General features: G+C 36.5%; 1 protein-coding gene across 6 annotated transcripts; it reads right to left on the bottom strand.

Annotated features, from left to right (window-relative positions):
• Positions 1–31,012: 31,012 nt before the first annotated feature.
• DYNC1I2 (dynein cytoplasmic 1 intermediate chain 2) lies at positions 31,013–83,811 on the bottom strand. 6 transcript variants are annotated; one of them, XM_054562664.1, is made up of 17 exons: positions 83,626–83,811; positions 82,117–82,233; positions 77,485–77,602; positions 69,662–69,752; positions 63,225–63,284; positions 60,950–61,065; positions 50,839–50,934; positions 50,464–50,626; positions 50,256–50,355; positions 49,377–49,502; positions 48,314–48,460; positions 47,848–47,961; positions 47,404–47,537; positions 46,391–46,535; positions 35,106–35,246; positions 33,189–33,314; positions 31,013–31,633 (listed from the first exon to the last, which is right to left on the bottom strand). In XM_054562664.1, the coding sequence occupies exons 2-17, from the start codon at positions 82,222–82,224 to the stop codon at positions 31,520–31,522; spliced, it is 1,899 nt and encodes a 632-aa protein (XP_054418639.1). In that variant the 5' UTR covers positions 82,225–82,233; positions 83,626–83,811; the 3' UTR covers positions 31,013–31,519. The 6 variants fall into 6 exon arrangements, with proteins under 6 accessions (XP_054418639.1, XP_054418638.1, XP_054418642.1 ...); XM_054562663.1 differs by lacking the exon at positions 83,626–83,811 and adding an exon at positions 83,382–83,527; XM_054562667.1 differs by lacking the exon at positions 83,626–83,811 and adding an exon at positions 83,382–83,527 and having other exon boundaries at positions 31,013–31,630.
• Positions 83,812–132,644: the final 48,833 nt, after the last annotated feature.

Genomic DNA, 132,644 nt, shown 5'->3' with positions numbered 1-132,644 from the left:
ACACTCATGTATCCACCCAGGTCAAGAAATAGAATATTGCTAACGCCTCATAAGCTCCCTTATATGATCCTCCCCATCATGACCCCCTCTCTTCTGCTTAACACCATCTTTGCCTTTCATTTCTTTGCTTTTCATTGTAGTTTTAACACCCATATCTCTCTCTCTCTAAACACAATATTTAGTTCCTGGTTTTGAAATTTATACAAATCAAATTATGTCATGTACATTTGAGTCTTGTTCCTTTTGCTAAACCTAAGATTCATTCATATAACTGTATGTAGCTTTAGTTTGCTTATTCCATTGTATGAATATATTACGATTTATTTTTCCATTTAGCTGGACATCTGGGTTGTTTCCAATTTGGGGATATTACCAACAGGTTGCTCTGAATATTTTGTATGTGTATTTTGGAGTATTCGTTTTTAAAAGGATATATACTTAGAGCAGAACCACAGAGGCACAGGGTTTGTTAGATTTAACTTCGCAAAATCACACCAAACTTCTTCCCAGAGATTCTTGTACTGATTTATATTCCCCCAAGGGTGTATTTTTCTTCATAATTTGTACCAGTCTGTTGGCTATATGATGTTATCTCATGTAACTTTAAAGCATTTTCCATCAAATGAGGCCGAACATCTTTCATATGTTAATATACACATTGTTTTTCAAAAAGACTTTACTAATTGACTTTCATATTGACAGCATATGAGAATGCCAGTATGTTTATGGCTACTTGGATTTCATCTTTGGTGAGTGAAGTATACGTGAAAGATTTTTTGTTCATTTTTCTCAGTAATTTGCAGGGAGGTCTTATGTATTCTGGACTACTCCTTTATTAGTTGTGTTGCAAAACCTTTCCCCAGTTTGTGGCTTGTCTTTTCACATTGTTCTTGATAGATTAACATTTTATTAAGTTCAAATATATCAATTTTTCACTTACGGTTAGCATGTTTTACATTTTATCTAAAGAATTTTATTCTCTCAAGGTACGAATATGGTTGATGCTTTCTAGTGTTGCCTCATGCTGAGGTTTCACCCTATGTGAAGCTGTCTTTGGCATGTTATATGGGGTGATATTTTTGCTTCTTTATATGGTGAGACTGTTGTCCCAGTGTTGTTTATTGGAAAGACCTTCCTTTCCCTGCTGCTTTAAAGTGCCTTCTTTGTTATATATTAAGGGTGATCAATGCAAAGATCTATTTCTGGATTTTGTTTTGTTTTGTTTTTTATGGGTCTTTTCCCTTACTCTAGCTTTTAAAAAAAGTTTTGATATGTAGAATGGCAAATCCTCTTAACCTTCCTGTTCTTCAAGAGCTTGTGGCTCTTCTTGGTTCTTTGCTCTTCCATATCAGTTTTAGAACCAGCTTGTCATTTTCCTCTCAAAAACTAAACAAACAAGCAAACAAGCCAAACTCGTTGAGGTTTTGATTGGGTTTGCAATGACTTTATAAGCCATTGGGGACAATTTACATCATTATAGTGGGCTTTCTAATCCATGAACATGATATATCCTTATTTAAGTCTTTAATGTCTTAATAAAATTGTATAATCATCAAAGAGGTCTTGTATATTGTGTGTATATGTATTTATTTCTAGGTATGTCGTATATTTAGATGTATTACAAATTATATCTTAAAAATTTTATTTCTGGTATACAGGAATATTATTGAGTTTTCCCCCACTTTTTATTTTTAAAAATTTGAAATTAAGAAAAAGTTTGAAGAGGTAAAATGAATTCTGAATACCTTTCAACTAGATTCACTTATAGATACATTTTTTCTTCTGAACCATTAGAAAGTATGTTGTGGACCTTAAGTATTAGAAATACTTCATTCCTAAATATTTCAGCTTACATCTCCTAAGAATGAGCACATTCTGTAACCAGGCAATACTAGTATCACACATAACAAAGAATAACTTCATATTGTCATCTGATATTCAGTCTATATTCAAACTTCCCCAGCTACTCCAGAAGTGCCTTGGTTTTTCTGATGTGGAATATAATCAAGATTGATGCATTATGCTTGGTTGTACATCTTTAGTCTTTACTTCTGGAATGGTCCCCTGCTTTTTTATTTGTTTGTTTGTCCTTAGCATGGCAAGTCATTCATCTTACAGAATGTCTCACATTGTTTATCTGTTTCCTTGTGGTATTGTCTAACTTATCTCAGTACTATAAACTGGAAGTTAGTCTAGTGGTACAGTTGTATTTTCTTATTAACCGTTGTACTGAGATATTCTTTACAAAACTAAGGAACCATTACCACAATCCAGTTGTAGTACATTATCCATCACTTCCCAAATGTACAATATCAGTGTTATCATTTCTCTACATCCTCAACACCGTATTACTGTCTTTTATTATAATTAAAGGCATGTGAAGTGAAACTAAATTGTGGTTTTAATTTGCATTTCTTCATTCACTAATGATGTTGGACATCTTTTCATGTGCTTATAGACATTTGTGTTTAAGTCTTTTACCTATTTTTAAATTGGAATGTGCCTTTTTATTATTGAATTGTGAGAGTTCTTCATACATTCTGTGTATGAGTCCTATATTCGATTTGAAATTATTTTCTCCCAGTCTGTTTTGTTTAAGTATACTTTATTGATTATGCTATTACAGTTGTCCCATTTTCTCCCCTTTCTTCCCTTCTATCCTGCACCCTCCCCACCCTCCAGCTTCCCCCCTCCCCCTCAGTTCATGTTCATGGGTTGTATGTATAAGGTCTTTGGCTTCTCCATTTCCTGTCCTATTCTTAACCTACCCCTGTCTATTTTGTACCTACCAATTATGCTGCTTATTCCCTGTACCTTTTTCCCCTAATTCTCCCCCTCCCCTTCCCCACTGATAATCTTCCACGTAATCTCCATTTCCGTGATTCTGTTCCTGTTCTAGTTGTTTGGTTAGTTTTTGTTTTTGTTTTTTAGGTTCAGTAATTGATAGTTGTGAGTTTGTTATCATTTTCCTGGTCATAGTTTTTGGTCTTCTTCTTTTTCTTAAATAAGTTCCTTTAACATTTCATATAATAAGGGCTTGGTGATGATGAACTCCTTTAGCTTTACCTTGTCTGAGAAGCACTTTACTTGCCCTTCCATTCTAAATGATAGCTTTGCTGGATAGAGTAATCTTGGATGTAGGTCCTTGCCTTTCATGACTTTGAATACTTCTTTCCAGCTCCTTCTTGTCTATGAGGTTTCTTTTCTTTCTTTCTTTCTTTCTTTCTTTCTTTCTTTCTTTCTTTCTTTCTTTCTTTCTTTCTTTCTTTCTTTCTTTCTTTTTTCTTTTTGAGAAATGAGGGATAGTCTTATGGGAACTTCTTTGTAGGTAACTGTCTCCTTTTCTCTTGCTGCTTTTAAGATTCTCTCCTTATCTTTAATCTTGGGTAACAACTATGATGTGTCTTGGTGTGTTTCTTCTTGAATCCAACTTCTTTGGGGACTCTCTGAGCATCCTGGACTTGCATGTCTAGTTCTTTCACCAAACTGGGGAAGGTCTCCTTCATTATTTTTTCAAATAAGTTTTCAATTTCTTGCTCTTCCTTTTCTCCTTCTGACACCCCTATGATTCGGATGTTGGAACATTTAAAGTTGTCTCAGAGGTTCCACAGCCTCTCCTCATGTTTTTGAATTCTTGTTTCTTCATTCTGTTCCAATTGGATGTTTATTTCTTCCTTTTGTTCCCAATCTTAGATTTGAGTCCTGGTTTCCTTCTCTTCACCGTTGGTTCCCTGTATATTTTTCTTTTTCTTTTTTTTTAAATTTTATTTTAATTTATTTTTTCAAATACATTTCTCTCTGCCTCCCCCCCCACCACCACTTTCCCTTTATTTCACTTTGTATAGCCTTCATTTCTTCCTTCATTTTGCAACCGTACTCAGTCATCTGTGAGCATCCTGATTACCAGCATCTTGAATTCTGCATCTGATAGTTGTCTAATTCCTCACTTAGGTCTTTTTCTGGAGCTTTGACCTGTTCTTTCATTTGGGCCATATTTCTTTGTCTCAGTGCACCTGTTACATTGTAAGGGGTGGAGCCTTAGGTATTTTCCAGGGCAACCCACTTTGCTGCGTTGTGGCATTGTATGTGGGGAAGGGGTCAGAGGGGGAACAGTGTCGCTTGCCAGCTTGCTTGGCTCTCGTCCCAATTTCAGTCACTTCCCCTGCCTCCCAAAAGTGGATTATGCCCTTTCAGGTGCTGATTCCCAGGTGGGTGGGTTTGTGTATGTTCTAGGACCCTGTGGGTCTCTCCAGTGGACTCTCCTGTGAGGCTGGGAGTTTCTCCCGCCGCTGCACCCTAAAGGTGTTTAGAACCAGAGGTTTTGAGCCTTCATTTCCTGGCGCTGAAACCCTGGGCTGCATGGTTTGTCTCACTCCCTAGTTGTTCCTCTTAGCTTATCCACAAGCAAATGTGGGAAATCCTGTCCACCAGCTGCTGCTCTGCGCGCCTGGTCAGCCACCACCTTGCTGTGTGTCCTCTCCACCCTGACTGCCCATCTCCACCCCTCCCACCAGTCAGGATGGATGTTTCTTCTTTAATTCCTTGGTTGTCGGACTTCCAAACAGTTTGATTTTCTGGAAGTTCTGGTTGTTTTTTGTTTTTAAGTCAGATGTTATCCTTCTGGTTGTGCAAGGAGGCAAAGTGTATCTACCTATGCCTCCATCTTGGCCGGAACTCTCCAGTCTGTTTTCTTTATGGTTATCTTTTGAAATACAGAAGTTCAAAATTTTGATTAAGCCCCAACTTGTCAATTTTAAAATTTTATGGATAATACTTTTGGAATCACCTAAAATTTCTGCCTAAACCAAGGTCATCAAGATTTTCTCCTATGTTTTCTTTGAAAAATGTTATATTTTAGCTCTTACATTTAGATTTATGATCTATTTTGAATTAATTTATGTGTATGGTGTGAAGTGCTTAAATTAATCTTTTTACATGTGGCTATTCAATGTCTCAGAACCATTTGTTGAAAAAAAATTATTCTTTCTCCAATGAACTACTTTGGGGCTTGTGTAAAAAATGAATTGACCCTCCATGTAAAAGTTTATTTCTAGACTCCCAGTTCTGTTCCATTCATCTATATGACTGTATATATGCCAGTAGCACAGTGTCTCAATTACTGTAGCTTCATGTTACATTTTTAATAGAAAAGTGTGATCTTCCATTTTTGTTCTTTTTAAACTTGTTCTGGCTGGATCTTTTGCATTTCCATGTAAGTTTTAGATTAGTTTGTCACTTTCTTAAAAAAACAGTTGGTATTTTGATGGGGATTTTGTTGAAATAGGTCAATTTGGGGTAAATTGCCATCTTAACAATCTTGTTTTCCAATCCCTGAACTTGGAATCTCTACTTTTTTAGATCATTTAAAATTTCAGCCATGTCTTGCAGAGGTCTAGTGCTTCTCTTGTTAAATTTATTCCTAAGTATTTTATTGTTTATGATGTTTTTATGAATGGATTTTAACTTTATTTTTAGATTGATTAATATATAGAAATACAATTGATTTTTCTATATTGAACTTGTATCCTGTGACCTTGATGAACTCACTAGTTTTTTTTTAATATTTTATTTATTTTTAGGGAGAAGGAAGGGAGAGAGGGAGAGAGACATCCATCAGTTGCCTCTTGCATGCCCCCAACTGGGGACCTGGCCCACAATCCAGGCAGATGCCCTGGTTGGGAATTGAACTGGTGACCTTTCAGTTTGTGGAAACTAACACCCAACCAACTGAAACCACATCAGTCAGGGCCTTGCTTATTAGATTTAATAGTTAGGTTTTGTTTTCTGTATGTCTCATTTTTTGTTGTTGTTATTCTCTTCCTCTTTTACTGCTTTATTTTGTGTAAAATAGATATGTTGTAGTATACCAGTTCATGCCTTTGTTTTTTACTGTTCTAAAAAAATACTTTATTTTTTCAAGAGCAATTTTAGATTCACAGCAAAATTAAGAGGGCATATAGAGATTTCCCATATACCACCTGTCTCTGCAGGCATACTCTTCCCCCTTCATCAACATCCCCCACCGGGGGGCTACATTTGTTGTACTCAATGAACCTATATTGACACATCAGAATCACCCAAAGTCCATAGTTCACATTAGGGTTCACTTTTGGCATTGTACATTTTATAGGTTTGAACAAATGTTTAATGACATGTATCCATGATTATGGTATCTCATATTTTCACTGCCCTAAAGAAATACTCTGTCCTTCACCTATTCATTCACCTTCTCCCCTTAACACCTGGCAACCAGTGATGTTTTTGTTCCCATAGTTTTGCCTTTTCCAGAACTCATATAGTTGGAATCATACGGTATGTAGCCTTTTCCAATTGGCTTTGTTCTCTTCGTAATATGCAATAAAGATTCCTCCATGTCTTCTTATGGCTCGAGAGCGCATTTATTTTAGCACTGAATAATATTCTATTGTTGAGAAGTGACACAATTTATTTATCCATTCACCTACTGAAGGACATCTTGGTTGCTTCCAAGTTTTGGCAATTATGAATAAAGCTGCTATAAACATGTTCAGGTTTTTGTATAGGCCTAAGTTTTCAGCTCGTTTGAGCTGTGAAATTCAAAGGAATATGATTGCTGTATCATATGGTTGGTTTGTTCAGTTTTGTAAGAAATCACCAAACTGTCTTCCAAAGCGGTTGTAACATTTTGCATTCACACCAGCAAAGAATGAGCCCTCCTGGTGCCCCACATCCTCACCAGCATTTGTTGTTGTCAGTGTTCCACAGTTTGGCCATTCTAATAGGTAAGTAGTGATGTCTCGTTGTTTTCATTTGAGTTTCTGTGATGATATATGATTTGGAGCATCTTTTCATATGCTTATTTGCCATGTGTACATTGGTGAGAAAATTATTAAGGCCCTTGACCCATTTTTTACTCAACTGTTTTTGTATTGTTGAGTTTTAAGAGTTGTTTGTATATTTTGATAACAGTCCTTCGTCATAAGTGGCTTTTGCAAATATGGATTGTGTCTTGGTGTTGTATCTTAAAGGATACCAGCATACCCAAGGTCACCTAGGTGTTCTCCTTTGTTATCTTCTAGGAGTTTAATAGTTGTATGTTTTACATTTAGTTCTGTGGTCTATTTTGAGTTAATTTTTGTGAAGGGTGTTAAGGTCTTTGTCTGGATTCGTTTTTTTCTTTTTTCATTTTGCATGTGGATATTCAGTTGTTCTAGAACCATTTGTTGAAAATGTGATCTTTGCTCCATTATATTGTCTTTGTTCCTTTGTCAAAGATCAGCTGACTATATATACTATATATGTGCATCTATTTCTGGGTCCTCTATTCTGTTCCATTGAGCTGTTTGTCTCTTCTTCTGCCAATACCACAGTCTTGATTACTGTAGCTTTAAAGTAAATCTTGAAATTGGGTAGTGTCAGTTCTCTTTGTTGTCCTTCTGTATTGCGTTGGCTATTTGTCCTTTGCCTCTCCATATAAACTTTAGGATTAGTTTGACAATATCCACAGAATAACTTACTGGGATTTTACTTGGGATTTCATTAAATCATTAGATCAAGGTGGGAAGAATTGACATCTTGACAATATTGTCTACTAACCCATGAACATGGAATATCCATTTATTTATTTGATTTGATTTCATTCATCAAAGGGTTTTGTCATTTTCCTCATAGAGATTTTGCACATATTTTGTTAAAGTTATACCTAAATATTTCTTTTGGAGGTGCTAATGTCAATGGTATTGTGTTTTTAATTTCAAATTTCACTTGTTCATTGCTGGAATTCTGGAAAGGAATTGACTTTTGTACATTAACCTTGTATCCTTCAATCTTGTTATAATCACTTATTAGGTCCCATGTTTGTTGTTGTTCTTTCAGGTTTTCTACATAGACAAGCATGTCATCTGTTTTATTTCTTCCTTCCCACTCTGTATATGTTTTATTTACTCTCTTGTCTTATCATATTTGCTCGTAGTTTTAGCACAGTGCTAAAAAGGAGTGGCGAGAGTGGACATCCTCACCTTCTTTCTTGGTGAGAAAGCTCTTCCTTTTCCATCTTAATGGCAGAGTTTCATGTTTACCACCATTAAGAAGGATGTTAGCTGTAGGGTTGGTTTATTTTTTTTTGTAGATATTGTTTATGAAGTTGAGGAAGTTCCCATTTATTTCTAGTTTACTGAGTTTTTATTATGAATGTTGGATTTTCAAGTCCCTTTTTTGCATCTATTGATGTAGTCACATGATTTTTATTTTTTAGCCTATTGATATGATGGGTTACATTGATTTTCAAAATGTTGAATCAGTCTTGCATGCCTGGGATAAATGTAATATGTATACGGGGTGGGGCAAAAATAGGTTTACAGTTGTATGTATGTACAGAGTTTATGTTTGTATTATTATTTATTAATTATGGTGTTATTTCCCACACGAACAGCTACTTTTGCCCCACCATATATTGAGTTGGCCAAAAAGTTCATTTGTTTTTTTTCTGTAAGATGGCTCTAGTAGCACTTAATTGTCTTTACCAGCTCTTGGATTCATTGATCTTTTATATCTTTTTTTCAGACTCTAGTTCATCTATTTCAGCTCTGATCTTTATTATTTCCTTCCTTCTACTCACTTTGGGCTTTGTTGTTCTTTTTCAAGTTCCTTTAAGTGTAAAGTTAGATTGTTTATTTGAGCTTTTTCTTTTCTTTTCTTTTCTTTTTTTGAGATAGGCCTGTAATGTTATGAATTTGCCTCTTAGTATTGCTTTCCCGGTGTCCCACGGATTTCAGATTGTTATGTCCTCATTTTCATTTGTTTCAAGGTACCTTTTGATTTCTTCCTTGATCTCATTGTTGACCCATTCATTGTTTAATAACATGTTATTTAGCTTCCGTGTCTTTGCGTGTTTTTCAGTGTTCTGGTGATTTCTAGTTTTGTAGCATTGTGGTCAGAGAAGATGCTTGATATGATTTCAATCTTCTTAAATATATTGAGACTTATTTTGTGTCCTAACGTATGCTTTATCCTAGAAAAAATTCCATGTGCACTTGAAATTCCATGTATATTCTGCTGCCTTGGAGTGAAGTGGCCTGGCTGGTGTGGCTCAGTGGACTGAGCACTGGACTGTAAACTGGAAGTCACAGGTTCAATTCCCAGTCAGGGCACATGTCTGGGTTGCGGGCCAGGTCCCCAGTTAGGGGCGTGTGAGAGGCAGCCAACTGATCTTGCACATGTTTGGCTCCCTCTCTCTCTAAAAATAAACAAATAAAATCTTTGAAAAAAAGAATAAGAAAAATAAAGGTTTTTTATTTTATCTTCATTACTCCTTCTCTGATGCTCTACCTTTCTTTATGCAGATCTGAGTTCCTGACCTGTATCATTTTTTTTTTTTCCCTCTAAGGAATTGCTGTATATAGGCCTTTCTCTAAAGAACTTCTTTTAACCTTCCTTGCAAGGCAGGTACTGGCAACAAATTCCCTCAATTTTTATTTGCAAAAATTGTATTCTTCATTATTGAAGGATAATTTCACAAGCTACAGAATTCTAGGTTGGGTTTGTTTTTTTTTTCTCTTAACACTTGAAATATTTCACTCTCTTTTTGTTTTCATGGTTTCTGAAAAGACATTGAATATTGTTCTTATCTTTGCTCATCTATAGCTAAGGTGTTTACTTCCTCTGAGTTCTTTTAGGACTTTTTTTTTCTCTTTGATTTTCTGTAATTTTAAAACTTAAAAAAATGTTTTAAAAGTTTGTTTAACATTTATCTTCTTCATGTTCTCTAAGCTTACTGGATCTGTGATTTAGTGTCTGACATGAATTTGGGGGAAATTCTCAGTCATTATTTTAAATATTTTTGTTCCTTTCTTCTCTTTCTAGTATTCCCATTTCACGTTATTCCTTTTGTAGTTGTCCCACAGTTCTTGGATATTCTGTTCTTTTTTTTTCCCCCCCTCAGTCTTTTCTCTTTTTCAGTTTTGGAGGTTTTTTTAATGAGATATCCTCAAATTCAAAGACTCTTTCCTTAGTCATGTCCAGTCTACCAGTAAGCCCATAAAGGCATTCTCATTCTTCATCTGTTAGTGTTTTTATGTCTAGAATTTTTTTCTGGTTCTTTCCTAGAATTTCCATCTCTTTGTTTATGTTGCATATTTGTTCTTGCATGCTTTGTCCATTAGAGCCCTTAACATATTAAGTCATAATTGTTTTAAGTTCCTGGTCTGATAATTCCAGCGTCCCTGCCATATCTGCCATATGACATAGTCCCAAATCACATAATTTTTTTGTTTTCTCTGTCTCTCCAACTGTGGTATTTTACTTTTAGTGTGTTTTGAAATTTATTCCTGATAACCAGGTAAAAGGAATTGCTGTATATAGGCCTTTACTAATGTCATGGTGAGGTGTGGGAGGAAGGGAAGGATTTTATATTCTTATAATTAGATCTCATTTTTTTTAGCCTATGCCCCTTGATTTGAGTTACCCAAGTACTTTTTAGTCCCCCTGTTGTACCCCCCATAGGTGGGACAGGGTTGTTAGATTGGGCTAAAGTTTGGTACATATTTCCCTTCTCCCAGATCAGTTAGGCTCCAGTTAAGCAGTTTCTCCTTAGGGCAGACCTTAACAGAATAGTCTAGCATATTTCAAAATAATCCCTTCCCCCCTCATCCAGTCAGAACCACTAGGGGATTATTCTCATATATTCACTGTGAGAAACTGGTAGAGACTCAAGAGGTAAAACTCACAAACAAAAATGCCTCCCCTCTGCTCCTGCCTTCCCAAAGAGAGGACATGGGTCTCTGGAGTTTTTAACCCTGTCGTCCATACTGAAGCTCCGGCAATTTGTCAGTTACAGTTCAGGTTCCCTACCCTGGCAGTGGTGTCCATGGAAGTCACTGTTCCAGTAAGTTGTGATTCTCTGTATTTGCCTGTCAGCCTCACCAGTTTCGGGGACAGCAGTTTGCCCTGTGACCTAACTTCCCTTATGGATCTAGAGAGTTATTTATCTTCAGTTGCTAAGCTTACGGAGAGTGGCCAGCTTCTTACATGCAGGACTGGAAATGATGCCTAGAATTCTTGGTTCAAAGTAATTTGCTTTGTCTTCATATATTATTACCAAAGGGAGGCCTGATGCCAGTAGTGTTAACTTGCACACAACTTGTTGTTTTTGTTGTTGTTTTTGTTTTTTGTTTTTGCCTCTGGCTGCTTTTAGAATTTGTCCTGCAATATTGGTACTTAATTTACCTGGTTTCTGTGCTGGAGGGGGATGAACCTTCTTAATCCTAAGATTTTTCAGACCAAAGAAGTCTATTCTCTATTTGTCTCTCTACATTCTTTTATCTCCTTTCTGTTTAGATGCTGGAATTGTTGAACTTATCCCTGTATCTTTTAGTTTTCCTTGATATATTCTCCATCAAACTTCTAGGTTAAGGAATGGGAGACCTGCCTTGTGCATCTTTCTCACAACTTTGCTTTTTGGCTGTATTCCTCTACTATTTAGCCTGGTTTTGTTTTGTTTTGTTTTTAATTCTATGCCCTTGGGATATTAAATAGACTTATTCATTGTCTTTTTTGTGGATTATTTTGAAATTTGTTGTTTGGGCCTTTCATAGTATTGGCTTTCTTGAAATAGTTTGCTAATTCATAGTCGTAATTTATTTAGTTGCTCATATTTTGTATTTGAGGGTTTCTTTTTGTCGATGTTCTGTTTAGCAGAGCCTGGGATGAGAGGGGTGGGTTTTGCTGCCAAGGGACATATGCCAATATTTTGAACTAGTTACAAGATCCATGTCTCCTCCTGAGGGTAAGCAAGTTCCTGTGGGGCATTGCCATGCCTTTTCAGCTTCAGTGGCTTCACCCACTGTGACGTTATAGGCTGGGTGTAAACACCCCTTGTGCCAGCCACGTGGATCATGGTTGGGGGATGGGCTCGCTTCGTTATTCCAGATCAGCTCCATAACAAATTATCCTGCCCATCACCTATGGGAACCCTCCTGTTCTTTGCATCTGTTGGTTCTGCGGTCCAGTCCATTCCTTTGTTTTGTGTTGTGATTTCCTCATTTTACTTGCTTATAGCTTTGATCCCATCTGCTTTCTATCTGTATGACATTCCTCAAAATTTCTATTCCATTGCTAGTCCCCTCATTTTTCAGTGCTGTAGCAAATTTTCTTAATTTTTTTTATGCTTTATCACATTATGGGATTTAGAGTTGAGAGGGATAGTAGATCCTTCTCTTCCATTTGCCATCTTGATCCAATCTCACTAGTACCACTTTATGTAGACAGAACAAAAACTCTTTTGTTCCAGTTAATTTCCTTGAAAAAGAACAAATGTTGCAATGGCTCCAGGATAGTCCTGTAGTTACCAAATGGGCTATACACCAGTGGTTCACAGAAGGTATTATTTACAAGGAATTACTGAAATATCAGCTCTTTGCTTCCTGATATACACAATTTTGTGATAAACCTATCAATAGTAAGAAGCAATTCCTAGCAGTGATAAAATAGGATTGAGTGATAACTACCTTTATTTGCATTGAAAGATTAGGAACAATAAATTATCTCAAAATGTACTCAGTTGGTCAGCATCCTCCTTTTTGTTCCCCATTTTAACAACAAATTATACGTCAATCCACAAACAGAAGTACCGTTGTGGGAGTTGTGGAAATTAGAGCTGGGCGGAGTCTCACCCAGCCGCACCCGGTAATAGGCAGACAGACCTCGGTACAGGCTGCAGAGCCTGTGCAACCTCCCTGAGCCCTCTTGCCACAGTGGGAAAGACACCTGGAGTGTGCTGCCCGGGGCCGATGCGCACGCATGAGATAGCGTGCAGGCTTCCCAAGGGGCGATTCCCGCACACCGCCAGAGCAAAAATAAATAGGAGTTTGATGACAGTGGAGAGGGTAAGGGGGACTTTCCCAGAGCTGTCCCCCCTACCTTCAAGCCAACACCGCACAGGGCTGAACTCTCCTGCGGTGGCAACCCATCCCGGGGCCAAAGGAAGAGCAGGGAGTTAGTGCCCAGCTGCTCCAGGGGTGGGGGCTGCGGCTGGAGAAACCGGCTTCTCTCCCGCGGCACCCAGAGTACTGGAGACCCCCACGGCTGAGAGGGATGGGGAAAGAGGCAGATAAATATCAAAGGGTAATAAAGAAATGAGGTCCCTGACTTCCGGTCAAGATGGCAGAATAGTTAAACTCCATACTCACCTCATCCCACAAGCACATCAAAATGACAACTCTTGGTAAATTATAGAACCACCACCATTGAGCACCACTTGACAAGTAGCTGAACAGAAGTCCTGTAGCTGAGGATATAAAGGAGCCTTGTCAAGACAGGAAGGAGAAGCAAAGACAGAATGGCCCACACCCACAGGGTGGCAATGAAGAATCGAGAGGAATATCCCGGCTGTGAAGGTGCTCCCTGAGGAGTGAGGGGTCACAGCCCTAACCTGGACTCCCCAGCTCAGGGCGCCAGTTAGAGGAGTCCCCCTAACATCTGGCTGTGAAAAACAGGGATTGTGTCCGAGTAAGACAGAGGGCTGCTGGAGCCCAAGGCGCTCGCCTTGAGGCGCCATGCCCTGATCACTCACTTGAGACTCTCTCTCTCTCTCAGCCCCAGTGCAGGGGCAGCAGCTCATAAAGCACCAGGGACATAGGAGGAAGCATATCGCCTACCTTCAGGGTGAAGGTTGGAGGGGCAGAGACCAGGGCAGCTCTGTCCTAGGACGGAATTTCCTTTGCTGAACTCTCCTCCTACCCAGCGCACCCAGTACAAGCAGGTGCCGAGTCTGTGCTCGCCATTAACCTGGACAACACAGTTCACCCACACCGCTGGTCCCCTGAAACCCAGCCCCACCCATCTCAAGCTCCCAGCAGGAGCCACTTCTAGTGGCCTTTTGACAGGAGTGGTTTGCATCAGCTCACACTATAGACTTTCCCCAAATCTCTCAAAGGTCTATAAACACCAAACAAGCAGTGCGGCTGTGCATGGAGTGCCTTGTACCTCTTGCTAAGTGGCCCTAAGCCCATCACAAGTGACGACTGGTTTCAATTTACACTGTAACTCCAACCAGGTATCTCCAGCCTGGCATAAGTGGTAGCCAGACTTGGCCTGGAACTTCAACTAAGTAGCTTCCAATAAGCAGCCACAAGCTAGGCACAAGTGGCAGCCACCCTTGGCTAAACAGTGTTGCCTCTCTCAGTCACCTCCAATCCCAGAACAAGTGGCAATTAACTGCAAATTACTTTGTAACTCCTTCCAAGCCAGGCACAAATGGTAGCTGACCTAGGCCTGCACCCAGCCCCTCCCAAGATGCTGTAGACGTGACACATCAGGTAGCCAGCTTTAGACCACACCAGAGCACCACCCCAGTAGCTCCACAAATGACATGCCTCATGGGAAGACTCAGCTGGCACCAGAGCCCCGTTAAAGCAACTTCTGCTCAGTGGCTTCAACCCCTGCAAACAGCTCATCCACTGTAGTCATACCCAGGCTTCACAGTCAGTCAAGCTGAGAGTCAGTCCCACCCACTGATGTGCCAACAGCAATCGAGGCCCATCTGCAACAAGAGGGCACACACAACCTGCACAAGGGACAGCCCTGGAGCACCCGGCTCAGATGACCACCTCCTACATACACCTCCCACATAAGGCTACTCATTCAAGACTGGGAGATGTAGCATATCTATCTAATACATAGAAACAAACACAGGGTCAGTGAAAATAAGGAGTCAAAGAAATAGGCTGCAAATGAACAGGACAAAACTCCAAAAAAAGAAACAAAATGGGAGACAAGCAATCTACCAGAGATAGAGTACAAAACACTAGTTCTAACGATGCTTGATAAACAGGGGAGAAGTCAATGAAGTCAATGAGAACTTCAACAGGGATAGAAAACATAAACAAGGAGATAGAAAGCAACAAACAAAAACAAAAAAACAGAAATGGAGGCTATAATAATTGAAGAATACACTAGAGGGAATCAACAGGTTAGATGAAGCAGAGGATTGAAAAAATGATCTTGAAGATGAGGTAGTGAAAAACGCCCAATTGGAAGAGCAAAAAGAAAAAAAAATAATAAGGATAGTTCAAGGGACCCCTAGGATGTCAAGTGTAGCAACGTTCACATAATAGGGGTACCGAGAGAAGAGAGAGAGAAAGGGATTGAAAACCTATTTGAAAAAAATGATGACTGAAAACTTCTCTAACCTGGTGAAAGAAATAGAAATACAAGTCCAGGAAGCACAGAGTCCCAAACAAGATGAACCTAAAGAGGCCCATACAAAGATACTACATAATTAAAATTCCAAAGGTTAAAGACAATGAGAGAATCTTAAAAGTGGCAAAAGAAAAGCAGTTACTTATATACAAGGGAGCTCCCATAAGACTCAGCTGACTTCTCAACTGAAACTTTGCAGGTCAGAAGGGGTTGGCATAAAATAGTCAAAGTGATGAAAAGCAAAGATTACTCTATGCAACAAAGCTACCATTTAGAATCAAAGGACAGATAAAGAGTTTCCCAGACAAGATAAAGCAAAAAGAGTTCATCATCACCATTAAACCAGTATTACAAGGAATGTTATAGGGACTTTTTTAAGTAAAAAAAGAGGTAAAAAATATGAATAAGAAAACATAAGAAAGAAAAAATTCTGACAAAGGCAAATAGTAAAAGTGGATCAACCAACTAGAAAGCTAAAAAACAACAACACAGGTTAAAACACAAAAGTAGAAAGTTCATGTGTAATTACAATAAGTTAAGGAATTCATGTAAACATACACACAAGAAGTCAAAACTAATGACAAACTAGCGGGGGGTGAGTAAATTGTAGTGACTTTAAAATGTGTTCAAACATAAGTGACCATGTAAAATAGACTTCTATAAACATAGCTTGGTATATATGAAGCACATGGTAACCACAAACCAGAAGTCTGTAAGATTTTAGACACACACAAAATAAAGAGAAAGCAATAGAAACATAACACTCTAGAAAGTCATAAACATACAAGAGAGCAATAAAATAAGAAAAGAACAGAGAAGAACTACAAAAACAATCAGAAAACAACAAAATGGCAATAGCTACATAGTTATCAATAAATACTTTAAATATAAATAGAATAAATGTTCTAAACAAAAGACACAGTGTGGCTGAATATATTTAATAAAAAACAACAAAGACCGAGACCTGTACATATGCTGCCTACAAGAAACCTACTTCAGATTTGAAGACATGCACAGATGGAAAGTAAAGAAATGGAAAAGATAGTTCATGCAAATGAAAACAAAAAAACAAAAAGCAAGAGTAGCAATACTGATAATTATATCAGACAAAACAGACTCTAAAACAAAGGAATGCAGTACTTGATGAAGGTGCTCAGGACTTAAGCAAGAAGCCTGCCTATGAGCTCTCCTGAGAGTGCCTCTCCCAAGTATCACCTCACCAGGTCCGCAGGAACCCCCAATATCCCGAGTGTAAACCTACACCTACCTCCCCCTTACCCCCCGCCATTCTGCAGCAAACTCCTTGTGCCTGCTCCAAATGCAGCTCCCAGCATAAGTCCAGCGAACAGTAACAGAAAAACAGACCAGGCTTGGTGGGCAAGGGAGAAACCATGAACTTGGAAAACGAGAGGTTTCTGGTAGCCCGTCTGGTGAGTGGTAAGACCCAGAATAGACATAAAAAATTAAGAGTTCTGCCACAAGAGGAAGACAAGTGTAGTAGGTATACAAAGGTAGAGAAAACCACAGATATAACAGCACCAACAAATGGCATACCCCATATGAGGGTAACTAGTAAAGATTTAAGATATCAGTTACTTAAATGCAAAAGCAGCAATGCCAAATTACAAGGAATATGAAAAGTCAAGCAGGCATATCATTGCCAAAAGATAACTGTTTTCCAATAACTGAGCTCAAAGTATGAAATTCTGTGATCTAGTTGATAAAAGTTCAAAATAGCTGTTCTGAAGAAACTCAATGACCACCAAAAAAACTTAGAAAGACAATGCAGTGAAATCAAGAAAATAATATATGAGCAAAATAACGTGAAAATCGGGGGGGGGGGGGGGGACCCAACAAATTCTGGAGCTGAAAAATTCAATGAATGAAGTAAAAAATTCAATAGAGTATTTGCATCAGAGTAAAGCTGATGGGGTGCAGTATGAATGAACTAGAAGACAGAAATTTTGACATAACAAAGCTGAATAAAATAAAATGAATGAAAAAGTGTGAAGGAAGCCTACATGTGATCTGTGGGATTCCATTTTTAAAAAAAGTTAGAATAATTGGGATTCCAGAAGGACACAAATGGAAGACAAAGGAAATTTTATTTAAAGAAATAATAGTTGAAAACTTTTCAAAGGTGCAGAGAGATTTGAATATTCAAGTTCATGAAGCTAATAGGTCACCCTATGATCTCAATGCAAAAAGACCTTCTCCAAGACACAGTATAATAAAACTGTCAAAAAGCAAAGATAGTGAGAGAATCCTAAAAGCAGGGAAAAAAGATTGTAACCTACATATGAAGGAGAAATACGTTGCAGACAAAGAAAGCTGAAGGTGTTCATCACCACTAGACCTAACTTGAACAAAATGATGAAAGGAGTCATCAAGCTCAAATGAAAAGATGCCAATCAGTGACAGGAAAACATAGGAGTTATACAACACCCTGGTAAAGACAAATGCACACTCAGAAAACCCTAATTCTGGAAAGGATGGTTTGTTAACCATTTTAACGATAGTATAAAGGTTAAATGAGAAGTGTATTAAAATAATTATAGCTACTATGAATTGTTAATGAATACCCAATATGAAGAGAAGCAAATGAAATAAAAATACAAATTGGGGTGGGGAGTAAAAGGATAAAACTTCTGTAGGTGATCGAAGTTAAGTTACTATCAGATTAAACTGTTTTATTTATGCTTTATGTAAGCCTTATGGTTACCACAAAGCAAAAACCTAGATACACAAAAGATAAAGGAGAAACAGACCATACCACCAGAGAAAATCACTGAAATACAAAGGTAGACAATAACAGAGGGAAAAAGAAATAATGGAGATGCAAAACAATAAGAAAGCAATTAATAAGATGGCATCAGTCCTTACATATCAATAATAACTCTAAATATAAATGGATTGAATTCACCAATAAAATAAGACAGAGTAGTTTGATGGCTTAAAGAAAAAAAAAAAAAGACCCAACCATATGCTACAAGATATGCTGCCTACAACAGATTCACTTCAGCTTTAAGGACACACAGCCTCAAAGTCTCAGGGTATTAAATCAAATACAGAATCAGTTGTATTTCTTTACACTAATAATGAACATCTGAAAAAGAAATTGAGAAAACTATCTCATTTAAAACAGCCATCAAAACAATAAAGTACTTGGGAATAAATTTAGCCAATGAAGTAGAATATTTGTATAATGAAAACTTGATGAAAGAAATCGAAGAAGTCACAAATGGAAAGATATCCCATGTTCATTGATGGGAAGAATATTGTTAAAATGCCCATATTACTCAAAGTGATCTATAGACTCAACACAATCACTATCAAAATTCCAACGGAATTTTTCTCAGAAATGGAAAAAACAACACTAAAATTTCTATGGAACCACGAAAGACCCTAGAATAGCCTACACAATCCTGGGGAAGAAAAAAAGCCAGCATGGGTATCATACTCCTTGATTTCAAACTATACTACAAAGCTGTAGAAATAAAACAGTATGGATTGGGCATAAAAATAGACACATAGACCAATGGAACAAAATAGCACAGAAATAAATCCCTGCATATAGGGTCAACTAATATTGACAAAGGAGCCAAGAACCTTAATTGGGGAAAGAACAGTCTCTTCAACAAATGGTGTTAGATAAACTAGATGACCTCATGCAGAAAAATGAAATTGCATCCCTGTCTTACACAGCTCACAAAAATTAACTCAAGTTGGATTAAAGACTTAAACATAACACCTGATAACCATGAAACTCTTAGAAGAACATATAGAGGCAGTAATCTTGATATTAGTCTTAGCAGTGACTTTTAAAATTTGAAACTAAAAGCAAAGGCAACAAAATAAAAAAATAAACAGGTGGCACTACATTAAATTAAAAAGCTGCATAGCAAAGGAAACCATCAAAAAAATGAAAAAGTAACCTATAGAATGGGAGAAAATATTAGCAAAAAAAGGTTAATGCCCAAAATACATAAAGAACTCATATACCCTAACAAGAACCCAAATAATCCAGTTTAAAAATGGCATAGGAACTAAATAGACAAATTTCCAAAGAAGACATCCAGATGGCCAGCACGTGCGTGAAAAAGTGCTCAACATGTTTAATCTCCAGGAAAATGCAAATCAGAACCTCAGTGAGATACTGCCCCCTACCTGTTAGAATGGCTGTCATTAAGGAGAGAGGAGGGAAATGGTGACAAGATGTGAGGATAACAAAACCCCTGTACACCGCTGCTGCAGGCGCTGTGAAATTTGATACCAAATGGAAGTTCCTAAAAGATTTAAAAATAGACCTACAATATGATCCGGCAGTTCTACCTCTGGGTATACATCCAAATGAAATGAAAACAGTATATTTGAAGAGATGCACTCCTATGTTTACTGTAGAATTATTATTCATAACAGCCAAGATATGGCAACAACCTAAGTGTCTATCAACAGATGAATGAATAGAGAAGTTGTGGTATATAAACACACATTGGAATATTATTCATCCACAAGAAAGAAAGGAATCCTGCCATTTGACAACATGTATGGACCTTAAGGACACTATGCTAAGTGAGATAAGTCAGTCACAGAAAGACAAACATTGTATGACACCGCTTCTAGGTGGAATCTATTATTAAAAAAAAACCCAACCAAACTCATAAAAACAAGGTAACTACATTGGTGATTACTAGAGGCTGGGGAGGGGTGAGGGGAAGGAGAGGATTGGGGATATGTCCTCTAAGGGTTGGACCTAATACATGAGTCCTAGAGATCTAATGCACAGCACAGTGATTATAGACAACAGTATCAAAGTTGCTAAGACACTAGATCTTAATTGTTCCTACCACACACAAAAAAAGATAAATATGTGACATGATAGAGGTCTTCGTTAATGCTACACCTGTTTATACTGCAACATATAAACATATTAAATCAACAGGTTGTATACCTTAAACTTACACGATGTTATATCCATTATACCACAATAAATTTTTTAAAAACTGACTTTAAGAGAAAAGACCTAGCACTGCCTTTAGATGCCTCATTTTAGAGAATCCCTTAAATCAAGAATTCCAAGCCTCTGCCCTCCTGTAGCCCTGCCCCTCTCTGAAAGGCATGAAGTCTATAGAACTAACAGGATATGCCCACCTGGAGCCCATTTTGTTCCATTCGAGATCACATTCAAGGTACCTGAACTCAAATTTCCTGCCTAAAAAGCTCAGCCTCCAGGGCCTTCATAAGCCTCCTTCGACCAGGTCCATTTTCTGCAAAACACACCCTAAATCTAAAGGGTGACCAACAGGTGGTTATGTGCAGGGGCACGAGCCTTAGGCATGTCGTCTGAAGAATCCACAGCTGTTCCTTTGAGGCCTGTCACAGAACCGATGGAGCTGGTGGAAGGGGAGGAATGGGCCGTGAGCTAATTCCCCCCCAGCTGCCACCTTCTGATATGAAACTCTGAGAAGTGTGAAAATTCTAAAATCTCAGCTGTACATACATATGTGTTATAAATATAATAGCTTGTTAGTTTAATTTTATAACGTCAAAATACTTTGACCTATTGCTTCAAGCATGGCAAATGTTAGGGGAAGGCCGAGGAAGGAGAAAGGCAGTGATTGCTAAGTGGGTTTCAGGGAGAGTCCTTGCTAATAGAGATGCCCTGTTCCGTTGTAGGTCCTGAAGTCCTGTTCACTTATAGCTACTGCTGTCTTCTTCAGTCAGCAGTATGACTCAACCAGATGAACCACAGAAAGTTCTAGAATCACTTTCTAGGTTTTCAGAAACCAGAAGAGAAATTCCAATTCCTCTCTTTCTTACATAATTGCTTTATGGTCTTTTAAGCACATAATACTGCATGTAATGTAGGCTTATCTGAATAAAAAATTGACTTGTTGGTAGACTAAGATCATAATGGCAGTATAGTATAGTGGTTAAGACCACAACTCTACAATCAGACTGCCTGGGTTTAGTTCCTAAATTGCGAGCCATGTCCCCAAGCCCAGTGATATGTTGGACCTGGCTTGCACCAGCTCAAGAAACTCCCCAACTCCATATTCAGTGACATCACATTGGTAGTTTACTATTGGCCATGGTCGTAGCATTTATACCATGGAAATTGGCTGTAAATCAGACCCACAGAAATCATTTCAAATTAGTTTCAGTTTTTATAAATTAGTAATCACAATAGTTCCCATATTATAGGGGAGCTAGGATACCTGAGGATATGTGTGTGTGTGTGTGTGTGTGTTTGTATGTATATATATATATATAGAGAGAGAGAGAGAGAGAGAGAGAGAGAGATGAATGTGTATGTATATCATTTAGCAAATGCTCAATAAATACTACCAGTTAGTAATACTACATGGTCAGAATGTACAAAAGTCAGTTCTTTATAAGGCAGAAGAAATGATACACTTTGGAAACAAGAGTCATACATTTCCATTAAATATAATGTGTTGGTATAAGATCTTCAAGTAGATCTTTGCAATCCCATTTCTTTGAAACTTATTTCACACTGGTTTTGTGGTCTCTGGCAATAGAGGAAACAGAAAAGGAAAGTTAAGATTAGAAGGGAATCCTAACCAGCCAAGCCAGAAAACCTTGTGTGGTAAAACATAAATCTTTGATTTGTAAGAGTTTGTTTTTTAACCTTTAACAGCCAAGATGGAGCCTATAAGCTTGTATAAGGTACTGAAGTTACTGCACCTGTTTAAGGTTTTTACTCATCAACTCCCATAATAGCAATGCCTCATATTTGTATAGTCCTTCACTTTCATATATATTCTGGTGTAATTCTGTAACAACTCTATGACTTGGTATATGAGAAACTAAGCTTACAGAGGTGAAGTCATTTGCTCAAAGGTATGGTGACATTTCAACACAAGTTGCTTCTAAGTCCAAGGCTCTGAACTAGAAATACATTCTCAGGACCACCAAGTTTTGAAGGGGTTTATCTACCAATGAAACATTGGTAGTAGTCAATTGTTTCCTCTAGGTTGGTATAATTTCATCTAAAGAGCAACATCTTGATATTCAATTAGCCTTTTAGGGCTACTGATTTATGTAGATGTATTATTCCCATTATTCCTTTGTACACTGATTACTGCAGCATTCATTTTACAGTAGAGGTGATGAAGGTCTAGAGAGATGAAGGATTTGCCAAAGATGAGGAGCAGAAAAACCCAGGAGAGGTCTCCCATGAATCACATTGTACTCCTTATCTGATTTTCAACACAAAACACAAAAGTCCTTTTTCTCAACTAATACAAATTCTAGCCAAGTAGCCCCTGAGTTTCAGGAAAGTCAAAGTCTTCGGAAGGTGAAGCATCCTCCAAATCCATCTAATGACCCTCAATGTACTGACAAATTAACGATTGAGTGAAACATGATTGCAAGCTAGGCCCATTAGGAAGGGCTTAGTCATTTCACGAGGCTTCTTGCTCAGTTAGTATTCACTTACAAGTCTGGTTTTGACTGATTTCAGGAAGTCATATTTCAGATATGATGAGACAGCTGAGACCTGCCATTTCAGATGTGAGTTAGATAAAAGTTATTCCTGCAGGACTAAACTTTGGCATTTCCCTACCCCTGATGGCCACACACATGTCCCCAAGGACCAAAGCTCCTTCTGGTGATCATCCTCCTACAATAAACACATGTTATTTTCAAGGGGACTGTCCCTAAGGAAGGAAGAAGGGTACTGCATAACTTGAAACTGTTGAGTAACTGTTGTTTCCCACATTTTTGTGGAAGTGACTGATTCCAGTTGTGCTACTATGGAGCTGAGTTAGTCTGGAATTAAATTTGTTTTTTCTCTGTTTTGAAAAAGGGGTTCCACCTCCTCTTTTCTAAGGCTTCCGATATCACAATCCATGTTCTGTAACTAACTTATGAACATTTTAGTATCAGCTGGAAATTCAGAGTGGGTCATTTTTTCCTATGAGCATAATTTGTAATTAGATCATAGAGTAAGAGAAAATATTCCTAGGAAACTATTCTTGATTAAGGGCAATTAATATTTTTCCCTCCGTTTACTGCTACTCCCAAATATCTGAGGGTTCAAACTGTGGTGTGATTTCTTAGATTAAAAAAATTTTTTTTCTTGAATACCAAGCCACTTAATCTTTAGAAGATGAAAACTTCTTACACTGCACAGAGAGCTACACAAAATGGTCTCCATTGTAGTATTTAAAAATAAAAAAAGAAATAAAAACTCTTATTGGCGTGATACTTTATAATTTACAGACATCTTTGCATACACAATATCTCATGTAATCTTTACAGAAAGCGATCTTTTCTCACTTATCAGGTGAAAATACTGATCCTTGTCCCAGGCAGTATTACTGGCAAGGAGGGTACCAGGAAAACAGAACTTGGGTCTTGTGAGCTCAGTATTCTTTTTCTCATATACTAGGCAGCCCCAAGTAATAAGGGATTTTGTTCCAAAGCATTTCCATTACTTCCTTCAGAAAGTTTTTCTTTTTTTAAAAAACCTAGTACAAAAATTCACAAAAGATAAAATTACTTGCCATCAAAGCCCTACTGGTGGCACACCTGATTTCCAGAATCACAGAGTCAGGTCTCTGCATGTTCAGCAACACGTAGGTGTGTTCTACGCCCCACACAATCACTGCCCCACAGCTTTCTGACCAAATCAAGTGCATTAAAAGAGAAGCAGCATAATACATTACCAGGGACCTGAATAAGCGACCTCACAAAGTGAAACAGACCTTTCTGAAAGCTTACCTGAGTGCAAGCTGTTCCCTCCTCTGACTGGGAGCTGGTAATGGAATATTAAGAAGCCAAATCTGAGATTCCTGCTATGAAACGGACAACAAAAAATACTGTAATTTTTGAAAAGTTTATGAAAGATTGTTGATTGGCTATGTTGAAACTATCAGTATCTAGAAGCTACAGACTGAAAATTTAAACACCTGAAATCCATTTGAACTTTCAGAAATTGGGGGATTGTGGTAGGCAGAAAGAGAATCTGTAAATCTCAGGTCGCACAGAAGGTCTGTGAGCATCAGCCTATTGAGAAAGGCATCACAATGGCATGATGAGTATCCAAAGTCTTCCTGTTGGCATCCTGTTACGATTGTAGGGCCTCTTTTTCTAAAACCTGTTTCTAATATGTGAAATGGATTTTAAAATTATAATACACTAATTATAAGCAAATACTTGTAAAAACATAGTACACTAGATACAAGTAAATTACTACATTTTGGGGGCAGTAAGATATAGAAAAAATTTGTTAAAAGAATGTTCTTAATTGTAAGCTTCTACTGCAAAAGAAATAATGAATGTGAGTGTTCTTTTCTTCTTGCCTTTGGGCAACTTTTTCTGGTAGCAGTAGAAGCCCCCCAGAATCTGTAAACCAGATCTGCAAGTAAATAATTTTTCAGCATTTTTTAATGAGTCAAAAATGATTTCCAGGTATTTTCCTCAAACCTGTTAGGTCCCTAGTTGCCTAGAAATCAGCACAATGATAGCATAAAAGCAAATTCTGTTCTTGCCTTTATGTGGCTTGGAAAAAAAAATCTCAGGGAATCCCATCACTAAATCAACAAACTGAGGCCAAGCCAATGGCTTTTTACCCTAGAGTTATGCCCAAGATTCAGGCATGACACCACCGCCTTGGATGCTATGTCATGTTTTAAACAGCTTTGTTTTCCTAGCCATCGAGCAGGTAAAGCTGTAATTGAGGCTCCATTCTCTCTGATATACATCTATGTATTGGCATTTTCCTATTTAGAAAATTTCACAGTGACAATGTTGAAATACAGGGATTGTGGAAGACATTTAAAAATGCACTGCCATTCTGGCCAGGTGGCTCGGTTGGAGCACTGTTCTGTACACCAAAATGTTCCAGGTTCGACCTCTGGTCAAGACACACACCTAGGTTGCATGTTCAATCACTGGCTGGGGCACACATGGGAGGCAATGGTGTGATGTTTCTCTCTCACATTGATGCTTCTCTCTCTTCCCCTTCCTCTCCCTCTCCTTCTAAAATCAATAAACATACCCTTGGGTAAAGATTAAAAAAAAATGCAGTGCCCAGCCCTGGCTGGATAGCTTAGTTAGAGCATCGTCCCAACACACCAAGACTGCAGGTTCAATTCCCATTTGGGACACATACAAGAATCAACCAATGAATGCATATATAGGTGGAACAATAAGCTGATATTTCTCTCTCTCTAAAAATCAATAAAAATAAAAAAATTAAAAAAATTTAAGATGCACTGCTCAATAGAGTGGAAGTGAAAAATCATTTGGTTCACACCACATTTTCATTGATTTGAGCCCTTCCATTCCATATGGTTCAAATGGCAGAGGTGACAGTCCATCAGGGCTAGTACAAAATAGAATGAATCAACATTCTTACAATACTAAAAGGCTAGGATCATCCCTAACACCATTTTTAGTTTCCCCTAAATTAAGCCATCCGTTCTTTGAAAATGCAGTATCTCAGTATTATTGAACCAAGATTTTATATCTAGATTTTCTAAACTTTGTTCAGAAACAATTTATAAACAGAAAGATAGCTTCCACCACTGCACTTTTTTGGTTTAAATACCAAAAAATGATTGTTTCCAAGATTTACTGCAAGTTAATTATTGTCTGCAATATAGAATATTCTTCCTCACCACAAACAAGGATAACTAATAATCTTTTTCTCATTCAAAAAGAGAATCACCAAACAATAAAAAAAAGAAATTAGCCAGAAAGCTGAGTTGCTTCCCAATCAGAAAAAAATAAATACAATAAAAAATAAAGTACATTCTCATAACTGAATATTCTTCAAAATTAAAAAGGGTTTCATTTCTAAAACTGTAAGGGAATTATGCTACTCTCTTCTAGTCAACTTAATACATCAAAAGATTTTACAGTATTGACAGTCTCAGTACTTTCTCTTCTGCTAATATATAGTCAACCTTAAAAAGCAATTCCTCATATTAAATTCATGTGTTCCTAAAAACATAGACTGAAGTTAAATGGGCAAAGGTCCACATTGGACTTGTGGGAGAGAAGGGGAAGAAGTTATTCCCCAAAAACAAAATCTCTTTGGTGATAAATACTTTGTAAATATTTTTTTTCTTTCACAATTGAACACATCAACTTGAGTACAATGTGCATCTGATTTGACACATCTCTTGATTTCCAACCTTAGTCATAATTATGTTTTCACTTTTTCTAGTCATTGTTACAAACAGAAGCCAAAAATATAGTAACTATCACAGTGATTCTATGAATTTTCCTATACGAAGACTATGTTACCCTGCTGAAATCAAACTTTTGACTCAGACATTGCTACCATGATAACTTGAAATGTTTGCCTGAAGATACAGAAAACTTGTCTTGGTATATAATAGGCCATTATGGGGTATCAATCTATTAAAACTAAATATATAAAAATGGAGAATTGCCTGAAGTAGTTATAAATAATTTTAGAGCTGGAAGACAATTTAGAAAGCATCTAATCCAAACTTACTTCCTAGATAAAAAGAGTGAGACACAGACACCGGGCTAAAATCACACTTCTCATGAGTACCGGAGCTAGAACCAGAGTTGGGTTTCATATTCCTTGTCAGTTGTTTCCTTACATTATACAATACTCATAGTTAAAAAGTTTTATTATTTGGTAATTTATCTCCCGACAGATCTTTGTTAGAATTATGTTATTTTATTGATTTTAGAGAGACATGGAGAGAAACACTGATTTGTTGTTCCATTTATTTATGTATTCATTGGCTGATTCTTGTATGTGCCCTGACTGGGGATTAAACCTGTAACCTGGAGTATCAGGACAACATTCTAACCAATGGAGGTAACGGGCCAGGGCCTAATATAATTTTAAAAAATCAAACCAAACAACATGTTCAAAGTCTGATCGCTACTCTTTCTTCCTATTTCATCTTCTGTTGAATAAATGAATTAAACTTTAGAAGAACAAAAGGTTAGGATCAGGGAAATGGATAAAGTAGATAAAATCAGAGAATCAAGACGGTAGAGGAGTGAGTGGAAATCACACTGACCTCCTCCCAGGACCACTCTGGTATTACAACTAAATTGTGGAGAAATCACCTGGAACAAACAACTGAACAATAGTGAGAGAGGAGACTTATAACCTCAGACAGAAGAATCAGCTTTAGCACAACTTGACTGGTAAGGAGTGAGGTAGAGACTTGAGAAAGTGGGTGGGGTGCCTTCTGGGGCAGCAGCACCAGAAGGATATTGAAACGGCCAATTGGATCTCCCTGAGAAGAGTGGGGTCTAAACCGTAAGTGGGGATGTCCAGCCTACAGCACCAGAGCCCAAAAAGTACACAGATAACAGCCAGCTGCAAAAAGCGGCATGGTTGCTCTCTGCCAGAGACGGGCGGCCGGAGATGCAAAGAGCCATTTAAAGGGCCAACGCATAAATTTTTATTGCAGCCACTTACCCTGGTCTCCAGCAAAGGCGGGGGCAGAGTGGGCTAGAGATGCCTGAGGAGACACTGGGGAAGGAGGCTTTGGGGAGAGAACTTAAGAGAGTAGTCGGCGGAATCCTGGTGCTGACTCATTCCCCATACGGTAGCAGCCATCTTGCTCAGGCAGGCCACTCCCCTGAGCGGCAACAGCATAAGAGGACACAATAGTCCTGCCCCAGGAGGGACTTGGCCCTGGCCTGGTAGTGCTAAAGCCTGACTGCTGAGTGCAGAGTGGCAGCCACAGATAGTAGGTCCCTGGCAGAGTGGTCTAGAGACACTAGAGGAGAGACCGGGGAAGGAGGCTTTGGGGAGAGAATGGAGAGAGTTGCTGGCGGGATCCCAGTGCTGACTCCTCCCCTATACAACAGCAGCCATCTGGCTCAGGCAGACCACTCCCCTGAGCAGCAGCAGTGAGAGAGGACACAATAACCCTTCACCCAGGAGGGAGTTTGCCCTGCCCTGTGGTGTCTCAGCCGGCCTGCTGAGTGCAGGGTGACTATATTAACAGCTGAAGGAGACAACCACAGACAGTAGATTCCTGGAAGTCTCGAACAGACTGCCTAAGATCAGACAGGGTCAACATCTGACATTACCACAGGCAGATCCAGAAAGAAAAAAACAGCGGCCTCCTACCATAGAAGTTCACACCACAAAGTCAGGAAATCAAGACAGATCAATTTAAGAAGCAGAAGCAAAAAGAAGAGTCTTACAAATAATGGGAAGACAAAGAAACACCCCCCAGTCGAAGGGAAAGGAGAACTTCTTTAGTTCCCCACAAAGAGAACTAAATGAAATAGAGGCAAGTAAACTATGAGATATTGAGTTCCAAACAACGGTTTTAAGGAAGCTCGATGAGCTCAGTGAGCTCAGAAAGAATTACAAAAAACTCCAGGGAAACTACAAGGAACTTACTGCAGACTATATAAGCATGAAAAAGGACATAGAAATGATCAGTAAGAGACAAGAGGAAATGAAGAATACAATTTCTGAGTTGAAGAACACAGTAGAAGGAATCAATAGCAGACTAGATGAAGCAGAGGCTAGACGAATGAGTGAGCTGGAAGATAAGGTAGAAAAAAGTTCCCAGAAAGAGCAAGAAAATGAAAAAAGACTCAAAAAGAATGAAGAGGTGTTTACGAAACTGTAGGACAACCTGAAATGTAATAATATCCATATAATAGGGATACCAGGAGGAGGAGAAGAGGGATAGAGAACTTGTTTGAAAAAGTAATGATGGAAAACTTCCCTAATTTGAGGAGACAAAAAGTCACACAAGTCCAGGAAGCACAGAGGGTCCCATTCAAGAGGAACCCAATGAGGCCCCCTCCAAGACACAACATAATTAAAATGGCAAATATCGAAGACAAATAGAGGATCCTAAAGGAAGCAAGGGAAAAAAGAGGTAGTAACATATAAGGGAGCCCTGGAATGGCTATCAGCTGACTTCTCAACAGAAACACTCCAAGCCAGAAGGGAAAGGCAAGAAATATTCCAAGTGATGAAAAAGCCAAGGCCTGCAACCAAGACTGTTTTAATTGAGAACCAAGGCTCTCAATTAAAATGGAAGGCGAAATAAGGAATTTCCTAGACAAAAGAAAGCTAAAAGAATACACCTCCACCAAACCAGAATTGCAAAATATGCTAAAGGGACTGCTTAAAGAAGATGAAGAAAAAGAATCTATGAATACCCAGTTCCTTTCACAGTCACCAATACTTGATATTACTAATATTTTTAATAGTTATTAATCTGTGACAATGTTACTTTATTATTTGTTGAAACTAAACCGGTTTTTGTATATTTCTTGCCTATTTCTATTATTTTTAGAAAGCTTTAAATGGCTTTTTGGTATTCTTTATCCATTTTTGACTAAATGTAGAATTTTTTCCCTAAAAAGGAAAAAAATCTATTAACCCTTTTTTAGATGTGCTGCAAATACTTTCCTATTCTATTACTTGTCCTTTAACGTTTTTTATGTGTATATTACTATATAGTCTTAAACGTTTAATATAGTCATATTGTCATTATTTTACTTTATAGCTTCTGGGTTTGAATATTTTACTTCAGGGTAAGAAAAATAGTTTGTATTTTCTCCTAAACTCCTTAAATTTTACATATTGATTTTCAACTCAGCTGAATATTCCTCGTATAATGTGTGAAATAAGGCTCTATATTTGTTTTATTTCAAGTAATAGTGGTCCATGCACCTTATTTGTTGAATAAGCCTTTTTTCCCCCATTGATTTGAAATATCAGTTTAATCATATATTACATTGTTAGACACATATATGTTTGTTTCTAGAATGCTCATTTTATTTCATTGATCTACTTATTTCTGTGATGTCATATTGTTTTAATTGTTGAGACTTTATAATGGATTTAATTTTTTAAATATTTTATAATGGATCTTGACATTTAAAAAAATAAATGAAATCAATCTACATTTAAAAAAGAAAGAATGAATCCCTACCCCTTGCAAAAACATGGATGGAACTGGAGAACATTATGTTAAATGAAGCAAGCCAGTTGGTGAAAGACAAATACCATATGATCTCACCTATAAGTGGAATCTATTCAACAAAATAAACTAACAAACAAAATAAACCACAGGCAAGGAAACATGGAGCAGAGTGAAAGTGACCAGAGGGAATAGGGAAGGAGGACAATGGTGGAAAGAAGGGGAAGGGACTAGAAAAAGAACATGTATGAATGACCCATGGACATGGACAACAGAGTGGGAATTGACTGTGGGAGAGGGGTGGGGGGTGGGATGGGTGGACGAGGGCAAAGGGGGAAAAATTGAGACAACTCTAATGGAATAAACATGATTTTAAAAAAAATCAAGGTCTGATCATAATCCTTTGTGTTAATCCTGAAACAGGTTGATTTTGACACTAATTACTAGATATTTGTCACTTACTTTCAGATTTGTAGACAAGGCTGAGGTGATAGACCTCAAGATGGAAAGTTGATTCAATGACAAAATTCATTTGAGCACTTTTCCTGCATGGCTACTGCAACCATGAAATCAATTTCTCTCAAAGGGGGTTTTAGTCTCAAGGAGTTCACATACATAGTAATCTCAATCAGTGAAAATAGTAGGCAGTTTCCGTTAGTCTTTAAACTAAATATACCTTAAATGGAAAGAAAATAAGGGAGTAAAGCAAATGTTAACCTTAGGAGAAATTTTTTTCACTGACATTATCTAAACATCAGTTCATAATGAATTGGGACATCTATAGTATACTGTATGGTATATTTAAGACACAAACTTTATGACATTTGAAGTGGCTGCTTACAACAGGAACTTAAAGATATGAAAAAAATCACACTTTAAGAAAATTTGAAAAGTTAAACCATATTTGTTTTTATTTATAGATAGCTATCACATGAATTATAAAGAAGAAAAAGGATATTAGAGTGTAACTTGGAGAGATGTATGCATGCTATAGCTAAAATAAACAAATGTTCCTACATATAGTTAGTGAGAACATTATCAGTATAACAGGGAATTATGATTATTTAAAAATATGAAGAACTTACTTAATCTGTGCTTTAGAAATAACTGTATATAGTGTTATAAGTTGAAAAGAATTAAAAATAACTAATACCAAATATACACCTGTGTATCAGAATTTGAAAAAAGCTGCACTCAGTAAAGTCAATCAGCTGTATTAAAAATGACACAAATCCAAAACAAGATGCATGTTATATATAAAAAAAGACATTGTAAGATTTACTTGTTGCATTAAATCCATGGTTTAATCCGTGAAATTTCCTTTTAATTATCATTTAGACAGAAGCATGCAAATAGTCTTAGGATCTATTTAGAGTCTTCTCCAAATCCGCTAAGGCTACCTATCATCTTTTCAGGAGCTAAGCAGGTATTCGGGTAGCGGCTTCCTCTTCTGCATCAGCCCGGTTCGCATTAATTTCTGCAAGTGTTCGGCCGAATCGTGCCCATTCATCATTTCGGGGGACGGCAATCTGCTGTTAAGAGAAAGACAATGATTCATGTATTCTGAAATAAAAGAATAATTTACTCACTATTATTCAGTTTGTTTTCAAATAATTTTTCCATTAAAAAATAATAACTGACTCTAATGGCCTTCCCATAATTACAGGGACTATATCATGATGTACAACATTTAGAAACAAAAGACAGTGTTTGTGGAGTGTGTTGTGACAGCCTTAGTGATGATTTGGCTATTATCACCATCACTGTGTGAGAAGATAACAATGTGCTCTGTAACTAAAACTCCTATACACTGTATCACGAACTTTGCTGGTGTGGTGGAATATCGTACAATTTTTTATTTCTTGCACCATTCCTAGTATGAAATAGTTTTTGAAGCATGGTTCAAAAGCTGGTTTCTTACAAGTATTCATTTTTGTTTGAAGCATAAGATAACCTCTCTTGATGTCCTAATCCCTTCATCAGAAGGTACGCTATCTCTTCCCGTTTTAGTGATATACTAAGTGCAACACTGGAAAAGAGGCTTGTGATGCATTTGCCTCACTGAAGTAAGTCCAATGACCAGAAATTTTTGATGATTGTTATTATAATATTGGAGGAATGTGGCATGGCATATTTGGACACAAACCATTCACTGTGGCAAATGAATATGCTTGCTTCTAAAATTAGATTAGATTAGGTTGGACAGTGACATCCAATCCAATATGGAAGCTACCAGCCACATGTGATATTTACATTAAATTTTCTTAAAATTTATTAAAATTTAAAATTCAGTTCTTCAGTTGTACTAGCCACATTTTAAGTGTTTAATAGCCATGTGGCTAGAGGCTACCATATTGGATAGTGTGGACAGAGCAATTCCCTCTGTGCAGATAGTTCAGCTAGCTGTTCTAAATGATTCAATCTACCTCTCTCCAGATCCGGCTGCTAGAGGCCTTGGGGTGTCCGGACAGGATGGGAATCGTAAGACATAATAAAAGGGGCACTAGCCAGGACTGAAAAAAAGGAAATCGCTCCTGGGCATTGTCTACAGCCAACCCAAGCACTCACAATGACAGACTGCAACTCATCCCGTTGGATTCAATGATAATGGTTTGGCAAGAAACTCAAGAGACAAGATTCACATTTCACAATATCATCAGGTAACTCTAAAAAAATATTAGTTTTGATTTCTACTACATGGCCCAAACAAATCTATAAATACAGGAAAATAAAATCTTATCTCAATGCCAATTCTGTAAAGCTCCAAAATCCAACTATCACTCCAAATTTCTTACTTTGCCTAAAGAATTTCTAACTTCCAGCTATGCATGCTTCAAGAAACAAGGTACTTCCAACGTATCATATTACCCTGAAAATCTGTTGTATGGAGACATAGGACATCTAGTATAGAAAGAAAATTAATCTCAAGCATCAGTCCTATGGCGAAAAGTAAGTATTATCTTTACAACCATATAGTTTATAAAATTCATGAACCTCAAAGACTAGTTTTATCCGCAAAGATAGCATTACTACTATGTTGTGAAAGCTAAATAGATGTGTCAGAATTACAGACAGTGAGCCTCATACCTCTCCCACATCATATATAACGATTTGTCCTTCGGAATCACCCACGGCAATCTCCCTTCCAGAATGGGTCCATCTTACACGATTGAGAGCAGGATTACCCTCAACGGAAATGCTGGCAGTTGGCACCTAAAGTCATTTAAAATGCAGTACAGTGTTAGGATTTTCGTCAAGGTTTCTATTAGCATGTAAACAGTATTTCTTCTTTTTTTCAATCTGGCTACATTTTTAAAGACAAAGATGAAAACAGATAAAGAATTTTCCTAACTTTCTTCCTGTTCAGTGATACATTATGAATGACACTATACTCTATTTTTGAAAATGGTTTGGGAAAATAACAACTCCTTAGATAAGAAATTCTCCCATGACTGGATACGTCATTTTGAAAGATCTTCTCTTTAATAAAACATCCTTCATTGTTTTAACTTCTTTAAGAAGTCAAGCTGTTCGAAAAAATTTCAAAAGCCCTCATAAACAGATTCTGGTTCAGTTTTGGAGGACGGGCATTACTTTTGCAGTCTGCCTCTCTGTCAGCTGGAACTTGTGACTTGATCTACAGTTCCTGGAAATAGCTCATACTGCAAGTGCAGCGCGGGTTTCCCAGAGCCCCAGGTCAGCACGAACTGTTCGGGGCAGGGAGAATGCAGGCCCTGGCACAGCGGCGCCAGCCCCTTGCAATCTGGCTGTATCTTTCCTGTGCTGGAGAAAAACAGTCTCACTTGCCACGTGTAGAACATTTGCTGTTTGACTCAGACCAGGGCACAATAAAATTTTTTTAAAATTTGAAATGTAAATAAAAATAGTCCATCTAATTGACATGTCATCCCCAAATGACAAATTTAATGCCCTAAAATGCTAAAACTGTTATAGAGAAAAATTAAAATTAAGATGTATTCTTTGAGGTAATGATTAATAGGAGAGATCCAAATTTACTTGCAGCCGCAAATCTCTAACACCAAAACACAAACTAAGAAAATAAAATTGGTACCATTATAATAACCAGCGATGTGTAATCAAGTCCAATCATCTAGCTAGGATTTAATACCTTTTCTAGCAGCATTTGAATGCTCTTCCTCAAAGTACTAAACGAGCTGTTAGCATAGTATTAAAATTTTTACATTTCCGATATATAACTTCCTTGGCTTGTATAACCAACTATTTTACTTCAAGGGATATGGACAGAGACCACTGGAAACATAAGAGATGAGGGAGAGTAGGGTGTGGGGAAGCAACTATGAAGCTTCCTAATAGAACTGCTAACATCATTTCCTACCATCAGAGAATTCTAAGAACATCTTTAAAAGCCTCACTAAGCTGGTAAAAATATACATGGCTATAAATAAATACTAGCTGCAGTTAAATTTCATTGCCAAAAAGTGATTTTGGTATAGCAATTAGGAAATTTGATGGCTTCTATACTCATTTTATATTAACAGTAACAATGTTTTCACTCTTTCATGGAACAAGTCCTCAAAATACATTTTTTCTTCATTCAAATAAGTCAGGCTAAGCCTAATGTGTATGGATAACATACAATTCTATCAAGGCTAAGAGAGAATTGAGAAAGTCAGAATTAAGGTTAACATACTCTAAGAGTCTGAAACTCTTTGCTCTGTAGTCTATGAATAAAAAATACTCCGGTCGCCTATGAATGAGACTTGCCAGGACATGAGACACTGCGGTGCTTTTCGGAAGCAAAGGAAATGCCTCAGTGCTCTTCACAGCATTTTTTTTCTTCCTTCACTTGTGCACAGCATGCTGTTTATTATTTAGGATACAAAGCTTATTTGGTTTCTTTGTGATGATGCTACACTCATAGGGACCTTTTACATTCCTTGGAATGAAAAGACTTTCACAAATTATTCAATAAATCTCCAACTTTCTATTTTTCAGTGCAATTCTGGTTATTTTCCCGCTTACCTCTGTATCATTATTGAGATTCCACAAATCCAGCCTCCCCATGCCATCCACACAGGCAAACAGGGCTGGGTGGGTGGGTGACCACATCACATCATAAACATAATCTGAATTATCTTCAAATGAGTAGAGAGGCTTGTTATTCTGAAAGGGAAAAGTTGATTCTTAGCACAGTCAAAATATGACATACATTCAACAGGTATGATAACATGTTACGATCTTTAACTCAGCTTAGTAAAAGTTCCTATAATTTGTTCCACTATAAATGATCTGGAGTTATGGAACTAAAAATAAACTCTTAGATTCTGTTTTCTTTTTAACTTATAGACACCATATTGTTTTTAAAAAAGGAATAGAAGGTGCTTTAAAAACATTTGTCAATGAGAGGATTCTGGAAAGATGATAGCAATGGCACTATATTTTTTGAATCTCCTCTAAATAGCTTCATAAACCCAGACAAAGAATAACAAAACCAAAGATTCACAGACAACACCTACAACAGAATCACGAGACAAAGCTCCAAATGTAAGCAAGTATGAGATCTGCAGAATAGGAGCATCTGTGAGGGAAGACACGTGGGAAGGCCTGAGAGTTTGGGAAAGCTGAAGAACAAAAGAATAGTGCAGTCTGAGTCCTATAACTCTCAAAATTAACAAACCAAATCGTCCTTTCAAGACAAAGTCTCACCAGAGAAAAACTGCCAGGAGCAGAATCCAAGTTGTAGAATACAGTGACACAAGGACAAAGGAAAGAGCAGCTTCAGATACACGTGGTGAAGAGGAAGAGAAAAGGCATGTCTCAGGTAGATAAAGATATACATCCACTATGCAAAAAGCAAAGAGAGGGCTTTAACCCAGACAATGCAACTAGAAAAGCCATCTTTGTCTATTCCCTCCCGCCTAAAAGTAGAGGAAAACCTCACTTCACCAGTAGAAAATAGGCAACAAGAAAGTATCTTAGTTGAATCCCGCACAGGGTTATCATGACTGATCTTCATTATAGGTGTCATGACAATTAAGTGGGAAGACAAAAGTCTTGTCAACAAATGGTGCTGGGACAACTGAATATGCACACACAAAAGAATGAAGGTGGATGCCCTCCTTCCTCACACAGAAACTAACTTAAAATGTACCATGATGTAAGTATAAGAGGTAAAACTGTAAAACTCTTAAGAGAAAGCACAGGAGTAAATCATTGCAACCTTGGGTTCTGCAATAGTTTCTTAGATAGGAAGCCAAAAGCATAAGCGACAAAAGAAAAAGTAGATTGAGCTACATCAAAACTAAATACTCCTGTGCTTCAAATACCCTAAAGAAAAAGATAATTTTTACAATGGGAGAATATAGTTAAAAATCATATATTTGACAAGTGACTTGTATCTAAAACTCTTACAATTCCTTAACAAAAGGCAAATAACCCAATTAAAAATTGGACAGAGGATTTGAATAGATTTCTCTAAAGAAGATCTACAAATAACAACTAAGCCGTTGAAAATATGCTCAACATCATTATCCATCAGGGTAATAAAAATCAAAACCACAATGAGATATCATTTCCTACCACTAGGATGGCTACACAGGACAGGCAGTAGTAAGTGTTGGTGGTGAGAATGTGAGAAACTGGAATCCTCAGAGAGTGCTGGGGGGAATGTAATACAGTTCCTCAAAATGCTAAGTAGCATTGACATATTACCCAACAATTCTCCTAGGTATATCCCCAAGAGAAATTAATATATACACACAAAAACTTGTGTTTACAGCAGCATTATTCATAATAATCCAGAAGTGGAAACAACCCAAATGTTCATCAGCTCCTGAACACAAAAAGTGCTACATCCATACAATGGAATAGTATTCAGCCATTAAAGGAATGAAGTATGGACACGTGCTACAACCTTGGATGACCCTTGAAAATATTATGTGAAGTGAAAGAAGCCAGTCACATTGGTATAATTCCATGAAATGTCCATAAACTGTCCATAATCATAAGTTCCTAAGAAATAGAAAGCAGATTAGTGGTTTCAAGAGCTGGGAGAGGGGAAACAAGGAATGAATGCAAATGGGTACAGGGTTTCTCTCTGAAATTTGAAAATGTTCTAAAAGTAGATAGTGTACACCCCTGTGAATATTCTAAGAACCACTGAATTGTACAATTTAGAAAGTTAAATTTTTATGGCATATGAATTACTTCAATTATACTGTTATTTAAAAAAAAACAAAGAGATAAAGAAATGATAGACAAAGGTTAACAAAGATATACCTATAATGGCAGTCCCTGAAGAAGAGAGCCAAAGCACTACAATAGAATTAAAAAAAAAAAAGATAATTCAAGAGAGCTGTCATAAAGTGAAAGATAGCTCGAAACTACATATTAAAGGATACTGTCTGTACCTAGGACAATTGACCCTTTGAGGAAAAAGAAAAAAAATCATTTTATAACCCAAGTTTTTTAAGATCAAGTCACAAATAAGGAAAAAATCAGATTTGTACCAGACTTTTTGACAACAACGCTTCTTCTCAAAAGGCAATAGAGTAACATATTCATTGTAATTGAAGAAGAATGTAAATAATGGATTTTATATACAGCCAAATTGACCTTCATAACCAGACAGCTTCTTGTGATATATGCACCCATGAAAAATATACTGTAGAATGAACTTTAGATGATCAAAGATACTGAAGAGACATCAACAGAAGGCCTGGGGGATAGACACCAAATGCTTCTTGAGGGTAAGCTTCCTTTTTTGGAAGTATAAACAATCTACAACTATACACAACAAAATGAACAATAACATAAGAATGCAAACCCAGGCTGTGAGAAACTCTAATAGGACAACCAACCTGTCCTATTAAAAAAAAAGCAAGAAAGGAAGAGAGGAAAGGAAACCCTATTTTAAGAGAGGGGCTCAAAAGGTACATCAATTGCAAATATATGGACCTCATTTGCATCCTGCTTCAAACAAGTAAGTTAGTTATACTCTTCTTTCTGCTTTTATATCTATTTGGAATTTTTCATAATAAGTTTAAAAATATGAATTGGAAATTTTCAGATATCATAATAAATGTTAACAGCATGGTTATCTTTTTTTAAAAAAAGATTTCATTTATTTATTTTTAGAAAGAGGGGAAGGGAGGGAGAATGAGAGGGAGAGAATCATCGATGTGGGAGAGAAACATTGATTGGCTGCCTCTCTTACAAGCCCTGACCAGAACTGAACCCTCAACCCAGACATGTGCCCTGACCAGAACCGAGTCGACAACCCTTCCCTTTCTGGGACAACGCCCAACCAACTGAGCCAAACCAGTCAGGACCAGCATGATTATCTTAATATCCAAAACTATCTGTTTGTAATTAAGGAACACATTTTTAACACAACTTAAAAGTAAACTAAAAACAGAAATTAAGAGGTTTTTTCACTTCTAAGATTATTATTTTCCTATCATTCTCCTCAGCAACAATCCAAATGAAGTCTCCCTCGGAGGTAGTGGGCATCGTAATCACCTGTAATGTTTTTTAAAAATCCAGATGCAGGGCTCCACCCTCCATGCACTTCATCAGTGTTCCTGTTGTTACTTCACTAGTAATTCTGATGCACATCAATGATTAGGAACCACCATAGTAAGGCCCATCACTACTCAGGTGACTGTATACTTCTCCAAGAACATCCCATTTTCACGCAATTTTATAATCTTGAGACATCAAAGACTTAAAACAAAAGTTATACACAATAATGTTCACATGCTTGACTGTAAGAACATGCACTGGTCTATATACTCTAAAGAAGAGGTTATCAATAGAAATATGGACAAAAGACTTGAACAGGCACTTCACAAAATGGCCAGTAAACAAATGGAAAGGTGCTTAACCTCATTAGTCAAGGCATGACAAATTAAAAGCACAATATAATGTGACCACACTCATGGGAATGATTAAAATGAGAAAAAAAAGACAAGACAGAAAATACCAAGTGCTGGCAAAGATGCAGAGCAAAGGGAACTTTCACATGCGACTGGTAAATTACACACTGGTAGAATCATTTTGGAAAATTGCTTGGCAGTTACCTATTAAAGCAGAACTATGCATATCCTATGGCAAAGTATTTTATTCCTATGTAGACGCTCAACAAAAATGAGTGCTTTTGTCCATCAAAAGACATCCACAACTATGGTCATAGCAGCACTATTAACAGCAGTCCCCTGAAATTAGCTCAAATGCCATCAGCAGTAGGATGGGTAAATGATGGTATATATACACAATGGAAGAGTACAGGGCTGAGAGAATGAACACTACAGCTCCACTCAACAGCATGAATCTCACAAACATAATGTTAAGCAAAAGAAGCCAGAAACAAATATGTGTGTATTGTATGATTCCTTTTTATAAAATATGAAAAAATATTATATACAAATTAGATTAAAACTATTTATTTATAATGAAAAAGAAGATTCTAAATATCCCAGGAAAGCGGGAAAGGACTAGCTTAAAATGTTTCATCTACTCAGTGGACTATGATGCAGCCAGAGAAAAAAGCAGGATACATTACAACTGGGGAAAAGATTATATTAAAAATAAAAATATAATATATGGTAACATGTTCCCCAATTTAAAAAGTGTGACAACAGACCTTTCATGATTTTTTCAAGTTTAATTTAAAAAACAGTCATCCGCCCTGGCTGGTGTGGCTCAGTGGATTGAGCACCAGTCTCCAAACCAAAGGGCTGCCGGTTTGATTCCCAGTCAGGGCACATGCCTGGGTTGCAAGCCAAGTCCCCAGTACGAGGCGCGTGAGAGGCAACCACACATTGATGTTTCTCTCCCTCTCTTTCTCCTTCCCTCTCCTGCTGTCTAAAAAATAAATAAATAAAATCTAAAAAAAAAAAAAAAAAAAAAAAGCAAAAAACAAAAAGTGTCATCCAAGGATTAATAATTTCTCTCCCAAAGAGAAAGCATGCACTAACTTAATGCCAATTATTGTTTCATAACATATTAACTTTATATGACACTGCAAATTAAAATCCAAAATAGATCATTTAAAGTACTTTCCAATCATAGTATTTTTTCCTAACTTGAAGAGAACTTCTGTCCTAGTGGAAGAGAGGTAGCAGGGAAGAGGTGAAGTGGGGCACAGATTTAGACTGCTGTCCATGGCTACCAATCACCAGCGTTAAGGCTTTGGAAAGTCACTTCATCGTTCTGGGTCCCTGCTTCCTTACTTATAAAACAAAGGTTTTGTATCAGTGGTTCTAAATGTTGACTATACATTGAGAACCTCCTAACCGTGAGAATTTTAAAAAATATGCTGTTGCCTGGGTTTCCCCCTGCACACTGTATTCTGATTTAATTAGTCTGGGGTGCCAGGGAAGCACTAAAAGTTTTAAAACTGCCCAGGTGATTATAATGCAATCCAAACTGAGAACCACTGAATTGGATGATGTCTGAAGACCACTGAAGCTCTAAAATGCTTATAAAGAAAAGGTTTGCAAACATATTTGCCTGAAGAATGAATCAAAACAAAGGGCTTCACTGAATGACAGTGTCTGAATAAGCAAAGGTAGTTCATTCTGGTACAGGGGTGACATTTAATACCATATGGTCAAGGGACCAGCCGTATTTGTTTTCTGAGTTCTTTACAGTTACGTATTGGGTTGAACAGTGCCCGCCCCCCCCAAAATCCATATTGATCTGGAACCTATAAATGGGATATTTGGAATCAGGGTCTTTGCAGATATCATCAAGTTTAACTAACGCTAAACTGCATTATGGTAGGCTCTAAATCTAGCACGACTGTCTTAAGAGAAGAACCTGGACAGAGACAAACAGGGAGAAGACTACGTGATGACAAGACAGAGCCTGGAGTGATGCAGCTGGAAGCCAAGCAGCACCAAGATTGCTGGCCACCATCACAAGCAGGAAACAAGGCAGGGAGCAGAGGACCAGATTTTCCTGCAGAGCCGCCCAAAGTAACCAACCTTGACAACACTTTGATTTTGGGCTTCTAGCTTCCAGAATTATGAGAGAATAAGTTTCTGTTGTTGAAAGCCTCCTGGTCTGTGGTAATCTGTTCTGGCATTACTAGGAAACTAATACAGTAATTCTGTATTTTTCTGAGGTAACTGGGTAGATTTAAATTAATAACCAGAGTCACTATTGTAAGTACATGAACGTAATGGTGAAGTGCTCTGAAGAGAACTGGGAAATACGTCCTCCCTTGGATCAGAACAGAAATAAATAGATCCTCTTAAAAAAAAAAAAAATGATTCCAAGGTCAGAAATATCTTCTTTATAACCTGACTGACGATGCTACCTTTTTGAGAAGAAATGTGTCTATTAAAAACAATGGAAATACAAAGAAGTAGTCTTACAAGAAAAATACACAGTAGCCAATGTAAGCACTGTCCAGGAGGGAGAGAGCCTCAGTCAGTGTACTCTGAGAATTACCACCCATGACAAGACTATCTCTATGTGAAGATGAATGAACTAGGCCATCTTTGCTTGATGCCATTAAACATTCAAATTAGAAAACTTCTTTTGTTCCAATTCCTTGCTCACTAAGCAATCTTCTGATTATAATTTGGCTCCCATGTGGGTTGTCTACGGGGAAACAATGAGCTGGTCAGGCCAGCACGAGTATCTGGGCATTCTGGCAGTTATTTCTCATTGTAAATTAATAAATTGACCTTCTCCAATGTATCAGTGTCTCAGGAGCCTGTTAGTTCCAGTCAGCACTAGCTAATCAACTCTAGCAGACTGACAAAACTGAGTTTCTAAGTATGCGAAGGACAGGCTGGACACTGGTCAGGAGCAACTTACTATGATAAATGCTGCCACTGGGTCAAATGGTCAGTAGGCTTCCCCAAGAAACATCCTGACCTCAAAACATTTTTTCATTTTAACTTGTCTAATATGTGCACAGTTGCTATTCCAAGAGTTAGCAAAATCTCGACCCTCATTTAATGGCTGTATTCTCTGAGAGTTAACTAGGTAAGCTGTTAAAATACGGGGATTTAAGACACTAGATATTGTAAAAAAATTTTAGGGTGTGTATGGATTACTAAAGTCTGAAAACTACCAATTCTAAGAAATTACCACATTAACAATCTTAATTTTGTCACTTTATGGTAAATATCCTTCTGAGAGGTGTTGTTCTGACTAGAATATACCATGTGCACATTAAAATAGTTTGTTCCCCAAATAAATCTTATATTTTAAATCCCCCTTATAAATCTTGTAAGTATAAACATACTTATATCTGTTACAAGTATGTTTAAATGTAATGGGACATGAAGCTAATTTACCAGTTCAAGTTCTTATAGAATCCTTAGAGTACCTTCAAGAAACTTTTACTCCTCACATATTCTTCCTACCATTTCTCAAGCCTGCAAAAGTGTTGTGAATTTTCAAATTTGTTATTTTGAAAAGCTAACGGTATCCTCCAAATATATTAGAAGTGATGTTTTGATTGGTTTAAACTTCACCAAACTTTAAAAATCATCTATCTTTATCTGCTTTAGTAAAAATAACTAAAGCTCAAACAAGTAATGAAAACAATTTGGTGACCCAGAACTCTGCCACTGCATTGTAAATTCCTAACGAGGCAAAATTTAGATGCTGACTACAGAAGTAGATTAAACTAAATTTGAGGCAGTGCCAAATTGAGGTTTCCAGGGACTTTTTAGAGGACTTACAGAAAGGGAGGAAAAGAAGGTCTTTTGTTTTGCTACTGGGGCAGAGCCTGATCTTTGAAAGAACACAAAGATAGAGCAATACCTAATGATTCATTCTTCCAGTCATGGGGGCTCAATTCCAAGAGTCTGAAAACACTTAAAAGTAGAGATAAAAAAGAGAAACATTTAAAAAATCTGCTAAATTCATAAATGTAAAGATACTGGTTTAAAAAGCTTAAAATGAAATTGAAACAATGTTTTTAAAAAGAATTTAAAAACCTTACCTATTATTCATTACCATTGTGTTAAAGAGCACATAGGCTCTATCAAGTTGTTTGGAGGGTAAAAATAAATACCAGCAACACAACTAACCTTAAAGTATAAATCTAAGATCACAGCAATGACACCGGGGCCCTGACTAGTGTGTCTCCATTGGCTGGGCATCATCCCATAAGGTGTAAGGTCGCCGGTGCAATTCCTGGTCAGGGCACATGCCTGGGTTGCAGGCTGGGCCCCTGTTCGAGGTACATATGAGAGGCAACCAACTGATGTTTCTCTCTTAGATCAATGTTTCCCTCTTTCTCCCTGCCTTCCTCTCTCTTTAAAATTAAATAAATAAAACCTTAAAACAACAAAATAATGACATCGGGAGCCAGATATTGGCAAATAAAAACATTTTACTCAGCCAACTGTTGCTGTTCTATTTTTCATACAGAATTGTTTTGTGTGCAGAAGTTAGAATAAAAAATAATTCTTCTGATAAAGTTTCAGAGGGTCCTCAGGCACGTACAAAAACACCCTGTTCTACATTGGTGCATTCTTCAGCTGCTAACATTTGAGAGCCATATATGTGTGGGGAGCAGGGGAGAGCTATATACAATGGTTGAATGAATAAATGAGTCTTCTTTATGAAGCTTACAGGCAGAAGCAATACCTAGCCCAGAAAGATCTGCCTGCCTGTCATGCTTATTCAGAGATAGTTTTATGTTGCAATAAGGCAAAATATAAGAACAAAAAATATCAACCAACAACCAACCAACCGTGTAGTACCACAAAAGCAAGCATTAATGAGTCTCCTTTCACAGATACAAGTTCTGTTCTTGTTTAGGCAAGACGAACCCTTCATTTTCCACTCCTGTTAGTAATATATGTAAGAATAAAAGCTTCAACTTTAAAGCTAAAAGAAGGCTAGCAAACTGAAGCCCTCAGATATTAAAAATAATAATAGATTTACAAATAGATTATTTTCAATTACTAAGAAAGGAAGCTAGCCAAAACCTAAGAAAGATGTAACGTCTCCTGTGTCTGTGAAGGACCATTGCTGCCTGCAGGCTAGAGAGAAATGGCTGGCCTCACCTTTCCATTCCTGCACCTTGCTTTGGTTTTACTAGCTAGATCATGCATTTCTTTTTGGAAATCTTCTTTCTCTTTTTCACTGTATAAGGGAGGACCTCCTGAAAAACTGGAATAACCTTCTGGAGGGTGGGTCCCTTCTAATACAGGCTTCCCCCACTAGGTTAGTGTCCTAGGAACCCATCTGTATCAGTGTACCAGCTGGCGTTGTTGTAAGAAGCTGTGTTTGGCTTCAGTGAATTTTTTCTGAAAACTCTTTCAAGGTGTTTGCCCATTTCACGATGGGTGATATATGAGCGCACCTGCCCACATCATGCTAAGTGTTCAGCAATTTTAGACCAAAAATGACATGATCCCTATGTTCCACCCTGAGTGACCTTTTTTTTGTTCCCCTGGATGAAAAGAGTCCTCAAAGGGAAACATTTTGCCGATGTGGAAGAGATGAAACAAAAAATGGCAGAAGCACTAAAAGGCACCAAAATCGACAAGTTCAAAAACTGTTTTGAGCAGTGGAAAAAAATGCCTTAAAGGTGTATTATATCAAATGGAGAGTACTTTGAAGGTGACTGAAGTTTAAACATTTAAGACACATTTAAAATACACATATTTTTAATAAATAAATTCCGGTTTTTTGGGATGCCCCTCATACAAGTCTCATTAAAAGAAAAAAACTTCAAGAACAATCCAAGAAAGAAAATAGACCACTGCATCCAGGTGCTGATTCCCATGAAAGGAAAAAAGGAGGAATTGAACATTGGTAAGTGCCTATTACATGCTAACAGTGTTAAACACTTTTCTATATGTTTTCTTCATTAGACTTGAGGTAAATACTGTTTTTCTACATGATAATGCCAAACCTGAAAATGTTTAGTTTTAAAAGGCAAGCTTTTAGAGGTGAAGTCTTCTAACTCACTTGATATCAGACTGAAAGAAAGCATCAAAAAAGGATAACAGTAAACAGGGAGTTCATCCTAGTTTTCTGAAGCTAGTATTTAATTAATAAATACATGTTCACTAATAGTAAAGAACATCTCTTAAGAATACTGTTTTCTCAAAAAAAATTGAAGAATCAAATATGGTCTCTCAACTTAATCTCATGGTGAATTATTCAAAAGGTCAATGTTTAGGATAAGGCAGATGGAAACATGAAATGTATACCTTAAAATTTAACTTTTAACTTAATTCAACTATAATCTGATATTCCAAGTATGCAGCTTTCCCAAGCAACAATGTAATACTGCAGAAAAGCTAAGAGCTAAATCAAGACTTTTAATTTTAAAATAGGGTCAGCCATGATCAGTATGGCTCAGCTGGTTGGGTGTCATCCTGCACAGCAAAAGGTTGCCAGTTCAATTCCTGGTCAGGGCAAACGCCTGCATTGCAGGTTTCGTCCCTGGTCGGGTTGCTTATGAGAGGCACCAACTGATGTTTTTCTCTCACACAGATGTTGCTCTCCCTCTTTCTCCCTCTCTTCCCCATCTCTAAAAATAAATAAAATCTTGGGAAAAAAAAAAAGGGTCAAATGAAATTACAAGGCCGATTACAGAAACTAACATTCCCAACCTGGATTTGCCATGAGACTTTCAGTGAGGTAAGGCAAGGTCACATTTATCTGGAATTGCTGGATAATCAGGAAACACTTTATAATGTAAGTGGGGTTTTCAAATAACTGAAGCTTATTGAAACCTAAAACCTGCCCCCTAAACCAGTATTTGAATTATTTCTTGTGGAAAACAAAAATATATAAGCATCTATAACTTATATATTACTTTCTTAATGATTCAAATTTATTATGTATAGACTTATCATAGAGGACTGATTGTACATCAGTTTTTATCTGTCTTTTCTCCATTTTACATCAGCTCTGTGAGCCACTGTAGTTCTGAATAAGCCTCTAAAAGCTCCCTGAAGAGAAAAATGTATGATTTTTTTTGCCGTGCTCTGTGATAGCTATGTGAGGTGCTATGCGAGATACTTAGGGGCTTTTTCTCCAGCTCAGTTCGGGGTAGACAGTTCTGTGCTTGAAAAGCCTGAATTGGTGGGAAGACCGGTCTTCGGTTGTGTGTGTGGGGTTACCATATTTGTCAGCACACTTTATGAAAACTACAACCTCTAATAATAGCTCACTCAGGTTCTAACTTCTTATCAGATTTGATCTATCCATTAATTATGTGAAGTTGTCAGAAAGCTTTTCATCTTTCCTATGTAGTATTAGAGCACCACCTTGTGTCAGACACCTGAGCAAATGAGCAGACATCTGTTTTTAGATACCTTAGTTGTCCAAAGTTTTACTGTCCAGTCAAATGATGAAGTGACAAAAAGATGTGAGAAGTCTACTGCTCCAACAGCTGCATGACAATGGATGCCAGTAATTGGTCCTTGATGTCCCTCGAACATCTCACTGATTCCAGCTTTGCTATTTCATAAAAGTGAAAATGTCAGCGAAATCTCTTATAAGATGACCACTTACAAAGGCATTATTTTTACAGTTTATATATCAGACTTCAACATAATTTCAACAAACTTAACTCTGTACTCATAACACATCAGAATAACTTAAATTGAGTGTTGCTTTATTTGATAACACTACTAAAGCAGCAAGCACATTTTGAACTATAAACATCATGCTGTTGACTACAGAACTCAAAAGTTCAATCTCTGAGGTGGTGAAATAGAGACAAAGGAATGCTACATGTAAGAGAGAAAATCTGGGCTACTTTTAAATCAAAAGCTTTGAAGTGACGGAGATCTGTACTTGAGATGAAAACTGGACATTCAATTTTTTTTTTAAGGAAGCAATTGATAAGGTACAGCTAGACAATTTCAAAACAGATTGAACAGCAGGAGAAATACTAGTCAATTTAAAATGTGTCCGTGACATTACTGTACAATTATTAGGAGGGCAGACGGAAGCTCAAAGTCCAAATAAAATGGGAAAATGACTGAAAATCTTATTCACAATTTTAAAGGTCGGTTTGTGGCACGTGCATACTGTATTTGCAATTGCTGAATGTTATTTCCTACCACTAACTTCTGTGAGCACCTGTACACATACGAAACCGCAACACACCACAACCCTCAAAATTCAGAACACATCATGATCCAAAATAACCTTTTATTTTTTAAAAAGTATTTGTTTTAATTTTATATACCTGACCTCAAATAATTTGTCACAAATAACGAGTCCTCTGGGATAGATTTCTACTTAAACAAGGGGCAATTTGTTTTAATGAGTTTATTCAAGGGAGAATTTTAAATAGTTCCAAATTCTAGTTTAAATGTACCTGCCATGGCGGCATGCTGTGTACACAGAGCCTTCTTCACTCCCCACAACAAAGTTGTTGACATCTCCGACAGGGAAGGACATGGATGTCACAGCTACTGCCTTTGACTGTTTATGAACCAATTCCATGCTATCCTGCACAGAAAAAATGAAGGCAACTGTTTTGTAAATTTATACTTTTTAATTAAAAAAATATTTCTAGTGTTAATTGGTTTGTAAACAATTTATTATACTATTTACATAAATTGTCTTTGATTAAAAGAACCAGGTTGGAAAATAAAGTATATATACAACAAGCTATCAATATCTTTCATACATGTTTAGGTTTATAAACTGTTATAATACCATTATAAAACATTTTGAAAAACGTAAGCTGGGGTTTACATAGACTTGAACAATAACAATAACTGTCTCAAAATTCCAAAGTTTTCCAAGATGACCCTACCTGTGGATGGGAAAGCATGTCCAGACTCCATGAACAAATTTTTCCATCAGTAGAGATGCTAATCAGATTGTGAGCATTCTGTGTTCCGACAACATTTACACAATATACAGGATGCTGAAGAAAGAAATATTAAGGTTTTCTGAAATTATTTTACCAAAAAAATAAAATATTTTACTCCATAATCACAGGTATAGTTTCACATCAAAACAGTCCTGTATCATCATGGCATTTTTAATGTGAAGTTTAATGCTATTCTGTTGATTAACAAAAGGTTGTCTTGGGAGAGAGATGAGTGTCTAATAAAATAAATTTCCAAAAATACAGAAGGCGGCCTTTGTTCTTGGTTGCTAAATGAGGAGAAATTCATACATCAAAGGAAACAGTCTGAGACTACTCTGATGGACACTACTAAGTATTTAACAGTGAAAGAGCACAGAAGTCTAATGGAAATAACCTCTTTACTTACTGTGTGCGCGGCAGCTGACAGTGGAGTTCTTTGCACGGGAGTTCTTTTATTGCTACGGTTATCCCATAGCACAATCTGGCCTGAATATGTACCACCAACAACCAGATTTGGATGAAATTTTGCGAATGTAGCAGACATCACAGCTGACTGCAAATAAGTAATATTTTTACACTTAAGATTAAAATATTAGAAGCCTGGCAAGCTATAAAAATAAATCTATATCTAAAACATTTTCCCCTTTATCGTAAGGTATTAGAGGTTATGAAAGTAAGTAAATAACTTTATTTGAAATTTTTCAAATAAATAAAAAGAATTTATCTTTAGAATAGTTTTTGCTTAAAAGTCAAATGTAATGATTATTTACATAAATGTTTAAGTAACTTATAAAGGAAGCAAACAATTATTTTACTTGATTACGGTATTAAGTCAAAAGACAACTGGCTCTGCATTACCCTCTCACAATAACCTGACAACAGAGTATATGCTAGTTTTAATTCAGTTAAGTATTTTTTCGGAATTATTATATAATTAAAAGATTATAACTTGAGCAACCAAAAAAAGGCTTGCAAATTTTAACCTTCCACTAAATCTACTTTAAAACTCTGCATCTGTTTCCTACTTCAAACATATGTTTCTACTTAAAACTATCTAGTTCCAACTCCTCAGGCCATGTATAAGTAATTCAGTGGGCCAACAGTCTAATTGTATATTCAGTGGGCCAACAGCCTAATTGTATATTTAGTTCCTGAGAAACTCCCTGTAGAAAAGACATTTTATAAAAGATTTCTTTTATATAATCAATCACAATAACAGAAAATCACAAGTGCAAGGAACTTTAGGTGTGATTAAACATTATAAGAGATGTCAGAAACACTACAAAAGGCAGATCATGTTGAACTGAGAAGTCTTCAGTTTTCTGTTAACATCTGCTTGCAAATATGGGGTGGTTTAGCAAATGCCAACCCAATGAAATCATCATGTTGACAAGAAAAGAAAAAAGGCACTCGTCTAAATTCATTAATGAATTCCTAACTTGGTGAAGACTGTTAAAAGACCATTTTACCTGGCAGTGAAACACATACTCTGGGGTAGTTTTTTTATATTTCATATTCCATACAAGGGCCACACCATCAGGTTCATGAGGAGCATCTTCGTTGTTATTATAGGAAGCCACAAGTAATTCTGGATACTGCTCACAAAAATCAAGTAGAAAAAAAAACACGCTATGATAATAAGAACTGTTTTTATATTCCTAGTTACTCAAGCATCTTTATCAAATTATTCTGAAAATACAAATACCCAACACTTCATTAAAAAAGATATCTCTAGAGTTACACTCACTGCAACATTAGTAAGTACAACTTTAAATTGGTAAAGCTAGTTATGTTTCGAATGTTTTAATGTAGCTACTTAAATGGTTTTTTATACCAGTCAGAAGTGTTTCATTAATTAACTTCATTAACATATGTGTTGCAATTTTATCCAAAGGATTTGGTGAGCTACTGAAATCAGTAAAACTGGGTTGTGGCATAAATAAAATCTTGAGCTTTAAATATAAGTAATGTTTCCAATCCTTTCTTCCACAGTACATAAGACAAAATGAATATGATAACACAAAGTTTCCATAATTAAAATAAAAGGTGAAGGGAAACTCAAAGACACAGACAACAGTATGGTGATTACCAGAGGGACAGGGGAGCTGCAGGGAGGTGGAAGAGGGCAAAGGGGGATAAATGGGGATGGAGGGAGGCCTGACTTGGGGCGGTGAACACACAATACAGTGTACAGATGATGTACTATAGAATTGTACACCTGAAGCCAGTAATAATTTTATTAGCCAATGTTACCCTAATAAATTCAATAAAAATTAAAAAAAAAAAACAACAGAGGAGGAAAACAAGAAAAACATAAGTTAATAGCAACTGGTGTCATTACTATTTACCTGAGATGACCAGTCCAAACAACTAACAACCCGATGCTTAGACCAACGTTCGTCAAAAAATTGTCGATTTAATGACAGTTTTGCACCTGCTTGAATCTCTCTACAGAAAAGACCACATCCAAAAAAAAAGATGGTGTTACAACTTCTCGCTCTTAATCCTAAAGTAATTTAACATTCTGAAGCCATAATATTAGCAATTAAATGTTACCCTTCTTTGTCTTCCAAATCTCTTCCACTGTAGTCGAAGAAGATGTTTATCTGCTCAGAAAGAGCTCTTTCTACAATTCTTGTGGAATGGTCAAAGAAACTTAAAAATTCCTCAGTGTGCAAGATTTGTTGCTTTTCTTCTTCAGTCAGTTCATGAGGGGGAGCTGGAAAACAAATGTTTTTCTGATGTCTGATATATGTGAGCCAAATCAGGTCAACTACTATTACAGTTTGGATCAATGAATGCCACACATTCTTTTGCAACCTGATTCACCTCTTTGATTTAGAGCATTTTATTCTACTTTCATACACAAATAATAAAAGAAATCTTCATAGGAATCAACACAATTTTTTCAAGTTAAATTCTTTAAGATACCTTTACTATCATTTTCCTCATCTTTCTTTAAAGTTTTCTCTTCTTCAGGTTCAATAGGTGGTTTAGGAGCCACTACATCATCTTCTTCTTCTTCATCTGAAAAAAACAGAACAAAAATTATTTTTATGAAAATAGTGATAATTCTGAGGTAATGTGCAGAAAGTATAACAATTCTTTATATAAAAGCTAAAGGACAGCACTGATAAGACAGAACAAGTACAAACAATACAAATTTTGTCAACACAATTTTGAAGAAAAATTAAGTAGAACCCCTCAGTTTTTATACATACCTATGTGGTACCTCATCAACACTCATACCAAATTCTGTAGCTACAGAAACCGAAATAAGATATATAAGCAACCAGGATGAATTCCTTATGGAAATCTCTAAAAGCGTGCAAGCATTTATCATTCCAGACAGAACAACATGCTACCCCTGCATAGTTTTATGTAGCATGCTGACACATTAATGCTGTAGAATGAAGAAAATCAAATGTCTAAAATAGCCTACAGAGCTGGCTGCTTACTTGTGATCTGAAACCATCAGTGTCTAATGGGTCTTCATATGGCATAAAGACAGCTTACATTAACTCTCAGGTTGCTATTTGAGAGGCAGATTTTAAAGATAATAGCTATGAGACCACATTTTCTATTCTGTCATTTTAAATGCAAGTCTCATTATCTATCGTTATATAATGTGGCAATAAGCACTTAAAATGTTTTCTTACCGTGAATAAAAATATATCTTGAAATAATATACAATGTTTATAATAAGACTTTTTTATTACTGAATGTCCTCTTATATTCCCAAATCAGGAAATAACTTAAAATCACTTATTTTAAAATGTTACAGAACATACAACTCTCCCTATCTTCTTTCATAACATACTGAGATGGATTTTTATGGAGAAAACGCTTATTTTTATGGCCTAAACAGATGTGTCATTTGTCTATGAGGGAATAGCAGCAGGCATCTGCAGCAGAGTGCATCTGAGTAATGAGAGCCTATTCAGCGAGGGAACTTCACTTGTTAGTTATAGCCATTTCCCTGACCCATGTTCAAAATTATCTAAAACATACATACATATGACATACACAAAAGAATGGTCAAGGATGGGAACCAGCTGCCAAGTCACGGTCCCAGCAGCCAGGCCAGCTGACTAGATAGCAACAACCAGATGGCACTGCTGGGATTGTGTCTTTCTGCTACAAGGTGGCAATGGGATGGCATAACATTCTTCCGCTTGACTGCTTCCAATCCTGTCTCTCCCCAATGGCGAGCGTGCAATTACCCGCACTCCAGGAGGCCTACAGATAAGCCTTTACCCTGCAAACAAAATGCAGCTTGTAGGCCACACCAGCTGCCAAACCACACACATAGTGTGAGGTTTGGAGAGCTATGAAAATCTTTCTAACTCTATGGTATATAAGCAATAAAAATATAACTGTAGCTGTAGGAAAGAAAGCTTTAAATGACACTGTATAATGCACACAATGATACAACCTCCAACTTAATCAAAATGATAATGACGTATGCCAATCCTACATTACTTGAAATAGAGTGATTTTTATGTTCTGACAAGTTTACAGAACTAGGATAAATGGCACGAATGATTTCAATATATGCTCATACTTTTGAACCAAATGGTGAAGGTTAAAATTTTTCCTTTCAAGGGCCTCAATCAGCCACAAAGGAAAACAGTAATCACTGTCTTTTCAGCCAGCCCAACCGCATTTGTCAGCCCTTTCTCCGTCAATGCAGCCAGAGCAATCAACCTGCCAAACATTCAGAATGGAAAAACAATCTGAAAATACAGGGTATAATGCACCTGCCAGTGAAAATGGCCATTTCAAGAAAAGCTAGTGATCTCAGTGACCCCGCTGAGGAGGCGGTGGTGCAAAGGGGAAAGAACACGTAAAAGAATTCTTAGTGATCGCCACTCTCTTGCACATTGACACTTCCTTACAAAGCATGCCAATTACAGCTTTTGTGCTACTTAAAAAATGAAAGCTTTTTGGGGACAATATAATCACACAGAGAAACAGAAAGACAGTACTCCTTTTTTAGATGAATTCTCATATACAACGGATTATTAATCTGAAAACAATATAACTGGTAACAATTCTATACATTACTGCTCAAACATTAGAATGAAACCCTACTATAAAGTCACCTGCAAGTGTAATGTAATAAAATAATTTAATTACATTTGACTTAAAAGTTGACTTTTAGAATAGGATAGTTACTTGAATTAGAAATTAAGTTTGGGAATATACATGTATATATAAACACACACACATGCACATGTACGTATTTACCATTTTCTACTACTACGGTCAATTATCCTTATCAATATTGTTTACTAGAAGCATTCACTGTACATAAATCCTAAAATCAAAGACAGAAATTTTGAATCACACTGGACAGGTCATTCTTGAGCACTGTGAATTATAAATTACAGCGTCTTACCCACATCATATTCTCCTCCCTCAACTTTGTTGCATTATACGGCTTCTAAGTACCATTTCCAATGACAAGTGTCAAATTCCTGTCATAATGCATATGGTCAGTACTTTAGTGCTAAGTGACCTCATAATCTACATATTTAACAGAAAAGATCTTGTTTATAGACACTTTTTCTTTTAAAATTTAAAATGTAGATGAAGTACATTAGACATGATCTATATCTGCCTACTATGTGGCATCTGCCATGCCTATATGCCTATATAGATTATTTTAGTTGTAGTTGAATGGTAAGTATTAACTATTGGAATACATGTTTTCAGGATTTATTTTCAGAATGAATGTACATACCTCCATTTCCACATAGATTAAAAACTGATTTAAAAACTATGATAGGTATTTAAACCCAAGCTCCATAAAAATGATTAAGCTGAATACAATTTCAAGATATGTAAAAATAAATGATCTGCTGCTATTCTTGTAAAATGCAAAACAATATTTTTATTATATGATCTTAAACAATTATCTATATACACCAAATATTTGGTAAAAATGCCTGACATTAGTGACATTAGATTAGAGAATGTTCCTTTGAAACAAATATACTTCTCTTATTGAAAATTAATACAATAGCTACTAAAGGACTAGTAACATAACCAAAATATTATAATTCTAAAGATTTTCTAAGCTAGTCCCTATTACATGATAAGCTATAATATATTTAAAAGTGAAAAAGACTACAACAGCAGGAAGACTGAAAAATGGGACTGCCATGTCACATCAATTTATTGATGAATATTCATTGCAATATGCTAAGTGGTTAACTCCATGCTTTCTCTGACAGGGAATCTAGGGTTATAAACTAAGCAGTAAAGAATGCATAAAAGTAGCAGTTACTTTTAAAATGACAAATCTCTTGTCAATGAGTGCTAAGACTAGGTTTAATGAACCAATGAATTTTTACTTTGAGTTAACATCAAAATTGTGATGTATTTTGGTGAGATGGAAAGAAAAGCTGTTCTGTAAATTAAACTGCACCTAGAAATAACACCAAAGAATGAAATTCCAGTTGTCAGAATAATCTGTTACAATGGAGTAGGTTAATCAAAGTTAAATCACCTGTGAAATGGGTGGCTTTTGTTAAACTGAAGGGAGTCTTAAGAGCAAGTTTTCTCATCTGTATGTCATATTACATTTAAGAGACACCTAAGAATAAGCCGCAAAGTACACTTTGAATTATTTAAAAATATTACATTTTAAATTCATTTAATAAGTAATATGCAAGGCCTAGAAAATCCTCACTAAATACTGATAACTTTTAATCTATCACTTATCATGATTAATTTTCAATATGAAGTAAAAAACAAATCCCATCATTAGTCCATTAATGTTGTTTAGGATATACATTTGTTGTTTATAAATAGTTTCATTATAGTGGTGTACCCTATTTTAAATTTAATATCCAGTGAAGAATACTTAATTTAAAAAGTAGTCTGATTATTCATTGTAAAAAGAAAGTTGCCACTGAGTTTTAAAAATCAGGAAATTTCTTGCATATAAAAATGTACTTCAATTTACAAAAATTCAACATGAATAGCTTTATAAACCTATTTCATAAAATGAAAGTATTAGTGGAAAATGACACAATTTACAAATACAAGTTAGATATGAATGATTTTCCCTTAATATTTCCAGAATAATCCTTTCTTTCTTGTATCAACATCATTTTGAATCACGTTTCAATCCATTTGTCCATAACTTCATCTTCTTGTACTTACTCTTTAAAATTTTCATTAAGGGACTTTATATTGGGCCCTGACCAGTGTGGACCAGTTGACTGCCCATCATCCCAGCAAAGCGAAAGGGTCACCAGTTCAATTCTGGGTCAGGGCACAAGCTTGGGTTGCAGTTCCGTTCTGGGGGGTGTGTATGAGAGGCAACCCTTTGGTATTTCTCTCACATTGGTGTTTCTTTCCTGGTCCTTATCCCTACCTTTCCCTCTCTCTAAAAATAAATAAAATCTTAAAAAAAAGAAAATTTCTATTGGGACAATGTTTTATGAACATATCAAGGGAACCCATTCCTTTTATTTAAAACATCTAGAGTAAGATGCAAGTGTCACCTGAATTTCTTTAATACTTTAGATCTTCAACAAAGAAAAATAATATAGCAGACTTTTTAATTAGCAGATATTTTGAATACAGATCTAACGCTAATTTGGGGAACAAATAAGAAAGGAATAATACTTTATATTATTTTAACACAGAATTTGTCTCTACATGGTCTTTTCATATAAAATTCAGATTTTATTTAGGCAGTACTGGTATAATTTACATAGATCCTGTGATCTGTATTCTCATAAATATTACATTTTTCTGAGGCCATAATTTCAGGTATGCTGATTAAAGTCTTTCAGTCAAGATTAAGAACAAATGCTTCAATTTTTGATTATATTTATATACTCATAGATTCTCTGAGGGTTAAAACTAATATTTTTGTGTTATCATATTCCAGAATTTTTTAAAACTCCATTTTAGACAAGGTTAGTATTAACCAGAGGCCCACAAATTTAGTCTACTTGGGAAGTATTGATTCCAGATGTTAATATCATGCAATAAAAAATTAAAAGGTATTTATATAAAATACTTTCCTACACATTATAAATGCTAATTAACATGTACCTGAATAAGAACACCTGGCTACTAAACCAATACCAAAAATAATGGCAAAATCCACTCAGATAATAGACTGGTATAAAAAATAATAACACTTCTCTAGAAATTAAAAGGCAGGCTGTGGTTGTAGCCCTCATATTCTCTCCACATTGTGACCAAAGGCTCATTAATCAACTTCCCCAGACCTCAGTTTCCTCAGGTGTAAACAAGATGATTCGTAGATAACCTTTAGGATTTCTTCCTCTTAAAAAAAAAATGTTTCTAAAAATAGCAACAAAAAAAATCCATACTGAGAGATGGATAAGAAAAATACCATTTTTCAAGACAGTTAAAAACTTTTAAAAGGGGAAAAAGTAACTTTTCCAGGAGTGTAACTGTAGGCACCATGCTCCTGCCATGAGAAGCTTTTTACCTGCAGAGAACGAAATTGACTGAGTTCACATGCTCCTAGTCAATTTCATTCACAGTAGGTACTTTTAAGACAGCAAAGAACCTCAGTTCGGAAACAGTACCACCATCTTAAAGGGTAAACTTGAAAGCAAGAAGATAGATAGAATGGAGAAAAAGAAAAACAAGACAGAATAAAAACTACTGCCTTTTAAAAGAATACATTTATGCCATTTAAGAAAATGAGAGAAAGAAGAGTTAAATCTAAGACCAATTTTTATCTTCAATTCGGTAACTCATATTACTTCTGCACTGATTACACTGCCTACCCAAGTTTAATTTACTGTCTGTTACACTCAAATTGTGATTTCTGCAATTTTGTCTCATGGTGAGTTTTGGAATTTGTTACATAATTCTTCAATGGGAACCAGCCAAGCTAAGTTTGAGAACCACTGTATTAAAGCAGTGGATAAGTGCCAGTACAGTTAAGCATAAAGTGTTTTCATTATAAAACCTTAATTTCAGGGTTTTTTCTTTCCTCTCTTTTTAAAAACTTCCACCAATTGGGAAAAGAAACTTAATGTAAGAGCCCTAGACATGAAAATAATTGTAATGATATAGAAAGAAAATTATGTCATTTTTATAAATAGTTCCAAAGGCTAAGGATAGCCCCATCGTATCAGGATATATTTCTCACTTTCCTTCAATTATACACCTCAACCTGAAACTAAAAACACCAAAGAGAGGATAATCTAGTGCCTTCATATGTATCATACACTCAATAAACTTGCAGAATCAATGAATACTTATTTGGTTGCAAATGAATAAATATGGACTTTTGTAAAATTAACATCTAAGCCTAGTCCTCACAGAAAAATTTTAAAAGTACGTCTGCATCAATGGTGCTGATTAAAAACTGGGCTTAGTTCACCCATCTTGCCACTTTCACCTTCTATCAGTGACGATAAGAAAAATCCTATTCAACACTATGGAAGAGCAAAGCTATTTATTCATTATTCTTAGATAATCACTATAACACAACATTATCCTGATGTGTATGCCAATAAATAAGTTAACTATAATGAAGTATTTTTCAAATTACAGATCTAAACCAATAAATTCAGTACATAATGGTCAACATTTTAAAAAAATGAAATACAGTAAGAAAAGGGAAGGTGCTATTTCATAAAATTTTTATTTCAGTTAATCATCTGTATCTATGTTTCTACTGGATTATAATATTAATTGAATTTCTTACCATAGGTTACCTATCATAAAAGCATCAAAGTGCCGCTACAGTGGCAGCATGAGAGAGAAAGTGCATCTTGGAATTAGTCAGACTTGATTTAGAATCTTAGCTACTAGCTATGTGACCCTTGATAAATTATCCCTCAGCTTCAGCTTCTTCATGTACAAATAGTACCCATACTTAACTCTAAGCATTTTGGTAAGAGAATTAGAGGTAATGTAAAGTGCCTCACACTATACTTGATATGTAGTAGACACTCTTTGCTGTTGAAACTTTCAGTAATCAATTTAAACATGAAGTTTGATGAACTGTTACAAATGAATAGCTAAAAATAATATATTTGAAAGATGCTAACAGGTTCGATTTTGTTCAGAGCATTCAGAGGGGATACATAGAACACAAAAATAACAGCACATGCTTCCATCTCCGTAACATGTCATCATAAAATTCAAGAAGGCTCTAGAGGAAAATCTGTAATGGTTTCATTTATGGATCTGAGAACAAATAAGATTACAATACAAGATAGTCATTAAAGCCAAGAACTATGACTAATCATACTTTTTCACCCAATTTTATCAATAACTAGATTGTAGCATTAACACTTGGAAATAACCTATTTTCCCCAGTAGTTACTTCCAGAATAAACACATGAAAATAAACATCTCAAGTAAGCAAATTCATTCTCCTGAGGAGGTAAAAGTAATTAATTCCTTCACCAAATATTTATCGAGAACTCACTGTAGACCAGGAACTATTCAGACCAGACACAGCACTGAAAAAGAAAGTCTCTTTTTCATGGAAAATCTGGCAAAGAAGGTGAAGTATGATGATGCTAAAGCCTTGCCCCAAATAATTTCAAATTGAAAAGAATACAGTTTATCATGTACTTTTGGGACATCAGCTTATCTAACAAATCATGATTGTTCTAATTTTTCAATTACTTGCAAAATAAAAATGGAAAATTTTTGAAAGATGCCAATCTTAAACATGTGGCTATACATCAAATTAGTTCACAGGCAATGAGTTACATGTTTATATTTTAAAATGTATATGCATCTCAAAAATAAGCAATTAAAAATGAAAATTTCAAGAAAGATATAAAACCATGTGTATTTATAGAGATATATATATCATAGAAAACTGACTGAAAAAAATATGAACAATGGCTATTACACAGTGGTTCCACAGACATCTCCTCTTTATATCCTTTCTGTATTTTCTATTATATATTAGTATTATAATTGTAAAAAAAAATTTTTAAAAATGAAAGTCTTCACTTATACTGAATATAATTATATAGTACAATAGGCATTACCCAAAATAGCTTCAGAACACTTTACATTTCAAATAATCCAAAATGTATTTCGTAAGTATAATGGTATAACTAAAAATAAATCTCCAAATTATTAGATGGAGAAAAAAAGCCTAATTTACTTTAAAATGAGTCATTGTGCCTCATTTTGGCAATTTTGGCACACATTCTGAGTTAACATATCTAATAAGGTAGCTCCAAAAGACAGGCATAATACTTGAATTAATATACTAGCTAATAAAATAATACTTTCTGGAAATTATGGAATCCTGTAGTATTAATATTCTCCATACTGATAGTTTAACACTATCTTTTTTTTTTTTAAGTTGCTTATATCTCAAACAAGTTTACCATAATTCCTTTTTTTCTAAGATGAGGATTTTACACCTGTGAAAGCTATCTTACCAACCAAAGGAGCAGCGGGAATAAAAAAATGCGTCCATAGAAATGAACACTTACATGGTCAAGTAAGAAAAATACTTAGATAAAAATGTTACCCTGATATCCTCAAATTTTTCAAAGTATGCATGTATGATAATGGCAACTCCTTTGGGTACAAGATTGAAAGTGAAAGGAAAAATTTAAGATATTAAATTTCATTTCTCTCATTGGGTAGATAAAGGAGAATGGTTAAAAGTGCATGTGATGATCTACTGTTAAGTAAAAAACCTTGTAGTTATACAAAAACATTTGATAGTTTTTATGTTTGATATTCTATGATTAAATAGGAATAAATATTTCTGGCTAAGGAGAAAAAAAATGTTCTTTATGCGCAGACTGCTAAAAGAATAATTTATTAGGGGCCCACAATTTCAAAATATCAACAGCTCTAAAATCCATAACACATTTGGTGGTAAACTCTGACATAACCAGAGGTAAAACTGTTTATATTATTTATCTTTGTTTGAATATTTATATCTTTTGCCACCCAAATAGTAATGCCCGAGATGTTGCTGCAGTGTTTATATTCAATATATGGTATATACACTTTACCACTTCTCTGAAATCTGAAAAATTCTGATTTCAAACACATATATGGCTCCATGGTTTTAGATAAGGAACTATACATCTGTATTAGGGATCTTATATAAACCTCTTATATGTATGACATTAAGTTTAGTCTCACTGGGAAAAACAAGAACTATCATATTTATTAAATTTATGCTTGAATCATTAGCTATCTGATGAGATTTAAAAAATCAGTCCTCAATGTAAAAATGGTAACTCCTTCTGGTTTAAGAATTAGAGTACTCCACATTCAATATAATGTATGTGTGTATTTCCCTCTATTACACACAGATTAAAGGCTGGTATATAATCAACATAGTAGAGCCCTTTGATCATAAAAGCGGAAGTTTAAGAATTAGATCTAAATTTGTTCATTAATATGGATAATAATTACAGCATTACAACATATCAGAATATAATATGCTCTGCAGAAAATATTTACGATTTCATTAACTGAGGGATATATGCTCTTGTAGGGAAGAATTATGCTCAATGACAGAGAAATGGAACATTCCTCAGCAAATCTGCTTCTAAACCTGTACATATTAATGACAAAATAAAGACTGACTTAAATTTATGACAACAAAACTAAACCACACATACAACTTATACTTTATTAACTTGTAAAAGAAAAAGTTTTAAAACTCTGAAAGACAAATACATAAGTACAGAAACCCAGCAGGGGTGTCCAACCCGCAGCTATGAATGTGACCCAATGCAAAACTACAAATTTACTTGAAACCTGTTTGTTTTTTTTTTTTTTTGCTCATCACTTTTCCTCAGTGTTTGTGTATTTAATGTGTGGCCCAAGGCAACTCTTCTTATTGCAGTGTAGCCCAGAGACACCAAATGGTTGGACACCCCTGCGAGCATTAGTTTTATAATGTTTCACCCTAAGAAAATATGCCAAAAAATAAAGACAAAAAAGCATAAGAAAAAAAGAGAGAATCCACTTATTAAAAAATGGCAGGGGGGGGGGGAGATTAATGACAATTATATTAAGGGCAGAGATTTACCTTCTTTGGGTTGAGCCATAACTGGAGTTTGAGTTTCCTTTGTGTATGTCACGATTTCTCGAGGAGGAAAATCAACTTGTGTAATTTTAGCCATTCCAAGTTTAATAGGTCCTCGTCTAAGTAAAGTGAACACAGAAGTTTAAAACACAACATATGATACATTTGACTATCATTTCATATCAAACCATGTTATTTTGGAAAAGGATTAAACACTGTGTATCCAACATTGTAATTTAAATCCCTATTTTACTCAAGACATTTTAGAAGAACAATGAATTAGCTTTATCTTAACAAAAAAATTGGAATGTAGTAAAAACAAAAGATACTTCTGAATTACTCAAGGTATTTATTTTTCACTTCAAAAAGGCAAATTAATTACTTTCTTACAGCAAATGTCTGGGTAGTAGTAGAGTAAGAAAATAGGAATTTCAGAGTGGTGTGCTGAATATGGTTAATTATGAGAACTTTCTTTTTTGTCAGGGATGTGTTTCTGGACTGTTTTGAAGAGTCAGATAATATGCACCTCAGACCACATTCAGTTCCCTTCACTTTTAAGACTGAAAATTAAGTTTCTGTTGAAAACCTTTTTTTCCCCTACTTATAATTAGTAGAATTGAGAGCCATACAGTCAGCTTAGATTTTAAAATAAAATATTTAAAAACTTATATTGCTAATATCTGCATGGTACATGCTGTCCTCGATTCACATAGGGACAAACTATAGTGCAGACACTTTATATCTAAACTAAAGCAACAGATCTTTTCAATATCAAAAAACTACTAAAGTCACTTCTATTTTAAATACAGGAAAAACATTCTTTTTTGACAGACAGCAAAAAGTGGGGCTGAGGAAAAAAGACCAAATGAAAAATATCTTTTACTAGGTATCTGGGTGGTCTTTTCTTGGTTATTATATTAGATGTTTAAATTCTAAACCAAATAAAAGTATGCATCCAAACTCCCCAAGAAGTTCTCAACTATGAAGCTCTCTTAAAAGGATATTGAATAAAGACATTGCTGAAACTTCTAAAATATAAATAGGATATCTGAAATATACATATATATCATCAGTAATATATAACATTTTTCTGATATAAACATCCTTTTCAAAATCCTGTACAAAAAAGCATAATAAAATTAGTACATTTAACAAATTAATTTTCTCTAAGGTCCTAAATGTGGGGCTTAAGAAATTATTAATGTGTTTTCTACTTTAGGAATATCTTAGCTTAAAAGAAAGAAAAAAGCATAATCAAAGAATTAAATGAGAAAATATAGTACATTTTAATAATCTAGGGTTCTAAGAATAAAATTTGAGATAAGCAATAATATTCTGATTTTTAAGATGTGAACCATATGAAAAGGGAGGCACTCACATATCTGGGAAATATGATGAAGCTAACAACATTAGGACAAGTTACTAACTTGAGTATATATAGGATCTAATAGATAAAAATCACAATATTAGAACAAAATATTCTAACATTTAAAGTTGAAATAGGGAGGTAATACCTCACTTATCCAAAAGACACTTTTACTGAGAATAAGGACACAGTTGGGGGTGGGCGGGGGGAGCCTCCAAGCAGCCAATAGAGAGGCCTTCCAGCTAATGAACAAGAAGCTCCCATACTTTTCTTACCTGCAACTCAAGGCTTATCTATTCTTACTTTAGACATAATTCCAAAGTTATTGGTTATATGTTTTACAAGCTGCAAATTAGCAAGAGAAAATAGCTATCTCAGTCAGGCACAGTTGCAGCAGCAAACATTTATATTTTGCACTGGGGACTAGAATAAATAAAATTGAGTTGAATAAATTAAATAATAAATGAATAAATCAATAGCAATCTGGGGCCACAGTATCAAGACCAACAGCTCTATTCCTCTCAAAATGTTAGAAATCATCAGTGAAGTTTAATATAGGAAAATAAATTAATATTCATAATGAGTAACCCAGAAAATGTTCGATTACATGTAGAATATGCATTGAAAGTCTGGGAAGTTTGTAATGCACCTTTTAAAAACTTACATCAAAAATAGAGAAATAAAAAAGGAATCTGGACACTTAAAGGGGCAGATTTAAGGCACCTAGAAGATCAGATACATAGAATATTTCTTTCACTAAATGATGGAGGATAAATGAGGTGTCACAGTAAAATGTAACTCTTTTCCTAATATATACTGCATATTACAAATTTAAGCAAAATAAAATTAGGACAGTTTCACAAAGAATCAAATTAATTATAAAAAAGGGAAGGTAATAAATCTATTCAATACCCCAAATCGGAATCTGAGTGAAGCTGAAGAACTGATGGATCTGTATCCCAATGCAGCGTCCTATATGGTTGTAGGACAACCATGAAGCATTAGCAGAAAAGGCCATAAGTTAGTCAAGCAAATACATTCTAGGAATAGCTAAAGTACTGTTCACAATTAAAAAACACATGTTCTGGTTAGTATGAAAAAAACACCAGGTATCACTCAATGCTCTAGTGCATGCAATAAGCATAGCACAGTTAAAGATGCAAACATACAACCTAGAATAGTTAAAAGATAGTATTTTCAGATTATGGGAAACTAGTATGGCACAATAATGAAAAGCATAGCCAAGCATTCAACACCACAAATAATAGATTATTTTTGGATGATAACAAGCTAGACTATAAAAATAGTTTAAAATTTAAGTTTCCTAATAAAAAAACATTAGTAAAAACATCTTAGTTAACATATTATAATCTTGCCCAAAGCATTAAATGTGTGCAGGAAATTGTCATATTGGTAAAGGAAATGAGTCAACACATAAGCCTTTCGGTAAGAAAGCCAAAGACTATTCCACTGGGATATAAAATAGCTAAAGTTTCCAAAATGTGACCCTTATGTAATTTATGGGTTAAGCACTGCCTTGGGCTTATATGTCATCTGCTTTAGAAAGTAACGAAAGATTTCTGTCTCCAGGAAAAAATAGATTTTTCCCAGAAAAAAATATTTTATGTTCAAAGGATTTACCTAAACTAAGTTTTTGGAGTATATTGATCCTAAATAAATATTTAGTGGTACTTTAGGCTTACCTACCAGGATGTTTTCCACCTAAGTGAAATCTAGTCATTACTAGAAGAAAAGGTACTTTGTCATAATGGCATTCTTATAAAATATATGTACAGTACTGTAGTGTTTATAATCCCTATTAAAAAGTTAAGCATGATACATTCAGTGCTACCATTTTTGTCCAAAGTATGTTTCTCATATAAGTGATAATATACAACTAAAACTATTATAATATTTAAATACCACAAATGATTCTATAACTTTACTTGCCTATACAATTTATCAATAAAAACAATCAGTTGATTTAACTAGAGGAATTCTTCATTTTAGAAATATAAAGAAAGATTTTGGGATTTAAACAGTATTGTGTGTATGCAAAGAAAGACAAGGCAACAGAGATTTACTCTGTACAAAGCAATGAACAGCAACAAACATAGGCTTTGTTAAACCAGAAGTGTTCTATGAAATGCTGTCTAAGGAATGTTCTGTCCACAGCCTTTATATTATATGAGAGCTCTAGCTGTTATCAGTGACATAGCAGTCCTTGTTTAAGATGTCATTTTAGTCTAACATCAAGTAAAACTTTGCTGCAAAATATAGCCAGTACTGAAAACACACTGAACAATATAAGGAATTATATTTATTAGAGGCAACTGCAGACATATAAAGTAAAATTCCCATAATCCAAAAGCCTGAGAAATAAACTGATCAAGAATGGAAAAAAAGGAACAAGAGACATGAATTTCCCAATAGAATAACTGCCACCACCTAAATTTTAGAGATAATAGAAGTGACTGAGAAAGTGAATTAGAAACCTAATGAAATGTGAAGTTAGAGAAATAGCATTTTTCATGGCCTCTTATATTTATTCATAAATTACTACCAGGCCTTTTAGAAATTTTTAGCACTTAGAAACAGTGATTTCAACATGGTTTGATACCATATTTGATTTTTAGCACTTAGAAACAGTGATTTCAACATGGTTTGATACCATATTTGATAATGTCTAATATCTTTTCCTTCTTCCCAAGGGTACTAATCTTAGACTGTTCTGGCCATCTCACACATCTTCATGTATTTTCTGTGATATTACTTCTTTTTCTCTTTATTTACTTCTTTTTTTCTGCTCAATTCAAATTTGTTCTACTTTTATTTTCAGACCCTAGCATCCCTTTTCAAAGCCATATACATATTTAGAAATGCTATTATTTTATTACCAATAGCACCAACAATATTAATTATCTTTCTACTATGGTGTCTGGAGATGATTTAGTGGAAGTCACAGTTTTCTACGTGTGTGTGTGTGTGTGTGTGTGTGTGTGTAAAATAAACTTACTCGGCCCTCTTGAAAATTAATGTTTAAAATGAGCTCAAAGGATACAATGCATAAGATTAAAAAGATATGTCACCGCATTCAAAAGGAGGAATTTTTCCCTCTCCTTTTAAACTTATAAAAGAACAAATTCCCCCAAAGATATTTAATACCTATTTTCTTGTTTTACAATTTATTATTAAAAATCTACACTTTAAACTAAAAACAAGTTAGCATACCATCATTAGGACTTTCAATTCAGTGAATGACATCGTCAATTTAAAAAAAATTAAAGCATAGTTGCTTTAATATATTCAGGTGTACAACATACTCTTCCAACATTATATACCTTGCAAAACGATCACCATGATAAATCTAGTAACCATCTGTCATTGTACAAAGTTATTATGATACTAACTATATTCCCTAGCTGTGCATTACATCCCCATGACTTATTTTATAACTGGAAGTTTGTACCTCCTATTCCCCTTCACTCTCTTTGCCCACTCCCATTCCCCTTCCCTATGGTGACCACCAGTTTGTTCTCTGTATCTATGAGTCTGTTTTTGTTTTGTTTGTTTGCTTTGTTTTTCAGATTCCGCATGTAAGTGAAATCATATTTGTCCTTCTCTGTCTAACTTATTTCACTTAGCATAATACCCTCTAAGTCCACCCATGCTGGCACAAATGGTAAGATCTCATTCTTTTTTAATGCATGTATAACACGTATTCTTTTTCCATTTATGTATAGATGAATACGTAAGACTGCTTCCATATCTTGGCTATTGTGAATTATGCTGCAATGATAATATGGGTACATATTCAAATTAATGTTTTCACTTTCTTAGACTGATATCTAGGAGTGAAGTTGCTGGATCACAGGGCAGTCCTATTTTTGTTTTTTTGAGGAATCTACGTGCTATATCCACAGAGGCCGCACCAACTTGCAATCCCACCAGCAGTGCAAAAAGAGCTCTCTTTCCTACACATCCTCACCAATACTTACTATTTATTGTCTTTTTATGACATGACATCTCATTGTGGTTTTGATTTGCATTTCCACGATGACTACTGATGTTGAACATATTTTTATGTGCCAGTTGGCCATCTGTGTGCCTTCTTTGGAGAAATGTCTGTTCAAGTCCTCTGTCTAGTTTTTAAGTGAATTGTTTGTTTTTTGATGTTGAGTTTAAGTTCTTTATATACTTTGGATATTAAATCCTTATTAGATGTTTCATTTGTAAATATCTTCTCCCATAAATCAATAATGTTAATCACTAGAATGTAAGTTCCGTGAAGGCAAGGGCCATGAACATTTTATTTTCTGTGGCAATCTATATAGTATTTAACATTAAATTGGCAATTCAATGAATATGCATTCTACAGGGTGGGGCAAAAGTAGATTTACAGTTGTTCATATGGAAAGTAATACAGTAATTAATAAATAATAATACAAGAATAAACCCTTAAGATACAACTATAAACGTACTTTTACCCCACTTAATGTATAAAAATAAATACTTTTCTTAATAGTATTTTTTCCCTGTACCAATTTACAATATTCCAATAGGTCTCTACTAATCTCTAGGTTTCCCAATGAAACTCAGAGGGACATGTTTTAATTTATATTAATTTTAACAACCAAGTAGATGCTAAATAGTATTTTTGAAAGCAAACTTGCTGCTGTTGCATTAAAATAATCTTTCTACTCTTATTCTAAATCAAGAAAACTGAGTTTGAAAAGAACACAGTATTTTATATACTTAAAAGTAATGTATAATATCAGATAAATTTAAGTGGAGGGAGGGAAGTATAAGGGGAATATGGTAATGGAAAAAATATAATAAAAAATAAATAAAAGAAATGTAGTAATTAATTTTTCATTTTGGGAAATATTTTTACTATGGTAATGTTGCAGAAGGGAAAAACCCCGGCTCTTGAAAATACCACTTGCTTATTAGCACAGGAATAGTAACATATTTGTATAAAAACATGGAGGTATAAATATTAAAAATTGATTTAGCCTTAAAGATACATTTAAAGAGCCGATAATAATACTATTTTATAAAATATTATTTCTTAAAAAACACTTTGATTTTTCTTAAATGATAGAGTTATATCATTTACCTCCAATGACAATATTGCTTAGATGGACAATTTTGGTTCTATATACAGAAGAGTTGTGGAAAGCACATCTCAAATCAAATTGAACCTTTTGTGCCTTCTAATTGTTAATGATAACCTGATAATTCAGGAATAATAAGCATTAAGTTTAAGGATTATCTAGCTCCCTTGCTCTTCTTTTCTCTTGCCCTGTTTTTAGATACTCGTTACTTCTTTATAACTTCAATCTGAGGGGCTCGGGCACACATAAGATAGAACTCCTCAGTTTTTTCTTATTAAAACATGTGTTAAAAGAGATTTTTGTGAGAAGAAAATTTAACTTCCTGGCCCAAAAAATGATTCCAAATAAAAGCTTTTGACTAGCTATGTTTAATCTCATTTTAGCTGTCATACAAAGTCAAAAAAGTATGATGTTGTTAAAGACTTGCTATTATTCTGTGTGTGTGTGTGTGTGTGTGTGTGTGTGTGAGAGAGAGAGAGAGTGAGAGAGAGAGAGAGAGAGAGAGAGAAGTAATAAATAATACTTTTCCTAATAAGATTTTGGAAAGAAGCTGAAATCTTACAGAACTTTTGAAAAGCAAGACCCAAAAAGTGTGCAGAATCCTAAAACAAGCATGAAATACAGTCTCGCAAGGAAGATACAAATTTAGCAGTAACTTAGCAGTAAACACTCTTTTTTTTTTGTTGAGATATAATTGTAAAGCAGTATGGAGATACCTAAGAAAATTACAAATGGATCTGCATTTTGACCCAGTGACCCTATTTCTGGGGATATACCCGAAGGAACCCAAAACACTAATTTGAAAGAACATAAGAACTCCTATGTTCATTACAGCGTTATTTACAATAGCCAAGATGGGGAGGCGGCCCAAGTGTCCATCAGTAGACGAGTGGGTAAAACAACTATGGGAAATTTACAGAATGGAATACTATTTGGCCATAAAAAAGAAGAAAAATTTTATCCTTTGTGATAGTATTGTATTTTCAATACAATAGATAGTATGGATGGACCTGGAGAACATTATGCTAAGTGAAACAAGCCAGTTAGAGGAGGACAAATACCATATGATTTCACTCTTATGTGGAATCTAATGAACAAGTTGAACTAACAAGCAAAACAGAGACAGACTCATGGAGAGCAAGATGACAGCTAAGTGGATGGGGGGATGGTAAGAGATGGAAGAATTGAGCAAAAAGGAAAAAGGACTCATGGATATGGACAACCGTGGGGTGATTGCAGGGGGAGGAGGGGAGGGGGAACTAAGGCTACTAAATGGTAATGGAAAAATACAACAAAAATATAATAATCTAAAAAAAGATATAATTGATACATAACATTAGTTTCAGGTATGTAACATAATTATTCTGTATTTGTATATATTATGAAATCATCCCCACAATACATCTAGTCAACATCATCACCATACAGTTACGAATTTCTTTTTCTTTTTTGTGATGAGAACTTTTTAAAGATCTATTTTCTTGGTAACTTTCAAATACAGTATTGTTAGCTATAGTCATCAGGCTGTACATTACATCCTCATGAGTTATTTATTTTATAATGGGAAGTTTGTACCTTTAACTGCCCCCCCTTCACCCATTTTGCCTATCTCTTGCCCCTCTGTGGTAACCACCCAACTGGTTTTGTGAGTTATACTTTTAAGATTCTACATATAAGTGAGATTATATGATAATTTGTCTTTCTCTTATTTTACTTAGCATGACATCCTTAAGGCAGTGAAAAACTTAATGTTTCATTAGCAGTTATTTCTTATTCTTGATATTTTATGCATTATTATACTCTATCTTAATTAGAACTAGTGAATTAATAGAACAGAACTGGGCTGTTTTAATGGTATTGTTGAGATTTTCAATTACTGAATGGGGAATTAAGTATAACACAAAGCTTTTTCACTATTTATACCCAAAATAGTCACATATTAACCAACATAAAGTTTGCTTAAACAGAAGACATTTAAATAAACACCTCTATTTTAATATAAAATAAATTAGCATAAAATCAGTTAACTATTCAGTGCTGATAGTTAAGTGTGATAGTTAAAATATTGTAAAAAACAGAAAATCCCCCAATTTACAACAATTTCTATGCCATTTAGATTTTGAAATATTAACACTAACTCAACACAACTATTTAAAGTCCCTATAAAGCATTGACAGTATCTGGGCACTAAATGCATTCTATCATTAAAATATTAAAAGAAAATTACTATACCTAGACCCCACTGCGCCATCTCCAGAGTCTTGGCTTCCAGCTTCACTTGGTGTGCTCACAGATTTGGAGGATGGTGACATAGGAGGAGGGACTAAATAGTGAAATAGACAGGTATCCTCTGTTACTACACGGAGAGGCTGCTCAGCTTATGACGTTTCAAAGTAATTTAACATGAAATAATTAACAAAAAAGAAAAAAATAATGGCAAAACAAAAGACAAAAATACATGAATGAAAATGAACAGTAGAAAGAAGAGGAAAAAGACAAAGTTAACAATGCATGCTGACAATTCATGCAATTTCTCTGGCAAAATGCATTTGGGCTTTACATTAAAAAAAAAAAAAAGGAAATTATAGAAGGATATAGAAGGATGCATCTTCATCTCAGCCAACACCAAATGTGGGCACTAATTTTCAAAGGAGAGCATTCCTTCTCCCCTTTCTAACTTCTTACTTTTAAAGTCACCAGATTATGAAAAATATTTATAATTGCTTCAAAATCAAAACTCTAAAATATGCCTCTAAAGTCATCAACTCTCTGGTTTTCTGAGATTTATTTTTAAATTTATTTTTTTGCCTAACATTTTTTTCTTTCAAAAATGTCTTAAATGATTTAATTTATGCCCTCCCTCTATCAAAAAATAAAGGCCAATTTAGAGAAATGACTGTAGCTAAAGGAATGGCTCCTTTAAAATGTCCATTAGTTTCCAGCAATTTGGGTGAAAAATGCAAACAGGCCATAAAACAGCATGCCTTCTAGACATGATGCATAACATAAAGTGACTCATGCAACTTAAACAAGGCAAGACTTATGGTAACTTCCTTACCCCAGTATTCAGAAAAAACTGAAGTGTACAGACAAAGATACAGACACCCAAAATATTCTTAATCCCTTCTTATAGAAAAATACACATTTTTTCATACTATATAAAACAAACAGCAAATGCTTTCTCCTAAACTGTCACTTATAACATTATATACCAACAGTTGAGCGTGCATACTTCATGCTATTACATTTGTAAAACTTTTTGATTACCATTGCAAAGGGAGTACAGGAGGATCATCACTGCCATCTTCTGGTTAAAATTTACCATAATTGTCCCCAATCCCAAGTATTTTTAAAATAATTTTTCAATGTACAATATTAAGTGACTAATAAATTTTATGTGAGCTGCAAGTCCTTCTTTTACTAGTCTACTGAAAGGAAGGTAAGTTCCCAATTATATAGGAACTAAAGAAATATGTATTTAATTAAAAGTCTGTGTTTTTGGAATAGTTACTTTCACTGAACCCTTAAATTTATGTTTAAATGTTTATACATGCTGCAGCAGAAACAGTGGGTTTGCTAATCTAACAAAAGTACAAGTTTGCTATGACGAATTACATCTTAAACATAGACACACAACTGATCATCCTATCTTCTCAGAGGCAAATTCTATTGGAAACGGTAAAATTAGAAGAAAAGAAATCACAGCTAGTATGTTTGTTTCCTGAGACAGTGATTATTACTTAACTTCCAAAGGACTGTAAAACATAACCAAGTATTTCTAATTTTCTGATTAAATCTCTCAGAAACAATGATAAAAGCAAATTGCCTTCATATAATTCACATGTAGATGGCACTGTGCTAGGTGCTGCGTGTGTGTAACTCAAAGTAGCTAAAAATGACTTGTGTCTGAAATATAAGAACATTAATACCCCTAAACTTCTCTTATGTTCTAATTCCTCATCTTTTGTCCATCTATCACTGTGAGGCTTTCTTTAGGCTAAGATCCAAATGAAGAGGAATAAAGGGCAATACCTAACAGTGGTTAGGCTAAGATCCAAATGGATAGAAATAGAGTAATATCTAACAGTGGTTTGCCACTATAAGCACAAATACATATTTATTAAATCAGAGTGAGGCAACATGTTTTGATATTAAAGGTTTTCAAAGAAGACAATTTGTATTCTTTCAATTATATACTTCATGCTTAGGAAAATAATTTTTCTAAGCAACATATTAGAAAGATTGAAGGCAAATAGTAATATTACTGTCAATTATTTGTGATAAACTATAAAATTCTTTTCTAGTTTAATGGGTTTTCTCCTTTTCTAGTGACTTCAAGTATCAATGACTCCACCCAACAAGTTCAATGACTATATTGAAAAAATGTTACCTCAAATTCTTTATGTAAACATGTTAATCAGTAAATATATATACATAAATAAATACACTTACTTAGTCAATTTTGAAATAAAGTTTTCAGAAATTAAAAATAAGTCACAAGGGTGATGCTACCAAATTATCAGTTTCTTAGCCAGAAGCAAAATAAATCACCATAACTTCAAATTTGTAGTTAGATAAAATTCTCCATCCCAGAACTATATTCTGGAAAAGAAATAATACACACACACACACACACACACACACACACACACACACACACATCAAATGATAAAGAGGACTTATTAAGGACTCAAAGCTATTATCTGGCCCACCAGATAATTACTGCAACTTCATCTTGCAGTAATAAATAATGTATACTATAGAGGGACAAATCTAAAAAGAGAAAGTTACTATTAGTGAAAAAGGAGGAATGTTAATAGGAAAAAAAGGGAATGGTAGCCTTATTTGATGGCTACCATATTTCAACCCAATTAGTTGGGAAAAATCAAAGAATACAGTAACTGCACAATAAGGCACTGCCACTATATTTCCAGATTCCAACAAATTACCCCTACGAACAAATGAAAGCATGCATTCAGGAAGATGAAAAGAAAGAAAGAAAAAAAGCTAAACAACTCATTGCCTTTCAGAAAAGACTCAATTTTAGAATTCATTTTTAAAAGATGGGTTAAGAGTCTAATCAGCTTTGAAAATAACATAAGCTATTAATAATTAGCTTTTCCCAAATATTTGAGAAATGGTTTGCTTAATAAGAGTGATTCAATCAGACCACCTCACTACACAGTTCTGTATATGAAATAGCCTAAAACAAACTTTTAAATGGTACAAAATAAAGATTTAATATTAACATGTGAGTATGTAAATGAATTTAAACTTCTTAGAAGTTAAGGGAAAAGATACTTATTTCCTTCTTTGACAAACAACAGAGATATATGAAGTAAACTGAAAAACAAATCTACACCATGGCATACACTAATCATATGAATATTAATAACGAAAGGCTGTGACTCTAATTCTCTAGGGGAAAAAAAAATGAAAAACACCCTTCCAGGGATATAAAATTAACATTGTTGCCTTCTGGCCTGTAAAGAAACAAGTAGAGTATTCTCTAAACCCACAAAGGACCTGGGAATGCACCTAGATTTAGTATTAGAATTAAATTTAAGTCAACCACTGAGAATTACAGAAATGTCTCAGAGACGAAGGATGGGGCAAAGCCCAATTATTTATGAAAAGAAAGTCTTTGGTAAGAAGGGGCTTTTCCAGAAAGAAGAACCAAGAAAGGTGGACTGTCAAGGGAAGTAAATGCAGGGAATGGAAGTGTTGGCAGAAGACAGTGATATGGAAGGAGTGAGCTTCTGCGATAACCTGAGGTTGGAAGGTCTCTAAGAGACTCAGTGTTCAAACACAGCCCCTGTTACAATTTCGCCCCCTTGTGGACACAAGTGCTCCTAGCCTGGAATATTAATATTTAAATAACTTATTCGTACCTCACTTACTCTTTTTTGTCATGAAAGTTATTGATTTAAACCTTAAATCTCTGAAAACTATTAATTTATCCATTTTCTATGGCCTCTTCTGATAATGAAGTTTGTCCTCTACTAATATCCCCTAAATGTTTCCTTTCCTTTATTCTCTTCAATATAATTTAGAGCATCAGATAAATTTTTTAAAAAGAAATCCGTAAAAATAAAATTTTATAGAATTAAAATACTATAAGTAAATATTAAAATTAGACTAAAATCACTTGAAAAAATGACTTGGTCCATGGAAAGCATTCTATCTAAAAATCATATTTAAAATATTCAAAAGTTGCAAGAAGAAGGGAAAAAAATGAAGCCATACTATTTTGATTAGCAAACTGCTTTTGTTTCTTAATAAAAGAAAATCCAGATAATAAATCACATTAATCTACTAACTAACCAACTGGTAAAGACTCAGGCTACACAGTAATTGACAATATGTTTTCATCTCTTTACGAGATGGTTAAAACAGTAGTTACACATACAAATAGATTCGCTTTATTTTTTCAGTCATCAATATGTAAGAACTACACATTTGATACACTAAGATTGCATTTACTTATTTTTAGAGAGACAGGGGAGGAGGGAGCAAAACATCAGTGTGTGAGAGATACATGGATCTGCTGCTTCTTGCAAGACCCCAAATGGGGACCTGGCCCTCCTTGTAGGCATGTGCCCTGACTGGGAATTGAACCGGTGACCTTTTGGTTTGCAGGCCGGTGCTCAATCCACTGAATGACACCAGCCAGGGCTGATGTACTATGTCTTGCACACGGTGTCTAAAATTAACTTTCTTAAGACTTGCCACTTAAATTTAGTTAAAAAAAAAAAAAAAATCAAGCCGTAGTGGAAATTTCCACTATGCATTTTCCTAAATTTTAACAGTAAGATTTTGTTGCTGCTTTTAAAGCAGAATGGCTTTTATTTGAACTTATCAGCTATAAAGACATATGATCTATAGCAACTGAACAAACAATGAAGTGTCTAGCCTGTGCTGGGCACCAGGGATAATAAGGTAATATGTTATCCCTCCTCTCAAGGACCTCTGTCAAAAAGCAGCCAAATGACCAGGTAACTAAGGATCTACCAGTGAAGAGGAGCCAAGAGGTTTTCTTAGCTATATCATTTTTTAAAAAAAGCAAATTATTTTTGGTAGAATAAAATAAAAAGAAGTCCACATTAATAATAGATTGATGGTTTTTAATTCTTCTTGAGTATTCGAGCAGTGTTCTTATATTTTATAATAAAAATATTTAATAAATTTATTCTGTATTGAAAAAAAAACAGGTATCCATCTTGGGTCATGATAAAAAATGTATGTTTTACTGCAAGTTGCTGTCAAAAAAGTTTGACAGCCACTGCCTACGTGTATATCCCGTATTTTTCAGGTCCAGTTTTAAATAAATAATGGAAAGATTTTTAGGTATTGGTCAAAGAACAAAAGGTGGAAAACCACACAACTCATAAAATGAAGCTAGTATAACCATTACAATAAAACCAGACAAAATATAGTAAAAGGAAAAAAAAAGTCTTATAAGCATAGATGAAGAATTTCTAAATAAAATACTAACAAATGAATCTAGCAATATATAAGAAAAATAGTATCTCATAACTAAGTTGGGTTTATTCCAGAATATAAGTATGCTTTTATATTAGAAAATATACCAATATAGTTCATATTAATACATTTAAAGGAAAAAAGCATATTTTCCTCTCAAAATATGAAGAGACCTATGAGGTTATGTAAATATTTTGGTAGCTTTAAAGAGTGTCCACAAATTCTATGTGAATGTGGGCTGGACTTAGTGACTGTCTTCCAATGGACAGAATGCAGCAGCAACGATGCTTTGGGACTTCAAAGGGTAAGTCACAAACAGGATTGTTTCTGCCTGCTCTTACTTTCTTAGATTCACTCTAAGAGGCTCACTCTGAGAGAACCCAGCTGACATGCTGCAAGGATACTCACGCAGTGCTGTGGAGTGGTCCACAGGGAGAGGAACTAAGCCTCCCACTAACAACCAATACCAACTTGCCAACCATCTTGAAAGCAAATCCTCTGGCCCCAGACAAGACCTCAGATGGCAATAACTCTACCATCTTGACTTCAGCCCAATGAGAGACACTGAGCCAGAACCACTCAGCTAAGCAACCATTACATTACTGACTGGCAGTGACTGTGAGAGACAATAAATGTTTAATATTTAAAAGGAAAAAAAAAACTGATATAAGAAGAAATAGAAAACTCAAATAGACTATAACCATAAAAAACTGGAAATGTGTAAAAAAACAAAACCAAAAACAACCCTGTTGTCTACCACCCCCTGGGGAAAAAGTAAAAAATCCCAGGCAGCTTTACAGTTCAGTTTATCCAGTTTCTAAGGAACAGGAGATACCTATATTTTATAAGTGGTTCTACTGTACAAAATAGTAAAAGGGAAAGCTGTCCAATTCATTTTAAGCCATAACCAGAATGGCCACTGAACATGGACAATATAAGAATCTTACAGGCAAATTTCACTTATGAGTATAAACACAAAAATCCTAAATAAAATATTAGCTAATCTATTTTTAAAACACACACACACGCACAACACCCCTCCTTGTCTGCCACCCTGAGGTGACTATTAGTAATTAAAGTGAAGAAAGTTAAGCATGTCTCCTGCTTTTCTAACAGAAAATATAGTTAGAGTAACCAAATAGCCCTATTTACTGAGGGATATCTCCCCTTTATAGTAGAATGAGACATACAGTACAATGCCATGTATGTATATAAAACACATACATACTTAGATATAGGAAACACTGAAATATGTAAACACATGTAGGACAGATCAAAAAAGATGTATGTTACAAATGCAAAAGTACTTAATGCAAGACTGGGATGAAGAATAAAACTGGAGATGGGGTATAAGGGAAAAACACACATAAACAGACATATACACACAACTAAGGAACAATCTTTCAAGAATTGATGATTGGAGGTGGGCCATAAATTAAGAACTATGAACAAGTGAATTCAGTGAAACCGATGTCCTAAAAAAATAAAAAAATAAAAAAAAACAGAAAAGGAAAAAAATCCTACAGGGGACAAACAAAAGCCAATGGCTCAGAAAAAAATAATTATTCAAAAACTATACAATTAACAAGCAACTTGGTATTTTTTAAACAAGATAATCGTGTTCTGATTCATTTACTTTTAAAATTGCAATATGCAACATAAGCTTATTAAATAAAGATGAAAACATTAATGTATTTCGATCTTCACAACCTACCAATAAGGAAAAGGCAAATACGGTGAAAGAAGCAACAATGAAGCAGACTATGAGAGCAACCAGCTTTTCATCTTCATAATCTTTTAGTTCTATCAGCTCTAAGGACAGTTTTGTTTTATTTTCAAAACAGATATACAGCAGTTGCTATCTCTGGTGTTCATTCCCTGGACTAAATGAAATTAGTCCACAACTAACCCTGAAATTTTAGGTCCCTAAGGGACAACAGCCATGTCAAACTAAAATACTATGTAGAAGCACCAAGCTCAAAATTAATTTAAGCAAGCATTTAATGCTTTCTATATGTAACTACATTGTCCTCAGTACCTCTATTATTTCAGCTTTTTCGTCTAATACTATCATAATGAGTCTAGAAAAAGAACAAGACTAAGTCAGATCACTGCCAAAATAATGTACCAATATTATTTCCCTTATTAGCATTGAGAGCAAAAGGCTATAAGCTTCTCCTCCCACTCCTGTACCTTTGAATACTAATTGATTACACCTCTAACCTACAGAAAGGAATATAAAGTTAAAATCAAGAATCACAGTCATCTTTGAGCTTAATATAGTATGGCACAGGAAATCTGCTCAACGAATGTTTGATGAAGTAAATTACTGATTTAATTAAGAAGTCCATTGGTGGTTTGTATATGTTAATAAAATTAAACTTTCAGTTCTTTCGAACAAAATAACCACATATTTGGAAAAAGACAATTCCAAATAAATTATAAGATCAGTAATTTTTAAGATACATGAATAAGAAAAATAGGCAAAATATATTGTCAACTCATTCATCTCAGGTATATATGAGCTGGATAGCATATCTGTCTCTTATAAATGGATATATTCTTATCCTTACCAATGGGGGATTCTGGAGTTAGCCCCATGCTTTGAAGCAACGCTTCAGCTTCTCTTCTTTTTTTTTCAAGATCTGATTCTTCTTGCACAAGAGCAACTGCTTCCTTCTTCTGATCAGTCTAAATTTTTTAAGTTAAAAACTTAAGTTTACATATGATATACAACATTTTTTGTAAAAAAATGTATTTTGAATACATACCATACTCATTAAATGAAAATCATTCTCAATAGTTCTAGCAAGTAATCTCCAAATGATATGTACTAAATTTATCCATTTTTATATGTAATCAAAGAGCTCCCACAAAAATTTTCCTAATAGGTAAATTCTAAAAGTACAGTCAACTTCTAATTATCTACAGCATTAAATTGCTATACACAGTTAGGAATTGTGAAAATCTCCCCCAGTGGCACAAAAGCTTAGATGGAAGTTTCACAACACTATGAAAAAAAAAGATGGAATTATTTTTTTAAAAAACTTTTTATTTACTTTTAGAGAATGGGCAAAGGAGAGAAAAGAGGGAGAGAAACATCGATGTGCCAGAGAAACATCAACTGGTTGCCTCTCGCACGCCCTCAACCCAGGACCTGGCCTGCAACCCAGGCATGTTCCCTGACCTGTAATCAAACAACGTCCAATCTATTAAGTCACATCAGTCAGGGCAAGATGGAATTATTAGAAAGATAAATTTTAACTAAATGGACAATTTAATTTGTTGAAAAAAGTATGAGTACCTCAAACTTCTATATGACGTTCTCATTGTATTTATGCAACTTCATTAAGAATGCTTTTAAGAAATGCATCTGGAGAAAAGCTTTTTTAAAAAAATTTAAGCTAAGGTATTATTTGTATGATAAAAATGTGGTTGGATTTGGTAAAATTCATTTCTGGATAGTTCAAAACCACTTTTTAATTAAATTCTTGCCAGATTTTATTTTAGAGATTTATAGTTTTAGCAAAATTTTCCAGTTAAACTAGGTAAGTTTCAAGCTCTGGCTGGTGTCGCTTGGTGCATTGAATGCTGGACTGCAAACCAAAAGGTTGCTGGTTCGATTCCCAGTTGGGGCACATGCCTGGGCTGCAGGCCAGGTCCCTAGTAGGGTGCTAGAGAGGCAACCACACATTGATATTTCTCTCCCTCTCTTTCTCCCTGCCTTCCCCTCTCCAAAAATAAATACATTAATTAAAAATCTTAAAAAAAAATTAACTAGGTAACCTTCAATACTTTCAGTTCATCCAAAACATCTCAAGTGAAATGTAATCCTTCAGAAGTTCTATATATACAGTAGTGCCCCCTTATCTGCTGTTTCATTTTCCATGGTTTCAGTTACCCATGGTTAATCTTCGTCTGAAAATATTAAATGGAAAATTCTAGAAATGAATAATTTATAAGTTTTAAATTGCATGCCATTCTGAGTAGCATGATGAAATCTTTCTCTGTTGCACTCTGTCCAGCCTGGAATGTGCATCATCTTTGTCCAGCATATATGCTAACCACCTTTACGTCACTTAGTAACCGTTTCAGTTATCAGATGAACTATCATGTGCCTGTGTTTAAGGAACCCTTACTTTATTTAATAATGTCTCAAAGTGCAAGAATAGTGATGTTGGCAATTGGGATATGCCAAAGAGAAGCCATAAAGTGCATCCTTTAAGTGAAAAGGTAAAAATTCTCACTTAATAAAGAAAAATGATACGCTGAGTTTGCTAAGATCTACAGTAAGAATGAATATTCTATCTATGAAATTATAAAGAAGGAAAAATAAATCTAAGCTAGTTTGCTGAGAGAACACAGTCACATAACTTTTATTACAGTGTATTATTATAATCCATGTGCTGCATAACATTTCAATCAACAATAGACTGGATAAACAACAGCGGTCTCCTAAGTTGAAAAATACCTACCTCCTAGTGATGTCATAGTGCAATGTATTAAGCAGGTGTTTGTGGTGATACTGGTGTAAACAAAACTACTGTGCTATCAGTCTTATAAAAAAAGTATTGCACATATAATTACGTATAGGACATAATACTTGATAATAATAAATGACTATGTTACTGGTTTATATATTTACTATAGTGTATTTATCACTATTTTAGAGTGTACTATTTGTACTTACAAAAAAATTAGTTTACTGCAAAACAGCATGTGTATTATGCCTGCAGCAGCCTCATACAACTCTTGTTTACCATGTGTTTACATGTATGTACCATGCTGATTTAACATCATTTTGTTTTAAATGCTAACATGTCTCACAGGCTTGTGGCCTAGGAGCAACAGGCTGTACCACACAGCCGAGGTGGGTAGAAGGCTATACCATCTGGGTATGTGTAAGCACCTATGATAGTTGCACAAGGATGAAGTCACCTATGACAAATTTCTCAGAACATATTCATGTCATGAATTGGTGCCTGGCTGTATTAGTTGTTCTTACTATGCCTAATTTATAAATTAAACGTTATCATAGGTACATATGTGTAGGAAAACGACAATATTTATAGGGTTCGGTACTATCTGGGGTTTCAGGTTTCCTTCACTGGGGATCTTGACCCTAACCCTTGCAGATAAGGAAAGACTACTGTATAACTCAAATGCCTATTTCAACAAGACAACTGTTACTCGTACAATTGTCTGCAGTGAATTTCGTTAGTCATACTATTCTGTACCATTTTAACTTAAAAAAATCCACCTGAAAATTTCATCAAAATAGCAAAACAGGCTGTATTAGCAAGTTGACACTTTATATAACAACATATTAGTAGACTCATTGTTTAATACTATTCTCTCGTAACGTTTTATAAACTTTTAGATATATAAATCATGTAATAGATATCCCTTAGAGGCCACTTATGGCCATCCTTAGAAATCAAAAACCAAATTTGCTCTCACCACTGAAGGGCTTAAAGCTATAGATACTTCTTTGTAATGGCTCTGCTAGTCTGATTCATTCTTTTACCATTAGCTTCTACAGAAGTAACTAACTTAGAGCTCCAACTCTCTTATAATAATATATCGCAGAAAGTTCAGAATACACTAGAAAAATTCTTCCATTACAAGCATTAACAGCATCATCACAAAGCCACATACAAATTGAATCTCTGGTTTCTCTACTACTAATTTTTGTTTTCTCCCTAAGAGATTCTTGTAAGATGTGGCTACTGTTTAGGTTATCACAAAGGAAAATTTGGTATTAATGTCACACTTAGAACAAATTCTCTTATACTGTCCATTAAAAACATCTGTGGTGAAAGTGTACAAACTAATCTAAAGAGCTTCTATAAGGATAAATGTACATTTCAATAGAGAAGCGAGTAAAATATCTCCAGCTAATGGTCGATATATATTTGCCATACATGATGAAATGGCAATGCCAAAAATCAGAAGATGTAAGTACCTGGTCCACCATTAGGGTATAGTAAACCCATTACTTAGTAAAAATATTTCAATGCCTAACTCATGATAAAGGAGATAAAAACAAATCTTTTAATTAAATAATTTCTTTGCCATTAATACTATCTTGACAAATTACTAGCAGTTCAAACTAGTAAAATATTATTAGCAGTTCTGGCTAGTAAGTCCAAAATCCAAACTAAGTTCTGATGTACTGTATGCTATGTTTTATGCCATGTCTTATGAACAAATGCCCCATACTTTATATAATAAACTACTGAGTTGGCCAAAAAGTCTGTTACATTTTTTTTCTGTATGATGGCTCTAGTAGTACTTAGTTGTCTTCAACTTCATTCAAATCAGTTTTGTTAGACTGTATCATGACAGCTGTCATATCGGCTTGCATTTAAAAAAAAAATCAAAAGTGGTAAATTTTTGTGCAGCCATTTTAATATTGAAGATAGAAGAAAATATGCAACATTTTCAGCATATTTTGCTTTATTATGTCAAGGAAGGTAAAAACAAAACTGAAATGCAAAATATGATTTGTGCGGCATATGGAGAAGGTGTTGTGATTGATCGAACTTGTCAAAGTGGTTTGTGAAAACCTTTTGGCCACATAACTCTTTGCTGTGAGGCTTTCTTACGCATTGGAAGATGTTTAGCAGTACCCCTGGCCTCTACCGACCAGAAGCCAATAGGAGGAGATAGCCGACATACTCAAAATATCCAAATCACTAAAGTTATTGGTGAAAATGAAAAATGTGCCTTTTATTTAAGAAAAAAATGTAACACACTTTTTGGCCAACCCAATAATTTTGTAAGTTCAATTTTTATATATCAAATTCTAGAAATGCATTAATTTACATGTAAAATTTTTTTAGTAAAAAAAAAAATCATATTTCAATTGATCAGTTTTGTCATTTTTGGTACTATCTGGGGTTTCAGGCATCCATTGGGTGTCCTGGATCCTTATTCCTCACACTCTCACAGATTAAGGAGAGACTACTGTTACTGTACACTTTAAATGCCTATATCGACTAGATACCTATTACTCATGCAACTGTCTGCAGTGCATTTTGTCATATCCTGTTTCTTTAAAGTAAGATTCACCTATAGTGCTCTATTTTACAGTCACGACTGCTGGATTTTTTCACTATTCTAAATGCTTTACATAAAGGTTAAGTAATTGAAATTAAATCCAATTACTTTATATTAAGTTTATTTTCTTAAACCATACATACTTCCTTTTTTTTCCTTTCTTCTTCTTTTCTCTTCTTTTCCTCTCTGATTTGGGCCAACCGCTGCTTCTTACGTTCCAACTCTGCCTTTAATTCACTTTTGTCCGACATGTTTGTGACCTTAAGAAGCATATAATCATATATAACCATCATTACATTACAGCACTCTTTTTAAAAAATGTCTTCAAGATTATAAACAAATATATATGTAAGAAACATTCAGAGTTTAATCTGAAAATGTAAGAAGGCCTAAGAAGCAACTGGGGGTAAATGTGTGTGTCATTACAGAGATTATTGATCTTTAAAAATGACAGAGAGCACTCTGTGAGCTGATGTGCATGTAGAAATAAAATGTATTAAGGAATCAAAATACAGGATGAGCTAATGCAAAGAGCAGAAGGAAAGTACCAAAAAAACAAAAAAATTCAGAGTTGAGCAAAGTATTTAGCACCTAGCTCTTCAACCTTCAAATGCCCAAATTTAACACAATTATCTCTGGCTCTTAAAACAGAGGACACGGGTTGGCATTAAGAACCTTAACTTAGGCTATACAATACAGATCAAATCTATTACGAGTTTTACATTCATTCCTAGAAACTTGATAAAAATGATGTGCAGCCAGACACAAAATTAATTTTAAGTTCTGAAGTGCAATGTAATAGTAATATTTTAACAAGCAACGCACAAAAATAATCATCACTTACTATCAAATATACTTACAGTAAGTTTATGTTTAATCAAAGCCCCTAAACAAAGTCTGACCAGTTTAACTACACACAGCTGATCGGCCCTGAGCCTCAATGACTAACAACGCACATGTTCACCTTTAAACTCGAAGGAAGAGCACGTCTCTGGAATTTTGTGCTACAATCTCCTCATTTGGGTACTTTCCAACACAAACGGTGAAGGAAAACGCTGTCAATGTAAGTAATATGACTTTTATTTATAAACTGGAGCAAGACGAAAAGGAGTCAGTCTCCCCTGGGGTCACCACCAAGAGGGCGCGGTTCAAGACAGTGCGTCCAGAGGAGGGGACCAGTGCGCACTGGACAAGCCTCCAGGGTCTTGGAGCCACCTCGCAAGGATCTAGAATGTAAGGAAGCAGACCCGTCGCCCCGGCCTCCCTGAGTCACCGCACCTGGCTCTCCCCGCCTCCCCTTCCCGGAGCCGGCCCAAGCGGCAATGTCAGCAGGAACTCCCAAGCCGCCCTTTGAGTCCCGCTGTGAGACACAGCAGACTGGCGGGCCTTGAAAGGACAGTCAACCCACCTGTCAGGTGGCGGGATGGGGAAGAATCCGCCCGCCTGCAACTTCCCAATAATGTCCCTCTCCTTCACCCACAGGACTAACTGTCGCCGCCACTAGCTCAGGGTCTACCCGAAACACACAAAGAGGGATGGGCGGTGGCTGCTACGGCAAGTGCTTAGGGACAAACGGCTACATCAGAACGAGGTCACTCTCAGAAAGAGGGTGGGGCCCTGTTGCGAGGAATTGTAGTCCCTCCGTGATTTACCTGTGTAAAGCAGAAGTCAAAAGAGGAGACAAAGAACCAGTCGGCCCAACTGCGCGATGTGTTTTCTCTTTGCCAAAAAACTAGAAGACTATTGCTAATACCCTCGGACTGGATAAGCAACCACCACCCTTCTCATACAGATAGACACGACCTGAGAGAACTACGTGCCCCAGTACCAAGGGAAACTAGCGCGGGACAAGCAATGCATTCTGGGAGTTGTGGTTCATAGTAGTCGCAAAGTATTCTGGGACATGTAGTGTTTCTTAGTTTTGGGTTCCCCTACTTTGAGGCCTATTTCTTCAAAACTCCCATTAGAAACTTTTAGCACTTCTGCTTAAAGTATTATGTCCTTTCATCAGTGCTCACAATGTTGTACATTGTATCTTAAGATCTTACACTCAACATTGGAGGAGTTTTAAGAAAGATTTTCCAGTGATGAATCTATACATGGCACTGAACATTTTGGTGTAGAACACTTCTTAGGGTGTACAAGGGCAGACCTCCCAAAAACCTGGCATTTATTTATAAAAAATTGTGTATTTATTCTCACATGTTTAAACTTCAGTCACCTTCAAAGTACTCTCCATTTGATGCAATGTGCCTATCAAGATGTTTTTTACACTGCTCAAAATAGTTTTTCCACTCATTGATTTTGATGCTTTTTAGCACTTCTGCCATTTTTTGTTTCACCTCTTCCACATAAGCAAAATGTTTCCCTTTGAGGAGACTCTTTTCAACCAGGGAAATAAAAAATAGTTGCTAAGAATGAGATTGGGTGAGATCGGGTGGTGCACAAGGGTCATGCCACTTTGAACACTCAGTGCAGGTATGGGCAGGTGTGCTCCCAAATCACCCATCATGAAATGGGCAAATGTGTTGAAGGAGTCTTCAAAAAAATTCACTGAAGCCAAACACAGCCACTCATAACAATGCCAGCTGATACACTGATACAGATGGGTTCCTAGAACACTCACCTAGCGGGGAAAGCCTGTACTACAAGAGGCCCACCCTCCAGAAGGAAATTGTGGGTTTTTTAGGGGCCCCCCCTTATATATACAAGTTTTAGGAAAAAAATACCTTATAGAGATTTCATGTGGGATCTTACGCAGAATTTAAAATACAAAACCTAAATTGTCAAAATGTACTGTAACCCCATTCTGTCAAAAACTGTGAGAAATATAGTGTACAGATGTGTTCTGGAATTGTGCTCCTGAAACCTGTATAATTTTGTTAACCAGTATCATCCCAATAAATTCAATAAAAAGGGAGGAAAAAAAGAAAGAAACTTGTAAATCTTACTTTTTACTAGTATTTATGGTATAAACTTGCTTAGCTCAATGTTACAGTTTTGACTATTAACAATAAAAATTTCTAATTTCTATATTTCTTTTTTTTAAAAATTCTTATCCGAGGACATGCTTATTGATTTTAGAGAGGGAGAGGAAGGGAAGGAGAGAGAAAGAGAAACATCGATGTGTGAGAGAAACATCAATCAGATGTTTCTTGATCATCTTGAACATGCCCCAATCAGAGATGGAACCCACAACCTAGGCATGTGCCCTGACCAAGAATAAAACTCTCTACCTTTTGGTTTATGGACGATACTCCAACCAACTGAGCTACACCAGCCAGGGCTCTAATTCCTATATTTCCTCTTAAATTTCATTGTGTACACATGGACAATCTATTTGGGGCTACAAATAAAATTATTACTGTAACAAAATAATAATGATAAAATAAATAAAGAATATATTAATTCAGAATAGCCAAGACAAGAACAGAGGAATGAAGACCTAAGTAGCAGTGAAATCACATATCTCAGTTTAGATTTAGTCCTGAAGATGATGTGAATCCACTGACAGATTTTTAAGTAGGATGATGGCATGATATGGTTAGCATATTAAACAATTGACCTTTTAAAGTGGTTTGAAGAAAGGCTAGCATGTTTTCTTTGGCCCTCAGACTCATTTCCTGCCATTCTGCATCAAGCTCTATGGCTGTGGAGATTGACCTCATCCTCAGCCTCTCTAAGGAATTCCACGTGGTCAGGTATGACCAAAGAAAGGCCTACACAAAGTTATCAGAAGGCAGGTGGAAAGGGAAATGGGGGCATCTCTTCACCATTCCTTTTCTCCTTTGATGATACATGTCCAGCAGTAATTTCATCCCTCCATGATTATAGCTCCGGTCAGGTGGCCCCTCCCCCATTACTCTACCTTTCACTGGGCTCTGCAAACTTTATTTTCTCCCTTTTGTCTCTTTAGCATCTCCTCTGTAGCTAGTCTCTCAATGCATTGTTAACCTTAATTTGCTCCCTTTCCTCTGTTAGTCCTTCTGTAGCTGATCCATTCATTAAAGTATCCTTATTTGAACTATTTGGGTAAATGCTGTTTCCTGATGAGACCCTTATTGATACAGCTTGGAAAGAAGGAGAGGAGATGATGAGAAGAGGCTGGGTAGAGGGTAGAAGCAGGAGGTGTAGTCAGAAGGTTTTTGGATGAAGCCAAAAATTACACAGGCATGAGCCAATGCATTAGCAGTGGGAATTAAGAAAAACAGATACATTGAACAAATGTTCAGACTGTGTAAGACTTTTATAGCAACAAAGTAGGCTAGGTGCCCCAACTGACCTTCTGAAAACACCTAAAAATACTAGATACAAATGCAAGATAAAATACCTTTCTTCTTGCTTCAATGAGCTGGCAAGAAAGTAAGAAATAGTTAAGGCAAAAGATGGTGGGAACACAGAGAGCATTTGCCTAACCCAATAAATTTTCACAGCTTTATAGGGGTCCAATCACAAGGGGCAGAGCCCAAGGCCTCCTCTAGACTAGAATTTTAAAAAGGAAACCTCCCAATAAATCCTTGCTGTAAGAAATCTACCTCTACTCCTGGAAAATTGCCCAACAACCTTTGCATTGAGTCGATGGGAATGAGGGGGAAAATATGAGAATGTTCAATCATCAGTTGGCCCTCACAAAGGTTTTTTAGCCTAAAATTTCAGTACCTGGGGAGTTTATAAAAATATGGACTGGAAATTTGGTATAAAGTTGTCGCAGACTTATTGAATACTCAGGTGCCTGGGAGAAGCAAACTTTTGTATAGGAACCCATCCTTATTGTAGGCTTTGAGGAATTTCACATAGATAAATTTCAAGAAATATGAGCTCAAAAATCAGAAAACACACAAAGAAAGAAGACACAAAAAACAAGAACCAACCAACTAAAACAACAGCAGAATAAAATCTACAAAGACTTCAGATATAGGGATCATCAGACTCAGAATATAAAATAAATTTGGTTAATATGTTTAAAAAAATAAAAGAAGGAACAGGAAATATGGCTAAAATAGCAGACTGTAAAAAGAATCAACTATAATTTAGAGAAATTAATAATATAGTGTGTGTAAAATAAAAAAAAAACACCTCAATAGAAGGGTTTAAGACAGCTAAAGAGAGCAGTAGAGTGCTTCCCTTAGAACTAGCCTTAGGCCCTGTACTTTGGCATCCTCTCTGGCCTTTACCCAGCTACAGGGAATCTTCATGGCTAAGGATATGGCCAGTCACATGAAGTATATGTGTTCCCTTCTAGACCATACTCCTGCCACAACAGACCATGAAATTCTCAGCTCAAATGGTCCCAAGCCTGCTTCTAGTTCTTCCCCAGGTCTCTCCTCCCGACGGTAGACTGCATTCTCAGGGGGTGGCTAAGAAATGGCTCTTGGGGGATTATGGATGGAATTTGGATTTGTACGTTTGCTGTCTAAATGCGTATACTCAATGTCACTTACAATGTGATATGGAGCCCAGAATAGAAAGAAAGGAGTTTGGAGCTTGCAGTTAAGGGTCAGCTATCTCTGTGCCACTGTATTAGAGGCCATAGCTTTAGGTATCTAAGAATTTTAAATTCAAACCTGGCCTTTGTCAAGGTAGGAGGGTGGAATATATTTTATTTAATTCTTTGCTAGCTTGATTTCTAATTTTAAGTATATCTATATAGCATGTGGCCTTACATTTGTACTCTTTACAGAGTCCTAGGAATATTAGGGCATGTTAAAACAGAAAATTTGTTTATTAAAAGAGAGTACTAAAGAAATTATTTAGAATGAAGTACAGAGACAAAAATGTAATACATAAGAAAGATTTAGAAACATGGAGAATAGGAGGAGAAGGTCTAACAAGCATCTAACAAAGTTCTAGAAGGAAAGGGGAGAGAAAATTAGGCAGGGGCAATATCTGAAAAGGCAATGAGTAAAAATCAGCAATCCGCTGATCAAGGAATTTCAATTAGTTTTTAACAGGATAAATGAAATCTAGATCTTGACACAGCAGAATGAACAATAAAAGTTAAAAATAATAATACAGCAACAACAAAGAAAAACACTGTAAATAAGCCAAATGTCCACCAATTAGTGAACGAATAAATTGTAATATATCCATAAATGGAATACTACTCTGCAACAGAGAGGACTAAAGTATTCAAATATGCAGCAGCATGAATGAATCTTGAAAACATCATGCTAAGTAAAAGAAGCCAAACATAAATAACTACATATTGCATGATAGCATATCTGTAAAATCCTGACAAGGCAGAACTACAATATAAGGTTGGGATGGAGGGAGTGACTAACTGCCAATGAGGCATAAGGCAACTTTTTGGAGTGATGGAGTGTTTCGATCACCTTTGCTTTGTAGTTAAGTTTTGAAATCAGAAAGTGTGAGACCTCCAATTTTGTTCTTCTTTTTCAATATTATTTTGGCTATTTGGAGTCCCTTAAAATTCCATATAAATATTAGGGTAGACATTTCTATTTCTGCAAAAAAGGCCATTGGGGTTTGGTTGGAATTGTATTGAATTGGGAGATCACTTTGGGGAGTATTGCATCTTAACAATATTAAGTCTTTAAATCTATGATCACAGAATATCTTTCCATTTATTTGGTTCTTTTAAATTTCTTTCAGTAGACCTCCTTCTTAGCAATTTTTTTTTTTCAGTTGTCAGCGTACAAGTCTTCCTCTCCTTGGCTCAATTTTACCTATTATTTAATTATTTTCGATGCTATTGTAAATGTAATTGGTTTCTTAATAACCTTTTTGGGTTGTTCTTTGTTAGTGTATTAAAAAAGCAACAGAACTGTATGTATTAATTTTTTAAAATTGATTTTAGAGAGAGGAAGGGAAAGAGAGACATTGATTTGTTGTTTTACTTATTTATGCATTCATTGGTTGTTTTGTGTATATGCCCTGACCAGGGATCGAACCTCCAACCTTGGCATGTTGGGACGATGCTCTAACCAACTGAGCTACCAGGCCAGGATCTGTGTATTAATCTTGTATCTTGCAACTTTGCTGGATTCATTCATTTGTTCTAACAGTTTGTGTGTGTGTGTGTGTGTGTGTGTGTGTGTGTGTGTGTGTAGTTTCTTTAGGATTTTCTGTGTATAAGATAATGTCACCTGTGAATAGAGACAGTTTTACTTCTCTTTGTCTAATTTGGATGCCTTTTTTATTGCCTAAATTTCTCTGGCTAGAACTTCCAGTACAATGCTGAATAAAAGTCATGAAAGAAAGCATCCCTGCCTTGTTCCTGATCAGTCTTAAAACTATTGCTTTTTTAAAACGTCAGAATATCTCTTCTCTTCATTGGCAACCTAAGATCATAGACAACCTAAGATCATAGACAGCCCCTCTTCTATTATTTGACCCTGCTCACACAGAGACTATTGTCAGCTCTGGCCTCCAGAGACTAAAGACTGATGCTTTCAGGCAGGGAGCTGAAAGTGGTGTGGGAAAGATCTAGTTATTGGTTGGAACTTCCATCCATTTACTGGGGAATAAAGTATATGTGAAAACTAGTTTCTGCCTCTGTATGTCCTGAAATTTCCATCTCATTGTGATTAAAGAATTATTGGGTAACCAGGGATGCATATCTGTTTTTCAAATCTTAAAATCTGGTTAAGTAAATAAAGGTACAGACATAGAATGCAGAACCATTAAGATTAACATGGTAATTTTCTATGTGCTGATGGTAAATGACCTCCAATATAATTTACAATAGAAAAAACTAAGGTACAGAATAATTTGCATAGAGTGATTCCATTTATGCTAAAAAATGAAACATATGCATGTGTATACTATTTTTGCAAAGACACACTAGAAGTAATAATGAATGTCTCTATAGAAGGGGGTTAGGTGTCTTAGGGTCTAGGGTAAAATGGAGATTTTCTCCTGTGGCCTGCTTAAATTAAAAAAAATATATATATATATATATATATATATATATATATATATATATATATATAACAAAAAACAGGCCTTTGTTTTGTTTCACTTTTAACACTTTTTAAAAACCCATTACCAACATTGATTAGAAAGACTATAATGGCTGAAGAAAGGTCAGTACTCCAGCTACTACTTCGTTCAAACCACTGTGTCATTCCTAAATTGGCTGGATCGAGGAGGAGTTAGAGTGAGCATTAGTGCTGAAAGGGTTTTTTGTTTAGGTGAGGGGGGTGGGGGAAAGTTGGGGGAATTTGCCTTTTAAATCTCAGAATGGTGTGTAAGAGAGGATAGAAATAGATAAAATTTGCATTTGTTGAACAAATTCATATCTAGGATTACACTTGAACTCAATTATGCCAATTTATGGAAAAATGTTTTAATTAATATATTGCATGTACTGTGGGATTTTATTCATATGACATTTTAAAGCAGGCAAAAGTAAACAATAACGTAAGACAGAGAGTTGCTATTGAGGTACAAGCATATTGACTGGGAAGGGACATGAGCAGTTGTCTGCGGTGCTGATAATGTTCCATACCTTGATGTAGGCTGGGGTTACACAGATTTATATAGTCTGCAAACAATTCATTATACAACTGTACACTGTAAAATTGTATACATTTTACAGACCTAAATACTTTGAAAAATTCTACCTTTAAGAACAGTCCTCTTTACTACATATATGTCGCAGTCAATTCAGAAGAAAAAACAAGTTCAGGAAAAGTAAGATGTTAAACTGTGGCACTTAAGCAAATCAGCAGACATACAAACCATCAGAGAGATGTAGCACACTCCCAAATTGGAAGAGGAAGGAATGTGAAAGGGTTAGAAATGCATTCTGTGACCCAGTGATCCAGGCATCTCAAAATATTGAAGGGGCTCCAGTGAGTCTTTCCCAAGTAGTCAACTCTCACATTTTTAACTATTCGTTGAAAGCCTTGTGATTTGCGTCCTCATCATACAAAGTCTACAGTGCGATTATGTTGCAAAAAGGAAAGTTGTAGCTGCATTTGTGATAAAGTTTTCTGGTAACTACACTTTTAGTATTCTTCTGTAAATGTCACTCATTTGGTTATAACTTGGCAAAATGAAGTGTACTGAAATTTAAGGTACACATTCCTGTGAAATTTTTATGCAAGGAGCATATATATGAGCATCTTTTCATAAATATTGCAGCTCCACTATTTTTTCCACATGTTAATCAGAGGTCCTCTAAGGTTTCCCTTTGACTGCCTAACTTTATAAGGTCTCTACTACCTTGCCTCTGTGGCCTTGAGGTTGCTCATCTTTTGCATGTTAACATCTCTTTCCAAGTCACTGGTACTTTTAATTTTTAAACAATACCTCTACTTCGCCTTCAGGAAATGTCCTTGACCTTGTCTTTTAGGAACATTGGCACAACTAACTATTTCCTTCCGACTTTGGGAGCTATCTTAACTTTCCCATTTCTTCTCATGCCTAAGGGAAGCTCTTTAAGAAACTACCTTCATTCAGGGGAATGTTCAAAGGCTGAGCAGCAAATCTCTCCTCATAATTTAACAGCATTACTTTTCTATTATCCTTACTATTGTTCTAGCCTGTATTTTTTCCCTTTGGAGTGTTTGCTGCATTGTTAACTTAATATAGCTTTTTTTTTTCGTTATTTTCTCTACTTGTCTTGATGCACATATTTTCTCTCTTAGTGTCAAAATAAGGCAGTGGTAAATTATGAGTCCCTTCTGAGCTAAGGATACTTTTGTAATCTGGTAACCTCTGGCAGGAAGCACATATCCTGGTGAATGATGGAGCACTTAAGAGTGATTCACCACTGAGCATTACAGAAAATAGGCTGAGGGTTCAAAAATTCAAGGCAAGTTCCCTCTCCTCGGCATGGTGTCTCTACTGTGCTCTCACTTTTCTACCCCTATTATGTGGTTAAGAGAGAGGAGATAATGACGGCTTCTTAAAGTTACCTGTAATGCACTCAAAACTCTGTTAGGTGTAATGGTTTTAAAAGGTAGAATGAAAACACAGCTAGGATATCAACACAAAAGGGATCCGTCCCTGATAGAGACAGTAAGGCTTATGCACCTTGTGATACACACATGCAACTCCCATTAACCGTAATGAAAATTATGAATGCCCCATTAAAGGAGTATACACCCCCAAATGTGGTAGGGAGATACTCTTCTTCCCCCAGAGTTTCTTGCATTGATTTAGTGTCTTGGGGTAGAGTCAAACCTTATATCATTTTTCAAAAGTTTTTCTTGGGTATTCAATATGTTGTTTTTCAAATGCAGGGGTAGAAAACAATTACTAACTGGCAGAAATAGAAGCAATCACGAACGCTATGCAAATCCAAATCAGATACAGATTGATTAATTTTTCAGGTTAGAAGCATTGACCTGTAATATACCTCTTTGAATAAATATTTATTCAACATTTGACCTTCCTGACTTTAGGCAAATTTCAGGGTGGTTAAGACTTTCTACATTAACATGGAAATGAGTTTCTAATTATACAGAACTGTTGATTAACAACACATACAGATTTGCATAATGGGAAAAGAACTATGGTTTGCTCAGGGATCTTTCCAGCTGTCCATGAATGTAGAAATCTTGATCACTGGCAGGTGCTTAGCTTTTAAAATGTTGCCTATGTGTATGTATGAATATATATACACACACACAAAGAGAGAGACAGAAATATTTACACAATGCAACACTATCTCAAGCTCCTGGAGACTAAAGGCACCTCAAATTCAACATGTCCAAAAGTGACCTGTCATATTTCCCAGCGAGCCTGCTTCTCCCTGGTTCCTCATCTCACTGAATGAAACCATCATTCCTTCAGTCACCCAAGCCATAGTCCTGCAAAATTATTCTTTTAGATTCTATGTCCCCCACTTCTATTCCATCTACTAAATATTTTCTGGAGGCAACAGAAAGACATCTGTGGTGCTGAGTGGAAAGGTCGTAGCAAGTGCGACTCCAGCTAGAATTAGATTCAGGCAGATGGCCTTCGTGAGAGAATTGTGGTAGCAGAAAATGGGAATCCAGCCCCAGGGACTAATGGGGCTCAGGTTTAACCAAGAGAGCCCAGAGTGGCGAGGGAAGCCAGGGGTGGAGACATGGGACTGGGCATGTGTCCCTAGAATTGGGACGGTAGGCAGGGACCTGGTCACACGTGCGCGGCCTCCCTCACCAAGAGTCCGGTGCCAGGAGATGAATGGTAAGGGCTGGATCACCACTGAGGGTGACCTGAGGCAGAGCCGCAAGCTGTGCATCCCATAGTCATATCTCCCTGGCCTCGCAGCCAAATTAACCTCAGAAGTCAGAATAGGAATGAAGGAGGAGGTGAAGTTAGATGTTCCAGCTACCAGCTTCGAGGACTTCGGGGCCAGGAGTCATCGCATCGGCGGTCACTGGGGACCCTCTGTAACTCTCTCATTAATAGCCCCCCATCACTTCAACTTACTGCCTCAGATACTCTCCTCTGAGAAATTCCACAATTTCAAAAGGTTTGGCTGTTCTCAGGTGTATTCTATATTATTAAGGTACCAGAGTAAAGACAGTAAGTTGAAGGGGGCGCAGGCCCCCACCTTGCTCGGCCGCCCCAAGCTAGACTGACTCCTCAGCCCCGAGAACAGTCCCTTGCTCATGGTGGGCACTGAAGAAACAGCTATCGAATTCTGATGAATTACAATGTAACTATGGTGGTACTCATTATTTTGGACCTCACAGATTTATAATTCTCATAGTTCAGACATCACAAATTGTAATCTTCTTTTTAACATTATAACAAAAAAAAAAAAAAAGAAAGAAAGAAATTAGGAGTGATGCCCAGTATATCGTTTTCAAGCAGCTCTGCAGTAAAACATCTGGATTAAACTCAATGAACGTACTACTTTTAATTACTTTTGACAGTCAGAGGACTCAATAGAAATCATAGAAAAATACTAGCACACTAGAAAATAGACAAAGACAGTTTATAATAGACAGTTAACAATTACAACTACAAATGGCTACTATGTGTAAAAATGTTTAATCTCCAGTAGTAAAAATGTGCAAACTTAAATAAGGAAATATAGTTATATAATTATCAAGTTAGAAATATTTAAAACTCTTAGTTCTCAATAGATAGACACACACCCTCAGCTGCTCTCATTAACAGTGCAAATTGATACAGTCTTTAGGAAAACTTTCAGCACTGGAAAAAAGGTTCACATCATTAGTTTTTTCAAAACCCAAGGGTCCAATCTAACAATAACTTTAAAGAGAATATTTACCAAGCCCTGATTGGTGTGGCTCAGTTGGTTGGGCATTATCTTGCAAAGCGAAAGGTCACCAGTTTGATTCCTGGGCAGAGCACATGCCTGGATTGCAGGTTCAGTTCCCAGCCAGGGCACATATGAGAGGCAACTGATAGCTGTTTCTCTCTCACATCCATGTTTCTCTCCCTTTCTTTATCCCTTCCTTCCCCTTCCTCTAAAAATAAATAAAATCCTTTTTAAAAAAGAGACCATGATTTATCCTGAGTTTAAAAAAAATGTGAACAACTAGAAGCAAATTGGATGTCTACCTATAGAGGATAATGGGAATCAACTGTGGTACAAGCAATATGGTAGAAATGTTTGTTACTGCTAAATACTGTTTCTGAAGATTTTGATAAGGTGTGATAATCCTTTGTCATAATGGCAAGTGAAAAAATAAGAATATGAGTTTGTATGCAGAGTATGATTTCAACTACTTGTAAACAATCATGCAGAGAAAAATTCATAGGAAATTTGCCAAAGTGTTAACAGTGAGTGCCTCTGAGACATGAGACAACAGGACCTAGAAGAGGAGTTGGCAAAGAAGAATTAGATGGTCCCAGAGGGAAATGTTGATGACAACACCCTCTGGGATCATCCAAACTCCTCAGGGAGATCTAAACCTTCTTGGAAAACATGATATCATCTATACAGCAGACAGGGAATGCGACATCGGAGAATGTGGCATCTTTAGCAGCCTTTAGACAGTTAAGGCTAAGAAAGGCCTGCTTTATGGGAAGATCTTGATGCTGAAACAGTGTCTGCCAAACTGTGTTTCATAGAACTGCAGAATTCTGTATGTTTTAGGAAGCCCATAAGTCTCAGATTCAAATTTCTTTAGAGTTCACATTGTCATTAAGACTGAAATTGTCATCTATTAATCCCAGTTTAAAATGTTTGTGTTTATTAAGAGTGCACTGTTTGAATAACTTTATAATAAGTAAATGTTATAAAGCTGAACATACAAAAGAAATCCATGTTGATCTTATGTATGTTACATACTCAGGTTTTAATAATAATTTTGTTAGAAAATGTAAGGTCCTGCTATTTAAAAACAAAAGTCAAAACTGTTGCCTTTTGCTTCCCAAGGGCCCACATCTTGGGAGGGCCCACTGTGTAAAAATGGTGGAAATTGAGTCAGGGGACACAGTACAAATGCTATTTAGTTTGGGTTTTATCTTAATGGCAATAGAGAACCACTGATGCATTTTTAAGGAGATGGTTTACATGTTCTAGTTTATATTTTAAAGTATATTTTTGGTAGCTTTATGGAAGATGGGTAGGTAGGCAAACCAAGAACAGGTTACAGAGACCAGTTAGTAATTTAAGTATTTAAGTGAGAAATAGTGAGATAAACGAAGATAATTGGAGAGATGAGAGTAGATTTGAGAAATATTTATAGGGTAGAATCAGTAAGTTTCCACCCAGCACATGAGAAACGTGAGAGTTCTGAGCAGAATAATAATTTGGTTCAACATTTATTCCATGCGTTTAGGTACAAAGTGATTTTCTATTAAGACAATCTGAATACAAAAACAACTGAAGGTAGAAATTCGTCCACTAACTGACTTTCATTGACTAAAGCAGAGTCAGTGGTCTAAAAGAGATGACACACTCGAATTAGGATCATTCAAGAAGAGTTTATTTGCTAAAGGGACTGTGAGGTTCCCAGGTGTGGGAGGGCTATGAAAGAACCATGAGTGGAACTGCAGGAATCACAGCTACAGAGCTCGCCACCCCTGAGGCTTGAAAGACGAGAATGAGAAGAGAATCCAAGAGGAAAGAAGATCCTACAGCGTGAGCTGCTTTGAGAGGGGCAGTGACCTTCTACCTAGGAACCCAGGCTGCTCAAGGTGATCTCACAGAGAAGCACTAGGGGAATAAGTACCCTGATGCTGCGCTCATTTTGATCCCCTTTTGGAGCCATAGGAGGCATCCATGCAGGACAGCCCCCTGAGGCAGGAAGCAGGGTGGAGAAGGGTGGAAAGTGCATCTGGAGGGGCAAATGGAAAGTATCAGATGACACATTAAAGGGGTTTTAATTTAGATAATAGAATAAAACCCTTGTTTCTGGTAGGTGGCTTTGTGTTACTAAGTTTTGGATCTCAGCTAGTTACAACTACTGGCCTCAGGTAAATAATAGCTCATCTCAGGGTAGGTACGTGTCACTAAAAACTCAGTGGAGATTAGAACAATGTCTGCAAGGGGTGTGTGCATGCGCTCTAGTGCATGTGCACACACATATGTATGTATTTATTAAGTTGTTTTTTATTAGTCAAAGACAACATTGTCTAGGAATGAGAACAATGTATTTTTGGTCATGTACACAAGAAATTACATGTGGAAACCTGAGTTAGTTTGTATCATATTTCTAATTAAGTCTAATGATAGTTATGATCCTTTATTGGGCAATGGCCCAGTGCTCATCTTTATCTTAAAGTGATTAGATATAGAGAAGTGAAGGAGGTAGAGCACTTTACAATTCTTTAAAGGCATTGTATTTGATGGGAGTAGATCTATAACTTTCCTTTTTTCTCTACTCATTTGAGAAAGAGACAGACAGAAAGACAAAGTCAGACAGATGGAGATAAAAAAAATCACGATACTATTGGTAAGGCTGTTGGATAATGGGGCATGCTAATAATTGCCTCTGAGTTAGGTAGACTTATCTGCTCAGTCATTGGCAGCCCTGGACAGCACCAGGTTGGGGGAAGGGGGACAAAGGCAGGGAGGGCTGCTTCTATAAAACTCACAGCAGAGAACAGAGGAATGCATGTGTCCTTTCTTTAGGCACACAGATACCAAAGGAAAGAAGAAAGTAAAGAGGAAGAAGAAAGCCAAAATGTACTCTGTTTTTTTCTCCCAGATTCACCAATCAGAGAATTTGCTCTTCCTCCTTCAGGGAGGAGTAACAGAGGGATGGAAGGAGGTCAGGGGTGGTTCTCTAGAAGAGATCCCACCACAAGGAAACATAAAGTGAGAAGAAAGGAGGGTCTTCTCCAACAGAAGCCAATATCTTGGCTAATTGGATACTGTTAGGGAATGTAGGAAGAGAGAAAGAATTGTGACTTAGTTTGGGAAATGTTTGACTTGAGAAACCAGTGAGTATCAAGATGGGGTTGTGCAATAGGCAGTTGTATATATGCAAGAGAGTTGTTGGGCTGGAAATACAGATTCAAGAGTCATATGCATACTGATAAATGATAGTTGAAGACAAGATGGATATGGATAGCGGTGCTTTAGATTTAATGTACCTAAAATGAGAAGAGAGCTCTATATGAAACCCTGGAGAACATGCTTTCAAGGAACATGTGGAAGAAGCAGATAATAAAATAATAGCAAAGGAGAAAGGTAGGTAGGAGAAAAACCAAGAGAAGGTGATACTACGTAAGCTACGGATTTCAGAAGAAGGAAGACACTACCTGCTAAACAAGTCTACTCAAAGTTGCAAGACAATTTTAGACTATGCTGTTTATATCTACTTTGGTCAAGATTATCTTAGTGAACTAGTTTTAAGGGACCCAATGACACATTGGTATGAGCTAACACAGGTAAAGGTATTCAGGTAGAAGAGTTCTGAGTTTAATTCAAATCAATGGGTTTTTATTATGTACTTTCATAAGGTGTGGTGGTTGACAGGGTAGTAGGGTAAGGAATGCAGAAATTAGGACAACATAGGGATTTGCTCAAAGATGGAAAGATACTTTGATTTGTCCAGCCTCTCTTTACACTCTGTGGCCTGGTCAGTTTGCCTAACAGTGAAATAGGAGCCCAAACTTAAGAAAGATTCAAACGTCAATGTCTTTATACCTTATTCGTGGATATTTTTGACCCAAGCAGTTTTAAAGCATTAATTTGTAAACCATCATTTAATTGAAAAAATAATTTATTCCTTAAATCCAATTCTCAACCAGATCTATTACTAGAGTGTATCATTTTAAATCATAAATTTTGACACTGTGTTGGGTTCTATTTAATGAAAAACCAAAAGAAATACATACACACAGAGTAAATAAACCATCATATAAAAACTTGAGGCTAAGACCTAGAACAATAACAAGGTCCATGCCAAAATACATCTGTGTATGTGTGTGTGTCTTTCTTAAAATTATTCTTTGGTTGACATCTATCTCATTAAAATATTTAGAAAACTGACAATCACCTTGTAAGTGTCCAATGAATGTTTGTTATTATCATTATCATCATCATCATTACTGTTACTACTATTGATATTTCCAGGGAATATAGGGTAGAGGAAGTGTGCATGTAGGTACAATCTTTCTCTACTTATACTTCCAGCCGACAATTTGAGATTTGGAAGGCTCTGGAGCAGTAGTTCTTAAACTTTTCTAATTCATTAGAGAGAAGCTGATGAAAAATACAACCTCTCCTTGAATAAATTCACTACACACAAAATATGGTACACAATTTTGCGACTAGGATAAGGATTCTTAAAGCTCTTTTATCCATCTTGAGTTTATTTTTGTGTATGGTATAAGTTGGTGATTGAGTTTCATTCTTTTTGTATGTAATGGGGGGAAAATGGGGACAATTATAATTGAACAAAAATTAAAAAAATTTTCACATTAAAAAAAAGAAATGTGGATATTCAGGGACCATATAAAAGTAGCAACTGGCCTTGAATGTAAATCTGGTCCTAAAATTATGTTATATGCTGCTAATTAAGCAGATGTTAAATGTTTAGAAAAAAGGTCTTTTAGCCTAATCTCCAGATTTCCCAGAATGGTGGGACAGGGAGCCAGCTGCTATAGACAGAGTCTGCAGAGCTCTACACTCAGTGTGGAGATAGGACACATCCAAATTTAAAAGAGACTTTAAAATAGCCACTAGCTTCATGAAGCCAACATTCGTGGAGTAATAATGTGTGTTCAGACTGATGCTGAACATCATGGAGAATGCAAAGCTCTGTAGGACAAGGCCCTAGCAGTCAGAGTCTCAGATTCTTGTGGTGCAGAAGCACTAGACCAGAGTCATTTTCAAAATCCAGAGGCAAGGGACCAAGAGCCAGCTTGCTGGAAGTGGCGACTGAGCAGCTACATTCATTATCATAAAGATCATGGTACATTAAAAACATGTTGATGGAGCTGCTGAGTCAAAAAAAGCACCAGTTAAGGCACTGTTAAGAGACTTAACTGTGTAGTGGTGGGGAAGACATTCCTGAAAGTGGCTAATGATCTCAGATCCTGACATAGGTGGAAAGTCATTAGTCATTCATTTTATTTCTGGATCTCAATTATGAAGTTCTCTACCAGAAAACACTAGGCGACACAGTGTCACAAAGCAGCTACCTATGTTGCCCTGCCCCCGTGAATACCTAAGGCTCCACCCCTCCCAACATAATAGGCGCATTGAAACAAAGAAATACGGCCCAAATGAAAGAACAGATCAAAACTCCAAAAATAGAACTAGGTGATGAAGAGATAGCCAACCTATCAGATGCACAGTTGAAAACACTGGTAATCTGGATGCTCATGGAATTGGTTGGGTATGGTCACAAAATGGAGGGAAAAGTGAATGCTACACAAAGTGATATATACAGGGAACCAACAGTAAAGGGAAGGAAACCGGGACTCAAATAAATGATTGGGAGCAAAAGGAAGAGATAAACATTCAACCAGAACAGAATGAAGAAACAAGAATTCAAAAAATGAGGAGAGGCTTAGGAACCTCAGGAAGAACTTTAAACGTCCCAACATCCAAATCATAGTGGTGCCAGAACAAGAAGAGGAAGAGCAAGAAATTGAAAACTGATTTGAAAAAATAGTAAAGGAGAACTCCCCCAATCTAGCCAAGGAAACAGACTTCCAGGATATCCAGGAAGCTCAGAGAGTCCCAAAGAAGTTGGACTCAAGGAGGCACACATCAAAGTACATCATAATTACATTGCCCAAGATTAAAGATAAGGAGAGAATCTTAAAAGCAGCAAGAGAAAAGGAGACAGTTACCTGCAAAGAAGTTCCCATAAGACTATGAGCTGATTTCTGAAAAGAAATCTTGCAGGCAAGAAGGGGCTGGAAAGAAGTGTTCAAAGTCATGAAAGACAAGGACCTACATCCATGATTACTCTATCCAGAAAATTTATCATTTAGAATGGAAGGGAAGATAAAGTGCTTCCCAGATAAGGTCATGTTAAAGGATTTCATCATCACCAAGCCCTTATTATATGAAATGTTAAAGGGACTTATCTAAGAAAAAGAAGAAGATCAAAAACACTGAACAGTAAAATAACAACAAACTCACAACTATCAACAACTGAACCTAAGAAAACAAAAAACAAAAACCAACAAAGCAAACAACTAGAACAGGAACAGAATCACAGAAACGGAGATTGCGTGGTGGGGGGAAGAGAATGGGGGAAAAGGTACGGGGAGTAAGGAGCATAAATAGTAAGTACAAAATAGGAGGAGGTTAAGAATAGCATAAAAAATGGAGAAGTCAAAGAACTCATATGTACAACTGATGGGCAGGAAGTAAGGGGCAGGGGGATGCTGGGGGGAGGGACAGTGCAGGTGGAGGGGAATAAAGGGGAGGAAAAAAGGGACAACTTGTAATTGCATAATCAATAAAATATATATTAAAAATAAATAAATAAATAAAATCTTAGACTCTATTCCTCTGTTTTTTTTCTTTCCCTTCTCCTTCTCCTTCTTCTTCTTTTTCTTCTCTTCTCCCTCTCCTCCTCCTCCCCCTCCTCCTCCTCTTTCTTCTCCTCCCCCTCCTCCTCCTCCTCCTCCTCCTCCTCCTCCTCCTCCTCCTTCTTCTTCTTCTTCTTCTTCTTCTCCTTCTCCTTCTTCTTCATGTTTAAGAAAATTTTATTTATTTATATTTAGAGAGAGGGGAAGGGAGGGAAAGAGAGAGAGAGGGCAAGGCATATTTATGTGCCAGTGAAACATTGATGGGTTGCCTCTTGCAAGCCCGCAACCAGGTACCTGCCCTGTTGGGGAACTGAACTGGCAACATTAAGCTTTGCAGTGCAATGCCCATCCCACTGAGCCACACCAGTCAGGGCTCTTTTTCTTCTTAAAGCAAACCCTTTAACATTTCTTGCAGTATTTGTTTGGTGTTAACAAACTCCCTTAATTTTGTCTTGTCTGGGAAGTTCCTTATTTCTCCTTGGGTTTTAAATGATAGCCTTGTTGGGTAATGTGGCCTTGGTTGTAGGTCCTTGTTTTCATCACCTTCAATATTTCATGCCACTCCCTCTGGCCTGAAATGTTTCTAGTGAGAAATCAGATGAAAGTCTGTCTAATTAGTGCTCCCTTGTAGGTAACTACCTGCTTTTCTCTTGAAGCTTTTAGGATTCTCTCCTTGTCTTAAGCTTTGCCATTTTAACAATGATGTGTCTTGGTGTAGGAATCTTTGGGTCCAACTTATTTGGACTCTCTGAGCTTTTTTTTTTTTCTCTGAGATTTGGACTCTCTGAGATTTGTGTTGTTTCTTTTTTCTTCACCAGATTAGGGAAGTTTTTGGTTATTATTTCTTCAAATAGGTTCTCAATCCCTTGCTTGCTCTCTTATACTCTGGTATTTCCATGATGGATATGTTGTTACACCTCATGTTTTCCCAAAGGTGTCTTAAGATCTCTTAATTTTTAAAAATTCTTTTTTCTTTTCGCTGTTCTACTTGGGTGCTTTTTCTACCTTGTCTTCCAAATCACTAATCTATCATCTGCTTCATCTAATCTACTGTTTATTCCGTTCAGTGTATTATTTATCTCAGATGTTGCATTCTTTACTTTTAATGGGTCCTTTTTATATTAAAAAAATCATTTCTATGCCTTTTTTCATGCTGTTGAGTATCCTTAGAATCATTACTCCAAGCTCTCTATCTGATAAATGGCTTGCCTCAATTTCATTTATTTCTTTTTTCTGGAGAATTTTCTTGTTCTTTCATTTGGGTTCTCTTTCTTTGTCTTCCCATTTTGACTGCTTTATTGTATTTGTTTCTATGTATTAGGGAGATCTGCAAAGACTGGTGCAGACCTATGTCTAATACTGCCTGTAACTGGCCCTGGGTAACTTGTTTGGAGCTATCAGCAATCCTCAGCTTGTGGTTTCCTCTGCTGGCTCTGGGGGTGTGCAGGAAGAACCAGTCTGTGCACCAAGACTGGCTTTTACTAGCACCCAGCACAGGAGTAGATCAGGTAAAGTCTCAGAGCTCCCAGAGATCTGCCTCTACCTGCAGGCTTTCTGTTAGGATTTCTCAGTGAAAGTCTTCCAGTTGTACTCTTCTTCAGCCAAGCTTAAGCACCTCAGGGAAGGGCAGAGTAATTTCTGAAAGTGGGACTATTGCTTCCCTTTGGACTGATGCCAATTGTGGGGAATGCTCTGCCTGAGAAAGATGGTTTCTGAAGTATGGGAATGACTTAGAACAGGGATACTGGCAGCTGTTCCTTCAGTTCTCTCCCCAGAGCCACCAACCCCAGACTCTCCTCATGCATCTCTAGTCCAATCTGCCCTTCCTCTGCCAGAGTCCAGGGTAAATGGCTGCAAACAAAATTTTGTGTGTTGGTCCTTTAAGAGGCTCTCTGCATCTCCAGCCATCTCTCCCTGGCAGACAGAAACCCCTCTGCTTTCCACAGGTATTTGTTATTTTTGTTTCTTTCCCAGTTCTGGCGCTGTAGGCTGGGGAGACCAGCTTGGGGTTTAGACCTCACATTTCTCAGGGGGAGCCCCCCAGCTGCTGAAATATCCCTCCAGGATTTCAGCTGCCACACATGGGAGCCCAGCCAGCCCTCTCACATCACCTCAGCACTTCATATCAGTCTTGTTGTGGTAATGCAGCTTCTTCTGTCTGTTCGTGTTTATAAGGCTTCTCACCAGCTAGTGTTTAGTTTGTTATCCAGGATGATTTTTCTATAATTTAATTGTAATTCCAGTTTGGTCATGGGAGGATGTTTGTGCAGCTTCCACCTACTCCTCCACCATCTTGGGTTCTCATTTGAACAACTTAAGGCAAGGCTAAAGCATGAGCCAAGACTGGCCATTTGTATGGCTAAACTACTGGAAACAGCTTGGGTGGGTCCTAAAGTTGGGTGGGCCAGGTCTCAGGGAATCACTAGGGCATGTGAACAGTCATTGTCAGGTTGATGGAAACTCAGATATAGTGCTGTCCTGTTGGCTCTGTGTGGTGAGGGTGAATAATGGCCTCTGCCAGAACTTCTGTTGGAGAGAAAGCTGTCCCCCAGCTCTCACCCTGACGTCAGATAATCCAGTTCCTCTCCATATATCCTTAGTACCTTTTGAGTTGCTGCCCTAGAACTGGAGCTCAGATAAAGTGAGTCCAGTAAATCCGTGTGTGGGCCCTCTAAGAAGAATGCCTGGGATTCCAGTAGCTTTTGGTCTTCCTCAGCTACAATACCCATAGGTATTCACCACCAGAAGATATGGGGACTTCTTTTCCTGGCACTGGAACCCTGGGCTAGGGGTCCTGGTATAGGACTGGGACTCTTCACCCCTTAGGGGGGGTACCTCTGTAGTCAAGATATTCCTCCTGACTTTAAAAAATAATCATGTTTATTCGATTACAGTTGTCTCAAATTTTCCCCCTTTGCCCTCCTCTACCCATCCCCCACCCCCGCACTCCCACAGTCAATTCCCACACTGTTGTCCATGTCCATGGGTCATTCATACATGTTCTTTTGTCTAGTCCCTTCCCCTCCTTTACACCATTGTCCTCCTTCCCTATTCCCTCTGGTCACTTTCAGTCTGCTCCATGTTTCCATGGTTTATTTTGTTCGTTAGTTCAATTTGTTGAATAGATTCCACTTACAGGTGAGATCATATGGTATTTGTCTTTCAGTGACAGGCTTATTTCACTTAGCTTAATATTCTCCAGTTCCATCCATGTTGTTGCAAAAGGTAGAAGTTCCTTCCTTCTTTATTTTTTTTAAAACTGCAGATTGATTTTATTTATTTTTTAAATGTCAAAATCCATTATAAAATATTTAAAAATTTAAAGCCATTATAAAGTCTCAGCAATTAAAAGAACATGACACCAGCACAGAAACAGTCAAATAGATCAATGAAATAAAATGAGCATTCTAGAAACAAATGTATATATCTGTCTAATAATGTAGTAATATATGATTAAATTGATATTTCAAATCAATGGGGAAAATAAGGCTACTTGCCTCTATTTCATTTAGTTCTCTTTGTGGGGATTCTTCCTTTCACTTTGATTGGGGGCTGTTTCTTTGTCTTCCCATTATTTGTGAGACTCTTCTTTTTTGTTTCTGTGTCTTAAATTGACCTGTCTTGATTTCCTGACTTTGTGATATGAACTGCTACGGTAGGAGACCGCTGTTTTTTCTTTCTGGATCTGCCTCTGATGATGTCATATGTTGACCCTGTCTGGCCTTAGGCAGTCTCTTTGAGACTTCCAGGAATCTACTGTCTGTGGCTGTCTCCTTCAGCTGTTAATCTAGTCACTCTGCACTTAGCAGTCAGGTTTAGGCACCACAGGGTGGGGTAGAGTCCCTCCTGGGGGCCGGGTTATTGGGTCCTTTCACACTGCTGCTGCTCAAGGGAGTGGAGTGGTCTGCCTGAGCCAGATGGCTGCTGTTGTATAGGGGAGGAGTCAGCACTGGGATCCCGCCAGCTACTCTCTCAGTTCTTTCCCAAAAGCCTCCTTCCCCAGTCTCTACTCAGGTGTCTCTCGTCCACTCTGTCCCTGACTTTGCCGGAGACCAGGGTAAGTGGTTGCAATAAAAATTTATGTGTTGGCCCTTTAAATGGATCTTTGCATCTTCAGTCACCTGCCTCTGGCAGAGAGCAACCCTACTGCTTTTCACAGCTGGCTGTTTTCTGTGTACTTTTTTGGCTCCGGTGCTGTAGGCTGGAGATCCCCGCTTATGGTTTAGACCCCACCTATCGCAGGAGGATCCAGCTGGCCACTTCAATATCACTCTGGCACTGCTGCCCATGGGCGCCCTGCCTGCCTTCTTGAGTCTCTATCGCACTTCTTACCAGTTAGGTTGTGCTAATGCTGATTCTTCTGACTGTCCAAGGTTATAAGGCTCCTCTCTTGCTATTGTTCAGTTGTTTGTTCCAGGTGATTTCTCCACAATTTAGCTGTAATTCCAGATTGGTCCTGGGAGGAGGTCAGTATGACTTCCATTCACTCCTCTGCCATCTTGATTTTTTCTCCTCCCAATTTTTATCTGCCACATGTGGGTGTAAAACCAGACCATTCCACATCTCCACACCTCATACAAGTCTGGATTTGTAGAAGCTACCTACAAGTAGCTTCTTCTTTATATCCTCAGTTGTAGGACTTCTGTTCAGCTAGATTTCCTATGGTTCTGCCTGATGATTGTTTTGCAATTTAGTTGTAATTTTGATGTGGTTGTGGGAGGATGAGAGGACCATATTTTCCTACGCTGCCATCTTGACGGGAAGTTCTACACTCCTTTGTAAATTCCCATATTTTTGGCACTGCAGTGGCACTCCCAGCAAGAGAATACCTAATTCAGCCCTGGTGATTGGAGCCTCATGTGGAAACATAGCAACTTCCAAAAGAGGGATGGGAAGAAGCTTTGGTGCCACTAAGCACAAATGCAACAAATTATTAACAACTAAAGACTATTCTTACAGGATAATCAGGCCCTGGCAGTCCTTTTGTGGCCTTTTTTCCTTAGAATTCTAATCACTAATGACAGTTCATATTTTCAGAGAAAAGATTACATGCCTGTGAAATACCACAGCCAAGACTACTGAAAATTCTTATTGCAAAGAAAAGCAAAATTACAGCCAGATATATATGTAAATAAATACACACATACCTATTTATATTTTTATTATATAAATATATACATATATTTCCATATATATTAAAAGAGATGCATAGGTGAGCATTGAAATGTTCTTTTTTTATTGCTCTTGAGGTGTAATTGTTTTAGGAGAATTTGACCAAGTCAACTTTGAAAGCATCTTGCCTTCACATGAAGGGCTAATCTCATTTAGTAGAGAGGAATCAATGCTTGATTCTGCTCTTTGTTACAAGTTTTGTCCCCAAATAAGTAAGATTTCCATATCTCCAAGACCAAACTTGAATTAGTGAAAGGAATTGAAACCACTGACTTAACAGACAGACTAATTTCGGCAACTAGAACAATTATTCTCTCCCTGTTTAACTGTAAGTTTCACATGGCATGCATCAAGGGCTCAGAGAGAATGTTTCAGCTTCAACAGATTTGAACAAATTTGTTCACATACTTAAAAACAACCAGGTTAATGTGAATTGTGACAGATTCTCTCAACACACACACTTCTCCTGAGCACTTCAGTAGGCTGGCTAGTTCAGTGCAGATGTATGTGTGTTTGTGTGTCTGTGTGATTAATGGTTAATGGGAATGGATAGAGTTACATCATTTGCTTTCAGTTCAAACGTCTGAGGTTTGTTTAAGAAAGAATACCTAGACCATACTTTTAGAAGTAATTTCTATTTTAAATGGAACATTCTGCAAAACAATTGAGACATAGAGCATGGCAACCCAAATTACGTTTAAATTCATATTTGATATGTAGGCCTCTTATTAAGAGGCAAATATCTTTCTCTATTTTTCATCTTCCCTATTCAATTACCAAAGCAATAAAATTAACTCAATGACATGTCAAATTTAGGCAACCTAAATAGTGCCTGGCATCTTGTGCATGTTCAATGAATGTTTGTTACTACACTTTCCTTTCTCTGGAGGTCCTTTAGCCTTTTAAACTTTTCATATAAACTATACAATTAAGCTTTTAATAATAATTACATAATCTTATTCAATAAAACTGCTGATTGTGTGTGTATATTCATCTTATCTGCTTGTATTAGTTACTTATTTCTTCTATAACTAATTGCTACAAACTTAGTGGCTTATGACAACATAAATTTAGTATTTTACAGTTTTGTAGTTTAGAGATCTAACATTATTTCTCTTGGCTAAAATTCAGGGCAAGACCATGTTTCTCTCTGGAGGCTGCAGGAAAGAATCTGTTTTCTTGCCTTTTCCAGTTTCTAGAGACTGCCCCCATTCCTTGGTTCATGGCCACCTTCTGCCTTCAATATTAGCAATGGCTAGTCAAGTCTGACACTCTGACCTCTGCCTCCCAGTTCCACATTTAAGGACTTCTGTGATTTCATGGAACCCACTCCAATCATCATCATCATCATCACCTCCTTCTTTTCAAGTCAGCTGATTGGCAAACTTAATTTCATCTGCAACATAATTTCCTTTTGCCATGCAACATATTCACAACTTCTGTGGGTGAGGTTATGAACATCTTTGGGAGCCTATTATTCTGTCTACCACACTTCTCAATCACACCATAAAACTCCTGATGTGTCTTATATTTTTGTCTGTATTTCTCATAGCAAAACGAATATTTGTGTTTTGGTTTATTTCTTGAACGAATAGAAGTTCTCAAAGGGTGGTAGAAGAAATTTTGGTGGATTTTACTTTCAGGTATTATGCAAGTTGTATTAAAATTCAAGTCTGAAAAATACGTAGCTAAAATAAACCCCAATAAGTAGTTTTCATTGCCTATGCAAATTATAATATTAGAAAGAGAGAAAGAGAGAGAGAGAAAGGAAGGAAGGAAGAAAGAAAAAATAAATGTAGTGACATTGTTTTGCAAAAACAAGAAAGAAGGCACAGGATCTGGGAAACAGGGAAGGCAACATAGGACAGGGTAGAAGGAAGTTCTCAGTGTATAGTAGGCCCGGACAACACCAAGCCAGATGGGAGCCAGAGGATTTAGCCCTCCAGTAGGAATGTCTCTAAGATGATTAAGATGTAGCTGCTAAATTATTTGGTGTGTCTAAATGTACAGGAAGGATACTAACACTTTTTTAAAAAAGTTTAGGGATGAATCATAGAAAATTAAGCAAATATAAATATGAAAAAATTATTACCCGAGAAAACTAAGCATTATGCCATAAAGAAAATGTATTTATAGTATACTATGTAGCATAGCTGTGAATACTATTTTTAAAATTATAGTTATATAAACATCAAATATTGATTGAATGAAAATTATAACTACATATGAGATTGAAGAAGAGATGGGGTGGGGCAGGGGGAATATGTGGATAAGAATCAAATTTTTCCATAGTAGGATTCAGATAAAATCTAAAACTGAAAAAAATATCAAAAAAATAGTAGCCTAAAAATATTATTTAGAAATGAGGATAAACAGCTAAAAGAGCAGATACTATTGGTGGGGAAGTTTGGGGAACAGCCCTTGTATTATCTTTTGAGTGTTTAAACTATGTGTGCACATTTAATAATTAATTTAAAAATTAAAACAAAAATTTATTGACATTTTGAAAAATAAAAAAATAAAAATGTAGCAATTATTTATAAAGGCAAAATCACTATACATATTGCTTTCTCCTTCCCCCTTTTCTCTCTCTCTCTTTTGTCTATGACAAGTAGTATTCCACAGGAATTTTTATCCTAACCAAAGCGATGTTGTTTTGTTCCTTGATTGTAAAAGTTGTAAGACTTTAGTATGATTTAGCCAATTAACACACCAATGAGACAGTTCAGGTAAAGGTTCTCAGCTGGTGCCTGTACAAAGTGATCAAAAAGAATTGCACTAGGAGAGACAAGGTATTTCAGGAAGAACTTTTAACAAAAATAAAGTGTACTGATAAGGTAACGATCTTGCTTATGTTTTGGTCAAACTGAAATATTGCCTCTCAGTTACCTAAGTGAGCCATGTTTTCTTGCCAGTTGGTTCTTTATAGACACTTATGAACCAATCATAACAAGTCTCACCACTCCTGATTACCTTGGATATCAGAAGGTGCTGAGCCTACCTATGCTTGCAGTATGAACCCTTTTGCTTTATGTGGAGGCTTGTCCATGCTTGTTTGGTGGGGTTTTTAGTAATTCTCAGAATGACATATCTGAGGAGATAATTTAGTTCAGTTAAGCTTTGGCAAAACCTCTTCTGTTTCCTATCTTATTATTTTCCTCTCCCAACTTTCCAGTCTAATTATAATGAGCACATAGTATGGTTAGGCAATGATTTAAAAGGCAATGAGAGAAGATTTTAAAAATTAAAACTGTCTTAGGAATTCCAGCAAATATGACTATCCCAGGTTCTCAAATGTATAGGTTTTTTTTTAAGTACCAAGGTTGTTGAGCGAGATTATACATTTATAGGTTAGCTTTCTTCTAGTTGTTTTCTGGGTTAAGAGGCCCTAATCTTCATTACACATTTTTCTATTAAACTGTGTGGTTTGATTAGTTGTTCCAGGAAAAAGTGTTTGGAAGAAGGAGCTGGAGCAGCCAGCCCAAAGTCAAAGCATGGCAGGACATTGCTACAGCTTGAGGCAGACCAGCAGTGTCTCTCCCTGGCCAGACAATGACTATGGCTCTGTGCTGTGACGGCTCATTCATTTAGCCAATATTTACTGAGCATCCCAGTGCCTGGCACTGTTGTAGATGCTGGGGATACCACGTCTTAATTCTGCCTGATTGTATCTTTTTCAGATACAGCCATGCAAATTGAGAAGAACACAGTTGAATTTTCTACTCCCTAATGCAAATCTAATCCAGAATTCTTACCTGGTTGCATTTGACCACAAGTTTCATACAAAAGAGACGGTCCCATGAAATTTGCAGTGTTCCCAGCTTCTAATCCTTTACAGGGAACAAGCTTATTTCTGTGATAGTCTTGTCTTCAACGTGTTCTCCCATTGCACCACCTCTTGGGTAAATAACTAAATTCCATGAAAAGCCACAGCAACCCCATTGTAGAAATCAGTGCCTAATGATATTACACTTGCACAAATTGAAATGGGGTTAAAACTTCAGACTGTGGGTTCTTAGATTTTCTTTCTAAGCTGGAAGCTTTTATGAGCTCACTTTAAATTGAGAGGCAGAGTTTAGACCCTTTTGTTACTTAAGAGTCTGAGCAAATTATCAAGTCCGAGGCAAACCTTTTTTTGATTACTGAACTATTACAAATGCTTCCTGGCCAAAGAATAACCTCTCTCCAGAGGGAAATGTTCAGCAGGACCTTTTGCTTAAATTCATAAAATCTGTTAAAGCAAATCTCTCACATTTCCATTAAGTCGGTAAATTACTTCTAGGGAGAGAGGATAAAATGCCAGTGATAAAACGGCTGGACCATATTAATGATGGGAGGTGGGGCTGCAAAGGTGGAAGAATTGATGCTACATTTACCACGTAGAGAATTTCAGGCTTTTTCATGTGTTGGGCTAAATGCAAATGATTTCACTTTCTCCTGTAGTGAGAGGCAAAGTTATTAGGCCGCAGTGGCTTCTCTGAATGCTTTGTATGGCTGACATTAAAATGATTACAAGGTTATTGCTTTCTATATCTATTCCCTTGGAAATTTTTTTTCAAGATTTCATTGTAGATGGGGGAAATGCACAATGCTATGGGAAAAAAAGCCCTAGCTACATTCTTGCTACTGGATTATTGCCATTCTATCTCAATGCTGATTGAAACCCAAGACTTGGTATTGAAGCCTTAATGAGATGCTGGCAAATATCTTTCTGCCACTGGAAATGTAATCTTTCTACTGAACATTTTGTCTCAGTGAATTTCATCTGCACTAGCACTTTGCATCTGAATCTGAGAGGTCAGCACTTGATGCAGACCATGGGGTGCTGACTCTGTTCACCTTTCGGTGAACTTGATCCCCGAAGGTGTTGAAAGTACAGCAGTGAGTCATTATACATAATTAACTCATTGTTTCCTCCAAATGATTAAAGCCATATAACACTGCCCACTTTGTTGTCTCTCTTAGACAATAGTATGGTGGTTACCAGAGGGAAAAGTGTATATGGGATGATGGAAGATGATCTGACTTTGGATGGTGGACACAATGCAATATACAGATCATGTATCATAGAAATAAACACTTGAAACCTATATGATTCTATTAACCATGTCACCCCCAATAAATTTAATTTAAAAATTTGTTACGTTTCTAAAGATCAATTTTTCCTATAAAAATGACCTGTCCATTTCCATGTCTGCAATGCTCCCCAAATATATAGAATTAGTATATGGTCTCAATGGATCTTGTAAATGCACATTACATTTACTTAGGGAAACTTTGGGTCATAACAAGTTTCCATAAAAGGATCAGATTTTCTACATTTTTCTCAGTGTTGTGTGAGTGAAGAAGTAGTTCATGTTGTGAACTTAAGTTAAAATTTAAAGTTAAAATACTGTGTCCCTTGTCTAACCATCAGCATTTTCTGAGCCTTTGAACAAAGTTAATTCTCAGGTGCTAAATTACAGTAGTTCCCCATCATCTGTGGGGGTTATATTCTAAGACTCCTAGTGGATGCCTGAACCACAGCTAGTTTGAAACCCTACAAATACTGTCTTATTTCCTATACATATATACCTATGTTAAAGTTCCATTTATAAATTAGGCACAGTAAGAGATGAACAACAATAACTAATGATACAATAGAACAATTTTAACAATATACTGTAATAAAAGCTGTGTGATTGCAGCCTCCCATTTTAAAATTATCTTATTATACTGTACTCACCCTTCTGCTTGTGGTACTGTGAGATGGTGAACTGCCTCTGTGACAGGAAGAAGTGAGGTGAATGACATAGGCACTGCAGCATAGGCTTGGGCTACTGTTGACCTGGTGGTGTGTTAGGAGGAGGGTCATCAAGCCATGATGATGTCAGTGGTTGAATATCAGGAGCAGATGATGTTGATGATTGGAGAAATTTAATATTTTCAGGCCTTGGTTGACTGTGGGAAACTGAAACCACACAAAGCAAAACTACAGATAAGTGGGGACTACTGTATGATCTTGCCTGCTAAGATTGGTGGAGCAGAAAAAGGAGCATCTAACTAGTGGGGTTTTTTATACAGGTTAGAAGCAATAACAAAACCCATTTGCAAACACTTGGCTTATAAGCTAAATAATGTATTCCATATCTGTAAGAAATAAAGCATAGCATATCCCTAGAATGCATGTGTGTTTATATATACATATGTATGCATATTTTAAAAATAAATGCATGCTACCAAAATATAAAAACTGTTGCTTTTCATGCTGTGCTAATAGCAAAAAACTGAGCATTCAATTGCTATATAGACATGGCTTTTACAGGTAAATTTGCAAATCAAAAAGGTCTAACATATTCTACTTTAAATTCACTTAATTTAAATAGTGACAGCTTACCATTTTATGCAAAATGATCAATTTGATCAAAAGATGAACAGAACTACTAGAGAGACTTCCCTACATTAATAGACCTAAAGATTGGGCTACAAACCCTGTTATCGAGGATTCAAGTGTGGAAGAAATTCAAGAAAGTAAGAGTTAGAAAATAAGAGTTTTAACTTGGAGTAAAAATAAGACCTATGACAACTTCAGGGTAGTAAATTCATTGCCATCATAATGGAATCTTGTTATGAATCTGTTAAGTATAGAAAAAGAAAGTGAAAATTTTTGTATGATAATTTAATAGGCCAATAGAATTTTCTCTAAGTAGAGAATGTAATTCATAAAAATATTTAAACACCCTACTAAATTTTGACAATAAATATTTTAAAACTTAACATTATACAAAGATTCCACTTTCTAGAAATTATAGTAAGGAAATTAAGAGTTTAATAAGAAAACTTAAAGGGATTTAGATATATTATTACAGTGCTATTAATTATAACAACACATTTAAGTAGTCACCAAACTATTATGAGTGGTGATCTCTGTGTGGTGAGTGTGTGTGATTTTCATTTTCATGTTGCTTCTCTATTTTCACATACTTTTATAATTTACAAATACAACAGGAATGAATTGCTCCATAGTGCAATAATATTCTAGCTAGAATTAAATCTGGCTTTGCTATTATTCTCTTAAAATTGAGAGAGATCAGCTCTGGCTGGTGTGACTCAGTGGATTGTGTGCCCACCTGTGAACCAAAAGGTCACTGTTTGATTCCCCACGTCAGGGCACATGCCTGGGTTGTGGACCAGGTCCTCAGTAGGGGGCGCTCGAGGGGCAACCACAGATTGATATTTCTCTCCCTCTCTCCCTCCTTCTCTCTAAAAATAAATAAATAAATAAAAATCTTAATTTTTTTTTTTTTTAATTGAGAGACTCCAATCTCAGTAATTTTCTAAGCCCCTCCCTTTCCCTGAGGTTGTAAAAGAGCCCCCTGGGAAATGGGAGAAGGGCCTCTGCTCTTCAGCTCTGCATGGCTGGCGCTCCTGATCCCCTTCACTAAGGTAACACTCTCCATCCAAAGCGGGGTGGCTCTGCTGGGGGCCACGTGCTTTCTGTTCCTTGCCGCACAGGGACCTTCATGCAATTTAGCGCTTGGTCCCCAGCCACCCACTCAGCCTTTTAACTCCGCAGTGGTGCTGGTGGGGGCTTGGGAAAAGCCAGGCTTTCTTTTCCCCTTAAATTAACAGTACTAAAGAAACAGCAATAAAAATAAAAGGAATTTTTTTTAAAGTAAATTATCCTGTTATACCTTTTAGTTCAAAAAACATGCTTAGTGACTTTATCTTGAAGATATTGACAATTAAACTTTATTTTAAATTTTATAAGAGCAACAACAATGAACTATTCTTAATACTTTCAGGTAATGGATGTTACTAATGAAGACACAACCCTTGTCCTTGAGAAACATAATTAAATTAGCCTTTTTTTTTACTGCTTTCTGGAGAATGGTAAAAAGAGAGACCTGTTCAGAGTAATCAGCTACCTTTCTCCCTCCGCTCCCACCTCTTCCCACGTCCACCCTCCCCAAACCTTGCTGCTAGTGCAATGTTGGTGTTCCAATAGTGGGCTGGATCCAATAGCACTAGATTGATGTTCTCCTCCAGCTGAACGGACCAAACCTAATGCTCTCAGCCTAAATCTCTCAGATCACTGGGCTGGCTGGAGAAGGTTTCGTGGCTAACCATATACAGACCCTTAAAAAAAATTAATATTGCTATAGTCTCTTGGGGGCCAGCTCTAAGGGATTTGATTCTGCACAGCCTGAAGGAGGAAGAAAACTTTAGACCAGAGGTCGATGGCATTGGTAGTATCTACCAGATTTAAAAAGAGCTCATCTGCAGAGACAAGGAGGCTAAAACCAAGAAAGGCGAACATAATAAAGACCATCCTGGTGACTGTAGGACACATGATGGTGACATTTGATCCCTACCCTTGCCACACTATTGTGTCCCTTCAGTAAGGGCACAAGGTAATTAGTTTGTAAGTTTCATTCTATATATTTAGTTGAGATTAACAAATGAGATCTTTAGCAATGACTGTTTCAGTAAGAATTGTTTTACAAGCAAGAAGTGGTCAATTGTTTTACATTCTCACTAAAGGTTGAGAGTCTGAATTACAGCCTGCGAAAGTCTGATTGCCATTACAAAGAGCCAGTCATTTGGATATTGATTATTTGTGTTTCTCCTCAGCATTAAAGTCTAATCTTTATTAAGCACTTACCATGCATCAGATTCTATGCTAACATTTCACATGCTTTTTATTTTTCCACTAAATCTGTACAACTCTGTGTCATATGTATTTCATACCCCAATATACAGGTGAAAGACTGATGTTTAAAGGTTTTACTCCTTTTTCAAGTTTACATATAGCAAGTTAATTGGTAAAACCAGGTTAATCTGATTTTAAAGGCTTACCCTTAACCGCTGATTTTAAACCATTCATGATGCTTTTGGCTTCAAGTAACAGAAAAATCCAAAATGAAGTTACCTTATACAAAGATGTCATAACCGACATAGCCAGAGGTCCAGCTCCTGGGCAGTGTGTTAGGGCCTCTGCTCGCCTCTCAGGTATCCTCTTGGCTCTGCCCCGACCCCTCTAGGACCTGGCTTCATTCGCAGACTCATACTGAGATGGCTCATCAGTTCCAGGCATCATATTCAGACACAACAGTATCCAGAGGAAGAAAGGGGACTTTCTTTTCTCTCTTTTAAGAATAGGAATGAGGAGACCTTTCTTGGAAAGCTACTCTACCCTCAGGAGACTAACTCCATGCCTATGTTGCCAGAAGTAGGTCATATCCACATTCTTTTTTAAAAGTAGATTTTACTTATTTATTTTTAGAGAGAGGGAACGGAGGGAGAAAGAGGAGAGTAACATTGATGTAAGAGAGAAACATTGATCAGTTGCTTTTCCTAGACACCCCAACCATGGATGGAACTTGCAACCCAAGGCATGTGCCCTGACTGGAAACTGAACCAGAGTCCTTTTCATCCCGCAGACCCCTTAGTCCCATGGACCTCTTCACCCCTCCTCCCATCTGGCAACCATCAGAACACTTTCTGTATCCCAGATTCTCTCTCTGTTCTTCTTTGCTTAGTTTGATTTTTAGATTCAATTGTTGGTAAATATGTATTTGTCGCCATTTTATTGCTCATGGTTTTGTGGTTCTTTTTTCTTAAATAAGTCCCTTTAACATTTCATATAATAATGGTTTGGTGATGAGCAACTCCTTTAGTTTTTTCTTGTCTGGGAATCTCTTTATTTGCCCTTCAATTCTAAATGATATGTTTGCTGGGTAGAGCAATCTTAGCTGTAAATCCCTGCTCTTCATGACTTTAATATTTCTTGCCACCCCCTTCTAGATTGCAAAGTTTATTTTGAGAAATTAGCTGACAGCCTTATGGAACTCCCCTGTAGGTAACATCTTTTCTCTTGCTGCTTTTAAGATTCTCTCTTTATCTTTAACCCCTGGCATTTTAATTATGATATGTCTTTGAGTGGACCTCTTTGTATCATCTTGTTTGTGACTCTCTGTGCTTCCCGGACTTGCATGTCTATTTCCTTCACCAAATTAGGGAAGTTTTTACTATTTTTTCAAATAGATTTCCAATTTCTTGCTCTTTCTCTCCTCCTTTTATGCAAATGTTGGATCACCTGATGTTGTCCCACTGGCTGCTTACAATATCCTCATTTATTTTTTGGATTCTTTTTTCTTCTTGTTGTTCTGGTTGGTTGTTTTTTTCTTCCTATGTTCCAAATCATTGATTTGATTCTTGGCTTTACCCACTCTACTGTTGTTCCCCTGTAAATTGTTCTTTATTTTAATTAGTGTATCCTACATTTCTGACTGGATCTCTTTTATGCTGCTGAGGTCCTCACTAAATTCCTTGAGTGTCCTTATAACCAGTGTTTTAAGCTCTGCATTTGATAGATTGCTTATCTCCATTTTGTTTAGTTCGTTTTTTCTGGAGTTTTGATCTGTTCTTTCATTTGGGCCATGTTTCTTTGTCTCATTTTGGCAGACTCCCTGTGTTTGTTTCTATGTATTAGGTAGAGCTGCTATGACTCCCGGTCCTTGTAGTGTGGCCTAAGATAGTAGGTGTCCTGCAGGGTCCAGGGGCACAGCCTCTCCTATCACCCAGGCTGGGTACTTGAGGTGTGCCCTTCATGTGGGCTGAGTACACCTGCCTCTAGTGGAGACTTGATTACTGTTGGAAGGTCAATAGGAGAGATTTACCCAGGCCAGTCAGCTGCAAGGACTGACTGTGACCGCTGACGACCCACCTCCACCCTCTTTGGAAGATCAGCTCTGCAGGGACAGTGGTGGTGCTCCAATGTGGTCTGTAGTTGTCCACTGGGTGCACAGGCTTTGGAATTTTCAAGGTGATGCAGGCCAAGGTCAGCCCCTACCTGTGTTTTTCCCAGGGCCACCCTGAATGAGCTATAAATCAATCTGTGATGTCTGCTATTTGTGCTGGGTTTGGAAATTCCCAGGTGAAGCCAAGCTGTGAGTCTAGACAGGCTGTTGCTAGTGTCGGGCCTGCAGCTACTTAGCAAGAGGTATGGGGGATGGGATTCACTGAGGCTGGCTATTGTTTGTCTGAGAGGATTTGGAAGTTGTGAAGCAGGAGTCAAGACCAGCCATTCATGTGGAATAGCAGCTTGGCTTGGCCTGTAAGTTGGATGGGATGGGGTCTCAGGGGATCTCCAGGGTGGGTCAAACAGTGTTAACCAAGTTGTTGAAGTCTCAGTTATGGCACCAGCCTGACAGCTCTGTGGTTCTGTGTAGGGAAGATTCAGTAAAGGGACAATGTCCCCCTTTTCTGTCTGGGAGAAAGCTGCCCCTCAGCTCCTGCCTTGATGCCAGACACTTCACTTTCTCCCAGTATGCCACTGGTGCCTCTCAAGCTGCTACCCTTGTGCTAGAGCTCAGAGGGAGTGAGTCTGATTAAGTCTATGTGTGGGTTCTTATAGAGGAACTGCTTGGGACTCCAGAATTTTCTTCTACTAACTCTGTCATCACTGGTGTTTTTTTTGGTTTTGTTTTGGGGTTTTTTTTTCAGCCAGAAGTTATGGGGGCTTATTTTCCTTGCACTGGAACCTGGACCAGGTGGCCTCATGTGGTGCTGAGACTCGCCACTCCTGAGATAGCCCTCCCAAATTTTTATCCACCACAGGTAGATGTGGGACCAGCTCATACTGCATCTCTGCCCCTCCTACCAGTCTGGATGAATGTGGTTTCCTTAATTCCATAGTTGTCAGGCTTCCATTCAACTCAATTTCTGATGGTTCTGAGTGATGGTTGTTCTATATTGTAGTTGTAATTTTGATGTAGTTGTGTGAGGAGATGAGCCATGTTTACTTATGCCGCCATCTTGACCAGAAGTCTCTCATCAAAGTCTTTTAGGTGAGGTTCCTGTTAAGCAGACTCTGGAGACAGAGAGGAGGATGAGGAGAATGATCAGGCAGAGAAGCTGAGCTCTGGTGTGGTTTGAACAAAGGCCTCAACTAACCATGGGATTAAAGGGGTGGTGGCTGAAACTGGCATGGTCTTGTAGTGTCATTCCAATTGGGCCAAGGAGGCCTGGTTTTTATACCCATTTGATCAGTTTTGGATGTGGGCTGCCCATAGAAGGAAGACTTGGACAGGCAGTTTCCCCAAAGAAGTAATCCGTGAAGAGCTGACAGCAGAGACTGCCTTCTGGTGGCCCTACCAGTTGCTGGGTGAATAGGCCTGCAGTAGATTGAATAGAGGCCCCCCCAAAGAAATATGTTCACATTCTAACCACCAGAACCTGTGAATGTGACTTCATTTGTAAAGAGCATTTTGCAGATATAATTAAGTTAAAGATCTCAAGATGAGATCATCCTGGATTGCCTACATGGCCTCTAACTTCAATGACAGTGTCCTGATAAGAGATGGAAGAGGAGAAGATACAGGGTAGACGGAGGCGGAGATTGGAGCTATGCCACTATAAGCCAAGGAACATCTGGAAAGAACAGAAGCTAGAAGAAACAATGAAGGATTCTACCCTAGAGCCTTCGTAGGGAGTGAAGTCCTGCTAACATCTTCACTTCTGACATCTGGCCCCCAGAACTGGGGGAAAGTTAAGTACCTGTTGTTTTGAGCCACCCAGTTTGTGGCTATTTATTTATTTATATATATTTGCCGCATCCCTAGAAAAATAATATGAAGTCCTTCCCAAATGGGTATCTGGGTAACTCATCACAGGGTCTACCAACACAAGGATTGAAAAAAAATGGGGTTAATAGTTAAACCTGTGAAAATTCAGAAATCTGTTTTGGAATATCCCAATTCAGTTAAGGTTGTTTTGGGGAGAGACTACTCACATAAAGTGATACAAAACAGACACTAGTAACCTTATCAGTCTATGTGACCATAGAATTAATCCAGATTACAAGGTTGGTGGAATACCTGTTCTCAGTATGAAATGTTTATACTTGTTCTCAGTATTAAATAACCTAAATTATTAGACAGGATCCCTGTAGAATTTCCATAGAGGCAGGCTTAATAGGTATTCTTTCAGAGAGACCTACTCTACTTACTTTCTATTCTTACCTAGAAATGTTATTTTTGCTACAGTATATCTTATTTCCAAAAAGGACTATAATATTTCTTGTTCTAATGTGGTAGCTGTACATTTATAAGCTTTTTACCAAAAAATTGAAATTATATACATTATGTGACTATAATTGCTTATAAACTGTGTATGCGATAATTTAATTTTATTTTGAATGAGAGATTTGCATTTTGTAAAAGCATTTGGTATTTAGACACTAAGTCACTAGAAGAAAGGAAATCAAACTGATATGGACAATTTAAAAATATTCACATTTCAACTAAAATAAAGGGGAAAAGATCCCAGGTTTTTCTCACAGAAAATTAAAGTAATCTTTACCATTTAGAAATAATGCTCCATCAAGAAAATTGTACTTGTGCTATTTGAACAGAGAGTTCAAACATACACACACACACACACACACACACTATATAGTATATGTATTCAATATATATAGTATATATATTCCATATATATGAGATATATATTCCATATATATGATATATATATATATATATATATGGCATAGACCTGAAGGTTCAAGTGTGTGTATATAGATATATATCATATATGTTCCATTTATATCTATTCTATATATAAGATATATATGATATATCATATATATATATATAGCATAGACCTGAAGGTTTATAAGAATAAAAGCCCTAGAAAATCATCATAGCTTATTTGTGAAAAGACTCTTGCCCCCATGATATTTTGATGTGCTTTTTGTTGTTGTTTTGTTTTGTTTTACATAGACTTGCTCCCTTCATGGCTGAGTGTCAGAAGGCAGAGAGGTCTAGAACTACCATGTAATGAATGTGACTGAACTGGTTTCAAAAATATTTTTAAATAGATAGTTATAAACAGAGTATTTAAATTCTCATTTAACAATCATTATTACATTGAATGACTACAAGATTTATTTTTCATATTTAGGCATTACTAATTGGTCACACTGAACACAAAGAAATGTTATATTTGGAAATTTAAGAAACATCAGTTAAAATATCCTGATTCTTGTGATTCAGCACAATTTCCTTGATACTTTTAAGTCAAAGAAATTCTTTAAGGAAGAAGAAAATGAACATAGCAGGAGGGAACAAATAAATAGTAGAGGAAGAGATGTTGCAAAGAAAGACTAGAGAGACGGGATGAGAGGAATCAAATTATAAAGCACAGAGAGAAATGAGACAAAATAAAGATTTTTAGTCTTAAACAACTCTTACAGAGAATAGAAAACCAGAGAACAGTGTCTAACTCATTTTATGGTGTTAGCATAGCCATGATACCAACAACAGACAAGGGCAGTAGAAGGAAGAAAATTTACAGGACAATTTTTCCCATGAGCATAGATGTCCAAATCACAGATGAAATATTGGCAGCTTGCATCTAACAATATATTAAAAAAGATAATAAACCATGATGAAGTTAGGTTTATTTCAGGAAAGCAGAGTTTACTTTAACATCGGAAAATCTATGTATTGTTACCATATTAGCGACATAAAGGAGAAAAAGCACATGAATATTTCAATCAGTGTAGAAAAAGGGTTTGATACACAGCAAGAAGAATTTATAATTTTAAAAAATGCTTTGCAAACAAGGAACAATAAAAACTTTTAACCTGATAAACAGTATCTACCAATTACATAGAGTAAATATTAAATGTGAAATGTTAAAATCTTTCACTTTAATATCATAAAACAAGGACACCCACTATTATAATAGTATAGTAAGTAGAATTACCACTACTTTCACTTCAGTATTGTACTGGAAGTACAGTGTGGAAAGTAAGGGAGAAAAAGAAATAAAACTGTCTATATTTCCAGAGGATATGACTGTCTACATAGAAAAATCTAAAAGAATGTATAGATAAATTATTAGAAATCCATACTCCTGAAGTCAACACATTTCTATAACCTAGAGAAAAAGAGGAAATGTAATTCTAAAAATATCTACCATTTAAAATATTGTTTTTAAAAAGATAACTAGAAATAAACCAAACAAAAAATATGTAAGTCTTGTATAGAGAAAATCATAAAAGTTAATTGAAAGATATTAAATATTATGTAAATAGATAAATACAATGTCATACATTAGATAATTCAAATTTGTAAAATGTTTACAAAAGTCAGGTCAACAGTGAAAACTTCATTAATACATAGCAAATCCTGTTCTCAGTAGTGAAACCATGGCGTTCCCTGTAAACTACGGACAAGTCAATGATATCACCACTTCTGATCCACATTGTACTGGAGGCTGTACAATAAGTTAAGAAAAGGTAGTAAGTTGTAGACATACTATTTGAGTGAGTAAGAGAGTTTATCAAAGTTGTTTTATATAAGATATATACAAAAATTGAATTTTTTACTTTTATATACCAGTAGCAAAGAGTAAGAAAATGTAGCTTAAAGAGAACAAAAGGGAATAAACCTAAGAATGAACCTAACATAGCTAGTCTCCTTTGTTATCTTCTGTTTTATAGTTTTACATTTACATTTAGGTCTTTGGTACATGCTGAATTAATTTTTGTGAAGAATGTGAGGTCTGTGTTCAGATTCATTTTTTGCATGACAATGTCCAGTTGTCCCAGAACTATTGTTGAAAAGAGTATCTTTGCTTCATTGTATTGCCTTGCTCCTTTGTCAAAGATCAGACAGCTATATTTATGTGGGCCTATTTCTGGGCTCTCTGTTCTGTTTCATTGGTGTGTTTGTCTAGTCATTCGCCAATGCCACTTTATCTTGGCTACAGTAGCTTTATAGTAAGTCTTCAAGTTGGGTAGCGTTAGTGATACCAAACCCAGGTTCAGCTGCCTGCCACTCAAAAGCCAATAATCAACAGACAAGTTTTGGCAAAAGGAAAATAGGTTTATTTAAGAGCTGGCAGCCTGAGAAGATGGTAGACTAGAGTCACAAAGACCATGTTAACAACTGGATGTGGGCAGGAGTTTTTGTAAGAAGAGAGAAAGGGAAAAAAAAAAAAAAAAGCCAGAACAAAGGAATCAAAAGGAGGAGGGTGTTGAGAGTTCTCTGTCTGTTCAGATAACCAGTCAAAGCTCAGCAAATCTGAAGCCAGAAGGACTGGAGGTTGGTGTCTGCTTTTGAAGCTAGTTCCATTTTCAGAGAGAGGGAAAGGGAGGGAGAAAGAGAGGGAGAGAAACATTGACCGGTTGCCTCTCATCTGCACCCCAACTGGGGGCTGAACCCATAACCCAGGCAGGTTCCCTGACCAGAAATTGAACTGGTGACTTTTTGATTTGTGCGGTGATGCCTAACTAACTGAGCCACACAAATTAGGGCAGTTCCTACAATTCTTAAATGAACAGGTTGTTTATCTGCAGTTACACATTAGTTAATAAGTCATAATTTACAGAAACAATGTTAAAGGAATAATAGGGTGGGTTACATCCATCCTCCAACTTTGTTCTCTTTCAACACTATGATGGCTGTTCAGGTCCTTTGCCTCTCCACATAAACTTTAGAATCAATTTGTTGATATCAACAAAATAACTTGCTGAGATTTGGGGGGTATTAATCTATAGATCAAGATGGGCAGAACTGGCATTTTGAGGCAGTCAGTATTGAGTCTTCATACTCATGTACATCAAATATCTCCCTATCTATGTTGTTCTTCTTTGATTTCATTAGCCATAGTTCTGTAGTTTTTCTGAGATCTTGTACATATTTTGTTAGATTTATACCTAATTTTTTATTTCTGGGTGACAACATATGTGGTGTTGTGTTTTTTAATTTCAAATTCCATTTGTTCATTGCTGGTATATAGGAAAGTGATGGACTTTTTAATATTAATGTGCATCTTTTAACTTGGCTATAAATTTCTTATTAGTTTCAGAAGTTTTTTGTTGATTTTTTAAATTTTCTACATAGATGATCATTTATCTGTGGTTCAAGATGACATCTTTGACTTGTGCCTGATTTTAGTGGGAAAGCTTCAAGTTTCTCCCCATTAAGTATGGTGTTAGCTGTTGGCTTTTGGTAGATATTCTTTATCAGGTTGGAAGTTCCCTTCTCTTCCTTGTTTAATTAGAGGTTTCCCATGAATAAGTATTAGATTTTGCCAACTGCTTTTTCTGCATCTATTGATATAATCATGTAATTCTTTTTTTAACCTGTTCAAGTGATATATTACATTAGTTTTCTAATGTTGAACCAACCTTGCAAACCAGTACCATGGTCCCATTTGAACAGTGATTGATTAATCATGCCAGTTAGCTGAGGCCCTGGGCCTGGAGAAGATGAAACTTAAGGTCAACTAAACTAGGAAAACGATGTGAAAGGGAAGTGAGAGGGCCCAGAAGGGTAAGATCATAACCTACAGGATGGGAAGAAACAGGTAAAATGACAGACCAAAGTGAAGGTGACTGAAAATCTAGCCCTAAGGAAGGAAGGGATGATTTTGTCCAAGGTCGGATGTAGGCCTGAAAAGAAAATAGATCATTACTATGTCAATACATACTCTGTTAACTATGTGTGTTCTATCATTATGGGTTTTGATAGATAATGGTGATAGAAAACTAAAGAAGTCTAATATCTACCCACAATGGGGTTATATGACTCCCTTATGGGAGACAAGCATGGGATATAATTTTGGAGGGTGGGAAATGGTCCCAAATTTTGGCTAAAAGCATCTCCACAATCCCCATGCTAGATGTCTGAAATTCTGTTAGCAGAGGTCTTTACAACTTGTCTTCCCTTTGCCAAGGAAAAGGGCAGATACTACTTTCTAGAAGCTCTTTTCCTTTAAAGGCAGAAAGTTTTATGGGTGACTTACTCAACTTAGCTTAGAAACTGAGCTCGACATAAAATTGGAAGGGACAAGTCATAATGCGATCAAGCTTGGGGAGAGGAACACAGTGGCAATTTGTCAACATACAAACCCTGCCTTCTGAGGAGAAGCCAGCATAAATGGAACCAAACTCACAGGTGGAAATCAGCTGGCTCCTTGCCACCACTCCGCCACTGCTGCCCCTGATCTGCCCCACGTCCCTCAGCAGACGAAACCCACTAGATATTGTTTGTTGGATTAAGACTTTGTCTGGCAAACCTCTTTTTAGAGATACCCGTTGAAAGAATAATGCATTAGGAGAAAATCTACTGTTGACATTGTGATGAGGATGAGAAATTAAATTATTTTATTGAAAACCATCACGAGCGGGACACAAAGAGAATAGGATTGTGGTTTGGGGACATGGAAAAGAAAGAGTCAGTTTTGAAGTGCAGGGTGAGGTCTCAGAGGGGAGGCCTTATGCCAGGATGCAGGGTTGGGGCATCAGGGAAGCAGATCATGACAAGGAAAGCCTGCGACAGGGCCACCCAAAGGCCTTGTCAAGAGGACCTGAAGACAGAGCTGTGTTTCATAATGCACTACTACCTTAGTCCCACGGACTTAAGGCCTCCTGCTCAATAACCTGTGTGCTCTCCAATCGTGCTAAATAACTTTATGTATGTTTCTTTATGCATAGTAAAGAAGCATGAAGAAATAGATAAAAAATGTTAACACTGATACACATTGGCTATATCTGGGGGAATTTTCAGGTTCTCCCTTGTTAATTCTGCCATGGCTGAATTTCTATAGAAGGTATATTCATCACTTCTTAGGAGGCTTCTTGACTCTCCCCAATTCCTCCTTTTCTAAGAATAGTCCTAATATATAGAGATCAGCCCCGAGGGATTTTGACTGCACTGTGTGACTCTGTCAGTACTTTCCACTGCTGATAGATGGCAGGGGTAAAAATTAAATCAAGCTGCGTTAATGAAATTTTCTTTCTTTAAATGTCAGTTAAGATGCTGCGCATTAAAAATAACAGAGAACTCCAAGTCCACTGTTTTAAACACTAAGGGCGTTTATTATCTCACATAACAAAATATTCAGAGGCAGGGTAGCCTCACAATGACATGAAAGAGGTAGGGCTATTCACAGCGAAGGGTCCCAGGTTCCTTCCCAGATTCAGTTTGGACATGGTTATGTTCATTTTCATCTTTGCTGCAAAATAGCCGCTACAGCTCAGGCATCACATGCAGATATGACAATCTCCAGTCCAGTTTAAAAAAATAAATGGTCATGTCCTCTGTTTCTTCTTTCCAAAGTCCCCCAAAAGACCTTCTCTCACATATCATTGGCCAAAATTGTGCCACATGCCACCATTCCCTGTCAGAGCACATGCCTGGGTTGCAGGCCAGGTCCCCCGTTGCGGGTGTGTGAGAGGTGGCCGATCTATGTTTCTCTTCCTCTTTCTCCCTCCCTTCCTCTTTCTGTAAAAATAAATTATAAAATAAAATCCTTTTTTTAAAAAAGAAAGAATTGTGCCGCATGCCCATTCATAAACTAATCGCCTGCAAAAGGCATGGGATACCATGATTGGTATAGACTAATCAGGATTTAAAATGAGACTCTGCCAATATGTAAGAATTACTTCTCTGCCAGTGCTCTAAAGACAATGTCCAGAGGTATTTGTTGCTGAAGTCCCTGGAGTACCCCTGCCTCTTACATTTTCCAGGTTTTGATTGTTAGCAATGCCTGGAAACCCAGAAACTTCCTTAGAATATCTCTACATTATTCATTCTCTCTGTTGCATAAATTAGTCCATGTTGGTTTCTGCTCTCTGCAATCAAAAGTACCTTGCCTAGTTCATTGAGCATTTTACAAATTAGGCATATAATACAAAAAATAATATTTTATAAACATATAAATACAGAGGCAAAAACTTTTATTCAGTTATGGAGTATCAGGTAGCATAGATTTGGAAGGGACCATTTATTATTCCACTGGATAACCTATTGTCTGAACTTAAAATTGGGCCTATAGATTGAAAAACTATAGAGGCACTTATAAAACATATTATTTGAAATCACGATGGACTTAGAAAATGGATATGTGATTGCTATAATTAACCAAGATTTACTGATTATATACTTCCCAGAAAAGTGCTTCTCAGAATTTAGCATAATAAGAAGCATGGGAAGAGTTGAAAATTCAGATTCTAGGCCTAATCTCTAGCGATTCTAATTCAATGGGTATAAAAGGAAGGCCTAGACATGTAGGAATTTTATCTCAGCTCTGGCCTGAAATATCTAAAGAACAATGGACATTTGTGTTACTGTTACATAGGCTCACACAAAAGAGTTAGACAATTGTGTACATGACTCTGGCTTGCAACTAAAGTCTGAAAGCCTCTGCATATCAGTTCAGTTTGAGCACTTTTATATAAATATTGTAAGTAGGGGTCAATCCTAAAATGGTCTGGAATATTTTCCTTCTGAACCACTTCATTAGATTACCAGCAATGGACCCATTAACAAACCAGTAACAGAGAAAACACTCCTATTTTATGTAGACAAAGAACAAAAATCTACTTTGATATGAGGGGAAAACTGACATCTGGGTTTCCACTTGGCTGCCCTTATTGTTAATTCACTCATACACAATTTTAAAGACAGAAAGAAAAAAGAAAATATTTTTCAAAAATTCTTTTAGAATAAATTGTATGAAGCCACTTTTGGATGCTTTTCTAATTTTCCCTGATACTTGGATCCTCAGACTAGTCAAAAATAAAATCTGAAAATGCAGATAAACAATTAATGTGAAAAAAAATGAGCCCAGCTTTAATTATGAAGAATTAGAACCTAAAACAAGCCTTATAAAAAAAGGTCCAATATAATTATGTAAACTTAAAATGCGTCTGGCAAGAATAAACATCTACCTAAAGCCACCGGAAGCTTCATTCAGCTCAAACCAGAGCCCCAGTGAACCAGCTCCACAACTGACACACCCAAAGGTCAGGCTTGGCTGGTGCCAGAGCCCAACTAAAGTGACTCCAGCTCTGCAAGATCTGTCCTGCATAACACCTTGTCCACTCTGAGGGAGGCCAGCACTTACAGCCAGTCAGCCTGAGGGTCACCCCGAACCACTGACATACTAGCAGCATTCAGGGCCCAACTACAACAGGAGGGCGCACACAACCCACACAGGGGACACCCCCGGAGCACCCGCCTCAGATGACCAAGGAGACTGCACACTGAGCTTCACAGGAATCTTCTGCATAAATTCACTCTGTCAAGACTGGGAGACATATCAGATCTATATAATACATAGAAACAAACACAAGAAGTCAGCCAAAAAGAGGGGACAAAAAACGTGTCCCCCCAAAACAAACAAAACCTATGTAGAATTCTGAGAGATACTGTTGTTTTGGTAATGTTCTGTTTCACCCACTCACCCTGAAGACAGAACACGTCTTTCCCATTAGCCAAAGCTGCTTTTAGGCTGCTTCGAAACAGTTGACTAATAATTGCTGGGGTTATCATAAAGCAAGGGTCTGTCATGTGGTCCTCAGTGGCAGCAGCCAACGTTCATTTCCTGTGGTCCTTGGCACACGCAGTGTGGTCCCATAACACTGCACAACAGCAGGAGTGACGTGAGGGGAACAAAAAACAGGCCCTGAAAAGGAGCACAATTCACATGCAGCAGCCAGGCCACCGGGAGGCTCTCCAAGTCTACAGTCCCCAAGCCAGGTAAGTAGAACACGACAACCTGCACAGTTGTCTCCTCTTATCCATGATTTCACTTTCCATGGTTTCAGGTACCCATGGTGAACGCCTCTCTGAAAATAATATGTGGAAAATTCCAGAAATAAACAACTCCTAAGTTTTAAATTGCACGTTGTTCTGAGGGACATGATGAAATCTCACGCCATCTAGCGCCTTCCTACACAGGATATGAATCATCCCTTTGTCCAGCATCTCCGCGCTGCCTGTGCTCCCCACCTGCTAGCTACACAGTAGCCGTCAGGGTTATCAGATAGACTGTCACGGTGCCTGTGTTCACGTAACCCTTATTTTATTTAATAATGCCACGCTCACACAACTTTTATTACAATGCATTGTTATAATTGTTCTGTTTTGTTATTGGTTATCATTGTTAATCTCTCATAGTATCTTATAAATTAAGCTTTAGCATAAGTATGTACTAGGTCTGTCCAGAAAGTATGCAGCCATGTACTATGAAAAATAGAGACATTTATTGAAGAAGATATGAGAAATATTGTATATAGGACAATAATGACTCAGTTTCCTTCAAAGTAGGCACTTTGGGACCTCACACAGTTCTCCCAGCATCATTAACAACTATAGCATGATATTCTTTCTGCTCTGGTAGCAGAAGCCACAAAACAAAATTTGCCAAGGCATGTGTCATGCCAAGATCCTGCATCAAAATCCCGGACACAGTAGTTTTTGGAATCCCCAGATCAGCTTCTAGTTCTCACACTGTCAGCTGCCAATCTTTGTTGATTACAGCCCATGCATGTTCAACATTCTCAGGTATTGTGCTTGTTGAAGGCCTTCCAGAATGTGGATCACTTTCAACAGATTCTCAACCATCTTTGAAGCATTTACACCACATTTTTATTTATGCTGCATTCATTGCATCAATCCTGAAAGCCTTCTGAATCATCCAAATAGTTTCTAGGGAGAAATGTTCAAGCTTAATGCCAAATTTGTTGCAGATTTGTTGCTCAGTAGATTTTGAATGTGATGGCCACACAGTACACATGCTCACTTAATGGCGTCTACTGCCCCCACGGACTAGTTCAGTGACATCGTTATTATTTGTGCATGAGAATTCCAGTCCACTCTCCTTGGCTGCAAGGTTACATAGATGTTGGGCAAACCTCTCTCATTATATTAACAACGGCTGGACTTTTTCTGGACAGACCTCATATAATTCACATACCTTGACAATTGATTAAATATATACAAATGAGAGGAAGGAGTCAAAGACGATTCTGAGGACAGTGGTACCTGTAACAGAAAGAGGGAACACAGAACGATGTGTTAGATGTGGTCTGGGTTCAATAATATCTGCAGTTTGAGGCATCCCCTGGGGATCTTAGAATGTGTCCCCTTTTGGACAAGGGGGGACTACTAAACACTCAAACACTGCAATCTATAATCCAGGTAAGCATAATGTGAAGGCCCTGCAGATCCCGGTGCAAAAGGCCACTCACTGTAGGCTCGCACAATCCAACAAACTAACAAATAGAACCACCAAGAGCCAGAGGCCACTGGGGCCGGTGCACTACTTTATGTTTCCAGCTGCAGTGGCTTCTCCAGCACCGTCTCAGACACCTCACAGAGCTAAACTTTCAGATGAGAGGGAAGTTTTCTTATTAGGACCCACAGTTTCTTCTTGGTATGTGAAATATTGCTCATTTGGGGTTCCACATCAACATTTTAAAAATTGACCTGTATATCCAGTCTGAGGTTTATCCTGAGTTGGTGATCATTCCGAATCGCTGCTATCTAATTTGTACTATAAATAATCATCATTCTTTCTTTCTTTTTCAAAGAATGTGGCTACACTTAAGAGAACAGATAGCATTAAAGCAATATTTTTAAAATATATAATATTTAATTTGTCACTGAAAAAGAAGATAATGCAAATCTTGGCTGAGGTTAAAAATCAAAATTTATCAGTGTCATTCATAAAGGCCTTCCTCTTCATCTGTTCTCCCTTCTGCCCAGCTTACACTACCACCCTCAGGAAGGCTGTTATAAAAACACCTCTCTGATTGCTGGGGTTCGCTACAGTGCCCTCGTTTGTCTCTGCCTTGCAATGTCCTTTGAAGACTTTCAAAACATGTACTGCATAATTTTCATGCACAGTGTCATATAATTAAGCAATGGCATTTTTACATGGTAAAAGCATCCCCAAAAATTCCAAAATGTACATACAAGGTTAGATAAGCTTTGAAGAGCCATAAATGGCACAAGTTGGTCGCCCCTGCAGTCATGTAGTTGAGTTTTAAATTTAACAACAGAAAAATCAACAAAGATTTGACACCAAGGAAAAAATATACCTAAGGAGAAGATGATGAAAATATTATATTCCCCTTAAAAATTAATCTAAAGTCATCTTAAGCCTTGAATTTTTATGGTTTTGAAACCAAGTTGCCTTGATTTTTTCTGTTCTGATTTTGAAGAATTGTAATTGTACATTTTTTGAGAAAATACATGTTTGACAGTAGCTAACTCTTCCATTTCCCAGAAGAAAGTCAGAATTATTTGTTTCAGAAAGGTTAATTTGAAGTCAAGCTTCACTTTATGTATTAAAATAGGTCTTAAGAGAGAATATTTAAGCATACCCTCAATTTAATTGGTTTAGCACCCTGGAAACTCATGTTAAAAATAAAGACATTTATAACAAAGAGAAACTGCCATAGCAGAAAAATTACATTCCTTGCTCCCTTTGGATTTTTAATTCATTGTTGTACAAGTCTACCTCAACCTAATTGCGTTTAATTTTTTTTCTTTTCTCTCCTGTAAGCGTACAGAGTAGTCACAGCCCCGAAACTGCTGGAACTGGCAAATAGATCATCCTCGTCAGCGACAGCAATCAAGAACAGGGATCAAGGATGCAATTTCATAAACATAGCTTTTAAAAGAACACACATAACATTTCTCTCTTCTTGCTGAAGGATCCAGTAAGTGTTATAAACAACTTTTAATTGAAATTCTCTAAGCACATCATCCCTATTTTTTATCCCACAGTTTTTGGAAGAGAGAGTTAAGTCCCAGGTCATCTGAGCAGGGTCAGCCTTGGGAAGATGAAAGATTTACCTCAAATTTTACTTTTTAAGTGACAAGTTCTGAAAGACAATACTGCCCTGGTAGGAAATTGCCCGTCCAGTTCTTGGTTTCAGATTTTATTTCAATCCCTGTGTCACTCTCCTTATGACATAGGATGGACAAAGACCAAAGTGCTAGATGAGTAAGATCTGAGTCACTCACAGTCTGGAAAAAAAATTAACCTGTGATCTGAGGAGCAGGGGCATGAAATGGGAACAAAGAGCAGCCTCAAAAGTTCATGAAGAGACTTTAAAAGCTTAGCAGGAGGGTAATGAAAGCCATAGTCCAATAAAAGACTGAAAGAACCCAGTCAGATATCAAGCAACAAAAGGTGTTTCCAACCCTCGTGGGAAGCTTACAAAAACCTACTGAATGGCATTGGACCTGTGAGAACTGCAGAAGCTCTTAGCACAAACGGCTCCATCCAAACCCCAGTGCTAAGAGACTTCATCAAACTCTACCATGGCTTCTAGCAGCGTAATGCCTAAGGAGACAAAGTGACAACTCAAGGACCCAAAAACAGACAAACGCTAAGCCAAAACAAATGAATTGCATAATGTTTAATTTAAATTTTATAGGAACTCACAGCTTAAATGAATGTCAAGTTTTTTTATTTTTGAAGGTCAAAGATAAACCTGGTAATTGTATAATGAGAAATAGGGATAACCTTTTGAGAAAACTATCGAAGTTCCTCCCATATTATAGTTATCAATTATATTAGAATATAACACAGTCACGGCATTGACTGGAAAGACAAGCATATTTGTTTTCATGATGTTAAGACAATTTTCTTTTAATAATGATTGAGATTCAAGTTTTAGATACAAAAGAAGATAAAATTATTTAAAGGATTATAACACTTTTCTCTAACAATTGTCCCAGTGTTGATTTTACTAGGCAACATGCCTCAACACTCAAAACTAGATGTTAATGTGAAGATTGAGAACTGCCTTTCGATGAAATGATCTGGAATTCTATCTAAAGCAAGGAATGTGTTTGATGTGGGGGCTGGTGGGGAGGATGTCATGTTTGAATACCACATGGTTAAGAAGACTGTGCTTAGGTGTATATGTGGCTCCATTTCTAATCCAGAAATAGATATTCACAGGAAACTGGATATAAACTATCTTGGATCTGGGCTCTCAAATATCCAAGAGGCTCAGTTATAGAAGGTCTGCTGCAGAATCCACATTCAGAAATGTGAGTGCTTGGAGAATTAAGAGAAAGGAAAATACCAACTCAGTCTTTCCCATGGCTTTTCAGGTATGGGGCTAATGTTTTCACCTGGGTATGAATAAGCATATTTGCTGAAATCACCCCTCTCTAAAGCTGAGGTGTGTTTTTTTGTTTGTTTTTGTTGTTGTTGTTGTTGTTGTTGTTGTGAGAGAGGAATTTAATAAATTATAAGAAAGGGCATTTTAGTTTTAGAAATATATTATCTGGGACTTCATTAAGATTAAAATAACTGTTTTATTTATAAGGGAACCAGGAATGTTTACATCTAGTTTTCTTATTCTGGAAAATTGGAAAAGAAGAACAAAAGTGTTTGAAAATAGAGAACTCTTCAATCTGGCTATTTTTATGCTCAAGCCATTGATAGAAAGCAGTACAGCCATATAATTTGACCCCTGGTTTCATTACTTCACATGTTTACGTTGTAAAAAATAATAAATTTAGTTTAGTTTGTGTGTGTGTGTACTCAGGAAAAGAAATTCAGACTTTAAAAAAAACCCACTATATGGGTAAGGAAAATGTTTAAATAGTACCATGAAAGTAATAACCTTAGCCCTGGCTGGGGTAGCTCTGTGGATTGAACACCAGCCTGTGAACCAAAAGGTTGTCAGTTCGATTTCTTGTCAGGGCCTGGGTTGTAGGAATGCAGATTGACATTTCTCTCCCTCTCTCTCTCTCCCTTCCTCTCTCTGAAAATAAATAAATAAAATATTAAGCAACAGATATTTTTTAAA

Source organism: Pteronotus mesoamericanus, unplaced genomic scaffold (genome assembly GCF_021234165.1).
Source record: "Pteronotus mesoamericanus isolate MK-2021 breed Mesoamerican mustached bat unplaced genomic scaffold, CSHL_Meso_final scaffold_651, whole genome shotgun sequence".
NCBI lineage: Eukaryota > Metazoa > Chordata > Mammalia > Chiroptera > Mormoopidae > Pteronotus > Pteronotus mesoamericanus.
Note: the sequence above shows the minus strand (reverse complement) of the source record. Positions and strands in the feature narration are given on the sequence as shown.

Bases quoted from the DNA above. Each gene is read 5' to 3' on its own strand.
- DYNC1I2 (XM_054562664.1), bottom strand. From the start codon at position 82,224: ATGTCGGACAAAAGTGAATTAAAGGCAGAGTTGGAACGTAAGAAGCAG. The intron at 48,461-49,376 runs GTAAAATGGTCT...ACTTATTTGCAG, and splicing joins AGTATGTGTTTCACTGCCAG to TCAGCTGTGATGTCTGCTAC. The intron at 35,247-46,390 runs GTATCTAAAAAC...TTTCCCTTTCAG, and splicing joins TAAAACTTTGGACAACTAAG to AATAACAAGCCTCTCTACTC.